Source organism: Cetorhinus maximus, chromosome 7 (assembly GCF_964194155.1).
Source record: "Cetorhinus maximus chromosome 7, sCetMax3.hap1.1, whole genome shotgun sequence".
NCBI classification, from domain to species: domain Eukaryota; kingdom Metazoa; phylum Chordata; class Chondrichthyes; order Lamniformes; family Cetorhinidae; genus Cetorhinus; species Cetorhinus maximus.
In genome coordinates this window covers 137948101-138092279 of record NC_135885.1, presented here as the reverse complement: position 1 = coordinate 138092279, position 144179 = coordinate 137948101, and positions in this window count along the sequence as shown.

Sequence of the window (144179 nt, the reverse complement as noted above, 5' to 3'; positions counted from 1 at the left end):
TTCATGATATGAAGTCTATCGGGTCACCCTGAACCTTTTCAGCATTAGTGAAAAAATGTCTGGATTTCTCAAACTTCTCCCCGTAACCTCTAGTGAATCTACGCTGCCGATGTTTCGGTGTTTTTATATTCCTTCAGTAATGAAGTGCCTGAAGAGGACACCATACTCCAACTGTGGCCAAACTAAAGTAGAATAAGAGTTCAATATTCCCTCCATGCATTCTATCGCTCTTGTTGCAACACCAAAGGTTTAGTTTACTTTTACGTAATGGGCTTACTTGCTTGCAATGCCAGTCTAAGTATCAGCACCATCAAAGTTCTCTTAGTCCTAAGATGCCTTTCCTCTTTTTACTTCCGTGGATAGTTTTACTTAACATTCCTGAAATTTGAGCTGTTTCTATCTGTCCATCCGGCTAGTTGACCTATGTCTTCCTGCAGTCTTTCACATTGCTTGCCTTATAGCTCTAAATTTGGTGTCATCAGCAAATTCAATGTAAGTAAGACTGTCACCACAAACTTACCCCATACAGTCACATTGCCTTTATTCTATTATTTTTATGGCAAGTCTTTGATATGGTACCTTGCTTAAAAAATCCATTCAAGACACATCTACTGCAGGTTAGTCAAGCATGACCTACCCAATAGAAACCTGACCTTGATTAACCTCTGTTTCTCCAGGACTCCCTGCACCCCAGTGTAAATTTCTGGGGTGAGCCTGCCTCCGCTTAGCCGTCTCGCCCCTCTTTAATTTTTGGGGCGACAGCCCTTTAATTAGTATGAAGCAGGGATTCCATCCATCTCCAGGAGGATGTCCTGCCTCATAGCGCTGCTGGTCAATCAGAGGTTGCCAGCTCTGCATATCGGCAGCGCCAAGCGGTGGCCGCTGTCAATAGCGCAGGTAGGCCAAGGAAGTGGCGTTCAGCAATGGACCCAGACATTGAGGTAAGTCCGAGATCTCACTGGGAGCAGATTGACAGACCTCTATGACAGGAAAGGGGTGGGTGGTGGGGTGGTGGTGGAGTTGGGGCAGTGTGCATGTTGGACAGGGAAGGGGAGGCAAAGCTGGGAGGGAGGGTGATTGTGAGGAGGCAAAACTGTGGGAGGGGGGACCTCTGATGCGAAGGAGGCACCCCCACTTTCACTGACCAACAGACTGAAGTGTTAAGCTGCACGTTGGGCACAGGCCCCTCCTGCCACCCATTATATCAACGCGGAGGTGGTGGGATGAGACCCTTAATTGGGCATTAATTGCTCAATCTAAGTCCTTAATTTGACTGATGGCAGGCGACCCACCTGACTGCCTGTAAAATCGGGGCAGAGATGAGGGTGGGTGAACCAACAGTGGGCAGATTGCCAGTGGCACAGTACCCTAATTTACAGGTCCACCTACCTGTTTTCCCAGCCACAGGCGGCCCATAAAATTCAGCCCCTGGTGTTTAATCAGTTCATGCTGCAAGTGTGAAATTTGCCTTTCATTCAAAATAGTATGAATGAGACTGTAAATGTGTTTAGAAAAAAATGAATTTAATGAGCATTTTTTGTTCTTTTCAAAAAATGATAGGTGCAGCAATTTTATATTGCAGTAAAATCCTACAGCTTAGTGTGGTTTGCAATGAATATTTAATTCCTTCAATACATTTCTGTAGTTTAACTTTAATTGGTGCAGTGTTCTTCATTTGAATTTAATTAACTCTTTGTCTCTGATGCAGAATGCAACTCTGCCTTTCGGCTAAGACTAAGGGTGTAGCAAGTTGCCTGGTGGCTAATTAATTGCAAAGCTACCCCATTGAGCAGACTATAAAAAAAAAACCCGGGATTGATTGGGGTATTTACTCAGATAGTAAAAAAGGATATGGGACTTCAGTTACATGGAGAGACTGGAAAAACTGGGTTTGTTCTACTTAGAGCAAATAAGGTTAAGGGAGGTTTAAAGAAATTTAAAATCATGGAGGGTTTTGATATGGTAAATAAGAAGATATTGTTTATCATAGCAAAGCTTCAGTAACCAGAGGACACATATTTAAAATTATTGGCAAAAGAACCAGAGGTGAGATAAGTTTTGTTTTTACACAGGAACCTGGAATGCACTGCCAGAAAGCGTGGTGGAAGCAAATTCAATCATTACTAGCAAAAAGGAATTGGATGAACACTTGATGGGGAAAAGTTGCAGGGCTATGGGGAAAGAGCAGGAAAGTGGAAGTAATTGGGAGGCTCTTTCAAAGAGTTGACACAGGCATGATGGGCCAAATGGCCTCCATCTGTGCTGTATCATTCCATGATTCTGTAATTCTAACTTAGGACATAGGTGAGTTGCCTCCCTAGCCACTTATTTTTTGTGTTTTCCATGATATTCTATGCTGATTCAAGGCCCAATCTGCTGAATCCTCAGTCTCCCTACCCTCTCACCCCCATACCAACTCCCCCAACAAAACTAGCCACATCCTCAGGTCAATATTGGGAGATTCTGCCATTTCCGCTAGTTCAGTAAGTGTCTTGAAATCGTACTCATTTTCTTAGTAGCACTTTGTTAACTGGAAATAAGCAAATGTATTCTATTACACTGCATAATTACACTGGTTCATGGAAGATTTTACACTTGGTGCTGTTACAAAATAATACAAGCAAAAACTTGAAGTGTAACCTAACCAGCACAATTTCAAGTGCATTTTGCAGTTTTTCCAAGCTGCATTTATCAGAAAAGCAGGACAATTGTTTTTGTGAGTATCATGTTTTTAGGATGATATAAAGGCACCAATTGCTCATAAAGGGATTGTGCAAACACATTGTAGGTTCATTTATTGAGACTAGGCACATGGGAACATTTATACAGAGGCATAAGGCTTGAAGACATCAGAGCTGCAGAGCTGTCTGTGTGTGCTCTACTTAAAAGTTAAAAGTGAAACTGGATCACACGACACACTTCCTTCTAGTGATGTCATGCTGCAATCCCTTACTAGCATATTACAGCAGTAGGGATGACATGAGTATCATTTACAATATGACCATCAACTTCAATGAGATTCATATAATTGCATTGCGCACCTTCTCATTGTGGACTTGCAAACAATCACTAGTGTTGCCAAAAACGTTTTCCATCAAAACATTATTCCATTGAATGTACAGAAGTTGCTTCTGTGATCTTCATAATTTATACAGTCCAGACTGGTATTACACTTGTTTTCCTTGCCAGTGTGGAGAAGGTGAAGAAAGAACAAATGAGAGAACTGCAGCAGAGATATTGGCACTGAATATCTTTCTGACATTAAGGTTTATCACTGTTCAGCTCTGGTCTCCAAACTGACAAGCTGATTTGTCTTCTCATTTAACCCAGCATCCTTGAAAATAATTGGAAGAAGTACAGTAGGGTGTTGAGCTAAAGCGGAAGTCTGCAAATCTCAGAGAAAGGTCTCATATTGAGGATTAGCCTTGATTCAAAACATTTGGCATCTGCTATTTGGATCTATCATGACATCCTGTGGTTGGAGAGCAAGCCTGGTTAAAACGATAACACTGCCTGTTTCTACTCTCTTCAGAATTCCATCCACAATGAGGCGGCATTATACGTTGGGTCAAAGCAGGAGAGGAGAGTTAGAAACTCATTAGGAAATGTTTCTTTTCGCTGCTCTTAATTCGAACACAGCCACACGCAGCTCTGAGTCTGGAGTCAACGAGCTCCAGGTTGCAAATTTCTATATCACTGCACTTGGGTTGCACCAACGCAGTTAAACACAAGGAAATCATTTGGATTTCTTATAAATGTGTCAGCTGTGTCGCAGTCAGTAGACTTCTTGTTTGCATCAGAAGGTTGTGGTTTAAACCCCTCTGCAGAGACAAGGCCACGAAAATCTGGGGGAGTGCTGCACTGTCAGAAAAGCCATCTGTCAGATGGGATGTTAAATCAAGGTTCTCTTCTACCCCCTCAGGTAGATGTAAAAGATTCAAAGTCTCTATTTGGAGAGTTGTGACTTTGCTAGTTAAAGGCCTGATATATTTAGAGAATTGTACTGAATTTTATACTGAGGCAGTGGCCCTGCTGATTGAAAAGTCGGGGGATAACCCCACCTCCGCCGGCCTGGGTAGCCAAGATCAGACTTTACAGTTATCAAACAATTAGTTGACTGGGATTTTGGCTTCTGCTGCCATAAGGGGAGGATGTCCCGCCTCCAAGAGCTGATGGCCAAACTGACAGCCGGTGTGTGGGAGAGTGTTAAAACTAGGGCAACCATTTTGCTGGTCGTAGCTCACTTGGGCACTGGTGCATGATCGAAAAGGAGTTACACCCCTACAGCCCAAAACCCGCAATCAGGCCGCCAGGCTGACAGCTTCACCACATGATGTGGGCAACCTCACCAATTGGCTGTTTTATGGCCTCAGTTGGCCCAACCATGGCCCAACAGACCATGGAACACATAATGATTCAATGCCCCACTCATAAACACGAAGGACGTGTTACAGCGATACACACAGCCACTCCTCACGTAATACCCTGGCTTGACCACCATGATGTAAAATTATATTTGTTGCTCTAAGCCCAGCCGTACAAAGGAAGAAGAATTGGCCAAGGACTGGCAGGCCACCTGACACCTACCCCACCACCGATAACATTCAGTGGAGGTGGGCAGGGGAGAGGAATGAGCCCATCACCATCACATCCAATTTTATGCACTCAACCTGCCGTCCCACTGCCTATGGTGCGGACTTGCGTATAGTTCCAGCCATAAAATGGTTGCAGCACAGAAGGAGGCCATTCAGCCCGTTGTGTACATGCTGGTTCGCACTTTGCAAAAGCAATTCAGCTAGTTCCATTCCTCCGCCCTTTCCCCATAGCCCTGCAAAAGCTTTTTTCCTCAAATAAATATCCAGTTCCCCTTTGAAAGTCATAACTGGATCTGCCTCCACCACACTCTCGGGCAATGTATTCAGAACCTAACCATTCACTGTATAAAAATAATTTTCCTCATGTCACCCTTGATCTTTGTCCTCTGGTTCGTGACCCTTTCCATTCTGTCTAGACTACCCTTGGTTTTAAGCACATTCATCAAATCTGCTTCTTAATCTTCTCTTCTCCATGGAGAACAGCAAGCCCCAGACTCTCCAGTAACTGAAACCCCCATCCCTGGAAACGTTCCCTTAAATCTTTTCTGCACTCTCTCCGAAGCCTTCACATCCTTCATAAAGCATGGTGCCCAGAATTGGACACACTAGTCCAGTTGAGTTTCCAGGCAAAAACATCTAAGTTTTGGGGATGAGGTTTCCAAATGCGCCTGTGTCATTCCAAATAAATAATGGCCGGGATCTTGCGAGAAGCTGCAATCATCGCTGGATTGCCACTCTGCTCGAACTTTGCCCTGCCTCGATGCTGCTCCGCATTTCCTGCCAGGTCCTCCGAGACCAGGTCTCCAAGAAATGCGGAAAGCTGCATCTCTCGGAGAACTCCGTCAGATCGCAGTAGAGTCATGGGAAGACAGGACACACCCTCTTTTTATGACACTCGTCGCTCTTTGTTAAGTTTAAAGATCCAGTGTGAATGTTAGTGAATGGGTGAATTGGTGAATGGGTGAGTGGGCAGGGTGGCAGGTGAGTAGGGTGGCAGATGGTGAGGTGGTGGGTGGGTTGGTTGGCAGGTGCGTAGGGTGGTAGGTGAGTAGGGTGGCGGGTGGGTGAACCGCTAGATGGGCAAGGTGCCAGCTAAGTAGGGTGGCAGATGAGTGACGTGGTAGGTGAGTAGGGTGGAGGTGAGTAAGGTAGCAGGTGGGTCAGGTGCTAGGTGGGTGAGTTGGTAGGCGGGTAGGGTGGTAGGTTGGTAGACCAGCAGCTAGGTGAGTATTTTGGTGGGTAGGCCGGCAGGTGACTAGAGTGGCAGGTGGGTAGGGTGACCAGTGGATAGGGTGACCAGTGAGTAGGGTGGCAGGTAGGTGAGTTGTGTCAGGGGGCAGTTGGTTCAGGTTGGAATGGGTAATCAGGTCAGGGGCTAGTCAAGTGGGGTAGTTGGGAAGGGCAGTCTGGTTGGGTTGAGAGGGTAGTCACAGGGTCAGGAGGTGGTTGGGAGTTAGTCGTGGGAGGTTAGGAGAGTAGTTGACGGGTCAGCACGGTAGTCGGGGGATTAGGGGAAGTAGTTGGGAGGGTCGCAGGGATTAGTTGGGGGGCTCAGAGTGAGTAATTGGGGGGGGTCAGTTCTGGACTTACCCAGACATTAGACTAGGTTTTCATCTGTCTAACATTTCCTGGGTATCTATCTAGGTAAGTACTGCAGAGCTGTCCGAGCTCTCTGACTCTAACTCACAGAGTGTCACAGGGAACGGGGTATTTGCCCATCGGAAGTTGAAACTTCTCAGGAAGTTCCCACAGAGGTTAGCATATCAGGGCTTCTGCAGTTTCCGTCACACATCTTGGGTTGTAGGTCTGGTCTCTTAAAGGGAACAGGACCTCTATCAGAATCTCTTTCATAACCCTTGTATGGGTTTTTTTTTCCCTTTTTGATTCAGGAACATACACTAGATAATTAAGTTACTGCTAGTAAGATATTTGATATTCCACTCCTATGATTAGGATTAATAGCTTTCAGAACAATTACTTAATGGCGCAGAGTGTTACTCAGCAGTAAAATTGTCAGGCAGTACAGCTAGGACTAAGCTGAAATAATTCCCCTTCCCCATGGCATGCAGACATCATGAACCTCACCGAGGAACAATGATAAGCACGCAGAAAATTTGGTACAAACTGAGCAAAGCTCTAGCAAATCTCAAATGATTTAAAAATGCAGATCTCATAAGATGTTTATTAAAAGCAGAGGAAGCAATCTTACAGGAACAGATGAAGAAAGGGCTCAAGAGCTGATCTTCATGCCTGATGGGGAAAAAATAAAGTTCCTGAATTTAAGAAGCCCTTTTGGGTCACGAAGCAATAGAGAGCTAACGAGATTTTACGACAAAAGTTTAATTTCTCAGCGTTTATTGTGACACGTAGAAGTGAACTGTAGACATAACATTTTATCGATGTAACCACAGTGGGGAGATTAGATTCTACTTCACCCTCCCGGACACTGTAGAAACAATATGCGGACTGTTATTATGTTGTTTAGTCATCTTTTCAGAGAATGTTGGGGCTCCCTTTACTTCAAAAAATCTGTGCAGTTTAGTAAGGGAAGGGTTGTCTTTGAAAAATCATCCCTGCTCTTGCTTTTGGCTTAGCTGAATTCTGGATTGAAAACTTAAACACAATAGCAAATACAAAACAGTGTTTTGCTCATTTAGAAGTGACGATGATATAAGCTACCAAATAGACTTAAAGAGTTAACAAGCAAATGATTATTAAACAACACACTGGTGCTAATTTTCCCTTGACAAAATGAGTTGAAATTCAGAAACGCTTATCTTAGTTATACAGCTTTATTACTTCATTAGCATGTTTATGGAAGGAGTTGAGTTATGCTGAGTAAGCAATAGAGGAGTGAAGTTTAAAAGACAGAATCCCTTTTTGCTTATCTCAGCTTACTTAAAAGGCTTCAAGGTTATATTTTAATAAATTAAATCAAAACTTAATACCCTGAAAGATAGAAGGCATTTTGCAAGTGTGAGGAAATTGCTGGAGCTACTGAATACAGTTAGGAGAATGATACAAGAGTCCAGCTTTCAGGTGATGAAAATTGCTTATTAGAAATGCTGCACCATGCACAGTGCAACCTTTTGTTGTATTAGTAATCGGGGGGGAGGGTGGTTCAGTCACAGTGATATTCAGATTCAGTAGTTTCAGCTGTGGTGAGCTACACTGCTAAGTGGATTGCTTCATGATAGTGGAGAACCTAAATAGGAAGAGGGAGAAAAGCTTGAGGTGGACCATGTCTCTCACACTGACCTCATATCCTTTGCCACCCTGATAAGCATGAAGGAGTTTCCACCCTGGGCTTTTTATCTATGAAAAAGGCTCAGTGTCAGTAAACATTGACATGTGCAACATGCTGCAGTCCCCATTGAGGCCTGTTATGTTGATATAAAATGTATTCTTTGCTGATGTGTGACAAGATATACCTACAATATTGTAATTTCGTAAAGGCTCCTGTTTGGATTTCTCACAAGATTTAAACTATGAAATCAGAACAAGCAAAATAAGGGCAATGTGAATTGGCATTAGAGAGCAATGATAAAATGTTAATCATTTTTCAGGTTAAGTATGATCATCTTAAATTCTAATAATGCAAGCGCATTGATGATAAACATTTACTTGATAAAGTTGCTGAAAATCTCTTTAATATTGTGAATGCGGAATGTATCAGTCTAGAAATTACTATCACTCTATAGCATTAGAGGATAGAGAATTCACATGCTCATGTGGCATTCATTCCAGTCTGCTTTCTTTAATGTGTGCATCATAGATTTAAGTTGAACACATTAACATTGCACTAAAACAAAGGGCTAAAGAATACTGCAGACATGCATTAATTTTTTATTGCTGATTTTTGGAAATATAATTCTTGAAGGCATACCATGGGCGTTTGCTGAATATACTTCTTGTCCAAATATTCTTTTTCTTCTGAGTGGAATAACTTGTACTGCAGTCTGCTGCCCCTTAAGTGCTTTATGCTTAAACCCTAGAGAAGTAGTGGTTGGTTTTATCTGGGTCAGGGCTTGGGGTTTGCTGATGGTGTGGGCAGGAGGGAAAACCCCAACAGGCCACTTTAATGACTGGGCCTCGTTGGAATAATCTGGGACAGTCTCCCTGCCAAAACTAGCAGGGCTGACGTCAGGATGGTGGGGAGCAGGAAATCAGGTCGGGAACCTCAGGAGACCAGGGAGCATCCTCAGCATAAAATTAGCACTGTGCAAGGTGTTTAGCAGCGGGTTCCAAAACAGAGAGGAAGAGGCAAGGCCTGGACTGGAGAGAGGGCATGGGATCGGGAAGGGTAGGGGAGGAGAATGCTCCTTTTCCTTATGGCCCATCAAGATTTTGGAGAAAAGTATTTTTTTTTTAAACTATCTTGGCCGTGATTTGGCTGTCGCTCGTGGCCTTATGCGAGCCTCACAAATCCAGACGTTGAGATGCCCTCATTCCCTTTCATCTGTAAGTTTAACCTTGCCTGCATTGGGGATAGGACAACCTCAGACAGGCGAATGGACTCAGCCTGAACAGAATCCCTCTTGCAGACCATTTTTATAGGCCAAGGCAGATTATAATTGGCCCCTGAGCATTAGTAGGCTCCATAACTAATCAGCGAGGGGGTTGGAATTGCATTTTGAACCCAATCCTTTCCTTGCTTGAGATCCACATGTGTGTATTTTGAATCAGCACTAATTAATTATTGGTCGGAAATGTGAACATTGGTTGATTTCTCTGCATCCTGTCCAAAGTGTCAAATGTGTAAAACCTCGTCAGCACCCAATTTTCATTGAGGAATTAGCCTGTGGCCTTTCTTGCGCAGATGCAAACACTTAAACAAATTTGAAAATCAAGCTACAGATACAATACTTACTCAATATGTGAATCTGAGCAAGTCCATTCTTTGCATAATTAACATGTTCTTCCAGCCCCGTCACGGGTGGGACCCGTCGCGGGCGAGGTAGCGTCCCGGCCAGAAGTCCGTTGACTCTTGCGGCGGGACTGGAAGATCCCAGCGGCGGGTGGGTGTGGAAAATCCCCCCCATGGTGTGGGGAGATGAGCAGAAAAATTAAAATAGCTTTTTAAAAGGCTACTAATCTTAGCAAAGATTAAGTCAATGAAGTGTAGAGGGTCAAATTCGAGAGAAAGCTTTTTCAACAGGTTTCTGACATTTGCAAAACCCATTTAAGAGTTTATAATTCAAAATATTGGGATTTCCACAGCTGCCTTTCGATGTTTTGTTCAACCAGTGATCATAATATCATCAGGTTTAGGTTTGTTATGGAAAAGGATAAGGAACTATCAATTGCAAAAATACTTAACAGTTGCAGGGTTAACTTCAGTGAGTAAGAGATTTGGCCCAGGTAGATTGGAGTCAAAAATTGATAACCAAAACAGTATTGGAACATTGGGAGGCATGCAGAGAAGAGATTGTTCAGACAGACCCATTCCTATGAGGGAGAAGGAAGGGTATCCAAAACTAAAGTTCCCTGGATGATCTAGAAGATAAAATGAAACAGTTGTGACAAATGTAAGGTTCATAATAGAGTGGAGAATCAATCTGGATTTACAACATACAGAGGCAATCTGAAAAAAAAAGGATAAGTTGGGGATAGAGATAGTATAAGAGTGGATAACATAAATGGAAATTCAAAAGTCTTTTATAAACACAGAAATAGTGAAAATGTAGTCAAAGAAAATTTGAGCCAATTGAGGAACGCAACAGAGATTTTGTTTTGTAGAGACAGAGAATAGCTGAGGTACTAAATGAGTACTTCATGCCTGTTGTCACTGGAGAAGAGAATGCTATCAATGTGGCAGTAAAAAGGAGGCACTAGTAATGTTGTATAGGATGAAAATAGATAAAGATAAGATGTTTAAAGGATTGGCACTCCTCAAAGTAGGAAAGTCACCAATCTGATGGGATACATCCTAGGTTACTGAGGGAAGCAAGGGCAGCAGTCAAGACTTTGATCATAATCTTCCAATTTTCCCTGGATATGGAGGAGGTGCCAGGGAACTGGAGATTTGCAAATGTTATATCCCTGTTTAAAAATGGAGAGAGTTCAGCCTAATGTTAGTGCTGTGAGACTTTTAGGGCCAATAACCAGGACAAAATTAATCAGCATTTAGGAAAGTGTGGGTTAATAAGGGAAAGCCAAGTTAGGCTTGTAAAAGCAAAATCGTGTTTGACTAACTTGATTTGAGTTCTTCGATAAAGTAATGGATAGGGATGATGAGGGTAATACAGTTGATGTGAATATCGACTTTTTAAAGGTGTTTGACAAAGTAGTACAGAATAGACTTGTTAACAAAATATAAAGCATCAAAGCAACCGTGGCAACATGGATACAAAATGTTGGCTTAGGGACAGAAAGCGGAGAACAGTGATAAATGGTTGTTTTTCTGACTAGAGGTAAATATGCTGTGGTGTTCCCAAACGGTTAGTATTAGAACCACTACTCTTTCTGATATATGTTAATGACCAGGACATGGCCATACAGGGCATAATTTTAAATTTTACAGATGATAAAAAATTCAGAAATGCAGTAAACAATATCATGGATAATAATCGACTTCAGGAGGATATAGGCTAGTCAAATGTGCAGCCATATGGCAGATGCAATTTAATACAAAGACATGTGGAGTAATACATTTTAGCAAGAAGAATGGTGGCAGGCATTATGAACTAAATTGCACAATTTTAAAGATAGGGCAGGAAAAGAAAGGTATGAGGATGTATATACGCAAATCTTGGAAGGTGAGAGCACAAGTTGAAAAGGTTATTAAAAAGCAATTGATATTCTTGGCCTTTTTTTATTCATTCATGGGATGTGGCATCACTGGCCAGGCCAGCATTATTGCCCATCCCTAATTACCCTTGAGAAGGTGGTGGTGAGCTGCCTTCTTGAACCGCTGCTGTCCATGCGGGGTAGGTACACCCGCAGTGCTGTCAGGAAGGGAGTTCCAGGATTTTGACCCAACGCCAGGGAAGGAACAGTGATGTATTTCCCAGTCAAGATGGTAAGTGGCATGGAGGGGAACTTCCAAGTGGTAGTCTTCTCATGTGTCTGTTGCCCTTGCCATTCTAAATGGTAGCGATCATGGGTTTGGAAGGTGCTGTCTAAGGAGCCTTGGTGAGTTCTTGCAGTGCATCTTGTAGGCGTTGCGCACTGCTGCCACTGAGTGTCTGTGGTAAACGGAGTGAATGTTTGTGGATGGGGTGCCAATCAAGTGGGCTGCTTTGTTCTGGATGGTGTTGAGCTTCTTGAGTGTTGTGGGAGCTGTACTCAGCCAGGCAAGTGGAGAGTATTCCATCACACCCCTGACTTGTGCCTTGTAGATGGTGGACAGGCAATAGGGAGTCAGGGAATGAGCTACTCACCACAGCATTCCTAGCCTCTCACCTGCTCTTGTAGCCACTGTATTTATATGGCTAGTCCAGTTCAGTTTCTGGTCAATGGTAACCCCTAGGACGATAGATTTATTAATAGAAGAATGGAATACAACAAACAAGAAAGTTAAGTAAAATCTTTATTAAATACTTAGTACGGCCTCAGCTGAAGAACTAAGCTCATTCTGGGGACCACACTTGATGTCAAGGCTCAGGGGAAGGTGCAGAAGAGATTTACTAGAATGGTACCCAAGGGATTACATTTATGAAGGATGGAGAGACTGGAGAAGCTGGGGCTGTTCTCCCTAGAGTAGAGAAAGAGAAGATGTGATGGAGGTGTGAAAATCATGAATGGATTTGGTTAAATAAATAAGGAGAAACAGTTTCTTGTGCCAGAATGATTTGGAACCAGGGGACAGGTATTTAAAATGATTTGGCAAAGGGTCCAGAGGAGACATGAGGAAATATTCTTATACATAGCAAGTTGTTGTGATCTGGAATGCGCTGCTTGAAAGGCTGGTGGAAGCAGATTCAACAGTAACATGCAAATGAGAATTGAATAAATAGTCAAAGAGACAAAAATTTAGAAGGCTATGAAGAAAGAGCAGGGAAGTAATTCTATCAAAGAGCTGACACAGGCACTTTTAAGTAAAGATTTTACTAACTTTCTTGCCTGTTGTATCCTATTCTGCTATCAATAAATTTATCATCCTGGGGGCTTACCATTGACCAGGAACCGAACTGGGCTAGCCATATAAAAACTGTGGCTGCAAGAGCAGGTCAGAGATTAGGAATTCTGCGGTGACTAACTCACCTCCTGTCTTCCCAAAGCCTGTCCACCATCTATGAGGCACAAGTCAGGATTGGGATGGAACACTCTCCGCTTGCCCGAATGAGTGCAGCTCCAATAACACTCAAGAAGCTTGACACCATCCAGGACAAAGCAGCCCCCTATGTTGTACTATTGTCTGATTCTAATAAAGAGTGTGTACTGTTTTGTCTCGAGGCACATATTCACCCAAATCTAGACAATTTACCTGCAGCATTCAGAGTCAAGGCTTGGAACCACAATTGTGAGCAGAGTATGGCTGGGGCTTAATTAGCTAATAACATGTCATTTTTCACTGATATATTTCAGACTAGACATAAATATATCGTGGTGTTCCCGAAGGGTTAGCATTAGGATCACTGCTCTTTTTGATATATGTTAATGGCCAGTACTTGGAGATACATGGCATAATTTTAAATTTTACAGGTGATACAAAATTCAGAAATGCAGTAAACAATGAAGTGAACAGAAGGACATAGGCTAATCAAATGTATGCTTCAAGCTTTGGCCTACCAAATTAGCTGAAGCTGATTGGTAATGTTCCCAATCACTGGTGGCCTCTCCAATTTCCAAGGTACAAGACTATCTGGTCAGTTATCAACATTGCCCCAGAACACTAGTGACCAGCTTGGTTCAGACATTTGGTTAACATGTTTGCCAAGGAAGCTGAGCTTTATTTGCTAGGTCTGCTATCTTGAAGACAACTTAACTCCCAAAGGGCTATACTAGCCTTGATTCCAAGGAGGAATGTTGCAAGCTAGTCTGATGAGGCCGACTCTGGTGAGCAGCATGACTCAGCATAAAAAGTGAGAGTGTATTGCCACCATCCTTCTGACCACAGCGTGGACCTACATCATATGTCACTGAAAACAAAGAAAGATTTGCATTTATATAGCGCTTTTCACACCCACCAGGCATCTCAAAGCACTTTAGAGTCATTGAAGCGCACTTTGAAATTTAGTCTGCCCTTTGCCAGGGTTTGGGATATCTGCTCAGGATTGGAGAGGAGCTTGCAGTGGGAGGGGGAGGGTCCAGTTGTTGTGGTCCATGTAGACACCAACTGCATAGGTAAGACTAGGAAAGAGGTTCTTCACAGAAAGTATTAGGAACTAGACGCTAATTTAAAAGGCAGAACCTAAAAGGTAATGTATTACCTGAGCCATGTGCAAATTGACACAGGGCAAATAAAATAGAGAGATGAATGCGTGGCTCAAAAACTGGTATGGGACAAACTGTTTTGTGGAGCATTTGCACCAGTACAGGGCCAAGTGGGGGATATACCGTGGGGACAGTGTATACATGAACCATGAAGGGACCAGTGTTTTAGCAAGCCTCATACCTAGGGAAATAGAAGGGGCTTTAAACTAAAGAGTGGGGGGAAGGGATCAAAATTGGGAAGATGTGATGAATCAAAGAGTAGAGACAAGGCAAGAGAGAAAGTTATTATTTTGGGAAATGATAAACAGACCACGGCAGGAAAGAACAGAGTGTACAAATCTAAGAGTAAATCAGCAAATAAGGCTAGAGTTCCAAAAGTAATGAAATTACAAAACTAAAGGCTCTGTACCTGAATGCATGTAGCATTCAAAACAAAACAGATGGACAGATAGCACAAATAGGAATAAAAGAGTATGACCTGATAGCCAGTACAGAGGCATGACTGCTGGATGGCATACATTGGGACCTGAATATTGAAGGGTATATGACATTTAGGAAGGACAGAAAGCTAGGAAATGGTGGAGAGGTGGCGTGATTAATTATTAGTACAATAGAGAGGGATGACCTAAGTTCAGGAAACCAGGATATAGAAGCGGTTTGGGTAGAGGTGAGAAATGGTAAAGGCAAGATTGACTTCTGGAAGTGGTGTACAGGCCCCTTAACAGTAACCATATGGTAGGCCAGGGTATAAAGGGAGGAATAATGGGAGAGGCTTTTAATCTGGTAATAGACTGGAAAAATCAAATAGGCAAAAGTAGTATAGATAAAGAGTTCACATAATGCTTTCAGAGTAGTTTCTTAGAATACCACATCTAGCGCCAACCAGAGAGCAGGCTATACTTGACCTGGCATTGTGCAATGAGATAGGATTAATTAATGACCTCACAGTGAGGGTATCCCTCGGCAGCAGCAGTCATAAGATGATGGAATTTAACATTCAGTTTGAGGGAGAGAAGAGGGGTCTAAGACTAGTATTTTGAACTTAAATAAGGGCAATTATGAGGGCACGAAATTAGTGCTAGCTAAAGGGAACTGGCAAATTAGGTTAAGGGGTAAATTAGTAGAGATTTTTGGGGATATTTCAGAATACACAGAATAGATACATTCCAATGAGAAAGGATCCTCCAGGGGAAGGACCCACTATCTATGGTTAACAAAAAAGTTAAAGATAGTATCAAACTTAAAGAAAACACATATAGGGCAGCATTTTCCCCCCCTTTGGGGGAGTTGTGCGGGCGGACAGGTTCCCAATTGGCGCCCCCAATTGGGGGCGCGCCGCCATTTTATGTGACGTCTGCTCGGAAGTGCTGAGCACTCCTAGTGTGGGCGGGGAGGATTCCCTGAGCCGGGAGTGCGCTCTTTCACGTGAAAGAGCACACAGACCTCATTGAGGCAAAGTGCCGCCTCAGGGAGATCGGTGGAAGTTTGAAAATTTTATTAAAGGGTAGAAAAGATTCTCCTGACATGTCCCCTCATGTGACACTGTCACATGAGCTGGGACATGTCCATTACTTTTATTTTAAAAATTCTGAAATTTTAAAATCCCTCATGAAACATCCCGCCCGTGGGTGAGGTTTACCTTAATGTTAGACGAGCAGGTCCACTAATCATCTCAATTACATTTTCAATGGCCTTAACAGACCATTTACAGATCGGCGGGCCTAACACAGGACACACGCCTGACGTCACTCCGCGTCAGTTTACGTGTCAGCGAGCGGGCCCTGCCCTTGCTCGCCAACCGGAAAAAGCTGCCCATAATTGCGCAAAGACGAGTGGCAGGTCAGAAGATTGGATAGAATTTTAAAGAACAGCAAAAAATGACCACCAGATTAATAAGGAGGGGAAAAAAAATTGTTTCAGTTTTTTCATTCTTTCATAGTATGTGGGCATTGCTGGCAAGATCAGCAGTTGTTGCCCATCCCTAATTGCCCTTGAACTCAGTGGTATTTTGATTTGCAGAAGGTATTTGATAAAGTGCTACATCAAAGGTTATTGCAGAAAATAAATGCTCATGGTATAGGGGGTAATCTATTAGCATGGATTGAAGATTGGCTGGCTAACAGGAAACAGGGAGTAGGCATAAATGGTTCGTGTTCTGGTTGGCAAGATGTAACAATTGGTCTGTCACAAGGGTTAGTGCTGGGGCCTCAACTTTTTACAATATATCTAAATGACCTGGATGAAGGGACCAAAGATATGGTTGCTAGATTTGCTGATGACTCAAAGATAGGCAGGAAAGTAAGTTGTGAAAAGGACATAAGGGGGCTAAAAAGAGATATAGATAGCTTAAGTGAGTGGGCAAAGATCTGGCAAATGAAGTATAATGTGTGAAAATGTGAAATTATCCATTTTGGCTGGAAGAATGAAAAGGGAGCATATTATCCAAATGGTGAGGGATTGCAGAGCTCTGAGAGGCAGAGGGATCTGGGTGTCTTAGTACATGACTCGCAAAAGGCTCGTATGCAGGTACAACAAGTAATTAGGAAAGCTACTCGAATGTTATAATTTATTGTGAGGGGAATTGAATACAAAAGTAGCGAGGTTATGCTTCATTTATACAGGGCATTGTTGAGACCACATCTGGAGTACTGTGTACAGTGTTGGTTTCCTTATTTAAGGAAGGATGTAAATGCTTTGGAAGCAGTTCAGGGAAAGTTTACTAGGCGAGTACCTGGAATGGGTGTGTCAAATTACAAGGAAAGGTTGGACAGGTTAGGCTTGTATCCGCTGGAATTTAGACGAGGAGGAGGTGACTGATTGAAACAAATAAGATACTGAGGGGTCTTGGCAGGGTGGATGTGGAAAGGATGTTTCCTCTTGTGGGAAATTCTAGACCTAGGGGTCACTGTTTAAAAATAAAGGGTCACCAATTTAAGAAAGAGATGAGGAGGATTTTTTTTCTCTCAAAGGGCCATGAGTCTTTGGAGCTCTCTTCCTCAAAAGGTTGTGGAAGCAGAGTCTTTGAATATTTTTAAGGCAGATCTAGATAGATTCTTGATAAGCAAGAGGGTGAAAGGTTATCAGGAGGTAGGCAAAAATGTGGAGCTGATGTTACAGTCAGATTAGCCATGATCTTATTGAATTGCTGAGCAGGCTTGAGGGGCTGAGTGGCCTCCTCCTGCTCCTAATTTGTGTGTCTGGATGTTCTCCTAACTGCACTCCAGCAAGGCTTGTTTCTGTAATCAATAACTGGTTGTTGTTGGCTGGAACTCTTGTACCCTGCAATAATTTCCCTTTCAGGCTACAAGTCCTTCACAAAGTCTGGTTCTGTGTCCTGCATAGAACCTGAAGGAAGCCCTTCCATTTCATGCTTAGAAATTTTAAAACATGAGGCAGAACTGTCTGAACAAACAGACGTGGGCCTGTTCTTGTTTTCACACATTTGGGTTTTGGGATCATTCTAATTCAGTAATTATTTAAGTTTTATCATAACAATGTGCCATTAACAATCTGTATGGTATCCCCATCCACCACCTCTCAGTATAAACTATGTAAACTCTAATGACATCCTAGACCCATAATTACATGGGTCTTGAGACAAATTAATAAACCAATGTCACTTCTGTTAAGTCCCCTATGCACTAATAACAGTATGGGAGAATTTGTTGTAACTTCTGCATGTATGTATATGATATAAGAGAGAGAGAGAGAATAATCTGGAAGAGGTTGTTCCTTATGGGTATTAATTAATGTACTGATAGCCTATGGCATTAATATTAATAACCTGCTGCCTGGAACTTCATTATAAAGTTGGACACTAATTGCCAATCATTCCATATTGCTGGAGGACTTTGTATCAACATTGGGGCAGGACGTGACTTTGTAGCTCCACATCTCTGGTCATTAAAACAGACAATTATCTTGTGTGACTGGTTGGTGCAGTTGGTTAGGACTCTGTCTCTTCAACTCTGGCATACTTGATAAAATAATTCTCCTTCTCATCACTGTAGGCACTTTATGCTAATTGTGTCTAAAGAATCTCAAGCTGGTTTTCATTGTTTGCAAATCCACATTTGAGAGTGCATAAACTGGCAATCTCACTCAAAGACTACATGGGTGGCAAAAAATGGGTAAAGGAAAAGTTCACATTGGTTAAGCAATCGAGAGGTTTACCTCAGTATTAATGTAAACTATTGTGACATCATGAGAGCTTATTATTAGTTTCCTGATTTATAATGCCACTTTCTACATTGATGCACACCCAAAAACACTTCACATCAATACAAATGTGGAATCTAATTCCATCCTAAGAGGTGCTTCCTTGAGCTGGAATAAAGAGATGCATATTCTTGCTATCACAAAATTGCTTACATCCACCTCTGCAACATTGCTCGACTCTGACTTTACCTCAGATCATATGCTGCTGAAACCTTCATCATGCCTTTGTTATCACGAGACTCAACTATTCCAATGGTCTCCTGGCTGAGCCTCCCATCTTCCACCCCATCCAAATTTTTTTGTTTTATTCATTCACATGACCTTCTAGGTGATAGTGGTCGTGGGTTTGGAAGGCGCTGTCTAAGGAGCATTGATGAATTCCTGCAGTGCATCTTGTTGATGGTACACTCTGCTCTTACTGTCCATTGGTGGTGGAGGGAGTGAACGTTTGTGGATGTGGTGCCAATCAAGCAGGCTGCTTTGTCCTGGATGGTATCAACTTCTTGAGTGTTGTGGGAGCTGCACTCATTCAGACAAATGGAGAGTATTCTATCATATCTCTGACTTGTGCCTTGCAGATGATGGACAGGCTTTGGGGAATCAGGAGGTGAATTACTCATCACAGGATTCCCAGCATCTGACCTGCTCTTGTAGCCACAGTATTTATATGGCTAGTCTGGTTTGGTTTCTGGTCAATGGTAACCGCCAGGATGTTGATAAGGGGGATTCAGTGATAGTTGAACGTCAAGGGGCAATGGTTAGATTCTCTCTTGTTGGAGATGGTCTTTGCCTGGCACTTGTGTGGCATGAATGTTACTTGCCACTTGTCAGCCCAAGCCTGGATATTGTCCAGGTCTTGCTGCATTTGGACATGGACAATATCCGGGATTGGGATAGAGGACAAGGGCAGCAGATAGATGGGAACATCCCCACCTGGAAGTTCCCCTCCAAGTCACTCACCATCCTGACTTGGAAATATATCATCGTTCCTTCAGTGTCTGAGGAGTCACGAATGGTGCTGAACATTGTGCAATCATCAGTGAACACCCCATTTCTGACCTTATGATAGAAAGAAGGTCATTGATGAAGCAGCTGATGATGGTTGGGCCTAGGACACTACCCTGAGAAACTCCTGCAGTGATGTCCTGGAGTGGAGGTGATTGACTTCCAACAACCACAACCATCTTCCTTTGCACTAGGTATGACTCCAACCAGTGGAGAGTTTTCTCCCTGATTCCCATTGACTCCAGTTTTGCTAGGGCTCCTTGATGCCACACTCTGTCAAATGCTGCCTTGATGTCAAGGGCAGTCACTCTCACCTCACCTCAGGAAATCAGCTCTTTTGTCCATGTTTGAACCAAGGTTGTAATGAGATCTGGAGCAGAGTGGCCCTGGCGGAACCCAAACTGGGCATCAGTGAGCAGGTTCTTGCTGAGCAAGTGCCGCTTGATAGCACTTTTGATGACCCCTTCCATTACTTTACTGATGATGGAGGGTAGACTGATGGGGTGGTAATTGGCCAGGTTGGATTTGTCATTTTTTTTGTGTACAGGACATACCTGGGCAATTTTCCACATAGCCGGGTAGATGCCAGTGTTGTAGCTGTACAGGAACAGCTTCGCTAGGGACGCGGCAAGTTCTGCAGCACAAGTCTTCAGTACTATTGTCGGATATTGTCAGGGCCCATAGCCTTTGTAGTATCCAGTGCCTTCAGCCGTTTCTTGATATCATGTGGAGTGAATTGAATTGGCTGAAGACTGGCATCTATGATGCTGGGGACCTACGAAGGAGGCCGAGATGGATCATCCACTCGGCACTTCTGGCTGAAGATTGTTGCCAATGTTACATCCTTATCTTGTGCACTGATGTGCTGGGCTCCCCCATCATTGAGGATGGGGATATTTGTTGGGTATCGTCCTGTCAATGAGTTGTTTAATTGTCCACCACCATTCACAACTGGATGTGGCAGAACTGCAGAGCTTAGCTCTGACCTGTTGGTTGTGGGATCGCTTAACTCTGTCTATTATTTGCTGTTTATGCTGTTTGGCATGCAAGTAGTCCTGTGTTATAGCTTCACCAGGTTGACACCTCATTTTTAGGTGCTGCTCCTGGCATGCCCTCCTGCACACTTCATTGAACCAAGGTTGATCCCCTGGCTTGATGGTAATGGTAGAGTGGGAGATATGCCAGGCCATGAGGTTACAGATTGTGTTTGCGTACAATTCTGCTGCTGCTGATGGCCCACAGCATCTCATGGATGCCCAGTCTTGAGTTGCTGGATCTTATTCGAAATCTCTTCCATTTGGCATGGTGGTAGTGCCACACATCATGATGGAAGGTATCCTCTCAATGTGAAGACAGGACTTCGTCTCTACAATGACTGTGCAGTGGTCACTCCCACCGATACTGTCATGGACTGATGCGTCTGCGGCAGACAGCTTGGTGAGAGTGAGGTCAAGTGTGTTTTTCCCTCATCACCTGCCGCAGACCCTGTCTAGCAGCTATGTCATTTAGGACTTGGCCAGTAGTGGTGCTATCGAGCCACTCTTGATGATGGACATTGAAGTCCTCCACCCAGAGCACATTCTGCACCCTTGCCAGCCTCAGCGTTTCCTCCAAGTGGTGTTCAACATGGAGGGCAATACATGGTAATCAGCAGGAGATTTCCTTGCCCATGTTTGACCTGATGCCATGGGACTTCATTGGGTCCGGAGTTGATGTTGAAGACTCCCGGGGCAACTCCCTCACCATTGTGCCGCCACCTCTGCTGGATCTGTCCTGCGGTGCGACAGGACATACCCAAGGATCTCAGGTGTTGTCTGTGAGGATGACTATGTCAGGCTGTTGCTTGACTAGTCTGTGAGAGAGCTCTCCAAATTTTGACACAAGCCCCCAGATATTAGCAAGGAGGACTTTGCAGGATCAACAGGGCTGAGTTTGTCGTTTCTGGTGCCTAGGTCGAACTGGTCTCATTTTTTGAGAGCTTGTATCAGTTTGATACAACTGAGTGGCTTGCTAGGCCATTTCAGAAGGTATTTAAGAGTCAACCACATTTGCTGTGGAGTCACATGTAGGCCAGACTAGGTAAGGACAGCAGATTTCCTTTCCTAAAGGACATTAGTGGACCAGGTGGGTTTTTACAACAATGGTTTCATGATCATTATTACAGTTTTAATTCTAGATTTATATTGAATTCAAATTGCACCAACTGCCGTGGCAGAATCCAAACCCAGGCCCCCAGAGCATTACCCTGGGTCTCTGGATTACTAGTCCAGCGACAATGCCACTATGCCATTGCCTCCTTGCACATACCAACTCACTCCAAATTTCATTCACCTATTACCCCTGTGGGGAGTCCTTATGGTTCAGCAGGTAGAAATCCTTGTCAGAAGCTCCGGGTTTGAGCCCCACCCCAGGACTTGACAGCCAAGGAAGGTTGTGAAGCGGTAGATTGATTATCAACTTGAAAATCCTTCCAACGCACTCCAATGGCAGGTGGTAAGAGTGGGAAAGGCTCCTGGTCAGCCAGGTGATGGAAAGAAAGTTGGAGCCTCTATTATCACTGCCCATGGATCCAGACTACAACATGCATGTAGAAGTTGCCACAGTAACTTGGACTCCCTGATTGATCTGTAACACACCCACACCATTATTCCTCTGCTTGCTGTGCTTCATCAGCTCCCTGCCTGACAACATCTCAATTTTAAAATCCTCATTCTGGTCTTCAAGTCCCTCTATGGTCTTGCTTTACTGAGGTTGTGAAAGGCATTAGATAAAGTTTTTTTTTCCTTATCGCATGGGGTTACCAATTAAAACAGGAAATGCTTGAAACATGTAGCAAGCTGTCAGCATTTGAAAAGAGGAACAATTGATTATTGTTTCACGTAAAGGTCTTAGCTAGGGCTGATTTCTAATTGGTTTCTGAAAGCCAGTGTTGGCTTCAGGGCATCTTATTTTATTAGACTACTTAAATTAGACTACTTAATAATCTATTAAATACGTTATTCCCGGCCAGTTCTTCATTAGTTAAAGGACCACTTGATATTTTTCGTTATATATTCCATTTGAAGTGGGGCTGTTAAAGCACAGTAGTTTCTTCAGAGAGACCTGTTTGTCCCTCTTCGTAAGGCATCACTCTGATTTGGAAGGTGCTGTCATCGATAGAAAAGTCTGGTTCACTTTCTATAGTGCCGCATCTCAATAAGCTCAAACAAAATCCGTAAAAACGATGTTAAAATACATGATAGTGCTCTTAAGGAAGTGATAGTTTTTTTGGTTATAGCCATTGGAATTGGCACAATCTTTCATTTGCCTTGTTCTGTAAGTGCTTAAGACTCATTAACCCGCTTCAGTAAGCTGCAACAAAATAACTTGTCTTCCTGGTCCAGATAATCTTTCCCCAGACTTTAGTCAAAAAAAAAGCCTAAGTGAATTCTGCCAAAAGATTTCAAGCACTGAATAACCAAAATCCTTCTCGAGACCATCAGTTCAATCCTTGACATGTATCCTTGAGAAAGGAAGAAAAGGCAGCAGTTATGTAGCACTTTTCACCACCACTGGATGGTTCAAAGTGCTTTACAGACAATGGAGCACTTTTGAAATGTCGTCACCATTGTAATGTAAAAAAACATAGCGGCCAACATGCACACAGCAAACTCCCACAAATAGCAATGACCAGATAACCAGATGATCAGAGTGCCACAGGATCCTATCCATGCCACAGGTGGGGCCTACATTTAACATCTCATCCAGAAGATGACACCATCAGCAGTGTGACACTCCCTCAATACTGCACTGGAGCATCAACTTTGATTTTTGTACTCATGCCTTGAAATGGGACTTGAAGCTGGAGCTTTGTTACTTCGAGGTGAGAGTGCTCTCAACTGAGCCACGGCTGACATGACCACAACGGATTCTCCACGCTGTACATTATTTCTCACTCTGCTGGCAAAGCTGACGAAATACTTTCCACGAAGAGAACAATAGATTTGCACACTGAGTATTACCTTACATAACTGGAATAGATCGATCTTAGATAGTTCAATTTACTTTTGGCTCTTCAGCCTTAAGTCCGGAAAGAACGCAGAATATGGAAGCTAAATTCTTTAGAATCCCAACACTAAATGATAAACCGACCAATTAGATGTTAATGAAGAAGAATCTGTGCCTGTGTGGGCTCGGGAGGGAGTGGGAGGAAACAATGATAGCATTTCCATGGCCACAAGACAAACCCAAAGTGATCACTGGAATAAAAATTGTAAAAAAAAATCTTACACACAGTATTTGAATTTATTGTTACTGTTAGACCTGGTGCTTCATTCACTCATCAGTAAAATCCACTACTCTTTGCAAATCTTTCCTCCTAATCCTGACTACTGAACTGAATATTTCCTTCTCAACTATCTATAGTGACAGTCGCACCAGCAGTGAGTGAGCGGATTGATTATGCAGACTCATAGGCAGTCACAATTAAAATTCTAAAGACAACCTTAGTGACCAGCAATTTCGCCAAGCTGTGATGTCTAGCCGTAGTGGTGATAATGATTTAACGTCATCTGCAGCCATCACAAAACCCAGGCCTGGATTTTTGCCACAGCTACAATGTGGCGTAAGTGGCAGATGAGCCTGCCAAATTGGAAGTCCCGCCCCTCTCCAAACAGGGCGCTTCATATTTTGGTGGGGGCAGCAATGGAGCTGGTGTATGAGCATGTGGTTCACACAGGCAGCTGACCATTTAAGTCATCAACTGCCTCCACTGAAGTGGGGTTTTGGTAGGCTAGGAGTGTGAAGTTTGGTGTGTAGTGGCAAGTCTGAACTTTGCGGATTTGTTTGGATAGCCAGGATACCCCGCTGGAGAGGTAAGGTACCCCTTTGGATCTGGTCCTGGGACGCCTTTGGTGGAGGTTGGATGCCTTTTGGGGTAGATTGGTGGAGGATGTCGCTAGGCGCTGGCCTGCGATGGCTCGCTATAGCTCTCGGGCAGCGTGTGTGGGAGCCCTAGCCACCCCTTCTCCCTGAGGCTGCTGCTCCTGCCTCTGCACAGCCAGGAGCCTCAGGTGCTCTCTCTTCCATCGTCTTCGCATTCTGTAGGTCTTCAGGCAAACAGCTAGTTCACTAGGCTCCATGATCCTGATGTACTCCTCCTGCAGCATGAAAGAGAGAGACATGTGGTTAGCATGGGTGTACCAAGAACCTGTCCTGGTTAAGTGTGACAGCCCCTTATCGCTTCCCGGAGAGTGCTGGCCACCACTTGGATGGCCAGAGATTAGTGCGCTGCAAGGCTGCCCTGTTAGCTTGAACCATGGGGGAGGCTGTTCCAAACTGGGATGATGACATCACAAGGGGCTGTGAGCACCTCCACCAGTGACTGCTCCAAGTCCAGCTTTAGCGAGGAGATTGTACAATGTGTGCAGTCGTCCAGCTGTTCTGCAGTCCACCAAAATGCTCATGAATTTGCAGCCTGTGCCGGGGAGTTGGGGTGGGGGGGCGGTGGTGCAGGGGGAAGCTCTGGAGCACTTGGTGGCACTTTCATGCCTCTGTATGCTTGAGTGGGCAGATAAGCTAGAGACACAACTCCTCACATATCAATGTGGCTGCGCCTCAACTGTCTCAGCTGCAGAGGAAAGGTCACTTTATACGGGTTTCCCTAATGCGTGACCACTTCCCTCGCCCACCCTACCCCCCAACCTGAACGCTTGTGCGCTATATTCAATGGCAGAGCTGCCATTACCCCACCTCCCCTGCGCCATCAGTCACCTCAACGGCAGGGCTGCCCTTAACCCCCCCCCCCCCCACCCCCCACCACCAAAAGTCACTCACTGGCAGGACTGCCCTTAACCCCAACCCCCTGATGTCCCTGAAGCTTCAAGTCCAACAGGTGAGCGCTGCACAAGGTTGCTGTGTACTCATCTCCGTGTTCCCCTCAAAGTGCAGGCTGCCAAGTGCACCCCTTTTATGTGCTGTTGTGAAACACGAACCAATGATCCAGCTGGAGGGGTGGGGCAGGAACAGTTCCGGTGGGGGCTGGCCTGATAATGATATGCTGATGTATTATAATGAGGTTCCCGATATGCGGTGGCAGGAAACGCAACCCGCCATCGGCGGGCGGAGAGGGCGATCGCGAACTGCTTTCCCGCCATCGTAAGACTGACCGTGCCATATTGTCCGCTCGCCTCACCAAACATGCACGTCAGCGGGCACGGAAAATTCCGCCCGGGGCATAGATTGGCATGGAGTGTATGGGGGGGAGGCATGGGGGTTTTGTACAGGATAAGAGGTAGCATTGGTTGGCATGGATGCAGCATGTAGAATGTGTAGGGGGCGGTTAGAGGTTGAGGGGTGAGGTATGGACAGATGTTTTTTTGTTCTTTTGTAACCTTTGACACAGTGCCGGTGCACAGAGACAGGACCTCTGGCCAGCCTGCTACGAACCCAGAAGCCATGGCAACCATTCTGGGAGCAGCAGACCTGACTTCTAATCCAGCACTGCCCACTGCACCCCACCCCCCCACCCCCTCACACACCCCCCCCACCCCACCCCAAAGCCCTCCTCGCCACCCTGGGAATGAAAATCCCAACTTCAGGTCAGGAATGCTGAGCTGGGAAATGCCCAGATGTTGCATACTTGACCTGTTGACCTGGGAGCAAAAATCTGGGCCTCAGTGTTAAAATAAGGATAACTTGAGAGAATGGAGAAATTAGAGAAAAGTTGGAGTTTAATTTGGAGCTAAGGAGAGCGAGGAATTTGAATAGTCCTATACGCTATTCCACATATTCCTGCATGTGAGGCAGATAAACTTACTGACATTGGCAAAATCAGTGATTTATTTGTTTAGCTGCTTAGTAAGTCAAGACCAGTTTGAGCTTCTATAGTTCTAGGTAACTGTTTGTCCACATGTCTGTCTGCCTGTTCCTATGCCAATGTGGAAAGCCGGCCTTACACATTTATAGTTTGGATCTCTGCATTATACAGCAGCATAAAGTACCAAGTGTTACTTTGATCTTTCGTCTGGCCTCTTCCACATCTTCATCCTCCTCTTCATTACATCAAAATAATTGTACTTCCATTGAGAAATCCAGATTTAATTTACAGAGTAATATTGGGCTGACCTTAGACCTGGAAGGAAAGTAGGGAAGATTTGTAATTTCTTTAAAATATCTGTGGAATCTGTAATTGTTCTTTAAAGAACAATTTCCAAGGCGCTAAGAGTTTGCTTCAATTGTAGAGGGATCAATTGCAATTTCCTTGGAAAATAAGAAATACATATACATGTGACCTAGTGACCCTTGACCTGAAAGCTGCACCAACAGGAAGTTAAGAATGAAGCAGTATGGCTGGCAGACACAAAGGAGAGCTGCAGACACAAAGGAGAGGAACAAGCAGAGGAGTCAGAAGTTGAAGGTGATCAGTGCACAGATGCAGACATAAAGAAAAAGCTGAACACAGGGAATTCTTGTGAGGAGAAGACAATCACACTCAAGAAGATGTCAATATTTTTGTTTGGCAGAAAAGGAGTCAAGAGCTCTTGGAGGCACTGTGCAAGCTGACTAAAAAAGTCTAAAGCCTGGAAAGCTGTGTGGAGTAGCTGGGAGAGGCTAAAGAGCTGTGTTTTTTCTCAGAAGTGGTCAAATCGTGAACCAGGGTATTATTGGTTGGTCAGTTGAAAAGAAACTCGAGGGGCTGAATTTTGCCATCAGCGAGCAGGGGGTGGGGCCACCTCTCTGACGCGCAAAATGATGTGAGATGACGTTGGGGGCAACCCCTGACGTCATCCCGCCCCATTTAAATCTTCAGGAAGGCGGGCCCAAAGCAAAATCAGCTGCGGGCCCGCCAACCTGTCAATGGCCAATAGCTTCAGGGAGATGTGCGCTCTTTCGTGCGCATGTGTGAAAGAGCGCACTCTCGCTTTTAGGGAATCCCCCCCACCTGCACAGGAAGTGCATTGCGCTTCCCGCCTTAATTGGCCCACCCACTTAAAATGGCGGCGGGGCCCGCTTCTCCGGCGGGGATCGGCTTCCCGCCTGCCGGAGATTGGGTCTGGCCCGCCCGCCTGACAGGCAGAAAACTCTGCCCTAGAAAGCTACACCATCAGGTCTGTCATGACCTGGAGGAGAGAGGGTGCACCAAAGTGTGTATTGCTGAAAATAATCAAACCCCTGAAACTTAAAGGTGAAAGCTGTTGTCGGACAGGACTCCTGACCTACCCTGCATGAATAAAGAATAGCCTATTGTGGAATTGTGTAACTATGCAATGCCACACATGCTGAAGGGAAATGCTTGTGGCTGTGTAATACGTATTTTTCTGTATCAACTATTTAAAATGAAATTTCCCTTTTTATTTGAAGAATCATTTGCCTGTTGGTTCATGTTTAATTTGCTTTTGTTCCGATTTGTACAGTAAAAGTTGTAAAAAGTGAAATTTTGTGGCAATTTCTTCACTTAGTAAATTTGGTTATTTTGGTTTATGGTTTCCCCACAGGGATTGTAGCAATACTTCCATCAGAGCTATTAAAAATAGCAGTAACAATTCAGACTCAACCACCCAGAAGGAAAAATAAAGTAAAAACTGGAAATAAGAATACTGGTCTGAACTGGTCTTATATACTTTAAAATGGAACACCAGTAAAAACTGCTCAATAAGACTACTGGTCCAAACTTCTTTTTTTCCTTCTGGGTCCTGAAGTAGTGGAAACATTACTTTGTAGACAATGGAACACCAACTTGAAAAACAGAACATAGAATGACCTCCACCTCTGGGATACCTTGCAGCTTGCGCTTACCGTCACTGATAATCATATAATTACTGAGTCAAAGTATGGGGCAGAGGCAACCCCCTTCGCCTTATTTAGGCGTGGAAGGACAGCCTTGTGTGAGACCTTTAAAGGGGCTTGGGTATTTTGAGAGAGGGGAATACAAATGCAGTGTCATGAAGTGGTGCCACTTTCGATTTTAATTGCTGCACAAACCAAACCCCAGAGCGAAACTTGGCTTATGGGCCACAGCCTTTGTTTTGTATTGTGAAAATGAGAAGGGGACGCACTGACCTCAGCAGTAAGGAATCCAGTAACACGTTTGGGCTTTTAAAAATTAAAAGTTAAATTTTTATTAACAATAATAAAATAAAACTTAAGCACATAAGATTACAGTTACACAGTTAAACTTTTAGTCTTATAAAACATTCCCCCCAAAAGACTCTTTACTTGGTCAGACCCACAAGAACACACCTTCCAGGAAATATTCCCTTATAGTTGTTTATCAATAAAGACGTCCAGTGATATTACCCAAGGTGAACTGCTGTAGCTTTAACAGAGGCATAGCACATGACCACTGAACTCCCTCCCACTCTGCTGTGGAATCCAAACTTCAGAATAAGACTGCTTGTTGGACACCAAGACTTTTCTTGCTGGACTGAATGGCTGGTTCAAATGGTATCTCCTTCCAACCCAGAGCTAACAGCTCCCACCTCAGCTCCACCTGCTATCCCTCACAGCTTCAGGTCAACAGCCCCCTAAGCTGTTTAACTCTAAAATACCTTTCTCCCTTTCTTCTCAGATTCCATTGTTCTCACAGATCTTTGAATCTCAAATCCTTCCAAATATAAGATCTTTCATGTTTTTATCTTGTCTTTGCTTTCAGGTCAATAAAATATAATATTCCCACTTCTAATTACCTGTGGAACTCCTGCAATGTGTTTCTTGACACCTCTGACTTCCATTGATATTCAAACAAACTCTCAATGTATCTAAAATTCAAATGTTAAATCTAACCTATTCACTGTTACCTCAAGCCTAACACCTCTATCCTGTTCATATTTTAACACCACCCCCTCCACTGTCAGTCAACCTGTCGCCTATTAATCTCTGCCCAACTTAATTTAAACACATGCACACACACACACACACACACAGACACACACAGCTTTTTCCACAGAATAACACAATAACCGGGATGACTAGTGTCCCTCAATACCTCTGACAGACTATGGGCAGTGTTTTCTGGCCCTGTCGCCATGTGGGGCAGGGCTGGGAAATGCGGTGAGCCATTTAAAAATCCATTCACTTCGGTGGAACTGCAATGTTCTGCTGGCAGGAGGGGCTGGAAAGTTCCGTCCTATAGTTCTGGGCAAGCTTGAAAGAAAACGTAAGAACAAAAGAAAATGAAGTGGGAGTAGGCCATTCAGCCCTTCAAGCCGGCTCTGCCATTCAATAAGATCATGCCTGATCTTCTACCTTAACTTCACCTTCCTGCGCTATCCCCATGTCCTTTGGTTCCCTTAGTATCCAAAAATCTATTGATCTCTGTCCTGAATATACTCAACAACTGAACATGCATGGCTCTCTGGGGTAGAGTTATCTAAAGATTCACAATCCTTCGAGTGAATAAATTTTGCCGCCCATCTTAGGGGCAGGTGGTGGCATAGTGGTATTTCCACTGGACTATTCCAGAGACTCAGGGTAATGCTCTGGGGACCTGGGTTCGAATCCCACCATGGTAGATGGTGAAGTATGAACTCAATAAAAATCTGGAATTAAAAGTCTGATGATGACCATGAAAGCCTTGTCGATTGTTGTAAAAACACATCTGGTTCACTATTGTCCTTTAGGGAAGGAAATCTGCTGTCCCTTACCTGGTCTGGCCTACATGTGACTCCAAACCCACAGCCATGTGGTTGACTCTTAAAATGCCCTCTGAACAAAGGGAATTAGGGAAAGGAAGTAAATGATGGCCTTGCCAGCGACGCCTGCATACCATGAATGAATTTTAAAAGGTGGTTGACCTCTTATTCTGAGATTCCTATTTCAAGACTACCTTGTCAAACTCCATGGGCAGAATATTGAGCTCAGCGGGCGGGCGCACACTCGACCCGGCCGAGCGTAAAATGACGCGCGATGAGCGAGTGTCCTGACATCATTAGGTAGTCCCACGATATTTCATTCGGCGGGCGCTTGGTGGCAGGCAAAAACGCCAAGCGGCCTTTGCACTTTTTAAGGAAACCCCATCCACGGGTGGGATGAGGTTCCCTAAAGCAAATAAAAATAAAATAAAAATTTTACAATTGAACTAAAAACATGTCACATGGCAGAGTCACATGAGCGAGGGCATGTTTTATAACATTTTTATTTTGTTCATTAAGTTTTTTTAAACAGCGCTGCATCTCCCTGTGGCAGCTCTGTGACTCAGGGAGATTGAAACACTCTTTCGCACTAGGCCTATTCGCCCTCCTCCCCCCCTGCCCGCACAGGCAGTGCTGAACGCAGCCACTCATGTTCTATGCTGGGCAGGCCTTAGTTTGCTTGCCTGCGTAAAATTGCGGTGCGGTGCTGATTGCCAGCGGCGGTCGACTTACCGAATGCCCCCACCAAGCACCTTCTGCCAAGAGCAAAATCCTGCCCCATAAGAATTTTCCATGGGATCACCTTCCATTCTTTTAAACTCCAGAAAATATAGGCCTAGTCTACTCAACCTCTCCTCATAAAACAGTCCCTTGGTTCCAGGAATAAGTCTCCCATTTATTTCCATTTTCATGTGTCCTTAGTCAAAAAGGTGAACCTTTCTTCAGGTGGACAGCACACATTCTAGTTCAAAGGGCATAGCCTGAAACCGTCTGGAGGATTATCTTGTTCAATCCATTCAAGTTGAGCAACATGCCAGATGTTTGATCCAACGTGGACTTTAATTAGCTCCCCCTTCTCCATATGCAGCAATTATCATAGAATTGTAGAATGATACATAACAGAAAGAAACCACTCTTTGAAAGAGCAAGTCAATTAATCCCACTCCTCTTCCCTGTCCTCATTGCCATTCAAGTAGATATCCAATTCTCTTTTTGAAAGTTATTATTGAATCTGCTTCTACCTTTCAGACAGTGCATTCCCGATCATCACAATTCGTTGCATTAACAAAAAACTTGCCTCTTGTCTGATAACCATCTGCACTGTTTGCTGATAGCCTCCTTACTGATTAAATCTGTGCCAGATTCTTTCAATAGCTAAATCAGTCCCTGTCATTTGGCCGGGAAGGGAATTCTCTAGCCTGGAACCTATTGCATGGCTGGTACCCTGGGTGAAAGCTGGTAGAAAAGCTCAGGGGTTCAGACCTGGGTCCTAGCCTAGACCCTTAAAGACCAAAAGCAGTCACAATTTAAAAGTTGGCCCTTGCTCTGGTGAACACCTGAGATGCACTGACTGAGAGGTTGATGTACTGATGGGGGTCAGCAGCAGAGGATATTTTGCGGCCAAGATGTTCAATATACTATATAGGTTTAAGATTTCACTTCTTGCCTCAATTACTTCTAAATTGCATCTAAATTGCTTTGTGGTAGTATATGAATTGAGGTTGCAAACTTTATGTTACGGTCTTACAAAGATTATTTGGAATGTGAACCAGCTAAAATATACCCAAACCTAGAATGGGTAAAAATGAAATGAAAGTATTGTGTGGAACAAAACACATCATATTTAAATAATAGCTTTATTGCCTGGGAGCTATATTTTATAGATGGCAAACGCCAAGGAAATAATAATCAAGCACTTCAACATTTCTATTTCAGCCATTTGATCTAAAGTATTATATATTGGTCCCTGTAACTTTATGTATAATCGAATCTGCGGATATCTAATGTTCTCCAAAATGACTGATGTTTGAATTCAACGTAATCAATGGCATTTTTTGGTTCATTACTTTTTCGTAAAATATCAGGCTGCTGTCGGTGTAAAGATTTACATCAGTGGCAATTCAGCAATAGGGAGACTGCTGTATCACATTTCGTTACATTCCGGGGGAGACAAAAAGCAATTGAGAGTGTACAGGAATTTCAACATTACAGTAATTACAGTTATCGCTTTCATATGACAGGAAACGTGGCTTGGCTATCCATTTGATGGCTTCTTGTCACGCCAACTGGAGAAATAACATGCCTCCCACATCTTAGAAAGCAGGTTGATATGATGTTTTTCATTGTCCGAGATATATTGCGGGGTGGGGGGTGTGGATGGGTGGGGGTGGGTGGTCTCGTGGTGCAGTGTTAGTGTCCCTACCTCTCCACCAGAAGCTCTGGATTCAAGCCCCACTTCAGGGCTTGATGGCCATGGAAGGTTCATTCATAACGTGTTGATTCTCAGCCTGTGAATCCTACCAATACACCTGATGGCAGGTGGTAAAGAGCAGGAGAGTTTCACCTATACTGCAGAAAGCAACGGCAAACCACTACAATGGGAGGCTGAAGTCAGGAACTTCTGCTATTGGGGCAGTGATGAGATATTGGTTTGTATTGCTGCAGGCATCCACAATTCCATCCATCTGGATAATGGATTAATACCAGCTACATGAACAGTGGCTGCTGTTTCCCGGAATGATTCACGCAATTTTAAAGCTGGCTTTTCTGCAGCCCAGAGGATTATTGACTGGACCTGGACTTCCAATTTCGACTCCTGGGAGCAATACAATGCTCTATGTGCCCCCTAATGAAGTTTACTTTGGTGTGAGCATGTGGGCAGCAGCACAGAATCACACAGGCCGATACCTGCTCCCACAGAAACTTGCATGATGCCTTAATTTAAAGGAGTTATCTCAGCTATCTCGTTAAAAGGGAAATGAGGCTTGAAAGATGTTAACATCAAACAGCCAGGCTCTCTGAGCTAAGTAGCTGGAAGAAATGGTGCCTTTAAGAATATTATAGAATTAGCAGGCATTATATTGAAAATTTTTAGCAGATGTGCTCTGCTTTCTGTCTTTCTCAGAGAGAAAAAAAATATTCTTAGCAGCCAGGGACTGAGACACAACAAAGATATACATATTCTAGAACTGATAGTAGGGCGTCTTGTGGCATCCTGTGTACCCTTTTTATTTATACTAATGTCTGGTAAGGGCTTGCAAATGACCCTCAGCATGAGGTAACCTAAATGCGACCTCAAGCTAAGTGGTGGAAAGGGAGGGTGGTGACTATCCTGAAATCTTGGATACCTCTCCTGTATTCATTGCTGAGAGAGGTTCAAACAAGAGATTGACAAAGGTTAAACTCTCAGCTCCTAGAAATGAAGCATATTAACTGGTGCTCAGAGAGAGGGGAGAGCCTCTGCCAGGCAGCCACCGTGACCAGGTTGAAGATGGACAAGGAAGGATCGAGGAAGATGGATGGAGGGTTCCCTAGCACTTTGACTAGAAAGCAGAGTGTTGCCATCACAAGCTACTAAGATCAACACACTCTGTACCAACTGTCCATTCGTCCCTGGGATCAGTGAATGGCTCTCAACTGTCATGGGTTTTATACTTTTCCTGTCTATTTAGCTAATGCATCATATCTAAACTGTTGCCTCTTAATAAACTTAATAAGCTACCTAAAAATCACAGCTGCCTGTCGGAGGTATCCGAAGGCTCCCAAACCTAAAATATTACATAGCTTTAGCTTGTTACACTCATATTACAGCCCTGGACTGAATCAAATGCCAGGTGCAATAATGTTCCTGCTGCGACCAGGATTGTTGTCAAGATGCCCTTAGTAACTGCAGGCAGTATTTCACATGTCGTAATTGATTAGAGACATTCTTATAGTGCAATTTCTCCCAACCAGCTTTTCAGAATGATTTTCATCTATTGTATGTTAGATAACTTTACGAGGTCACAGCCTACAAAAACCAAAAGTGCAAAATAAGAGGAAGAAAATGCCACTGAAGAATATTCACAGGAGTGTGTTGGAATGCTCTCCACTTGCCTGGATGAGTGTAGCTCCAACAACACCCAAGAAGCGCAACACCATCCAGGGTAAAGCAGCCCGCTTGATTGGTACTCCATCTAGGAGTATATGGATTGCTAGCTACCACCTCCAACATTCACTCCCTCCACCACAGGCACACAGTGGCAGCAGTGTGTACCATCTACAAGATGCAGTGCAGTAACTCTCCAAGGTTCCTGCGGTAGCACGTTTCAAACCCACAACTCCTACCATCTAGAAGCACAAGGGCAGCAGGCACATGTAAACACTTCCATCTGCAAGTTCCCCTTCAGCTCACACACCATACGTACTTGAAAATAATCACCGCTCCTTCATTGTTGCTGGGTCAAAATCCTGCAACTCCTACCTAACAGCACTATAGATGTACCTTCACCACATGGACCACAGAAATTCACAGAAGTAATTCACCAACACCTTCTCAAGGAGAATTGGGGATGGGGCAATAAATTCTGGCCTTGCCAGCAATGCTCACATCCCATAAGCGAGCAAAAAAAAAACACTGGGCTGGATCTTATGCACCACTCGCCCTCCCCCTCACCATCACTGGGCTTGCTTTCGGTGGTGGGGTTACATCAAATATGTCAGGTGGCTAGCTCACCCACTACCTTTCCACCCACCCCCAACCCAGTCCCCATAACCCCGGGGTTTGAGAAAGGCGCCCGCTAGCCTGCCCAGCCTTTAGCCTATTGAGGGCCTTAAGTGGTCAATTATTGCCTATTGAAGGCTCTCAGCCCACCTCCGCTGCCATGAAACACTGGGCAGTGGCAGGCAGACGAGAGTGGGAAGACAAAAGGCTTCAAGGAAGGGGGATGGGGGGTGCTGATCATTCGGGGTGGCATCATGTGCACCCCCCCAAGATGTTACCCCCCCACTTTACTCCTCCCCCACCGGCATGTAAAGTCTTCCCCCATCCCCTTTGCCCCCCTCCCAAGGCTCCCCGATCTATCCCCATCCAAAACCCCAGTCTTACATCTCTCCAATGGCCTTATCCTCTTCATCTGGGGCCTGCTTGCAGCTCTTGCAGTGCCCGCTACTGAGTTCCGGAGTTGCTGGGGCTGCTACATCTGCCGACCAATCAGATTAGCTGGCAACAATCGAAGGAGGGACTTCATCCCACGGAGGTGGGGGGGAAGGATGTCCAGCCCTCGGCTTGTTAAGGCCGACAGCAGCACGTCAGCCCTCAGGCCGACAGCAGCACGTTATCCCTGCAAGGCAGTCTTATTTAAAGTCGGTCCGACTTTCCTTCGGGGGGAGCGACCAATATGAGCCTCCCACCGCCCTCACCCCCTTCCGTAAAATACAGCTTGCCATTTCTGCTTGTGATTGTGCCAAAGCCGCTTTCTCCTACACTTTCATGTTCAGCCCTTCATTTTTTATCTATTGCCACCTTCTGCTGGGCTCTATTCTAACACATATGATGTTTTAAATACATTGTGCAAGGTTCATACTATTTCCAATATGGTGCACTGGCTGAAAGGTGCCAGATTGGGTTGGTATGGTGCTGCTCGTGATACTTGTGCTTTGTTTCAGATTCTCCACCCTGGGCACTTCCACCCCTCGGTGATTCCACTGCAGAAGGAGTGAGTGCATTGCCTTCCTGTATACTTTCATTGGCAACTTGTTGTAGAACCTGAGAGCCCCAGGCTTCCTTAGGATATATAGTAGCAATATCTGGGAATGTAACAGCGGGTGTTGCATGCTTCAAACCAATAATGTAACCGGTAGTAATTTGGGGCTAGTGGGTGTCTTTCATCCCCATAAACTAATGGCACTTCTCGACTGTCCTTATAGGGGATTGTAAAGTGCCTGACCTGTAAAACTGTCTTTATTTACTCAATGATACCCAATTCTATGGTAATGTTGTTGGCTAACAGTTGGCTTTGCTTCCTAGTTAGTACATCAGATGCCTAACTGACTCAGAATTGCAACTCATAATTGATTTAGAGGATTAGTAACTCTTTTTACAGGGTTGACTAACTGGGTGGGCGAGGAAGTGTACCTTTGAACTCCAAAACTGAGAAGTGAGAGTTTGCAGAAAAATCAGCAGGAATAACTTCTCACAAGAAAGTGACTCACAAGAAGCAATTTCCAGCAGCAATTTCCAGCATAATCTTGGGCAATATGCATGATCTTCTTCATTTCTGATCATCTCTATTAAGCTTCATAAGACACTTGTACTTGCGGTCCGGTAATAGAAAAAAAACCCTTCAAAATTCAAGCTGCCTGGTCTTTGATTTTAGATGACTTAGAAATTCAATATTGGGCTAAAATACCCATTGTCAGATGCACTAGTTGTTAATCTAGATGTCCCCATTGGCCTCTTAAAGGGCTCAAGGCAAAAGTATTTCTGGCAGCTGACTCCTTCACTGCTGCTGGTAGTGTTGTGCCTGTCTGGAACATAGGTCCACGTCACCCTGAAGAATGCTTCAAAATTTCACTGCACCCTTGGAGAATTAGATACCTCCACAGACCCAGCTCCCCTGCAAAATGAAAATCATTTCTTTATATATTCCCTTGGTACTGTAGCAGCAATTGGGAGCTCTGATCCTGCAGTGACATTACACTTCCCTGGTGTCCAAACATTCTTCCTTCCTCTTCTGTTTCTGGCAAGTGGCACATGGAAAATGGAATTTCAGATAATATTGTGCACTGCAGGAACTCACTAAGGCTCCTTCGACAGAACCTTCCAAACCCACGACCAGTACCATCTAGAAGGACAAGGGCAGCAGACACATGGGAAAACCACCATCTAGAAGTTCCCATCCAAGCCACTCACCATCCTGACTTGGAAATATATCACCGTACCTTCACTGTCGCTGGGTCAAAATCCTGGAACTCCCTCCTTAACAGCATTGTAGGTGTACCTACACCACATGGACTGCAGCGGCTCAAGAAGGCAGCTCACCACCACCTTCTCAAGGGCAATTAGGGATGGGCAATAAACGCTGATCCTGTCAGCAAAGCCCACGTCCCGTAAATAAATTTAAAATATATATACCCATGGTGCTGTGTAACTATGAAACTCTTGATGCTGTGCATCTCTGTAAACAGTGACAAACTCACTAACTAACTGTTGGTGCCTGTGTCTTTAAAAAGCTGAGAATAATTAATTTGCGTGGAGGTAGCTGGAAATTGACCTGAAAATGAGCACTGCTGAGATATGATGATCAGCCCGATATCCACTCCATCAGCATGATCACCCACTTCTACCTCAGGAACATTACCTGGTGCTGCTCCTGCCTCAGCTGATCTGCTGTTTAGACCTTTTCCGATGCATTTGTTACCGCTTGATTACTCCAATTCTCTCTTGGCTGGCCTCCAACATTGCAGCCTCCGTAACTCATCCAAAATTCTACTGCCTGTGTCCCAGCCCCATTCACCAAATCACCCCCTGCCTGTTAACCTACATTGGCTTCTGGTATAACCTTGCCTTGATTTTAAAATTCTCATCTTTGTTTGTAAATCTCTCTCTGGTTCACCCCTCCCTATCTCTGTAACCTCCCCCAGCTCCACAACCTCCAGGATCCCTGCACTTCCCCCAATCTGGCATCTTGCATATCACTGAGTTTAATCACTCCAGCATCGGCAGCCATGCCTTAATCTCTGAAGCTCTTTCTCTAAACCCCTCTGGCTCTCTTCCGTCTCTCCTTACTTAAGATGCTCCTTAAAATGTACCTGCTTGCCTCTTGAACTCATATTGCTTTACATAGCTCGGTTTCAAATTTTTAAAATAACGCTTCTGTGGAGCACTTTGCGACGTTAAATTTTAAATGCTACATTTCGTCCCCCATATAAATGCAGGGTGTTGTCGTTTTGTGTGCTCAGTTACATTTTCATTAAAGGGTTGTTTCTGAGGGAAGCCTTGCCCACCCAAAAAGGAAAGCTGTTCTCCTCAAATTCACGGAAAAGATGTACGAGATAATTTCAACAGCACGAACTGATGGGTTGGATACGGGTGAAAAGTACAGGAAAATATTTAAAATCTCAAACGGACACAGCACCATCCAATTCTCGGTTTAACATTAGTGGGTTGAGGGGTGGGGGCCAATCTGCTCTTGGGTGCGAGTGGGTGAGTAAAATCTTTTAAGGAGATTGCGTGCCTCCATCTTAACTGGATTTTTATTTATTATTCATATTGACTGAATTTCTGGGGTCTTGAGAAGCTCAGAAAGTAAAACAGGCAGAAAGTGGTGGATGGATAATGTAAGTAAATTTACGGCACTGCCCGTGGGCCTGGAGTATTTCCTCGATTCACAATAGCTTACCTGCTTTTGTTGCCAAACCAGCAACCATCTCTGCTTTCCTCCAAATCCTCCAACCACCATTGTGAACCCTTCTCCTTAGCCCACCATCTCCCACTCCACTACCCATGACCTTTCCCACCAATAACATTCTCCTCCCCACCACCCAATCACCATCGCTCCCCAGCAACCACAATCCCTCTCTGAACACAATCTTCTCCTTCCCACAGTCTCCCCCTCCCCACAATCTCCATCTCCCCACTGTCTCCCTCTCCTGGCAGTCTCCCCCTCCTGCAGTTTCCCCATCTTTGTAATCTCTCTCTCTCATGGCAGCCTCTCCCTCCTCACAGTCTCTCCCTCCCCGCAGTCTCCCTCTCCCCACAGTCTCCCTCTTCCCACGATCTCCCTCTTCCCACAATCTCCCTCTTCTGAGTCTTCCAGTCCCCACAGTCTCTCCCTCGCCACAGTCTCCTCCTCCTTGCAGTCTCCCTCTTCCCACAATCTCCCCCACTCCACAGTCTCCCTCTTCCCAGTCTCTGCAGTCTCTCCCTCCCCACAGTCTCCCTCTCCCCACAGTCTCCCCTTCCCTGCAGTCTCCCCCTTCCCAGTCTCACACTCCCCACAGTCTCTCCTTTCCCACAGCCTCCTTGCAGTCTCCCTCGCCCTGGAGTCTCCCTCTCCTCACAGTCTCCCTCTCCCGGTAGTCTCCTCCTCTCCTCTCCTGCTGCATCCTTGTCAAATCACAGCAAATTCATGGAGAACAAGGAGGTCATTCAGCCCATTGCTAGTTGACGAAGAGCAGCCAAGGCTCATTCCACCTTCCTGCATGATGTCCGTGGCCTTTTACTTTTACCCTTTACTCTTCAAGTAGACTTCAAAGTAGTTTTTAACTGTGACTCTGCATTCACTACACTTTCAGGCAGTGAGTTCTAGGTTCCTATCACCCTCTGCATGATAAAATGTCTTCTCCGCTAGCCCTCAAATCCTTCTTTCAATTATTTTAAATCATCCTGCAGTTCATTTAATTATTCATTCAGCAAATTATTGCAAACAAAAAAAAAAATTAACAAAACATACTTTATGCACAAAAATGATTTGTCTTCTGAATCATGCAGTTGCCTCCAGGTAACATTTTACTGGAGGTAGAACATGCCTGTTGTGCTGAGCATCAAAATGTAGATAATTGAGGGAATATTTTATGTTTACATCGATAATTCTGTATTGAGCTATTATCAATAAATGGGCTGGTACCCTGAGTTTTCATACTTGGGTTGGGCTAATGATTGAGTTGAGTGTGTTACCTGGAGTTGACAGTATATACAAGGGTGGTTTATCTCAGCAATGTACATAAGCAATGGGAGCATAGCTAGGTCATTGTGGCCTCCATCAAGGAAATTTCCATCAGCTGCTACATTAGAGGAAGAGGGGTCTCTTTGTCTATCAGAATAGATTATTTCTAATAATCCATCAGGACATAAGAAATAGAGGCAGGATTAAAGCACTCGGCCTCGCGAGCCTGCTCCACTACTTAATGCAATCATGGTTGATCTTCAGCCTCAACTGCACTTTCTCTCTCATTCCCCATTTCCCTCAATTCTCTGAAAGACCAAATATCTGTCTATCTCTGTCTTAAATGTACTCAACAATCAGAGTATCCACAACCCTCTGGGGTAGGCAATTCCAAAGATCTACAACCGTCCGAATGAAGAAATCTCTCCTCATCTCAATCCTAAATGATCAACCCTTTATCCTGAGCCTATGGCCCCATGCTCTAGATCCCCCAGCCACTTGGAACAATTCCTTAGTAGCAACATAGTGAACTTTCCCCAGAAGATATTGATTCCTACATTAAAAAAAGATGCAAGCATAAAAGCAAAATACTGTGGATGCTGGAAATCTGAAACAAAAATGAAAATAGCTGGAAAAATTCAGCAGGTCTGACAGCATCTGCGGAGAGGAACAAAGTTAACGTTTCAAGTCCGTATGACTCTTCATCAGTTCTGATGAAGAGTCATACGGACTCAAAACGTTAACTGTGTTCCTCTCTGCAGATGCTGTCAGACCTGCTGAGTTTTTCCAGCTATTTTTGTTTTAAAAAAAGATGCGTTCTGATTCACGTTAAGCACATCTATGATTTTCAATTGATTTGTCTTTGTTACGAAGCGAAATAAATCATTTTCGGATTTGTATTACAGCAGCCACAATATCAGTCACAAAAGTTATCTCAACCATCATTCTCCCACATCTACCCCCATGCCCAATTCAGCAAGATGCTCCTCCCGCCTGGACCCAAATCCCGGAGGTAGTCTATTCCATCCAAACCCACCACAGAAATAACCTCTCCTCTAAAAACTGTCCCTGTTCATACTCATGCTGTTGCCCCTCAATTCAAACTGACACTCTTCCCCGCCAGTGCAATTCAAGCTGAAACTCTTCATGCCAACCTAATTCAAGTTGTTACTCTTCCCCGCCAACCCAGTCAAGTGAACATCTGTCCTTGCCTTTGCCTTGATCAAGCTGACACTCTGGGTAGAATCATCCCAGAATTGCACCAAGTGCGGTAGTGGGCGTGAAAAACAATGTTTTACCCGCTGGCTGCAATGGCGGGTTTTCGCGCTATATCATCCGCTTCCCACCTCATTAACTATGCAGTCACAGGAAACACGCCGTCTCACTGGAAGATGGCCTCTGAAGCACCCACCACCCCATTACCTCTCTGTTTCCTCACTCCGGGTGCCATATCTAAACTGCAGCCGCGCACACAGTTCTCAATGTTTGCAGCCCTGGACTGGCTCTGAAAGCCAAGAAGGGTTCTGTCACCCATCCCTGTACTGACTTATGGAGGCCCATCGTGATGTCCTCTACCCGCACTCTGGCCGCAAGAGGTCCAGCAATCTAACCACTCCGGCTTGGGAGGTGGTGGCAGCGGTGGTCAGTGCCAATGCTTTACAGAAGAGGTTGGCCATCCAGTGCAGAAAGAGGGTGAATGATCTCATTTGTGCCACCAGGGTAAGGCAACCATCTCATCACTCTAAACTCACACATTCACAAAGCCATCACACAATCACTGGCATCTCACTCACACCCTCACATCTCCATCTTGCCACATCTGCTCTGGAGACTACCTCCTCATCACCTTGAGGCCACTTGCACAGATCAACATGCGCCCCCACGCACAACCTGAGACACTCCCCTTCTCCAGTACAGCCCGCGTCCCTTGCCTGAGGCCTCTTCTCCCTCTTCCCCAAGCAACCCCGCCCTTACAGCTGGTCTGGTAGAGACCTGCCCATGAGCCCCCCTAAAAGCAATGTGGTGCTATCTGTGAAGCCTGACGCTGATGACTGTGAGTGCTGCCCGAAGCAAGGTAGACAAACAAACCTCAAAACCCCAAGTGAAGTGCAGCTTGCCAGGTACGTACAGTTGTGAAACACGTTGGCGTGCAACCATGCCAACGTGCCTGGATGATCCAGCGTGGGGGATGATTCCAGCGAGCAAGGTTTACAATGGGATGTTAAAGTATTGAAATTAGGTTCTGACATGCGACGGCGGGAAACGTGACCCGCTATTGATGGGTGGAGTGGACGATCTCAAATTTGTTTTACGACAACATGAAAGTGATTTTTGCGATCTCCCGATATCTTCCGCCCCCGCTTGCTAAGACGCCAGCTGCAAATGGGAGCGGACGATTCCGCCCTCTGTTCCCTCAATCCCCTTCAGTTCAAGCTCACACTTTTCTCCTCCTCACTCTCTCCACCCTTACTCCTCCTGGTTTATGCTGGTGCAATTACCTTCCCCCTCAGTTAAAGCTATCACATTCTCTCTCCATGACACCCGCACCCTAACATACTGCCTCCAAACTCTGCCACCTTCTCTCTCCTTCCTTCATTGCTGTGTCCTTTCCCCCCCTAAGTCCCTCTTGTTCACCCTCTGCTATTGATGTCCTCAAAAATTCGCACTTTTTCTCTAATCACCTCCATTCACAAATGGAACAATTGTAGAAACAACATTGTTGGAGACAGTCCCCATTCATGCTGATTAACAAACAAAGAATGTAGATTGTGCCCCAAAATATTAGAGAAACCTCTTTGACCAAGCCATTGACCTAATACCTCCTTATGTGGCTCGGTGTCATACTTTGTTTTATAATGCTTCTGCGAAGCGACTTGGGATGTTTCATTAAGGTGCTGTATAAACATAAGCTGTTGTCATTGAGGTGAGATACTGAGAGTTGGCATATGCGGGTCTCAAACTTATTTTTTGTATGCTGCTTGCTGCATTGCTTTGCCTTCCCTATAGGTGAACACGTCTTTCCCTGAGGAGAAAGAGGAAGAAGGTGCTTGTGCAGAGTGGAGAGGAAATCAGGGGAAATCAGCAGAACCTTGATACAAACCCATTTGATTTCTATCCCATTGAATGAAGAGAATGGGAAAGCAATTTTCTCTTCCAGATTACAGCCCATTTTGTGAAGACAAAAATCTATCCCCATGCCATCTGGCCTACCATAAGCAATCCCACAACTGTTAATATATGAATAGCTTCACATCCATTGCTTACTTCCTGTCTCTTGCAGCTATCTTTGGGATGTATCACAATCCAGATGCCACACTCTATCCGTTTAAATTTGTGTCACAGCATAAGTAAAATAAAAAATATAAAGACACAAGTAGCAATGATTGACAATGTACAGAAAAGCTCTCCAGGCACACACAATACCAAACAGTTGCAGGCACTTAGTTGACCTTCCAATAACCATAACTAAGGGTTCTGGTCTCCAGCCTGAATAACAATTAACCTTTCACTGAACTCACCCAATGTTCAGTTCAGGCTTTTACAGCCTTAAAGGGAAGCCCACACTTCAGTTGAAGAATTATACATTAGAATGGATTTCATCTCTCCTGCCTGAAGGTTAGGCAGCATTTAAAGCAGCTTGATGAATTGCTGAAAGTGCAGCAAAACCAGGAAAGCGCTAGGACGTTCTGAATTTTCTTTTCTGGTGGCCAGGATCAGCGTGGTTGACACTCCTTCCTCAAATGGGTAGATGCTTGATTTCAATGTTCCCTTAGGGTTGCTGATGCTGCACATCATGTTCCAATTTGATGCTGTGCAGGGCGTCTAATATGAAGAACATCCATTTGGTCCAGGGTTGGTGATTGGTCACAAGTGTCATGAAGGTCCTGGAAAAGATAAAATGATAGGAAGATGAGCACGTTTTAGCTATTTCTTATTTTTTTAATGATTCCATGAGCCTTCATGGCTTTAAGATCTATGTCATTGGCCAAACTTTTTGTCACTTGTCCTAATATCCTCTTGTATGGTTCAATGTTGAATCTTATCTGATTAGGCTCCTGTGAAGCACCTTAGGGCATTTTAGCACATTAAGGGTGCCACATTAATCATGTTGTTGTGTATTATTAATTTTTTTTTTTCATATCATTGCTACGTGCACTTGCTGAGTTTCCTCTACTTAACGGCTTTGGGAAAAATGGAGGACATATAAGAAGTAGATCAGGTTGCATGTGAGGTGCCCGGCCTACAAGCTGGTATAGAGATAAACTCACCCATGAACAGAGGTCAGTTTTCTTCAAATTAACACATCATTGGTGCTGTTGGAGGCTTCTCTTTCCAAAGTTAAGGATACCAGACCTATGACCTCAATAAAATGTGTGAAGGTCTAATCAATCACCTTGCTCAATGTTTCCTTGAAAGCACCTCAAACTCAGCTCATTCTTTATTGTACGACTCAGTGAATGAATGTGTAGCAAGAGCCCACACTACCTGATCAACAGCACCTTCCAAGATACTCCTGTCAATTTCTGTTGGCTCTAACACACCGGGATGGATGAATCTGAGAACCTCTAATTCTTCCCGAAGATTCTGTGCTCTCTTCCAAGCAGTTGTTCCCTTTGCCTGTCAGTAATCTTACGATTTGCTCTGATGAGTGCAAGACAAAAAGCTTTGACAACATGTCCCTTTTTTCCGCAATGGTGATTATCTCTGCTTTTTGTGTGCAAATAGACCATTGTGCTTCCTCCAATACAACAGTGACTGCACTTCAAAAGCATTTCATTGGCTGCAAAGCTTTGAGGCTTCAGGTTGGTGTGAAAACACTATATAAGTGTAATTCTTTTTTCTTCTCCATGCTTTGTGGAACCTTGAGCATCATTTAAAAGTGTCACAATGACAATTCCATGCTGCATTATGTGGCCACATGAAAGCCAGTCAGCTATCTCAAGTGACCCTGGCTTAAATGATGGGTTTAATGTAAAAGAGTTGAGTTTTGGTGTGAGATGTTGGCACAAAGTATTCAATGATATCTGAGTACAGAATAGTAGATTTTGAATTTCCTACATAATAGCTTCCCAACATCTAGCACAGCATCGTGTTATGGACAGGGGAGGAGAGATGAACTGAAATCCCCAATTCCCTTACCTTCTGTCCATAATCAGTGTAGTTTATTTTTTGAAAATGTAGATGTGTGTGTTTCTAAGCCCCCCCCCCCAATTAGTGTGTGGTCAATTTTAAAATTACCAGCAGCAGAATCTTGTGAGTCTAGGCAAAGGGTATTATTTATTCACACACTCACCCTGAAAGATCTAAACGCTATCTCAGACACACACCGCTCATCCGAAAAAGATACAATTAAAGAAGGTGGTGCACCTCTACAAGTGTTAAACCAAAGGAATGGTTAATAGTTCATGTGTCTTTGGGAGTCCGGTGAAGAAGGAAGCTTTATCCACTCTTGGATTGTAATTTTGATGAGCTTGCATGGCTGGGGGTCAGATATCAGGATGACTTCAGGACTCTTTCAAAGAGAAGAATGTTCAGCAGGTCATGAAGTCAGACAGTCATGGCTGTTGTATCAAGAAGTCCAATTTATTTATAGGTGAACTCAGAGCTTTGGAAGCAGACTGGGAGGCTTTTTAAAAAAAACCTTTAAGCCTCTCGGTTCTTAAAAGGCAAAGGTGGCAACCTCAACTAGACTATTAGCTTTTTTATGCAGCTATTGTCTTGTAAGTGCTATTCTGAAGACTACTCTAGGTCTCCTTTGAGTTTTTGGATAAAAGGATTTCAGTATCAGAGAACCAGTTTCAGTCACATGGTCAATGGCCATTGATATTCAATAGCAGGTAGACGGTCGCCTTTCACACTTAACTTGATCTTGCTTACTAATTTAACTGATCTTGTCAGCTTTATTTGTTACATTTCAAATATGGAGATATAGAGTCTAAGGCTTCATTGACTCTCCGCTTAGGAGAAAGCCTCAAACAATGGCAGGCTTGAATTCCACAAAAGAGTGCTGTCTAAGCATATCTATTCAATTGGTGTTGTGGGGGGTGGTTGGAGGGAGCCCTCAGCCATTATGATTCAATTCGGAACTTTCTAGAAGCTCGAAAGTCAGTGTTGAAATTGCTAAGTCAACTGACCTATTCCCCCCACCTCCCCCCAGGCAGATATCCTAATAGTTCATCAGTGTCCATTTTTAAATAAATAAAGGCAGGTCCAGAAGCTTCCGTATGAGCACAGTCCATGTTTAAAGTTAGGAATATGACAAGCCTTTTACTGGGCATGACCATAAATGTTCTTAACATGGGGCCAATACAAAAAAATATATAGATTCATAACTATACAGAGGGAGGCTCTTTGGCCCATCATGCCTATGCCAGCTTTCTGTAGAGCAATCCAGTCAGTCGCACTCTCCTGCTCTATTCCCATAGCCTTGCAAGTTTATTTTGCTAGTGTGTCCATCTAATTCCTTTTTTAAATTTTTGATTGTCTCTGCTTTGAGGTGGGATTTGCACATTCGGGCGCCCGACCCGACCGAACTTAAAATGACCAGGATGACGTCAGGCAAGCGCCCCGACATCAACTGCGCAATCGCGCGATATTTCGGTCAGTGGGCGTGACAGAGTCACATGAGGGGACATGTTTTGTACCATTTTTAAAACCTTTATTTCTAATTTTTAAAACTCTTCATCTCCCTGAGGCAGCTCTGTGCCTCATGGAGCTTCCCTGGCGGGCACTTGCGCGCATGCGTGAAATTCGCGCTCACCCTCTCTCCTCACCCGCACTGGTAGCGCTGAGCACTGCCACTTGCGTTTCATGCTCGACGGGCCTTAATCAGCCTGCCAGCGTGAAGCTGCAGTCCGGCCCCCATGGCGGGTGGTGGTCAGCTTCCCGCCCATGCCCGCCGAGCCCGCCCGATGAGGGAAAAATCCTTCCCATTGAGTGTGTGGGGAGGGAGTGCGAGAGATACTGAGTGTGTGGGGGGGAGGAGTGTGTGTGGCGGGGAGTGCAGGAGACTGAGTGTGTGATGATGGGGGGAGGGGCGGAGAGCGGGTCTGCTTTGTGACCACTCACACTCACACACACACACACATACACACGCACACACACACACACACACACACTCTGACCACCTTTTAAAAATGTTTATTATTTACACTTTTTTTAAATTAACAATTTATTGCTTTGACATTGCTGTATTTTTGCTCAGTAATTGTTCCTTTCCTTAAAACCTTAGCTTTTTTTTTTGAAATTCAGTTTATTGTCGTGCCAAGCCTGATCTTTCCAAATTTTGCTCATTAGCCCCTTGAGTGAGAAAAATATGCAAATGTGACCCCCCCCCCCCCAAAACAAAATGGTTGGACGAGCCTGTTTTAGGTTGTCCTTTATTCACTCTGTCTTCCAGTGTTCACAAACTATATATGGTACCACAATCTCTGATGGATCTTATTTCCAAACATTATCAGAGAAACTAATTTACGGCTAAAGTTCTTGTGCTGAAACACAGGTCCGGATTTTACACTCCTCTGCCGGTACTTTCTGTGGGCCCAGGCCATGTGGGAAGCTCATCAGATTTAGTTGCGTGTGATGCTTCCAGGCAACGGGGGCAACCTCCAAAAAGGGCCCCCGGGCCACTGGAGGCAACCCCCACAAGGTCTTCCTGCCCTTGGTCCACTTGGTCTCTTGAATCCCCTCATTTAGCCCCTCGCTGAGACTCCTGACCCCAGACTTACCTGAGCTCCTCGGTGTTGTGGGATTGCCTGTAGTCTCAGCAGTGGCCACCATGCCCACCTGGCACTGCTGAGAATACACTAGCTCTCCTAGGCAGGACTTACTTCCAAAAAAAGGGGCAGAAGTCCAGCATTAAAGTAATTAATGCTGATCTCGGCATTAAATTGCTTTGGGGCATCCATCAGGATCATTGGCGGGCTCCCCCTGCCCAACCTTTGAGTCAAGGAGGGGAGGGGAGGGGACCACAGCACCTTCTAAGACCATTAGCATGTGTAGGATTGGAGAAGGCAGGGTGTTGCATTCAATATACAGGCCAGGATTTTCCATTCTTCGGGCGGGCTCGGCGGGAGTGGGCGGATGTGGTCGCAGAGCCAACCGCTGCCCAGGATCAGCTCCGCACCGCGATTTCACGCAAGGGGACCGATTAATGCCCGGTCCTGCGTGGATCGCGAGCGGTAGCGCTCAGCGCTACACAGCTGCCTCAGGGAGATTGAAGCGCTTCATCACAAAGTAAATAAAGACATGAGAAATTCAACGAAACATGTCCTCTCACGTGGCTGTGTCACACGAGATGGGACATGTTTTTATTTTTCAAAGAAAGTTTTTATTTCATTTGTAATGGCTTTAGGGATCCTCATCCTGCTTGTGGCATTTTTGCTTGCCCGCCAACCGTTAGGTTAGACGGGCAGTATAAAATTCATGCTAATTACCTGTTCATTGGCCTTAATAGGCCTATCAATTATCGGCAGGCGCGCAGCCAACTCTGGCGTGCGCCTGCTGAACGAAATATTGTGAGACAGCGCGATATAACGTCGGAACGCATGCTCGACATCATCGACGCACGCCCAACGTTATCACGTGCCATTTTACATTCCGTCATGTCGGGCCCGGCCCCTGCAAGCCGAATGTAAAATCCTGCCCACAATGTTTCACTTGAAACAGAAATCACTGGCACTTGGGTAGACCTTATTTCAGAATTGTTACAGCACAGAAGGAGGCCATTTGGCCCCTCGTGTCTATTTATTCAACTGATGCCATCTTCTGGCTTATATGGAGTTGTTAACTGGAATAAAATGACTCACAATAATCGCTGGCACATTCACGGACGTTGTCATACCCTAATCTCTCCAATGCTCTTCCTATTACACTCACAAATCATTTTTAATGTCCAACTTTAGCTGTCTCCACTCTTTGATTAAAAAAAAAGATCTGCTCAACTTCCAATTCTGGCCTCTTGAGCACCCCTCCTCCTACTCACCCACCAGCACACCCCACTTCTTGCCTTGACTCTGAATTTTCATCAAAACTGTTGAATGTCTAACATCTTCCAGTTCTGTACCTAAACCTTTAATTTTGTTTCCTTATCATTACAGATGACAACATGCCTGAGCTGCTGCGTGTTTCCCAGAATTTCCTGTTTTTAAATAACTAAATTAAAATCTTTGGCGGATTTCCACACAATATTATATAAAGTCAAAGTGTTTAGGACTGCTCATATCCTGATAGATGAGAACAAATTGCTTCGACACCAGCCGCAGCTTATTCTGCTACCAAGTTTATGTTTATTCCTGCTGGGAATCTATTTCCCATATTTAACTGACACTTAGGGTTTTTTTTTAAAGAAAGCCTGATAAATGGGATGAATTGTTTTCTGCCATTGTGCTCCAGTTGACAGCCATTGGTTCAATGGTGCCTGCTTGAACAAAGTGTAGTATTCTATTGTATCAACCAGGACTTGGGTTGCCAACCATGCAAAACAGTAAGAAATGTTTGACATGAGCTTTTTAATATGATCAGTTTGCAAGCTGTTGTAACATTCAGTTGAATATAATCACTCTAGCCCACCTTAACCTCTGTAATTTCAATTCACTGAGATCATTGATCTCCATAGAAATCCCTCCGTCAGCTCATGAGTATTCTGGTTATTTCTTACACTGAAGACTTTGCTACCATGTGCTTGCTTCATCCTCATTACTTGATATGGGAAATCCTCTGAGAAAACGTTTGGGGCCAAATAATATCTCCTTGGTCTTGGAAAGAACCTCATCGGTAAACAAAAATGTAGTGTAATTAGATGCCAATTTAATCCTGCAGGACCAATTAATCTAAAGAAGGCATGTGGGTTCAACCATGTTAAGTCAATTACAGTGTGATCACAAAAATGGAGATGTTTGTAAATGCCTCTAAAACACAATCCTTCAATGAGCAGACCTGACCCTCAACTGACAGTCAGACTTTACAGTTAAACATCAACATTTTCTGTTCCAGAAATATACTTTATTCATAAAATATATAAAAGTACATTACAAAAACATTTTGTCTTGATAATTACAGAAAGCCCAATAAAAATCAACTTGTCTGCATACAGCATATTCCATTCTGAAGTGTCTCAATACAATTGTAATGCTCTTAATATTTACAATATAAATTACACGTCATGCATACAGCCTGAGGGCACAACATTTCAAATTGAAAATTACAGAAAGTGCAATTAAATTCAACTTGTCTCCATACAGCATGTTCCACTTTGGGGTGTCTCAATACAATTTCAATATTCTTGATACTTACAATATACATTCTTTGTCAGGCATACAGTCAGGGGGTTCTAAAGAGTTTCTAGCCCTTTGGTGTACTATGGTTTAAAGGCCTTAGACAGCAGTCTTTCCCCATTGCACATCTGTGGTGGCTCCCCAAGCTTTAGTGCATCCCTCAGCACGCAGTCCTGGACCTTGGAATGTGCCAGTCTGCAACACAGTCAAGGACAATTCTTTGCACTGGAAGACCAGCAAATTTCCGGAAGATCAAAGAGCATTTTTCACTGAGTTGATGGTCCACCAGCCACAGTTCATGCTTATCTGTGTGTGTGTAAACATCAAGATAATATTTTAACATCTAGTGAAGAAAGCTTGAAGACACAGTTGTCCTTGGCCAAGCCAACATTTTGACACAACAACGCCACACTTCAAGGTGAAACATATGCACGGCTGACATTACTTGACAGTGGTCTTGAATTGTGGTTCAGATAATTGTCTATGGTCCTTAAGATTGATGACCACTGCATCCCCTGGACGTCAAAACAAAAAATGATCATTGCCACCCATGGTTAGCATGACACAAGAGCATGAGTGAGTAATAAATTTGCATGCGAGTTTTAAACATTGGTAAGAATATTTTGCTTTAGTTAAAGCACTTTTAATTGCAGTCAGCTGGAACTTGGCACCTTTTTAAAGAACAGTGTTGTTGCTGTTTAGTTGGGATCTTGATTACTGAAAGTCTTTCTGTGTTGAGAATGGAATTTATGGTGGCAGGAATATAGAGTGAGTAGGATAGGGTAAGTAGGATAGTAAACCTATTAAAGAAAAAAAACTTGAAGTAAATGCCAAAAATAGCTTTAATCGTCTTTGTTCATTAAAAAAAAAATCTTCAATTGTGATAGAATTAAACATATGAACCTTCAATTAGAGTAGAACTGCAGAACTGCTTTCCACTAAATGAAAAAAATTGAGAAAATATGCCTATAATTTGAAGCAATTGATCACTATATCCTTGAGCTGAAGCAGCCATGAATTAGTAATGGAAAGTGAAGACCCATTTTGTTAATAGCTGACTGTATTCAAAAAATAGAAATGTTAACTTTTTATAGTTTATGATCCTTCCGAATCGCTAGGGCTGAATTTTCCGTGCCCGTTGGTATCAGGTATGCTCGGCAGCGCAAGCAGACAACATGGTGAGAAGGCCAGAAATCAGTTTCACGACCAGTTTGCGATCGTCCACTCAGTCTGTCGATGGCGGGCCACTATTCCTGCCATTGGATGTCGGGAACCTTTTTGTAATACATCTGCACATCATTATAAAGGCTGACCCACCGGACTCATCTCCCCATGCTGGGTTGTCCACAAGCCGACGTGTTTCGCAACGGCATATACAAGGCGTGCACTTGGTGGGCTGCACTTTGAGGGGAACACGGAGATGAGTACGCAATAACGTTGTGCAGCGCCCACCCGGCTTGCCAGCTGGACTTCAAGGTTGAGGTGTTTGGGGGGTTGGGGGAGGGGAGGAAATGGCCACAAATTAGGGAAACGTTGTGTAAACTGCGCATTCCTCTGCAGGTGAGGCATCTCAGACAAAGCCACATGGATATGTGTGGAGTTGGGTCTCTAGCTTATCTGCCCACTCAAGCCAGGCAGAGGCATGAAAGTGCCACCAACTGCTTCAGAGCTTTTCACTACCTCGAGCACAGACTGCAAACTAATGAGCATTTTAGTTGACTGCAGAAAGGCTGGACGACTGGGCACGTTGTACAATCCCCTTGCTAAAGCCAGCCATGGAGGTGCTGGTGGAGGTGCTCACAGCCCCTTGCAATATCATCATCCTGATTTGGACCAGTCTCCCCCAAGGTTCAAGCTAACAGCGCAGCCTTGCAGTGCGGGTTAGGAGAATGCCTGCGCCTGAGCTGAGAGCACAGCATGCTGTCCAATGGGCAAAGCTGCTACCAATCGGTCAGGTGGATAGGGGCGGAGGTGGATGGGGTTTTGAGCAGCAACGCAGCGCACTAAACTCTGGCCATCCAAGTGGTGCTCAGCACTCTCTGGGATGTGTTAGGGGACCTTCAGGCTTAATCAAGCTAACCCACTTGTCTCTCCTCCTGCAGGAGGAGTACATCAGGAGCACGGAGCCTGGTGAATTAGCTATGTGCCTTGTGACATACAGAGAGTGGAGGTGACGGAGTTTTCAATGCCCTCTGTTATCTTGCCCACATCTATATCCGTAATCTCCTCCAGTTCTACAAGCCTCAAAGGTATCTAAACGCCTCCAATTCTGGCCTCTTGTACATCTCCAATTTTTATTCACTCCACTGTGGGTGGCTGCACTTTCAGATGCCTCAGCCCTAAACTCTGGGATCCTCTCCCATAACCTCTTCATCTCTCTCGCTTCCTTTAAAACCCACCTTTTCGACCAAGCGTTTGATCACCTACCCTAAGATATGCTGTGGCTTATGGTTTCAAATTATATCTGATAATGCTCATGTGAAGCATCTTGGGATGTTTTCTTACATTAAAGGTGCTATAGAAATGCAGGTTGCTGTTGTTGTCTGTGGTGGAGCAATTTGCTGTCAGGGAATATTGTACCAAGTTTGACTAAACACAATCAGCACACACCTATTGAGGCTATCAGTTTAAATACCATTTCAACAGGAATCTGAGTGTAGACCTCTCAACGGGGAACCTAGCACATTGCCACTAGCGTTACAATGGAGATTATTTGTCAGTCTGGACCAAATAGATATATTCAAACATGCTCCAAATATAATTGACGATATTTGTCATGATCCCCATGGACAAACCATAAACGAAAATGACCAAACTTACTGAACGATCCTCAAATGAAGAGATTTCCAATAAGTTTCCACTTTTTGTAGTGCAGTCAAAACCAACACAAATTACGCATGAATTAACAGGCAAAGGATGCTTCAAAGAATAAAGTTAAATCTCACTTTAAACAGCTCATACAACAAAGATACACCTTATGCAACCACAAATACTTCCTTCACTCCCTGCACAAATGTGGCACTACGTAACTACACAGTTCCACAATATGCCGTTCTTTATTCACGCAGATTAGGTCGGGGTTCCTATCCGACAACAGCTTTGACCTTCGAGTTTCACAGGTATGATTACACATATTGCCTCCAAGAGCTCCAAACTCCTTTTCTGCCAAACAGAAAAACTGACCCCTTCCTGAGTGATTTATTTCTTCTCCTCACGAGAAATCTCTATGTGCTGTCCTTTGTTTCTCTCCGCTTTCCCTTTGCGTCTCCATCTGTCTGCTTATTACCTTCACACACTCCAGTTCCTCTGCTTGTAGCTCTCCTTTGTGTCTGTAGTTCTTTCTTAACTTCCTTCCTGTTAGTACTGCTTCCAGGGCAAGATTCACCAGGTCATTTAGACCAGTATTTCTTATTATCCAAGAAATACCCAATTATTCCCTTACACTTGATCCAAATTCTTAAAAGTATTTTAAAAGCATTCTTAAAAAACAATTATGGATTCCAAAACCTTGTGAGGAAATTACCAAATTTTGCTTTACTGTACTGTTTCCAATGTCCATTATTATTTGTCCAAAGAATGTAAAGCACTCTTCAATTTCAATATTCATAATCATGAACAACTTACAGTTATGATTTCCATATAAACAAGGTTATCATGCTTTATGTAATGGTTTTATGATTAAAATATAATTAGGCCAGTAATGATAGTCACATTCAACCATTCCATAATCTGGTAATCTTTTTTTCCCTGAGTTCATAATATTTTTCAATCACAGTTTCTGTTTTGTCATCTCCTTGGTTTCTGGACTCTTATTAGTTTCAAAAATTGAACTATGAGCCTGGGCTCGCAACATTAGATAATTCTCCAGAGCTTATGATATCCTAAAAGAAGTGTTTGCATGGAACTCAGGCATAGCCATGTTAGAAGGCTGGGAATCTAAGGGCCAGATTTTCCCATTGGAAATAGGAATCTGCAGGTGGATTTGATGCCGGGTGACAAACCCACTCCTGACACCAACGTTCTGCAAAGCGCGATTTTCACGGGTTGAGGTCTTAATGACTCTAGAGATGGGTCTGCCGCACAAGTAGTGGCCTGGGTGGAGGGTGGTGTTGGTCAGACACCAGAGTTCTGCCCTGGATCTCAGCCATTACTGTGGCTGCTTTTCGTTCATGGTGCTAAAAAATTGACAGGGCCTTCACCTTCGAACTGGCCAGGGAAAATGAAGAGCTGGGACCCAGGACAACATAGGGAAAGGTTGGCTACTAAAATTTCATTACTACCCTACTTTCTGTCCAGACTTGCACTTTTTGTGTATTGAATAGAGCTGATTAAGCACTGCTGCCCCTGTTCCTGCCAGGCCACAGCTGGTTAGCTTTGGAGAGCTCCTAATGGCACTTGCCCCCTTGAAAATCTCGGGAAGGCAGAAGACAAGCTCCTAACAAGGTCACAAATGATCTCAGTCCTTCCCTTCCACCCCCTCCACCCCCATTCTCCCCCCAACCTTGGGAAAAGCATGGGAGTCAGGAATGGAAGTGGCAGACTGACATGCAGCCCAACAATGCCATTTCTTTTTTGCTCTCCTGCTTCCATTCTATGCTAATTGGAGACAGGAAAATCTGGCCCTAAATGCCTAATTTAATGCAGGGAAATGTGCAGTGATACATTTTCAAGGAAGGCGAATGGTGAGAAAATGTACACTAAATGGTGAATCTTTAAAAAGAGATCAGAACAGAAGAGAATCAAATACAGAAAACTTCAAAGTGGGAGGACAAGTTAATTAACCTGTCTTTCTTTAAAGAAAGGGACCCGAGATCCTAGAAGCAAAATATAAAAGCAAAGAAGTCATGCTAGAACTGTACAAATTATCAGTTTGGCTGCAGTTAGTGTTTGGTTTAGTTAGATGGAGCTTCTGTTATCACACCATTTCTGGCATGTTTTGATGAACAGAGTCAGGATAATCAATGCAGGAGATATCTATTTTTCATTGTAACTTGAATCTCATTTTATTATTTCCATTGTGTGCAAGATTGCTACAATCTCTCCCTATAGGAACCAATTACTGGGCTGGTAAATAGATAAATCATTGGATAGCAGAGTTATAAATTCAGTCCCGTTGACAATCCCTGAAGGAAGTGGCAGAGCAGGAGTCACACATAGGGTATCTGCAAATCCCGCCAATTTAGCTGCTGAGCTCTTTAAATTGCCTCTGGCCTTTCCTGTCACATATTGCAATGCTGGCTGGCTCTACAATGAAACCAACAACAACTTGTATTGTTATAACACCTTAATAGTCATGTGGTTGAGACCATGAACTGGAACAAATGAGACAGGAAAGTAAAAAAAAAAAGGAACGTGGGCTTTGATCAGGGGTGTTGGGCGCTGGAGGGACGGTGGAGAACACATCCCATGCCAGAATGATAAAGCCCAAGGGGCCCCTGATATTCGCCTCTGACCGCATTGTCATAAAGCCAGCATGGAACTGCAGAGAGAAGAGTTTTAAAATACACCCAACAGACTTGTTTTTCAATTGAATCAGTTTTCAACCAACTGTTTGATTATGTGAATCTTGATAGATGTAAATCATGTTACCTAGAATGTAGAGAAAAAGCCATATGAACTCATGGGTTTATGCCCCTATAAACAGCCTTCTCCCCAACTTCAAATTTTTCTCGCACTGTCATCACACCCTTCCATTCCTCTCTCCCTCATCATCTTGTCCTCTTCAACGCATCTATTTTCCTCAGCCACTCTCCCAGGTAGTGAGGTCCATACTCTCACCAATCTCTGAGTAAAGAGGTTTCTCCTGAATTTCTTATTAGATTTATTTTTGACTATATGATGCTTATGGCCTTAGTTTCGGTTTTTCCCCCGCCTGTGGAAACATCTTCTCTATGGGTAGAAAATTGCGCTCATCGGGTGGGCGCGCGCAGGACCCGAACGAGCATAAAATGACGCGCAACGACGTCAGGCGAGCGGCCCAACATCACCGCGCGCTCGGGCGATATTTCGGTTGGCGAGGGAGTCGGCAGCGCGCCGACAATTAAAAGGCCTATTAAGGCCATTAAAGTAATAATTAAATGAATTTTTTTGCTGGCAGGCGAAAAGGTCAAGCGGCCTTTGGATTTTTTTTTAGGAAACCCCAGCCCTGAGGTTTCCAACAGCAAATAAAACGTTTTGAATTTTAGAGTCACCTGAGGGGACATGTTTTTAAACATTGCTTAAGTTTTTAATTTTTTTTTTATTTTAAGACTCTTCAGCTCCCTGAGGCAGTCGGTGCCTCAAGGAGCTTTTACTGTGCACAGCCGCGCGCACACAGGTGAACTTCAGCGCTCGAGCTCCTCCCGCCTCCCCCCCCCCCCCCCCCCACCCGGCAGCGCTGAGGCGCTACCGCGTGCGTTTGACCCAGACTGGCCGTTAATTGGCCCATCCAGCGTGAAATTGCAGTCGGAGCCCGGTCGCGAGTGGCAGTCGGCTTCCCGACCGCCCCCCAGGCCTGCCCACCGAGCCCACCCCGACCACCGGAAAATCCTGACCTATGCCTATCCTATCGAGCCCCTTCATAGTCTTTAAAGATCATTGGTGGATTCCTTACACTGTGAGGGTATAGAAACAGTTCACCTTTGATGGTGTTGTTAAAGAAAGTTGAATATTTAACAACCAGTGCACTTAATAAAATTGTCAGACCATAAGAACCTAAGAAATGGGAGCAGGAGTAGGCCATTCAGCCCTTTGATCCCGTTCCGCCATTCAATGACATCATGGCTGATCTTCTACTTCAACATCATTTTCCTGCTCTATCCCCGTATCCCTTGACGTTTTTAACATGTAGAAATATATCGATCTCAGTCTTGAACATACTCAACGACTGAGCCCCCACAGCCCTCTGGGGCAGAGAATTCCAAAGATTCACCACCCTCATGGGGATGGCCTATCAGGGGAAATCAACAGCAGTAGCCAGAGCAGTGGCACCACGGCTGTCTCTGTTGTTCAGCAGGGGCGGGGTCAAAGCACAGGAGAGCAATTGTCATAGGGGACTCTATAGTCAGGGGCTCAGATAGGTGCTTCTGTGGTCGTGAAAGAGACACCAGGATGGTATGTTGCCTCCCTAGTGCCAGGGTCCAGGATGTCTCTGATTGGGTACGGGACATTCTGAAGGGGGAGGGAGAACAGCCAGAGGTCGTGGTACACATTGGTACTAACGACATAGGCAGGAAGAGTGATGAGATCCTGCAGCGGGAGTTCAGGGAGTTAGGCAGAAAGTTAAAAAACAGGACCTCTAGGGTTGTAATCTCAGGATTACTCCCTGTGCCACTTGCCAGTGAGGCTAGAAATAGGAAGATAGTGCAGCTAAACACGTGGCTGAACAGATGGTGTAGGAGGGAGCGTTTCCGATATCTGGATCATTGGGATCTCTTCCGGGGCAGGTGGGACCTGTACAAGAAGGACAGGTTGCATCTAAATTGGAGGGGCACCAATATCCTGGCTGCAAGGTTTGCTAGTGTCATTCGGGTGGGTTTAAACTAGTATGGCAGGGGGGCTGGGAACCAGAGCAATAGGTCAGCAGGTGAAATAAAGGACTGGGAACCAGTGAATATGGCCAGTAGGACTCAGAGGAAGGGCAGGCAGGGAGAAATTACTGAACACTGTGGGACTGGGGGTCTGAAATGCATTTATTTCAATGCGAGAAGTATAACAGGCAAAGCAGATGAGCTTAGAGCTTGGATTAGTATGTGGGACTATGATGTTATTGCTATTACAAAGACTTGGTTGAAGGATGGACAGGATTGGCAGATAAACGTTCCAGGATTTAGATGTTTCAGGCAGGATAGAGAGGGATATAGAAGAGGTGGGGGAGTTGCACTGCTGGTTAAGGGGAATATCACAGCTGTACGAAAGGAGGACACCTTGTTGGGCTCATGCAGCAAGGCAATATGGGCAGGGCTCCGGAATAGGAAGGGTGCAGTCACAATGTTGGGGGTTTACTATAGGCCTCCCAATTGCCGGCGGGAGATTGAGGTACAGTTATGTAGGCAGATTTTGGAAAGATGTAAAAGCAATAGGGTCGTTGTGGTGGGTGATTTTAACTTTCCCTATATTGACTGGGATTCACTTAGTGCTAGGGGTTTGGATGGTACAGAATTTGTAAGGTACATCCAGGAGGGCTTCCTGAGACAATATGTAGATAGTCCAACTAGGGAAGAGGCAATACTGGACCTGGTATTAGGGAATGAACCCGGCCAAGTTTCGGTAGGAGAGCATTTCGGGAAAAGTGACCATAATTCAGTAACTTCCAAGGTACAGGTGGATAAGGATAACAGGAGTTCTCGGGTTAAGGTGCTTAATTGGGGGAAGGTGAATTATAACAATATTAGGCAGGAACTGAGGAATCTAGACTGGAGGCGGATGTTTGAGGGCAAATCAACAACTGACATGTGGGGGGCTTTCAAACGTCAGCTGATAAGAACTCAGGACCGGCATGTTCCTGCTAGGATGAAGGATAAGTATGGCAAGTTTCAGGAACCTTGGATAACGAAGGATATTGTGAGATTAGTCAAAAAGAAAAGGGAAGCATTCGTAAGGGCTAGAAAGCTGGGAACAGATGAAGCCCATGGAGACTACAAAGAAAGTAGGAAGAAACTTAAGCAAGGAGTCAGGAGGGCTAAAAGGGGTCATGAAAAGTCACTGGCAACCAGGATTAAGGAAAATCCCAAGGCCTTTTATACATATGTAAAAAGCAAGAGGATAGCCAGGGAAAGGGTAGGCCCACTCAGGGACAGAGGTGGGAATCTGTGTGTGGAGCCAGAAGAAATGGGAGAGATACTAAATGAATAATTCTCATCAGTATTCACCAAAGAGAAGGACTTAGCGGTCGATTTGTCTAGGGAAGAGTGTGTAGATAGCCTGGATCATGTTGAGATCAAAAAAGAAGAGGTGTTAGACGTCTTGAAGAATATTAAGGTGGATAAGTCCCCAGGACCAGAAGGGATCTACCCCAGAGTACTGAGGGAGGCAAGGGAGGAGATTGCTGGGTCCTTGACAGAAATCTTTGTATCCTCACTGGCTACGGGTGAGGTCCCAGAGTCTGGAGAATGGCCAATGTTGTTCCATTGTTTAAGAAGGGTAGCAGGGATAATCCAGGAAATTACAGGCCGGTGAGCCTTACGTCAGTGGTAGGGAAATTATTGGAGAAGATTCTTCGTGACAGGATTTACTACCATTTGGAAGCAAATGGGCGTATTAGTGAGAGGCAGCATGATTTTGTGAAGGGGAGGTCGTGTCTCACTAACTTGATCGAGTTTTTCGAGGAAGTGACAAAGATGATCGACGATGGAAGGGCAGTGGATGTTATATACATGGATTTCAGTAAGGCCTTTGACAAGGTCCCTCATGGCAGACTGGTGCAGAAGGTAAAGTCGCATGGGATCAGAGGTGAGCTGGCAGGATGGATACAGAATTGGCTTGGTCATAGAAGACAGAGGGTAGCAGTGGAAGGGTGCTTTTCTGAATGGAGAGCTGTGACTAGTGGAGTTCCGCAGGGATCAGTGCTGGGGCCTTTGCTGTTTGTGGTGTATATAAATGGTTTGTAGGAAAATGTAACTGGGCTAATTAGTAAGTTTGCAGACGACACTAAGGCTGGAGGAGTTGCAGATAGTGAAGAGGGTTGTCAAAGGATACAATTGGAGACTTGGGCGGAGAAATGGCAGATGGAGTTTAATCTGGACAAATGCGAGGTAATGCATTTTGGAAGGTCTAATGCAGGCAGGAATCATACAGTAAATGGTAGAACCCTTAAGTGCATCGACAGGCAGAGGGATCTGGGTGTACAGGTCCGCAGGTCACTGAAAGTGGCAATGCAGGTGGATAAGGTAGTCAGGAAGGCATATGGCATGCTTGCCTTCATTGGCAGGGGTATTGAGTATAAAAGCTGGGAAGTCATGCTGCAGCTGTATAGAACCTTGGTTAGGCCACACTTGGAATATTGCGTGCAATTCTGGTCGCCACATTACCAGAAAGATATGGAGGCGATGGAGAGGGTGCAGAGGAGGTTTAGCAGGATGATGCCTGGTCTGGAGATTAGTAGCTATGAGGAGAGGTTGGAGAAACTCGGATTGTTCTCACTAGAGCGACGGAGATTGAGGGGCGACTTGATAGAAGTTTACAAAATTATGAGTGGCATGGACAGAGTAGATAGTCAGAAGCTTTTTCCCAGGGCGGAAGAGTCAATTACTAGGGGACATAGGTTTAAGGTGAGAGGAGAAAACTATAAAGCCGATGTGCAAGGCAAGTTTTTTACGCAGAGGGTAGTGAGTGTCTGGAATTCGCTGCCAGAGGAGGTGGTGGAAGCAGGTACGATAGTGGTGTTTAAGAGGCAGCTTGACAAATACATGAATAGGATGGGAATAGAGGGATATGGACCCCGGAAGTGCAAAATGTTTTAGTTGACGAGCAATATGATCGGCGCAGGCTTGGAGGGCCAAAGGGCCTGTTCCTGTGCTGTACTTTTCTTTGTTCTTTGTTCTTTGTTTGTTCTTAGTGAAGAAATTCCACCTCATCTCAGTCCTAAATGGCCTGCCCCTTTTTAAAGACTGTGTCCCCTGGATCTAGAACCACCAGCCAGGAGAGACGTCCTTCCTGTATCTACCCTGTCGAGCCCTGGAAGGATTTTGTATGTTTGAATGAGATCACCTCTCATTTTTCCAAACTCCAGAGATTAAAGGCCCAGCCTATTTAATCTTTCCTCATTAGGACCAAACTGGAATTAAATTAAACTGTGGGCGGACAATGCTATGTAGACACTTAGAAACATGCACCAAACAACAGTTCATTATTGTTTTCTATTCTTATCATAAATTTGACCCAGCCACACACTTTGTAATTGGATTCAGAGCACAACAAATAATGCATGAAAAATCTTCTTACAGAGGTGACCTTTTTAGCTAGACTGTCAATCAAGTGGAAAATTTAGCCTACCTCATTTGACAAAAATGGAGGACACTACGGATACAATTCAGGAAGAAGCATGCAGAACCATTGGAATAGCCTTCTGAAATGGAAATGGGTGAAGGGAAGCCGCTCAATAACTCCAACCCCCTCTTGCCCATCTATTCTTAAGTCTTGCTGTGCTGGATATAAGCCATTAATAAGGTGAGACTAAAAGGATATGAGTCGATCATGCAATTGTGTTTCCTATTTTAGATAATTTGCTAGCTGACAAATTATAAACACATAAGGAAGTGAGAAATAGGAGCACGAGTAGGCCATTTGACCCCCGGAGCAGCCCCACCATCTTCACCTTCCTGCACTAACTGCACATCCCTCGAGTCCCCCACATGTCCAATAACCTGGCGACCTCTAAATTGAACAGAATCAATGACTGAGCATCCACAGCTCTCTGTGGTCGAGAATTCCAAGGGTTCACAACTCTGAAGGAATAAGGGAAAGACTGGGAATACGGTAAGGGTCAAGAAGTAATGGTCAGCTGTGACACCCATCAATTCTAATCATTGAGACAACTCAGCATCTAAAGCAAGAATATCCTCTTCAGGTTGGGTAAGAGTAATTTCCTCATGAGCTTCGACCTGCAATTGATGAATAAAACCAACACCAAAGTTAATTTCCTGTAGGTTAAACATAATTGACTGTTTATATTCAAGATTTCCATGCAGAACAATGAAGGGAAAAAGTTGCAGATCAAACATTATAAAAATCAACACAAGTCTGTGACAGAGTCATTAAACTACACAATGAAAAAGATTCCATTAATGACCATAGCAGCGTTATGTGAAATAAAATATAGAATTGAGCTGGGAATGGAGTCACTTTTCCACTGTCATTTAATTGTACTAGTTATTGAATCTTTCACACTATCTGGCATAACCATAAGGATGCAGGATAACACAGGAGCTTAAAATCTCTGAGGGATATAATTTGGCATCTTACTGATAAGAGAACCTATTACAATATTTTACAGACAGATATGATACACAGATTGAGTTCTTACATTTTGTATGCAATCCTCTGCACAAAAATGTTATTATAAACAAACTGAGGCACAGCAGTCGACTCTGAATCAGTGAATCACAATGTCTGTGTAGTGTGAGGAAACACTTCACTGATTTTTAAACAAAGGTGCAGGAAGCCTTTCAACTGTCGGTAGATCTTGACCATCCACCAAGTTTGGTTTGGATTCTGGTTTAGTCACTGCTGGGTGAGATCATTGGCTCCGAGGTATACTGTCCGCAAAAGATTTCCCACCTAGTAACAAAAGCCCCTATTTAATGAATTAAGTTGGTCGTCAAAGATGCAATCTACTTTAAATATGACTCCCTTCATCCACTCTGACCTCAACGGTTCCATGAGTGGACAATTTAAAGAAAAAGTAACATGGTCTGATATTATAATCCCTGCCAAGCAGAATGAAAAATGCAGAGAAAGAATCCATTTTCACAATGTGTTTCCGAATATTTATGATCGAGACTGTGAATTGCTACTGCTGCTCTGTCACCATAATTTCACCAAAGCTATGGTTGATACTACAGTTGAAAGCCATTTATGTGTATTCTTGGGCTTTCTATCACACTTTTGGTGAAGCTACTGTGCGGAGCAGGACAATCGTAGGAACGTTGCCAAATACGACAATAGCACATGGCAATTTGTATTGTATACTACATTAAAGGCAAAAGCTATGACCATACTTGTACACATAGAATAACTCATTCAGGGAGATGACACAGTAAAAATGGGCCAATTGATCTTCTGGGCTGAATGCTTCTATGTGAAGAATCTGGCACAGGAATGCAAAAGTTCTTTAGCTGCTGAACTTGCTACACTAAGGTGGGGCTCCAATGCAACTAAAATTAGCAATGATGAAACTAATGACAAACATACAGTGCAAAATCCTTGTGCAAATATGTCAACATGATTGGCAAGTAAAGAACATCAAGCCTGTCCTACATTCATGGCAGCTGGAGTATCATGAGCATATGCCAATTTTGCCAAAATTAGAGAAATGTAATGGTCACTTGATACAGATCTCAAGTGTTGCTAAAAAGGAGACAAGTAACATTCGTGTCAGACAAGTGCCAGGCAATGACCATCTCCAGCAAGAGAGGATTTAACCATCTCCCCTTGACATTCAATGACATTATCAACACTGAATTCCCCACTATCAACATCCTGGGGTTACCATTGAAGCTGAACTGGACCAGCCTTATAAATAGTGTGGCTACAAGAGCAGGTCAGAGGCTGGGAATTCTGCAGAGAGTAGCTCACCTACTGACTCCCCAAAGCCTGTCCACTATCTACAAGGCACAAGTCAGGAGTGTGATGGAATACTCCTGACTTGCCTGGATGAGTGCAGCTCCCACAACACTCAAGAAGCTATACACCATCCAGGACAAAGCAGTCCACTTGATTGACACCCCATCCACTGACGCACAGTGGCAGTGTGCACAATCTACAAGATGCATTGCAGCAACTCACCAAGGCTTCTTCGACAACACCTTCCAAACACACAACCTCTATCACCAAAAAGGATAAGTGCATCAGATGCATGGGAGCAAGTTCCTCTCCAAGTGGCACACCATCCAGACTTGGAACTCTATTGCCATTCATTCACTGCCACTGCAACTCCCTCCAGGATAGCATTGTGGGTGTACCACATGGATTGCAACGGTTCACCAACACTTTCTCAAGGGCAATTAGGGATGGACAATAAATGCTGGCCTGGCCAGTGATGCCCACATCCCATGAAAGAATAAAATTGGAAAAAAATTGCTGTCTAAGCTTTTTTCCTTGCACTCATCAGGACAGATGCAAGAATGCTAAATTTAAAAGGGAACAACAAATTATTCCGTATGAGAAAAGGGGTGCTGATTGGTTGTCAAGCTGGCTCTGATTGGTCGAGATATTGCCATGGCAAATGCACCGGGGACCTATTGCCCCCATGCTTTTGTTTATTCGAGAAAGGTACAGGGTCTGGACATGTTCCTTTTTCTTGCAGAAGACATGTCCCTGAATATGAATATGTGCAGCTTCTAGCAGGTATAAATGAGCCACATTGCAAGCCTGACTGATCATTTTAAATAGCTGTTAATGTCATTTTTAGTGCACTAGGGATTGTTCAGCAAATGCTGCCCAATTGTGGAATCACATTCTGTTCTAAGTTTAGCAACCACTGGCTGGTTGAGTACAGTCTGTACTCTGCCTATTGCAACCTATTGCCTGTTCCTAGTTGCCCTTGAGAAGGTGGTGGTGATCTGCTTTCTTAAACCGCTGCAGTCCATATGGTGTAGGTACACCCACAAGGATGTGCTGTTCGATGCAATTATTCAGACATTGGGGCAAACGGCCTACATACCTGGCATCACACGGGCAATAATTTACTGTTACACATTTGGTTGGTGGCAGGACCTGTTTTTGGCTTGACGGCAACATTCTATTAGTAGAAAACATCACTCGCGTTGCCACTGCATAGTAGCAGCATGAAATGGCTAGCTTCACAATTGCTTAAATTTTGAGATGCTTTACCCTTCCGGGGTAATTTGAGGTAGACTGGGCACTTTTTCAGATCTGAAGGTGGCAACCTTTGGCCCATTCGTGTGTATGTGCCATACACAGTGAATAATGATCTGATTGGGGTAGCCATCATCCTGCAGGATAGCTTTGATGCCTGCCCAATTTTGGCATCAAGTTTGCATGGTGAGCCCTATTTACGAGATTGCCGATATAGACATTCTTGTTGTACATGGAGCTGTAGAAACCCCGACGTGTTTATTGACTAGTGAAGGTAGGCTTGCAGTAGACAGTAGTAGCAAATTCATTAGCAGATTCCTCAACCAACATGTCAAGGGAAAGGAACTTGCTAGACTGCTCCATTTCAAAGTTGAATTTGAGCAACAGGTGGATTGCATTCAGGTGTTTAAGGAAATTCTTCTTTGCAACTACAGATTCAAATATTGCAAATATATACATATCAGAAAAATGCACCTTCCAAACCCACAACCACCACCATCTAAAAGGACAAGGGCAGCAAATAGATGGGAACACCACCACCTGGAATTCCCCTCCTAGTCATTCACCATCCTGACTTGGAATTCTATCTCCGTTCCTTCACTGTCGCTGGGTCAAAATCCTGGAACTCCCTTCCTAACAGCACTGTGGGTGTACCTACACCACATGGACTGCAGTGGTTCAAAAAGGCAGCTCACCACCACCTTCTCAAGGGCAACTAGGGAAAGGCAATAAATGCTGGCCCAGCCAGTGAAGCCCACATCCCATGAATGAATTAAAAAAATTACGATAAAATAGAATCAAAATGGGGTCAGAATTCATGGTCTGAAATTGTTGTGTGCAGAAGGCTGTAAAGTGTAAGTATCTTTGACGTTTAGCCATTGTTACAATATAGTGGAAAGACTTCTAATAGTCACGACATTGGGTCAATCTATTGCATTCTCTTCACAACATCAGCAACAGGTTAGAAATAAAGAAAGACTTGCATTTATTTAGAGACTTTTTGCAACTTCCTGAATTGGTTGGTGCTAGTGATTTTCCTTATATCCTAAGGGACAATTGATTTTAAACACATGTGTTCTGAATTGCAAATAGAAATAAACTCTTTTAAAAGTCACTTAATTTGATGAATGTGCTACCCATGATGCAAAGGAAAAATTTAGAGATCGCTATTGCTTGGAAAGTGCCGCAGTACTTGCATGTTAACTAATAATTTCGTTGAAAGTGTGAGACACAGCAAATGGAGGTGTTAAAATTCACGGTCCAATGAATTACCCATTGGTAATTAGCCTTTTATTTTGAACTTTTGCTAATTCTTCTCAATTTTCTGTTGCTGACAGTGATTAAGATATAAATACTTGATTCTTCAAACTCATATCTCAGATATGTCTGCCAAAATAATTAAAACATGATGACTATTTATCATTCCACTTGGTCAGTAATGGAGAAAAGTTTTTGCATTCTGAAAATCAGTTTTTCTTTCAGTAATTTACACTGTAATATAATTTGCTCGTGCTTATTCCTCTGAAGTCAGTGAATGATGCCAGATTAAATTATAGCAAAGCCTGCAGATCTTCACTGAACTGATCACTCTCCTTTATGATCAATTGATGGGCTATTTGACTGTGGGAGCATTAATTCCTTCCTTTGTTGTATACATGCACTTCCAATAAGAATCACTTTGCTGAGGAGTAGTTGTGTTGACTGTTTTCTTTCTCCCCCCCCCTACTCAAGAGGTGGACCCTGGGAACTACTTGTGAAGCCCAATACCATCATGAGAGTGACAAATCAAACACACGAGGAGGAGCTTTTCTGGTCTGTTAACATCTTCGCCACAATGCATTTACAACTGAGTTATCAAAATTGGTCATGCCTGAACCACTCTGGCCATGAGTTATAGCATAGCCATTAAGAGGTCTGCCAAGTCTTTGTACTGAGCCACATTATGTAGAATTTAGTCTTTTTTTTATAGATTTGACACAGTGAAAACTTTACAGTATTGATCATTCTGAGTCTGAGATGGAAATACACTTGTGATAGGAGTATAGGAATTGTTAGTTCACCTTCTATCATCCTGATTGTCACATGATGCAACAATAGTCGAGGATTTGAGTAATTGGAACAATCAATCTCCATCAATTAATCTACAGCAGATCCAGGCATGTGGTGAAGATTGCTTATGTGGAAGCCAGACTAAATCACAAACTTCAATATAAGAATGTTTAATTCTTAACAACACAACAGCATCTTAGATTACCAGTCCATGGCTTACTTGCTTGATACCTTACATGATAGTATTTTTGAAAATATCAGATAATAGATAATTATAAAGCTTCACTTTAATTCAGGGAATTAACTTATATAATTATGAAAATGAAGCTTGAATGATTCATTTAAAAATTCAGCTCAACCTTAAGATTTAGTTGCAAAGCCTATATAACCTACACTGAGTACATTATTCAACAAAGTGACCACTTAGTTGTCTATCTATTTGGTTCTCATTCCGAAAGGGAATTCAGAAGAAACTTCTTAACCAAAAGAGTGGTGAGAATGTGGAACTCGTTAACACAGGTAGTAGTTGAAGCAAATATTATTGACACATTTAAGGGAAAGCTAGATAAGCATGTGCAGGAGAAGGGAATAGAGAGTTTCGGTGATAGGTTTAAAGGAGGATAGATGGGAGGAGGCTTGAGTGGAACAAAAATTCTAGCATGGTCTGGTTTCTGTGCTGTATATCCTATGTAATCCTACATAGTCCTATATAATACAAGCCACTTCCATTTTATTTTCACAGCATCATCAGGGAAATAATTCACACTGGGAAATTTCTCCCAATTGAGGCATTTAAATGTTTTTGAACAAAAAATACCATAACAAAACATCAGCAGGAATAAAAGTGAGTGTTGATGTTATCACTATCCACGGTATAACAACAGCACACAGCCAGGTGTATTGGAGCCATGTGGTTACTGGGAGAGTTAAACAAATTCCTATAAGGGATGAGGCAATGCTCCAAATAGGACAGCAACATGTACAGATCCAAACTAACCTGCTTTCTCCGTCATACAGCTTCCCCACTCAGAGCGCTACAGTTAAAGCTAGATTGGACAACGTTGATTTAGGAAATGGTTGGCCATGTTTTTCCTGTTGGCAACAGCATCACAACCTAATGGAAGGAAAGATTAATTTAATTCTTTAATTTGGAAGGCATGTTGATGCCAGGAATGAGAAATAAATTGTATTACTTTTCTAATAATTTTATAATGCAAAGTGAGCTCACTACTGCAGCACTTGGAAGATGTGGTATTTTCATACCTGTTGCTGGAACAGGTGATACCACAGGAGGCAGTACTTTCCCAATCCAGCTTTGGCAGTAGCATTGTTTTCAGGATGGTGGTGGGTTGCAAGGAATAGCCCCATTTTAAAAAAGAAATGAGAGCTCAAAACTTGTTGCACAAAAACCAAGCATAAGTTAGGGTTGGATACTATGCTCTCTCACTGGCAGGTTTTTAGGTAGGGATAATATAATTTTTCATTATATTATTGTGATTTATTATAAAGTAGGTTTGTAGGGATGACTATGATTCTGTCTGTGTGATTTAATTGAATTGGAGTCAACTAGGCTGCAAGCTTGAAATTATCAAAAGGAGTTAAGTGTAGAAGGGTTCTCGAAATGCTAATAAGTAATCATGTATGAGGTCTTAGCAAAAAAGGTGTGAAGGAAATTTGCATTCGTAGATAGGTGAAGAAGTTTTTTTGGATTTCAAAGGGATGTCACAACAACATGCAGCGAGGACACTCCAGAGATCTTCACATTGCCTCTGTGAATGTCTGACTCTTGTCTGGCTGAGGGTAACTCGCTCACGCACTGTGATCAGGATCATATCATGGACATGCAGCCATGAAACTTTAAATGCACCTGACCCTTTATCAGCCTTCAGCACCTGACCCCTTTAGGAGCACACTGTCACCGATCACAGATACTAAAAAGAGATGGGGGGCCAACCCCACCTCAAAGGTGCTGAGGGCACACAGAGAGAATGACGGAACTCTGTGTTGCCTGCCCACCACATTCTGGCAGCAATGACAAGCACCATCGAGGTGCAGGCATCACTGATGTGTCCAGTGAGTGTGAAGCCGGACCATCACTTTGGTCTGAAGGTTACACACTGCACAGAGAAGAGGCCCTGGACTGAGACACCTGCCTTTATCTTGTGCAGGAACCAATGTTTCACATCTGAATGACACGAACACAGCTCATCCTAACAAGGAGCCACGGACAAGGAGACATTCTTGGGAGTTTATTTACAATTGTGAACATTATGTATAAGTGATTAACACCCATGCTCAGATTGTGCAACTACATCTTCTTAATGGAGGTGTCAGCTGTGGCTCAGTTCATAGCACCCTCGCCTTTGAATCAGAAGGTTGTGGGTTCATGTCCCACTCCCGGAAACCAAGAACTGTGAATGTACTCGAAAGAGTTACAATCTGTGACTGTTGATAACTCGAAAGAGTTACATCTTCTTAATCTTCCTAACCCTGTTGCGACGTCTTGGTGCTCCACCTGGCATCCACTGCTGACTGCTACGCCTGCCTGTGATGACCTTGGCGGGCATCCTCTGGAGGGCCGAGACTTGAGGGCCCCGGCCTGATTTGGGTGTCCTGCTGTGGGCCAGCTGTACTCTCCTCAGCCTGTGGAGCTGGAGCCACAGGATTCACAGGAAGAGGGGATTTGGATTGGCCAGACATTCCCTGAGTCACCTGGGTGAATGGCCCCGGGGTCTCATGCAAGTTGCTTATGTGACTGTCAATTGATAGCGGTTGAGATTCAGGAATGATTTGTTAACATAACTGCAAGATTTTTCTTTCTAATTTGCGGGCAGTAGGATGTGGGCAGTGCTGGCTAGGTCACCATTTATTGTCCATCCCTAATTGTCTTCGAGTATGTGGTAGTGAGTCACCTTCTTGAACCACCACAGTCCATGTGGCATAGGACACCCACAGGGTGGTCAGGGAGGGAGTTCCAGGATTTTGACCAAGTGTTGGTAAAGGAATATATTCCCAAATCAGGATTATGAGTGACTTGGAGGGGAACTGGCAGATGCTGGTGTTTCCACGTGCCTTCTGCCCATATTCTTCTAACTGGTAGAGGCCTTGGATTTGGGAGGTTCTAAAGGACTCTTGGCGTATCTCTACAGAATATGAATGGATATCAAAACAGACATTTTGCAACCAATACAAAAGGTGGAACGTAGTGGAGTCTGCTGGAGTGGACAGGATGGCGGGTGGGCCAGGAGAAGGCAGGAGCCTGAGTGACTGACTCCCGGCGGCAGAGAAAGTATCCCACATTTAGTGAACATTGGGAAGGAAATTAGGCTTATTTACAAGCCACTTAAAACCAATTTTTCCCGGAGCCACCAAGATTTAATGGTGGCTCAGGGATTACACAAGACTTGGACTGGTCTCCCGTGAATCCAGAACTTCCTGTCAGGGTCGCCAGTTGCATACCAGGGAGAGTCCCTAATTCACAGGCACTCTGTGCCCGATTGAGGGGTACAGCATTGCGAAAGGGGGAGGGGGTTTTGGGGGTGGTGGGGTGACCAGCTGACAGCCAGCCCTCTACCATTGCTTTCAAACCCTCTCCCCATCCCTCTCCGAGTCTCCCGCCCCACCTACTTCTCTCCAGGGATACAGTAATGATCCCTCATGAAGACCCCAGTGTAGGATTGACAGCAACCAAAACTCAAGGTGGCACTGCCAGTACCGGTGTGCTGCCGGCTTCCGATTGGTCGGCTGTTCTGGAAGTGGCGGCGGGATTTTCTGCTCTGCTTGGGACTTGATCCGCCCAGCTAATTGCCTGATTACCTGATAATTGCATCGAGCCAGCCAGAGAAAAGCGACATGGGGCTCCTACCCATTCTCCATCGGTGGTGGGGCTGCCATCACCAACATTAAATTCTGCCCGATGTTGCGAGCCCAGAAGGAAAAAAAAAGCAGTAGAAGCGGGGAAATAAGAATACCGGTCCGAACTGGTCTTGTATACCTTAAAATGGAACACCAGTCAATTTCGGGAAATAAGAGTACTGGTCCAAACTGTTTTTTTTTTCCTTCTGGGAGCTTTCTTATTAAATTCAAAATACAAGGGTCCACTTACCAAGCAGGTGTATTAAAATTTAAATTCACAGATTCAGAGGATTGTTACAGTGCAGAAGGAGGCCCCTCAGCCCATTGTATCTGCACCAGCTCCCCGAATGAGCAATTCACTTCTCATCACTGAATTTTGATAATGGCCCTTAGGTAATTTCCAGGAGCGGGGGCTTGGATTTGGTAAGGGGAAAGTCAATTATTAGGGACTGCGTAGCAGGGAAAGCGCTCCTGCCCCTCCTGGATTCATGGAAATGTTTAAAAAAAATACTTGTAGCTGGTAGCCACAGGGGCCATTTAAGGTTCCTGAGTGAGATGCACCCGAGGTCTGCCCTGCTTATAAGGAACGCATTTTGTGAGGAGTCTTTAAGAATATCAGAAATAGGAGCAGGGGTAGACCAAATGGCCCAATGAGCCTGCTCCGCCAATTAATACCATCATGGCTGATCTTGGGCTTCAACTCCATTTTCCTGACTGCCTCCAATAATTCTTAATATTTCCCTGAATGACCAAAAATCTGTCTATCCAGCCTTAAATGTATTCAACTATGGAGCATCCACAACCTTCTGGGGTAGAGAATTACAAAGATTCACAACCCTTTGCGTGAAGAAATTTCTCCTCATCTCAGACCTAAGTGATCGACCCCTTATCCTGAGGTTGTGCCCCCGTCTATTAGATTCCCTGAGCAATGGAAATAATCTACCCTGTCAAACTCTTCTGAATTTTGTAGGTTTCAATGAGATTGCCTCTCATTCTTCTAAACTCCAGAGAATACAGCCCCAATTTACTCAGCCTCTTATCATAGGGACCAATTTAGTGAACCTTCACTGTACCGTCTCCATCACAGGTATATCCTTTCTTAAATGTGGAGACTAAAACTGCACAGCTCTCCAGTTGGGGTCTCACCAAAACCCTATAAAATTATAGCAAGACTTCTTTATTCTTATACTCCAATCCCTTTGCAATAAAGGCCAAAATGCCATTTGCCTTCCTAATTACTTGCTGTACCTGCATGCTAACTTTCTGTGTTCCTTGTACAAGCACACCCAAGTATCTTTGAACATCAACACTTACGAGTTTCTCACCTTTTAAAAAATATTCAGCTTTTCTGTTCTTACAACCAAGGTAAACAACTTCACACTTCTCTGTACTATACTCCATCTGCCATCTTGTTGCCCACTCACCTAATCTGTCTATATCTCTTTGCAGCCTCTCTGTGTCCTCCCCACAGCTTACCTTTCCACCTAGTTTGGTGTCATCAGCAATCTTAGATACATTACTCTCTGTCTATTCATCTAAGTCCAGGTGACTACTATTCATTGCCTGCCAACTTGAAGAAACCCTGTTTATGCCCACTCTCTTTTCTATCCACTAAGCAACCCTCTATATCCATGCTAATATATTGCCCCGCAACTCCATGAGTCTTTATCTTGCCAATTAATCTCTTGTGCGGCAACTTTTTGAATGCCTTTTAGAAATCTAGGTATACTACAACTACTGGTTCCCCTTTATCTACCCTACTAGTTACACTCTCAAAAAACTCTAATAAATTTGTTAAACAGGATTTTCCTTTAGTAAAATCGTGTTGACTTGTTCTAATCATTCAATGCTTTTCTAAGTACATTGTTAAAACTTCCTTAACACAGTCAATTATCCTTTATCCATACACTTGGGTTGGATGTTATTGAGGATGCTTTTATCTTGAAAATGCTGGTTATAATTGAACCAGATCATCCAAACTTATAGTGTGTATTAAACCACTCAATAAGGTAAATTAGTTGTCCATATGAAGGTCAACTCTTCCTTCAGAGTTCTCCGGATTAATACATACAGCCACACCAAGCTTCCTCTGCCCTCCCTACCTGACGACCAGAAATTACACTGTCAGGGATGCATATCAAAAGCACACCAAACTTACCTACATTACAAGTAACAGCACTGCAAAAGCACTTCATTAGCTGTAAAGCCCTTTGAGGCACCCTGAGGTTGCGGGAGGTGCCAAATAAATGAAAGGTTTACTCTCTTGCACAATGCCTGGTAACGGATGGCACCCATTAAATCACACACCACTCGGTAACAGTCTAGTTATCTAGTTATATTCATTTCAATATGTACTGCTGCAACTTCAGACCCAGCAGATAACTTAACATTTGTTAGAATGGTGAAGTCTCTGGTCAGAGTGTACATGTGAATCACTTCATTAGGGACAAACCAACCATGTATTGTGCCATGTAACGGTGGGCAATGTTTTCATTGTACCACTAGGAGCTGCACCCAAAACATTGTTTCCCCTGTAGTGCTCCCTTAACAACCAACATCACTTAAAGAACAGATTTTCTGGCCAGTCAGGCGTGGTTAATCATGGGGTCTTGCTGTGCTCAAATTGGCTGGCATGTTTCCTATATTACAACTTCAAAATTACGTCATTGGCTGTAAAGCGCTTTGGAACAACCTGAGATCATGAAAGGCACTATATAAATGCAGCTTCTTTCTTTCTAATCTTGCCATCCTTCATCAAAATCGTGCCCGAAATTTGGGTGAATTAATCAATATTTGTTTGCAATCTTTAATCTATAATCTCTGCTGATGAATTCTTTGCCATTGTGCTCAGAATCATGCTAAGTATCCATGCTCAAATAGGCATAAATAAATTTTACCACTGATCCTCTTACTGGGTATTTCAAGAAACATTTAAGAAATAATTGTACATTTCTTTTTGTTCATGTTTACTGGAGAGTGAAGGTTTTATCCTTGAGAAGTGTGGGGGAGTTGAACGGCAAGCTACCAGCATCGCATAATTATAACTTTTTATAGGCTGGTGCTTTGTTCTTCCTCTGTAGTGGCCAATCACTCCTGACTAAATGTGTTCAGCCCCAGTATGAAGGGCATTTTATGCTTAATGTCATGAGAAGAGGATGACGAGGGTACTATAGCCCATCTGGAAGAAATTGCTGTAAAGAGCTGCAAAGAGCACTTTCATAACAGAAACACATTCAAAGAGAGGACCCCAACCTCTTTCTGCTTTGTTCCTGTAGTGAAATAGGTATTGCCTTCTAATGGGCTCTACGTTTCCATTACTAGAAAGAGATAAAGTGCTTCAGCCTCATTGCTCTTTCTGTACAAACGAGTAATACATAGATTTGTGAAACTTCCCACACCCCCATACCAGTCCACAGAATACAAGTATCCCTGAGCTGGAAATAAGTTATAACCAAGAAAAACTCTTGACATAATGGGATGTGATGTGATGCGTGCTCATTGTGACCGCTCAGCTTTTCTGTATTTATAGATTTGCAATATCTAGCTTTTACTTACTTGATATTAATGATGGCTGTCAGATTGAAAAGATTCTAAAAAAAAAACGCCCATGGGGGAGATTCTGTAAGTTTGGTGTTATAATTTGCATGTTTTAATTTTTCAACCAGCATATAATCCAGACATTAATGATGCACAGTCTGGATGCTGGAAGGGTATTAGAAAATATTTATCTTTCCAGTGATGTTTGTCATGATTCAATGGCACATGGCTGTATGCATTGCATCACAGTGTCAGGAAGTTTGGAAAGCATTTTATAACGTTAAAAGTACCTCCAATATCCTGTTACTATATTGGAAAGGATAAAAGCTAAAGCTGGTAGAATTATACAACAGAAGACTCATATAGGCTTGGAAATAGTTCAGTAATTTTCATAGCTTTAGTTTTCAGCTATGATATCTAATGCGTGTTGGCTAACTCAGTAGCCTACGACAGGCCAAGTGGCTGGGAAGCAAGGGGATAAATTGAATGATGAACAGAAACAGTAATAGTTAATTTTGGTCTTTAAGTATAACAGTGTTAACTATTGCGAACCTGGAGTTTCTGCTCAGTTCTGTTGTTTTTTTCCCAGCAGGATTGTCCCAAATTTGGCTCAACGTCACAAACAATAGCGGAATCTCAACTGCGAATTATGTCTAGATTTTAAATACGAACTCTTATCTACTGTACCCCAACGTAACAAATGAATGCACCTGTAAAGTTTTTAATGTCGTCTTGCAGTTACTTAAAAATCAGTTTACTCAAGGGGTGGCCTCAACACTGTAACCAAATGTTTGTTTTTTTGTGACACTCATTTTCAGCTGTATTAATAAAAACACCCCAGGTTATAACTCTTAAAGATATCTGATGACGGAAATCTTTTAAATAAAAATACAACATTTTAAAGCACAGCCCCACTGCGTTGGTTTATGGAAGATTTTACATTTTGAGCAAAAACTTCAGCAAAAAATTAATTTAGCACAATTCTGAGTGCAATTTGCACCTGGATCGCTGACCGTGCCAAAAGTGGAAAATCTTGGCCAAGTGTTATGCCAGTAGAAAACAATGCTCATCGTCTTTTCCAGGGGCTGTACTGCAAAAGTCTAGGTGGAACTAAAGAGAGAAAAAGAAAGACTTGCATTTCTAAAGCCCCTTTTGCAAAGTTGCGGGGTGGGTGGGGCGGGTATGGCAGACCCAACACTCGCCACTGCTTCCACGCTGACTTGCGTCGATTGCCTGGTGCAGGCAGCGGTATTGATGAAGAACGCCAGGCAGTTCGCCACCCGCCAGAAACGACGCTGTATGAACAAATTTCTCCCCCCCAAGCTGACCCAAATCTCTTTACAGCCGATAAGTACTTTTGAAGTATAATCACATTTGTAGAGTAGGGAATGAGTAAGCTAACCTATTAAAAGTACAGAGCACCAACAGCTACTGGATAGCTACTTAGGCCTTATTTAATGTGGGAATCCGCAACACGTATGGGCTCATAGTTTGGCTGAATTATCTTCACATTACAAAAGCTATTGCTTCAGTACTGACTGAATCATCACTACTAGCAAAGGAATTAAACCTGTGACATTAAACCTGTGACACGCATGCTTGCCTGGCTTTGATTTTAACAGACTGGGGCTTATGGACCAAATGGCCTTTCTCACTCTCACTTTGTGCTACGGTGTTCTCTAATTACCAGGGAGTAGAGAATTGCACTTTAGGTGATCAGGATACTTCAAGAAGAATTATCACCATTCCTAAAGGGATAGAACTGAAAAGCAGGGAAGTCATATTAAGCTTCGATAGAATGTTTGCTGTACACACAAGCAATACTTTGAACAGTTCTGATCTCCTTCAGATAAAATGGATATAGAGACATTTGCAAAGGTGCAAAAACATTCAGGAGCATAACTGAGGGATTTTCAGGAAAGACTAAATAGGCTGGAGTTATTTACTCTGGGCCAAGGGGTAACCTCATAGAGGACTTCAAGGGAATAAAAGGCTTTTTATCCACTTGTGGGGGAGACCAAGGGCTACGTTTTATGTGCCCCAGGTGGACATGTTTCCTATAAAGGTTGGGGGGGTGGAGGCACATAAACCAAGGAAGGGGTTGTAGAATGGGGTGGGTGGCCATCCCACCAACTTCCTGCCCCTGGTCACTGTATTTAAATGAACAATTAAGAACCAATTAGGCTTATTATCAAGCCAATTGACCCTGATAATGCGCTGCCCACGTCATAAAACATTTGGCGTAGGCAGCAGAGAGGGCGTGAGAAGTCCGATATTTTACCTCAAGTGCTTAAAAGGCTGGAAGGAGGGGCTCTTCAGGGGCTGCCCTTTGCTGATCGCGGGGTGCTTTCATTGAGGTTCAACCCCCTCTTCCTTCCTACACGTTCCCTCCCTTAAACCCAATCCCTCCTCTGACCCTCTCCCTAATCGATCCAAACCCTCGCAGCCCAAAACCCCGGACTTACCTGCTCCGGGGATCCATGGCCTTGGGCTCCTCTCTTCTTCAACAGTTGTGACAGTGGCCAATGATACCTTCCTGGCGCTGCTGGGACTGATGGAGCTGCTGGCCAATCGGATCGACTGGAAGCTTCAGAGGGCAGGAAATCAGCCCCAATGAGGGGCAGAAGCCCCACTCAATCCTCATTAGTCCACCCCGCAGCTGTGGGACAGGTCGGCATGTCATATATTGGGTCCACACCTAAGTGGTTTCCGGGGGTGTGCCGTTCACCTCCCTGTGTTATTCACCCCCAAAACTAGAAGCCCTATGTATAAGATAGTCTCTAATAAATCTAATAGGGAATCATCAGAATGTCTTTTACCAAGAGAATGCTTAGAATGCGGAACACAAAACCACAAAGAGTGGCTGAGGTGAATAACATAGATGCATTAATGGGAATCTATATGAACACGAAGGATATTTGAATAGAAGGATAAGCTAATGGAGTTAGGTGACAGCAGTGGGAGGAGTATTTTGTGGAGTATAAACACTGGCATGAGCCAATTGGGCTGAATGACTTGCTTCTGCACTGTAGACTCCAAGTAACATGTTGCCTTTTTAGACTTCCTGTTAAGTTAACACGGTGGTTACTTCTATAATCAGTGAACTAAAAATATCAGCTTACCATTAGTTAAGTCAGACTATCAAAACTCATCTCTCAGTATTCCCCAGATCTCTGAGTTTTGCATCCAACTGCATTGCGAACATCGTTTTTGTCCTGACTGCAGTGTGGCAGATTATTCAAAGCACTTAGATTACATTTTCATTTACCTCTTCTGCTCAGGTCTGTCCAGCTTACTTTCCAATAATATTGGGTGCGCAAATTACCGCGCTGTTTAACATTTTATGATCTTCTTAACTAACTTCTCACTAAACTATAAAGTTTGAACTTGTTCAATCTTTCCGCATCGCTATTCCATTTACCCTTCAAATTGGCATTGTTGCTGTTTCCTGTACCCCTTCTGAATACATGTATTTCTTTTTTATTTATGACGACCAGTACTGGACACTTGTGATCTGGCATTCTCAACTCCTAGAACAGCTTTCATAGGCTTTGATTTATGCTGTTACAGTTATTTATTCTGACATTCTAACATTTTTAACGCATTCTAATTGCTTCACTACTTTGGAAACAAATGTGTTGAATATAAATCTTAGCTCCCTTTCAGGATCTCCTCAGGGTAACTCAATTGCATTCATCATGCGGTTAGGCACATTTTTACAAGCTGTATACAATTCTCCACAGGAGTTCTACAATACAGCATTTTGAGTGGGAAATCCAGGTGAAGGGTTAGGATAGGACTACAGTCTTGTTGCTATGATTCACTGCTCCGCACTGATTTTGAACATTCCCCTGCTGAAAGCATAGAATTGCTCTTTATATTCAATAGCATTCAGTTTGTTTGCCCAATTAGTGGTATGAATCTTTTCATAAACTACAATCTTCAGCTGCAATCTTTGTGTCTACTGTTTTATTATTTAACTATCAGAACATTTCACCAACTTAACAGTTAGTTTTGGAGCCCACCCATGCCAATTGAAAACAAAGTAATCAAGCATTGACAAAAACAAAAATACCTGGAAAAACTCAGCAGGTCTGACAGCATCTGCGGAGAGGAGCACAGTTAACGTTTCAAGTCCGAATGACCCTTCAACAGAACTAAGTAAAAATAGAAGAGAGGTGAAATATCAGCTGGTTTTTCACCTCTCTTCTATTTTTACTTAGTTCTGTTGAAGGGTCATTCGGACTCGAAACATTAACTGTATTCCTCTCCGCAGATGCTGCCAGACCTGCTGAGCTTTTCCAGGTATTTTTGTTTCTGTTTTGGATTTCCAGCATCTGCAGTTTTTTGCTCTTATCATCAAGCATTGACCCCACTTTGCTTTACACATCTCCCAGTGTACCATTCTACCTTTTTGCATCATTTCCCATTGAATCTCAAAGTCTACGCCAAATTCTTATAGCTTTTTACTCATTGACAAGTCTCCCTTGTGGATATCAAAAGCTTTCTTGAAGTCCAAACAAATTAACATGGTGCATTCCACTTAACCAGTAATACTCCCAATGAACTGGAGCAGCTTTGGTGGGCAGGAAATTCCCTCTCTAAATCCTGCAGGATGTTTCTCTGTTTATTATTTCTGTGCTCATACTTCTCCAATAAACAGATTCCACAGATTTAGCCAAGTAGGCTTGTAACTGCCCGAGTTGCCCTTTTTTTTGGTTACATAATATGGCTGGGAATTTCCTGATGTACTAATGGCATCAAGGGACAAAGGGAGAGTGGAGAAAAATAGTGTAGAGGTAAATGATCAGCCATGATCTGTTTGAATGGCGGAGTAGGCTTGATGGGCTGAATGGCCTACTCCTGCTCCCATATTTCTATGCTCTTCCCACTGTGCCATCATAACTTTGGTGTACGTATGGTAGAAACCCCATTTACGCTTGCAAACCTGTTTCTGCTACACTTCTGCCTACATTACCATACCAGAGTGGGAAAAGGTCTCAGAGCTTCCTTAGTCTAAATTGCCTTGCTCCTAATTTGTAGAATTTGACTAGTTCCCTAAATGGTTATAGCAATTAAACTACTAATTTTGCCTGTAGTTCCATGTTAGCAGAATTTGATCAACTGAGTAAATGGTGAGTAAATTGCTTCTGCTGGCTTAACTTGTCTACTTATTGTATGAAGCAGTTGTGATATTAATAACATACGACCGAAACCTGTGCGCAATCCATTCTCAGATGCTCACAGACACAATGGCCAGGATTTTCCCCTCGGCGATTTGGGGGCGGGGCCCACTCACCGAGGGGAAAATGACGCGGGATGATGTCAGGAGGGACTCCCGACATCATCCCTGTCCATTTAAATTTTTAGGAAAGCGGGTGGACAGCGAAATCAGCTGTCCGCCCGCCGACCTGTCAATGGCCAATTGAGGCCATTGACAGGCTGTTTAAAGTAATTAAAGACCTGCCCGTCCAAGCTTAAGGCTGGCGGGCAGGCCAGGAGCCCCAGCGGGCTCCAGATTATTCATGAAACTTCATCCACTGGCGGGATGAGGTTTCATGTCCGTATTTTTAATAAAGTTTATGTGGTCTTTATTAACATGTCCCATCTCGTGTGGCATTGTCACATGAGGGAGACATGTTAATAATTTTTTTATTTTTATATTTTTAAAGTTTTTCGGACTTTCACTGGTCTCCCTGAGACAGGACTTTGTCTCAGAGAGAAGTGCACTCTTTCACGTGTATGTGTGAAAGAGTGCACTTTGATAGATGGGGAATCCCTCCACCACCTCCGCACAGGAAACTCATAGCGCTTCCCGTCGGGGATGCCGTTGGGCGGGCCTTAATTGGCCCGCCCACTCAAAATGGTGGCGGGCCCCGTTTCAGTGGCGGGGACTGGCTGCCCGCCCGCCGCCAAGCCGGTGGGGCCCGCTCGCCATCCAAGGGCAAAATTCTGCCCAATGGCTGGGATTTTCCACGCCTGATTGTGGCAGGCAGGCATGTAAAATACCGCGAGACGGCCAAAAATCGGCTTTACGGTGTCGTCAAACCGGTTTGTGATTGTGCGCTCCAGCCATTAATAGTGGGCCGCGTTTCTAACCTTGGCATGTTGGGAATGTCATTTAAATACTTTTGCATGTTATTATGAGGTCTCCCCGCTGGCATCATCCTCCCATGCTGGATCATCCGGGCACATCTATGTGCAATTAGAACAATGGGTTTCACAGGGAGATATGAACAATATGCACCTGGTGACCTGCACTTTGCTCCTCACTTCGAGGTTAGTTTGCCTACCTTGCATCATGTAGCGTTCATGGGAATCAGCACCAGGCTTCACAGGCAGCACCACTTCACTTTCAGGGGGTAGTCACAGGCAAGTCTCTATCTACCAGGCCAGCAGTAAGGTGGGGGAGGCTTCTCATGGGCTGCAGGGCTAGGCCTGTACTGGGGAAGGTTGGGAAGGTTGGGGGGGTAGAAACTGGTCTCACATTTGGAGAAGGGGCCGCAGGAACAGGGCTGTACTAGGGAAGGCGGGGGGTGGTGCAAGTGGTCTCATATTGGAAAACAGGCTGCAGGAACAGGGCTGTACTGAGAGTTATGGGTGGGCAAGGTTGTTCTCAGACGCAAGACTGGGGAGAGAGGGTGCATGGTGGGGGAGAAGTTGAACAGTGTAAGTGGCCTCAAGATCAAGATGTGTGAGGTCCATAGGCACATCCGCTGCCAAATGTTCAGCGGTTAACAAATGGACATGAACCAGAAGCACAATGGGATCAACGAATACAGGGGTTAGAGTGAGGGGGGGAGCGGGGGGGTCTGTGAGGGAGGGAAATCTGAACATGATGTTTCCCCGGGATGATGGGAGGGGTTTCCATACTCACACAGAAAGGGTCCAATCTGGCCTGGCAGTGAGAGTTCTCCGCCACCATCTTCCAACCAGCAGTAGCACAGCGCAGTACTGAAATGAGGAGAATGTTTGCTGGTGGGGGCTCTATGGGTGGATCTGAGGGCTACTACATGCATTAGGGTGGGGGCGGCCAGGTGCTGATTACATTGTTATGGAACTGAACTGTGCCTTCCCAAATGAGGAGAGAAGCACATCTGAGGCATGGTAGGAAGCTTTCAATGACAGTGCAGGGAATCAGGAAAGTGAAGCACCGATGCCCATTGATGTGAGACTAATCCTGCAAAGTGGCACTAATTGATCTCCTTGTTTTAACCCTTGTGGAAATTGCCCAGAACTCCAGAGCAATTGGGCGAATGGACAAGCTCCAGAAGCCTGTTAGAAAGTTGATGTTGGACAGTTCACTGAAGAAAAGCCTCAGGTCCCCTTTAAATAATTTAATTTCCTGAATGAACATGTACCCTCATGTTTATTGCCAAGTGTGTAGTATTAGAGTGCAGTGAATGTGGCCCCCAGCGCCTGGGATCAAAGAAGCACATCCAAGCGCCTGGCCAAAGCAATGTCAAAGCATTCGGTCATGTTGTTGGGGGGGGAACGGACCTTGATACACACCCCGCACTGGCCATCATTTCAGGGGTGAGTACTCTCCGACACGGGAACAAAGCCCTTGTGCCCCATGTTCACTGATGAGTCATTGACAGAGAGAGGACCTTTCGAGGCTTGTGCTGACACTTGTCCCTTTCTCATTGATACTGCAGGGTGGAGACCACCAGGAATATGGAGACTGGATTTATCACTGCTTGTGTTTTTGTTTACAGGCAGGACAGAAGAAGGAGAAGAGTTTTATGGAGGTGCCTGCATCACCAAAGGGAGGAGCAAAACCCTCAAGACCAGTGGGCAATAGGGCCCCCTTCAGAGACAAAGGATGAGGCTCAACAGAGACATCATGTGTAGGCAAATCACAAGACACAGATTCTAAAGAACTTGCATGTCTTATCTGTAGATGAGTGAGAGACAATGTTGCCAATGGCTCCGCATGTCTACGGATTTGGTGACTCACATTTCCCACATTTTCCACGGCACCACAGGGAGTGGGAAGGCATCCGTTGCCAGTGACTCTGAAAGCAACAGCCACACTTAACTTCTACGCCAGTGGGTCCTTCCAGGGCTCCACTGGGGACCTCTGTGGGATCTCTCAGGTGTCCACGCACAAATGCATACATGAGGTCACAGACGCCCCTTTTAGCCAAGGCTCACAATTACTTCAACTTCAACAGAGATCAAGCAAGCCAGGACACAAGAGCACTGGGCTTTGCTGAGATTTGCATATTCCCACAGGTGCAGGCTGCCATTGACTGCACTCATGTGACTGTAAGAGCTCCCTGACAACAGGCACTGCAATATATAATCAGGAAAGGGCTTCCACTCGCTCAATGTAGAGCTGGTCTGTGACCACAAGAAGCTTATCATGCAGGTTTGTGCCAGATACCCAGGAAGCGTCCACAAATCATACATCTTGAGCCGATCACAGATTCCAGACATCTTCGAGGGACCACATAGTATCCAGGGTTGGCTGCTCGGTGACAAAGGATGTGGTTCATGATTCCCGTTTGGCGGCCTCAGACTCCTGCAGAGAAAGCACAATGAGGTTCATGCCGCTACAATGGATTGGTGGAGCTGACCACAGGGACCCTAAAGATGTGATTCTGATGCCTGCACAGGTCTGGTGGAGCGCTGCAGTACAGTCCCCAGAGGGTCTCATGGGTCACTGTGGCTTGCTGCGCATTACACAACCTGGCACAAAAAATGAGGGAGTACTTGCCAGATGCCAACATGGAGGAGCTGCACATCTACTCCAATGAGGAGGACCTCAAAGGCGATGAGGGTGATGAGTTCCAGGAAGCCAAGGCTGCAGGGGAAGAGGCCATAGCATGGGCCAGACGAGGCAGGCATGCATGTGAGACCTTCATTGCCATCAGATTCCACGAGGTGGGTGGCGAGTTCTAGTGAGTACCCTATTGGATAAGTGCCCTCCATCACAGGCCTACATGAGCAGCAGCATTGCCATTCCTCTCATTTCAACCATGCACTTCAACATGAGAATGAATAGTTACACATTGTCCTGATCCTTTGAAGGATGATGAAGCCTCAGCAGCATGTGTCCTTGCTGAGATGAGGTGCTAACTGGAGGAGGGAGTCCCGGTATTGGACATCAGAAGGTGCTGCCTCTTCAAGTGTCTCTCCAACATCCCAGTCACAACGATACTCTGCAAGACCCAGGAGCTGTTACGATCCTCAGTGGTCTCGTAGCTCTATGCCTTCAATGTGCCAAAGGTCCTCAAGGAGATCCACCTCCAACAACAGAATACACTCTCTATGTAACATCGATGGTGAATCAGATAGTTCACACTTGGAACAAGGCAGCCAATGACATTCCACTGCAGTTAATCCATTTAGAGATGATTCAGTCATCTGTGGTGCCTTCTTCCCAATCGCATGATCTGGTGCTCCACATCCATATTAATCTGAAGGTTAATACAGTCCAGGATCCCTAACTCAGTGTCCTGGATGTCAGTGCTGGAGTCACTTGGGCAGATGGCCCTGGGGTGTCCAGCTGCTGATCCTCTTCCCTGTGGATGCCCGAGGCCCACTGGCAGACCCCTTGAGGAGAAGGGGCAGCTGGAGTGAAATCTAGGTACCCACCAACCTCTCGCATAGCCACTGATGGATGCCACCAAGGGCAACAGTGATGGAGTGCAGCTACTGTGGCAGTGCAGGACCGATGTCCTGAACCAAAGTCTCCATGGCAGTTGCCATCCTACCAGTGTTGACCTCGATGCATTGGCATGCTGGCGCTATGACATCAGATTGAAGATGAACAGGCTCCTCCATCATCCCTTGCAATCCTGGGACTGCAGCTGATATACCTTCCTGATATTCCCTTGACTGTCACTGCAGCTTCAGCAATTGATTTAGGACCGAGCCCAGAGATTCATCATCTGACTCAGACTCAGGCCTCCAGCAGTCCCCTGAGTGCCAATGACCTTGGATGTCATTGCCTCCCCCTGCTGTGGACCAGATTGTTTGCTGTGCTCACCAGATCGTGACCTCGAGCCTGCACTAGAACTAAGTTGCACCAAGGTGCGTGTCTCTGCACTGGTAGAGGCTGTGGGTGAGGGCTGTGATGGGTTTTCTATGGTGCTGTCCTCTGGTTTCTCATCCGAGGTGTTGTTGAGGCTGGAGCTGAGGCTTATGGATGTGGCTGAGTGCTTTCCAGAGGTGCCGATGAGGAAAAGGAGAGATAATAAGTGCATGGCAGGCGACTCTGAAACAGAAGAAAATGCTCGCAGCATAGTTGCCTGTAGAATGAGCTTGTGCAGGATCCTCACTTGAGTGTGTGTCACCAACCTCACCGTCGGCGCAGGCACGGTCAACGTCCCCTCCGGCCAGCTCAATGACTTGATTCTCGAACTCCGTGAGGACCTTGATGTCGGCCACTCCAGCCCCGGTCAGAGACCTCTCCCTTTTATTGTGCACTGGCTTGTACTGCATAAAGATAGTTGGAGGGACAGGTAGTATTGAGGAGGCGGGGAGACTGCAGAAGGATTTGGACAGGTTAGGAGAATGGAGAAAGGAGTGGCAGATGGAATACAACGTGGGGAAGTGTGAGGTCATGCACTTTGGTAGGACAAATAGAGACATGGACTATTTTCTAAATGGAGAATTCAGAAATCTGGAGTGCAAAGGGACTTGGGAGTCCTAGTCCAGGATTCTCTTAAGGTTAACTTGCAGGTTGAGTCAGTAGTTAGGAAGGCAAATGCAATGTTGGCATTTATTTCAAGAGGACTAGAATATAAAAGCAGTGATGTGCTCCTGAGGCTTTATAAGGCTCTGGTCAGACCACATTTAGAATATTGTGAGCAATTTTGGGCCCCGTATCTCAGGAAGGATGTGCTGGCCCTGGAGAGGGTCCAAGGAGGTTCACGAGAATGATCCCAGGAATGAAAGGCTTAACATATGAGGAACGTTTGAGGACACTGGGTCTATCCTCGATGGAGTTTAGAAGGATGAGGGGGATCTGATTGAAACTTACAGAATACTGAAAGGCCTGGATAGAGTGGACGTGGGGAAGATGTTTCCATTAGTAGGAGAGACTAGGACCCGAGGGCACAGCCTCAGAGTAAAGGGAAGACCTTTTAGAACAGAGATGAGGAGAAACTTCTTTAGCCAGAGAGTGGTGGATCTATGGAATTCATTGCCACAGAAGGCTTTGGAGGCCAGGCCATTGAGTGTATTTAAGACCAAGATAGGTTCTTGATTGGTAAGGGGATCAAAGGTTATGGGGAGAAGGCGGGAGAATGGGGTTGAGAAACTTATCAGCCATGATTAAATGGCGGAGCAGACTTGATGGGCTGAATGGCCTAATTTCTGCTCCTATGTCTTATGGTCTTGTGGTCTAAGACAGGTGGAGGGAATGTGAGAAAGACGCATGCTAGGGCAGAAGGTAAGGATGCCTGGATGGGATGAGGACATGATCTCCGGAGCAGATGAGTCCAGATGGAGATGTGAGGGTGTGTGTAAGAGAGTGAGTGGTGGTGTCCCTTGAAATGGCAGTGAGTGAGATGCCAGTGACTGTGCGATGGGCTTCTGAGTGAGTGAGCTGAGAGTGATGAGATGGTTGTCTTACCCTGGCGGAACGGATGAGATCGTTCATCCTCTTCCTGCACCGGGTGGCTCACCTCTTGTGGATCGCATTGGCACTGACCACCATTACCAAAGCTTCCCAAGCCAGATGGGTGACCTTGCTGGACTTCCTGTGGCCAACGCCGGTCCTCGGACCTCGACTGAGTCCAGGAGGTGCTCCAGCGAGGCATCGCTGAATTTGAGGTCTGCTGTCTCCTTGAGTTTCGGGGCCTTGTCTTCAGTCCTGGGGCTGTTGACATTGAGAAGGCTGTGCACCCCTGCACTTGAAATATGGAGTGAGGAAGCGGTGAGTTTAGGGTGGGGCAGGCGAATCAGAGGCCTTCGCCCAGCGGCACAGCGTGCTTCACTTGCGTGCATAATTAATGAGCCTGGGAGAGGGCATTGCGGTGCGTAAACCCGTCATTGCAGTTGGTGGGTGAAACGCACTTTTTCACGCCCGCTCCACTCAATGGGTGGAATTTCTCACAGGATCGGTGGCCCCAGCACCTGGCTGAAAAGTCGGGAGTGAACTCGCCTCCGCTGGGCCGAGAAGCCACAGCTTGATTTGATGACCATCAGGCTTTTAAGTAGCCACGGCCATGAATTCCGCCCTCATCAGGGAGGGCATCCCACCTCCAAGACCTGCCAGCCAATCAGATGACTGGCAGCTCTCCCGCCCCAGCAGTGCCATCGGGAAGAGGTTCGCAGGCGGGTGTGGCATGACAGGTGTTGCTGTGCCCATGGCCCACCCACTTCCATTGGTATTTTACCAGCAGTGGGGGGGAGTGTCCGGCAGCACACCCATCCTGAGGCCAATTGGGGCAAATGGGCAATTAATGCCCAACAGCAAGCCCAATGGAGCCTGGATTCAAAGGTGAGTCTGGGCAGCTTCGCTGGAACCAGTCAGGCAACTCCCGACGAGGGGGAGTGGGGTGGTGGCTGCAATTGTGAGGCTGGTGGTGGGGGGGGTGGGAGAGGGGGGTACAAGCCGAGATGGCAATCACCATTGATTGGATGGGGGCTCCGTTGAGCACGGGGTGCCCAAACAGGATGGGTACCCCCGTCTCCCAAACCCGAGCTCGCAGCCAGACCACCAGAGTTCACAAGGTAGCCTCGCTATGTGGTGTGAGCACATGTTTTACACTGGAAAAATACTAGCAGCAGAGAAAAGAGGCCGTTCAGTGGGCAGCAATTGCCCATTTTCCTCAATTGGCCCAAAGATGGGTGTACCGCCTGACACCACCACCCCCCTCCACTGCTGGGTCAATATAATACAATCGTGGAGGTGGGTAGGTGATGGGCATGGCAACCCTTCCCATGCCATCCAATTTTACGCTCCTAAGAGCCTGTTGCCGGAGTGTGTAAAATTCCGGCTCATTCAGTCGACAGTAACTTTGGAGTTTAGTGTGTTGAAGGGCTCACCACCATAGCTCTTAATCTTATGCATGGCAATGAACCACATGGGACAATGCATCAGTGAGCACCGGATTCATCAGCAACTTCGGTCGCTCCAGGATTCTGAATGCCATTGAACATGTGAGACTGGTACAAAGTAAGAGTCGCAGAGCGACAACGGCACAGAAGGAGGCCCTTCAGTTGATTGAGTCCATCTGTAAAGAAATCCATCAGTCAAACTGTAGCCCTACAAGTTTCTTTTGATCAAGTGCCCATCCAATTTCCTTTTAAAATCGTTAATCATCTCTCCTTCCACCACCCTTGTAGGCAGCGAGCTCCAAGGCATTACCGCGAAAAACAATTCTTCCTCATATGTTCTATGTATCTCTTTCCCACTACCTTGTGCCACCTAGTCCTGGTATCATCATCTAACTGGTTCAGCTTTTGTTCCCCTGCCTCATCCAAACCTGTCATCACCCTGTACACCGCTGTCAGAACTCCCCAACCCCCTTTGCTCCAAGGGGAACAAACACAGTTTCTCCAACCCAACCTTGCGGCTAAATTTTCTCATCCCTGGAAATGATCTCTTCTGCATCCTCTCAAGGACATTTCCTCCCTCAAGCGTGGTTCAAATTGCAATCCACATATTGAGAAAGCAGGAGCTGCTTAAAAATAAAAATAAAAGTCCCCAAACTAGAGGGTTAAAAGATTGAAGATTGCAAATTAGGAAATTGACTGGGATATATTTCTCTGTGTAATTTATATATATATATAATGTTATTTCTCACAGTGAGCCAGGGAATAAGATGCTGTTTTGCACTAATAGTCATGTTGAACTGTGCAATTTACAATGAAATATCAGTGCCACTGATTTACAATAACTGAATAAGTTTAGCTTTTATTACAGAGTATTGTGGAATTTTTATCCCTGCTTTGGGCATTGGATTATATGACTCTCTCCATTATCCTGTGAAAGTGTAAGTGAACATGTTTATTTTCTATATTTCCCCTCACTTATGGATTTAATTCTGATGCTTTATCATTTTGAAGCTGAGGGTGCACAGTGAGTGGTAAGCAAGTTACATAAAATCAAACTAGCAGTGTTGGGCAAGATCCTGGAATTTAGTTGCACTATGATAACCGTGCCTCAGTGGGTCACCCCAAGTCAAAAGGTTGTGGGTTCAAGTCCCACTCCAGAAACTTTAGCACAAAAATCTAGGCAAGCACTGAGGGAGTTACTGCACTAACAGATGGGCTAGTTTTTGGATGAGACATTAAAGTGAGATCCTATTTGCCGTCTCAAGTGGATATGAAAGAAGAAGAGCAGGGGAGTTCTCCCCAGTGCCCGAGGCAATGTTTATCCCCCCAGTCAACATTCCTAGAACAGATTATCGGGTCAATATTACACTGCTAACTGTGGGACCTTGCTGTGTGCAAATTTTCTACCACATTTTATACATTACGACAGATTAAATTTAGAAATACTTCATTGACTGTAAAGCACTTTGTGTTGCCCCAAATTCATTGAAACACAAAATCTGTCAGTTTCCATGCTGACGACACTCACCTCTACCGCACCACCACCTCTCTCGATCCCTCCACCTTCTCGAAATTATTAGACTGCTTGTCCAACATCCAGTACTGGATGAATAGACATTTTGTCCAGTTAAATGTTGAGAAGATCAAGGTCATTGTCTTCAGTCCCCATCACAAACATTGCTCTCTAACCACAGACTCCATCCCTCTACCTGGCAACTATCTGAGGTTGAACTGGATTGTTTGCAACCTTGTACTTGACTCCAAGATGAGCTTCCAACCACATGTGCATCTTACCATCAAGACTGCCTATTTCCACCTCCATGGCACCACCCAACTCTGTACCTGCCCCAGTTCATCTGCTGCTCAAACCCTCAGCTAGGCCCTTGGTACCTCTAGAATTGGCTATTCTAATGCACTTCTGACAGTTTCCCACAGTCTACCCTCTGTAAACTTCAGGTTACCTGAAACTCAGCCAACCACATCCTAAATTGCACCAAGTCCCATTCACCTATCACCCCTGTGCTTGATATTCTACATTGGTTAACTAGGAGCCAACGCCTCAATTTTAAAGTTCTCCTCCTTATTTTTGAATCCCTCCATTTCTTTGCCCCTCCTTATTTCTGTAATCTTTTCCAACCCCACGACCCTCCAAGATATCAGCGCTCGTCTAATTTTCGTCTCTTGAGTTTCCCCAATTTTACTTGCTCCATCATTGGTGATCATACCTTCAACTGTCAAGGCGCTAAGTTCTGGAACTTCCTATTTAACCTCTCCAACTTTTAATTTCTGTTATAGACTTGATTTTCTGGACAGGTTTATCATAACAAACAGTGAACTTCATTTTCAGAGCTTCAGCAGCAGTTACATGCTTCCATCAAGATCCACAGCTAGACACAAACTCCCCCCTTAAGGTTCCCCGTGCTTGGGAACTGTTACGTGATACTACACTGTACAATAAGTTTCACAATTATAATCACTACATCCCTTAAAGTTACAATTACTACATTCCTCACCCTTTTTTTTAATTGTTATTTGTATTTACAACAACTACATTCATGACATTACAAATATATACACGGGTTATGAGATTATAAATTCAGTCTCTCAGGTGGTTTCCTGGTCCGGGTGGAATGTTGTAGCTTCACGCCTTTAGCATCTCTTACTGAATATTCATTTTCTGTAACTGCAGCAACATCAGGTACCTGCTTAAGCACAGGCAGTTCAGTGTTATCCACTCTGACAGAGATGTCTGGTATGTCTATCCTTGGTTGATCAATCACAATGGGGACCACAGGTTCTACAGTGGTTACAGGTGGACCATTGGTTTGTTGGCATATCTCCCTTCTTCTCAAATGATAACCGTATTTTCGGGCGATCCGGCCCTCCATTTCTATGTGGTATGACAACGGTCCGGTCACAGAAACTATTATACCAGGTAATCAACTCAATCCACCACCAAAGTTTCATACAAATGCTGTTTCACCGACAGTAAATTCTTACTCTCGACTATGCAAATCATGAGTCACTTTTTGATTCCCTTTACTGTTCTCTACCTTCTCCTCCAAATTTGGGAAGCACCAGGCTTAATCTCTTGTGAAGGTGGCACTTCATAAGTAATAATGAAGGTGTTGAAGCTGTATTAGTGTGGGGGGTTGCTCATTGTCCTTCCTGAACCATCTTCCATCTTGTCCTCTTCTGTCTACCACAGAGCCTTGTCCTTCCTTTTGACTTCACAGTCGGGTAGGTTTCTCTCAGGCGAAGTCTCAAGTTGGTTCAGTTCAGGGGTTGGGCTACCCATGGCTTCATCACCCACTTGCATTTTGGAAGGTTCCACAACTTTTCCTTCTAATGCCTATTTTGTTTCACTCAGCTGACTCTCCTGCTCTTCTGTCTCCTTCTTGTATCTTTTGGCTTCCTCCTGGAGCCTTGAACATTGCTGCGTCTTCTCTGCCAACTGGTTCTTCAGCTTGTTCAGGGTGGAGTTAAATTCATTCTGCCTCTCTTCAGAATTTTCCAGAGGTATAAACTTTAACCTGAGGGATCTGTGTAGCGTGTGAAGGTCTTTCAACAGGTCTTCCTTTTCTTTGTGAAGCTCACTTGCTTCATCTTGAATTCTGTAATTCACCAGAGGCTCCTTGAGTATCTTCTGCTGTTCTTCCATGCTGCTGTTTAAGACACTCTTCATTTCCTCAGGTTGCTGAATGGCTGCACCCTCCTTCTGCATCCTGTTAACTTCCTTTGACTCCCCAGGCTCATTCTGAAGCAGTTTGCCTTGTTCCTTTTCCAACTCAGGAACTCTTCCGGCTTCCTTTTAAAATCTCATTGGCCAATCAAGGTTAATTCCCCTCAACCAATTACAACCTAGAAGTCTTGGCCCTTCACCTTCCAATACAATCACAGGAAACTCTTTCGAGTTACCAACAGTCACAGATTACAACTCTTTCGAGTACAATCACAGTTCTTGGTTTCCGGGAGTGGGACATGAACCCACAACCCTCTGATTCAAAGGCGAGGGTGCTATGAACTGAGCCACAGCTGACAAGTTGTGCTGCCTGGTGCTTGTAATAAACAATGGTAATACCTTTCACTTGTATGACTTCACCAGTATATGTTGTCAATTTGGCTGAAGTCTGCTCCATATTCAATTGTTGAGTACCCTTGTTTAAGTATATGAATGTGTGCTCCCCCACTGCAGTGATTGATGCACTGGTATCCACTTCCATAATCAAAGATTTTCCATTGACCTGCAGAGTAACAGTGATTGGCTCTGTTTTCCCAGTAAATAGAGAATAAACACGGAATTAGTGGTTTCTGGTTCTTCCACATGATGTACTTCAATCAGTTTAGTTTGCTGCCTGGGAGTCTGTCTCAATCTTGCTTTACATTGCTTCAGTATGTGCCCTCTTTTATGACAATAATGGCGCTCCACATCTTTAAAACAGCAAGTTTCAGAGGTATGGTTACTTCCACATTGGCAACACTTCATTTTCAGATTTGCTGCTCAGCTGTCTCCTGTATTTTAAAAAAATTTTCAGGGTAGCAGGGACTGTCTCCCGCTTCACGGCTGGCCCCCTGGTTTTGGAACTACGGCCGGCGGTCTGTTCCTGTCCCCAACTGGAAAACGGCGTCATCTTGTACACCCTGTAAGGCCTGCAAATCCCACTTGGCGCTTTCCATGGCAAGCGCTATTTCCAAAGCCCTTCAAAAATTGATATTTACTTCAGCTAATAACCATCGTTGAATGGCATCATTGTGCGCACTGCAGATCAAACAATCCCTTAACATATTGTTTAGGCTCTCCCCGAATTCACAATGTCCAGTTAGCTGTTTCAACTTCGCTACGCATGTTGCCATGGTCTCCCCCGGGCCTCTTACTCTCGAATTAAATTTGAACCACTGCACGATTACGGAGGGTTTGGGTTGAAAATGACACTTTACGGGGTCTACCAATTTGCTGAAGGTCTTCGCATTGAGAGCATCCGGGGCCATCAAGCTACACATTAAGTTATAAGCTTTACTCCCACATGCACATAGGATAATTGCTTTCCTTTTTCCTTCCACCATTATGTTGTTTGCTTGGAAAAAGAAACGGAGGCGTTCCATATATTGATTCCAATCCTCCGTGGATGAATCAAAGGGGTCGATCCTGCCAAAAAAGTGGAATACCTGGTGAGTATATTTTCCCTTTCTTCTGTTTAAAACAAGATACTCACATTCACTGGGCAAGGGATGGTGCTGGAACCAATTTACCCTCATTGCCAATTGTTGTGGACTTGATTATCCAGACGGGTTTCTCATAAGAAACAGTGAACTCTATTTACAGGGCTTCAGCAGCAGCTACATGCTTCCATCAAGATCCACAAAACTCCCCCCTTAAGGTTCCCCACGCTTGGGGCTGATCCGTTCACATTGTCATATGATACTACACAATAAGTCTTAAAGCTACAGTCACTATACTCCTTAAAGCTACAGTCACTAAACTCCTTAAGGTTACAGTTACTTCACTTTCCTTCTTTAAAACCTTTCTCTTTGATCAAGCTTTTGATTGGTGTTAATGTGTCTCAGTGTCATATTTTGTTACATAATATCCTGGTGATGCGCCTTGGGACATTTTGACCTGGTTTTCCGTGAGTCAGGCCAAGTCAGGAGGCAGGTAAAAATGGTGACTGGGACCCAATTCTGGGATTCCTGCTCCCTTTCCTATTTCCAGCAACTTTTGCCAGTGTGGGGTAAGGTTGCGGGTAGTGAGCCCGCAGTCAGTACTCCTGCCTTTGCTGGCTGCATTCTGAGGCTGCGTATTTAAGAAGCCCTGCTACTGTCAGGCCTGTTTTGTTGGGAAACATGCTTCACGGCACCTCAGAGGAGTCAGGAATCATGGGGGAGCCTAGTCTCAAATTGGGAACTAAAAGGAATTCATAATGAGGCCATATGTCGACTGCATCAACGGAAGCAGTTTGAACAGATGGCTAGACATCAATATTTCCTCATTATGAATTCTTGTATGAGCTCCAAGAATGGCTAATGGAATCAAATTTGCGGGGATTTGTCTACATAGCTTCAAAGGGAGAGTGCTAGTTTTGTGTGATTACAATCTTTATTGCCTTGTAAGAACCTAATTTTTCGTTGATGAGTTTTTTCAATGTCTGTGTGTTTATTTGGACACGATTAAGAAGTGTGAAGTGGATTGAAGGTTTCCTCCATGGGAATCTCCCTGCCTGTGTTTGATTCACAGTTTTATGACAAATAAAAAAGGGCAATGTTTTTCAAAGGAATGTTGAATGGTTGTTTCATTTTCTGTCTCATAAGCATTTTAAAGACTTGACAGTGTTATCTCATGGTGCATTGGTTGTGTACTGAGTGCATAATGTGTGAGTGGGTAAGAAAGGGGCATCAGAGTTACAAGAGGCCATACAGGATATAAGGAAGCCTGGTGAAGGCATGTGTGACATGGGGGCAAGGGGTGGAGGGGGGAGGGGTGAGGGCTAGAGAGCCTAACAGTCATGGAATACAACTGGGCAGATAGCCCCGTAAATGGAGGTGTGCCTTCTAACCTGCCAGCCTTGCCATTTGCTGGCCTCCGCTGCCACCTCGAGGAGTGGCGGGCCCTTCTCCAGCCCATGTCCGCCTCCCCTAGATGCAAATATGGCTAGTGGGGCCTCATTAGCGGACATGTTTTTGCAGAGCCGGGAACTTGCCCGACCCCTGCTTCTTTTCTGTTTCATGAAGATCTTCCCCGCTATCACATAAAAGGTACCAATTAAATACAAGTTGCTGGTGTTGAATTCAGGACAGGCACTACATAAGTGCAAGTCTGTCTCTCTTTCTACTGCTGGACTTTGAAAGAACAGTGGAAGCAGGAGTGAAATGTCAGGGCTGATTCACTGGAAGATTCCAGCGGGCAGATCCCAGGGTTGACTCCCATCTCCAACGCCTGAGCAGTGAGTGGAGTAACTCACCAACCATTCATCGAACCCATTTGATTTTTTCATTCAATTAAATGAACATGTCTGTCAGCAGTGAAGAGATAGAAGGGGTAGGGTATATCTAACAGCACTGTGGGTAATATGAGAGACACTGTAATGAAGATATTAAAAGAAAGCAGAGGAACTATGTTGATACATGTGGATCATGTTTACGTCGAAATGTAATTTGTGATGTTCTTATTTTGTTGAACAGGTTTTTTAAAGGTTTGAGGAATTTCAGTTCCTGAGAAAATAATGGGACAGTTTCTTTCAAAAGATATTTTGAGTGGTTTGACTGGTTCCTCTTCTAAATTCAGATTCTCCTGCCTGCTCATTTATTCTAAGAAGTTGATGTTCCCTTGGTAAAACCATGACTGTAGTACCACGTTTCACCTGAAATCAGACTCATTTGTAGTATATTAGCACGTTGAGATACAATTTGTCTTCTAAAGATCCACCAACTTCACTTGAGAAACTGTAAGCTTCATCTCGACAATTTTATCCAAATTATGTTGTTTTTGTTCCAATTTCTGGACTTTTCACACAAGGCTCACAAATGCTTCTGTTCTTTCATACACCCATATAGTACATTTCATTCCCCAAGCAGCACGGAATTTTTATTCGAACAGGAGGATGACTTTAAGCTCCTGTTTTATCTGTTGTCTAATGTGGGTGTCGCTGGCTAGGCCAGCATTTGTTGCCCATCTCTAGTTGCCGTTGAGAAGGTGGTTGTGAGCTGCCTTCTTGAACCGCTGCAGTACATGTGGTGTAGGCATGCCCACAGTGCTGTTAGGGAGGGAGTTTCAGGATTTTGACCCATCGAAAACGAAGGAATGGTGATATATTTCCAAGTCAGGATGGTGTAGGACTTGGAGAGGAACTTGCAGGTGGTGGCATTCCCACGTGTCTGCTGCCCTTGATCTTCTGGCTGGTAGAGGTTGTGGATTTGGAAGGTGGTGTCGAAGTAGCTTCATAAGCATGTCAGAAATTTGTGTGTGGAAATTATTGAGGATTTCGGAAGTTTCATCCATTAACTTGCACGTCTAAATGATCAAAATAGCAGTGGTTGCACATCTGGAGTTTACTTCTTGGGTGAAAACTGGAGATTTGGCTAAAAATTGCTGCCAATGTGGCACCCACTTTGCCAATGACAAGTTAAGCCCAGGAATCCTTTGAATCTCATAGAGTACAGCTGAACTTTAAGAGGCTGTAAATCATCATAAAAAATCAGAGGCCAAGAAAAGCACCAAATCCACACCATGGGCAGATCTTTGCCTTGTTACAGCGGCAGAAGCAGAAAGGGACTGATGCGTAATTTTGTGCTGGTGGTTTGCCTGTACCATCCTACCTCTGAGCCATTTCTTGGAGGCCAGAGTGAAGGTGGAACAGCTGCCAGCTCGCGGGTGACAGGTAGCTTGTTTAGATAATTTAAAGGGCCATTTAGGCCATTGATCAGAGGTCGAATCAATGGGCCAGATTTTCCGGACCCGCCCGTCACCGGGATCATCCAGTCCAGCGGAAAGTCGGCGAATTTTTGGCCGGGCCCTGAATTTCCTGTGGGCAGGTCCCGCCACGGACAGGGCTGGAAAATCTCAGCCAACGTTTCAGGTGACCCGCAGGAGCCCCATGGCATCGAGAACATGGCAGGTGCCTGGAGGCGGCCTCCTACTGGCAGACCAGGTGGGGGACAGTGCTCCAGGAAGAATTAAAGGCCCCCACCCTCCACAACATCCACCCCCCCAACCCCCCACAACCTCCACCCCCACCACCACCGCACTGTTTACCTGACCACAGCTGTGGCCATAGGTTAGTGGCAGCTGTGCCATTTCTTACTTCAGAAGTTTTAAAAGTGCTGAGAGGGTATCTGAAAATGGAAGACCACTCTCTCCCACTTACCTGAAATGGCAGGCTACAGTTTCTTCCATGCCGGGGAGCTTCTCAAATTGGCCCTCCAGCTTCTCAAATTTCACCCCCCCAACCCCTCTACCCCAATATCCTTATTTGGGCAGTGAGCACAACCACTGGCCACTATCTGGCCAATCCAAACAAAATCCATGTAGGGTAATTGGTCCCAACACAATGCAGGGTTGGGGCCTACATTTGACTCCAACCCAAAATGCAAAATTCTGCCCCATAAACTTCTTCTTTAAGTATAAATTTTTTAGTTATAACGTAGTTAACCATCCTGCATGGCCATCAGGCAAAGTATTGGGAGGCACCTTCAATCAAGGAACTTTGCAATTTGCAATGTGACTTACGCTTACAGTATAAAAATGAAGAAACAACTTAAAATGGTTTCAGTGAGGATATATATTTTCAAATTGCTCAAAAAAATGCCATTAAAACCCCAGAAGGATTATATTCTACCTGGTTCTGACAGCCAATCCGCTTGCAACATCGAGACCTCTGAACTAGCCCATTTGGAGTACACTCGTATTTATGGCGGAGTTCTATCGTCCCTCCCCCCGGTCGGATTTTCCAGTCCCGCCAAAATCAATGGACTTTGGAACGGCTCGCCGCATTTTGTGGCCCCACCCCTTCCGCGACATGGCCGTCAAATTCTGCCTTCAGAATTTGAGACGTGGTCAGGTTTCTGATGGCTTTCATTTGGATGTAGAATTTGACAGAATGATGTAAAAGATTGAGGAGACTTGGGGAATTTTTCGTTGTGAATTCGATTCACTTGTGTCCAATGTTATGCAATCTATTAAGCCACACAATTGGTTTGCACCCATGTTTTGTCTCTCTGTGTGTGCAAATGTGGAGAAAATTCCAGATCATGAAAAAAAAACTTCAACTGGTCAGGGAGTCTAAGACCAAGGGGACAAAACCTTAGGATCTGAACCAGGCCATTTAGGAGGGAGCTTAAGAGACATTTCACATAAAGGATGATAGAAATCTAACTTAATGTTAGTTCAATTAATAATATTAAATCTGAGACTGATAACGCTAGACCAGGATCTGAAGCCAAGTTGAATGGAATTAAGGTTTAGATCACAGTGATCACCACCAGCAATTAGGAAGGCATGTTGGCCTTTATTGCAAGGGGATTGGAGTACAAGAATAAAGAAGTCTTGCTGGAGTTGTACAGGGTTTTGGTGAGACTGCATCTGGAGTACTGTGTGCAGTTTTGGTCTCCACATTTAAGAAAGGATATGCTCGCATTGGAGGCGATATAGCAAAGGCTCACTAAATTGTTTTCTGGGATGAGAGGATTGTCCTATGGTGAGAGGCTCAATAAATTGGGCTTATATTCTCTGGCGTTTAGAAGAATGAGAGGCGATCTCATTGAAACCTACAAAATTATGAGGGGTAAAAGCAAAATACTGTGGATGCTGGAAATCTGAAACAAAAACACAAAATGCTGGAAAAACTCAGCAGGTCTGACAGCATCTGTGGAGAGAAAGACAGAGTCAACGTTTCAAGTCTGTATGACTCTTCTTCGGAGCTGAGGGGGATTATGAGGGGGCTTGATTAGGTGGACACAGAGATTGTTTCCACTGGTTGGGAAAACTAGAACATGGGAGCATGGTTTCAGGATAAGGGGCTGATTATTTAGGACTGTGATCAGGAGAAATTACTTCACTCACAGGATTGTGAACCTTTGGAATTCTCTTCCCAATAGGGATGCTTCATCACTGAATACATTTAAGGCTGGGATAGACAGGTTTTTGGTCTCTCAGGGAATTAAGGGATATGGGGAGTGGACAGGAAAATGGAGTTGAAGCCCAAGATCAGCCATGAATGTACTGAATGTCAGAGCAGGCTCGATGGTCTGTGTGATCTACTCCCGCTCTTATTTCTTGTATTCTTGTGATCTCACTGAATGGCGGAGCAGCATAGGGGGCCGAATGGGCTACTCCTGTAGCTCTGTTCTCCACAATTTTTAATGGCTATTTCAAGGGCTTTCAAAATCATAATCAGTTTCACATCCAGAGTCATTGCTAAATAGTACAATTTATCCTGGGAACTCAGTTTAGTTGTAAATCTATATATGTTAATTAAAGCTTTCAATGTCAGTTGTGCTTCTATCAGAAGTCTCATCCAATGACCATTCATTGTTCCATTTTATTTCACGTTTTTTTTTTAATGATTTAGCTAAGGTGGGTAGCCTGACTACATACAGCTGTTTACTTATTTCACTGTGATCTTGATCCTTATTATTCAACATGCCGTTTTTATAGGTTTTAACCTGTCTCTTTAACTCAGAGTTGACACCTCTTAGTTAGAACCATTTCAATGTTAGTCTTTTGTTCGTGGAGCTCAAACTAGGCATCTGCAGTTACCTTTAGTGTCTATCTAATCATACAGGAACTAAGGTATAGCAATTCTGACATCTAGTGCAATCTTGGGATTGTCCTCTTCACAACAGGTGAAGGTTAAGTGGAGGCAAAGGGTGGAATTGTCCCAGAATTGCACTAAGACCGGTAGTGGGCGTGAAAAACCCGTTGGCCGCAATGGTGGATTTTCGTGCCAAATCGTCCTCTTCCCACTTCATAAATGATGCAGTCACAGGAAACATTCCATCTCACTGGCGGACAAACTCCAATTTCCCTGCCACGCCATCACCTGAGCGGTTCCTCACTCCGGGCGCCATATTTAAACTGCAGCTGCACGCACGGTTCTCAATGCTTGCAGCCCAGGACTCCTCCAGTGAAGAAATGGCCTCAAAAGCCAAGAAGAGTGCAGCCCCCCAAATTCAGGGATGCATCCCTAGAACGCCTTTTGGATGCCATGGAAGCCCACTGCGATGTCCCCTAAGCCTGTTCTGGCCACAGGAAGCCAATCAGTCTCTCCACTCCGGCTTGGGAGGCGGTGGCAGGAGTGGTAAGTGCCATCGCTGCACACAAGAAGTTGGCCATCCAGTGCAGACAAAGGATGAATGATCTCAACCATGCCGTCAGGGTAAGGCAACCATCTTAACGCTCTCAACTCACACACTCACAAGGCCATCACACATTCACTGACATCTCACTCAGTGCCAGCTTAAGGGACATCACCACTCATTCTCACACACATCCTCACATCACCATATGCCCTCATCTCCTCTGGAGATCACCTCCTCATCCTGCCCATGGCACCACTCAACACACACACACATGCCTGGCATCCTTCCCATTTGGCCTGGCATGCACCTTGCTCACAATCTCTCCATCTGTCTTTATGCAAGACAGGATCATGCACAATCAACGGGAGAGGTCCCAGACCAGGGGTGGAGGGCCAGACATCAAGGACCTCACTCCCTTCGACAGTCGCGCATTGGAGTTGACTGGAGAGGATGTGGAGCAATGGTGAGGTCGGGGCAAGGATCCAGTTAGGATCCTGCACCACATCATCCCTCTGTCAGCTACTCTGAGTCCACTGTTCTGTGTTCAATGTGGCTGGAAAGCACTAATAACCTTCACTTTCTGCCCTAGGCACAACTCCCTCAGGCAACCTTGACCACATCTCCAGCACTGAGACCACCTCGGATGAGGACCCTGAGGGCAGCACCTTTGAAGACCCATCACAGCGCTCACCCACACCCTCCACCAGCACAGTGACACACACCTTGGTGGAACCTAGATGTAGAGCAGCCTCGGGGTCACGATCTGGTGAGCACAGCACACAATCTGTTCCACAGCAGCCAGAGGGAGGGACATCCAAGGTCACCGGCAACTGGAGGACTGCTGGAAGCAAGGAATCTGCCAAGTCCGAGTCAGACGATGAGCCTCTGGACTCGGTCCTCAGTCAGTTGTTGAGCTGCAAAGGCAATCACAGGAGCATCAGGAAGGGATGTCTGGTGCACTCTTCAGATTGCAAAAGGCGATGGAGGAGTCCATCCACCTTCACTCCAAAGTGCTCGCACCATCATGCCACGCAGCGAGGTCAACACTTGGTAGGATGGCCGCCGTCATGGAGACCTTGGTCCTGGACATTGGTCCTGCACTGCTGCGTGGGCTGAACTCCATTGCTGATGCCATAGTTGACTCCAATAGTGTCACTTCAGCTTCTCCATCTCTTTAGAGAGGAGGGCCATCAGCTCGATATCCTCGTGCCATCCGCCCAGGTAACTCACCCTCATCCCCTTCGATGTTCTCGTCAGCGGGGGAGTCATGCAGTTCTTCCATCTCCTCCTCAGGCAGGTCCTCCCTCTGTTGCAGCGCCAGGGTGTGCAGCTTAGAGCAAGCTACAATCATACGTGACACCCTCTGGGGATTGTACTGCAGGGCTCCCCCAGACCCATTGAGGCATCGGAACCTCATTTTCAATATGCCAATCATTTGCTCCACCAAAGCCTGGGTTGTGGCATGAGCCTCGTTATAGTGTCGCTTTGCTGCAGCATTAGGCTACCACACGGGCATCAACAGCCACATCCTCTGTAGGTAGCCCTTGACCCCGATGAGCCACCCCGGCAATCTCTCTGGACCCTGGAAGATGTCAGGGATCTGAGACCTGCTGAGAATGTAGGAGTCATGGGCATTCTCTGGGAATCATGCGCAGACTGCTGGATGCATTTGTGGTGGTTGCAGACCAGCTGAACATTCAGCCAGTGGAAGCCCTTGCAGTTCACATACTGGACTACTTGTCACCATGGAGATCTAAGCGCCACATGAGTGCAGTCGATGGTACCCTGCATCTGTGGAAAACCAAACGCAAATCCCAACACTCTTGCTTCCTAGCTTTCCTGATCCCAGTTGAAATGCACGAAGTTGTGTGCCTTCGTGAAGATGGTGTCTGTGACCCTCTGGATATTCCTGTGCATGGAGCCTTGCAAGATCCCGCACAGGTCGCCTGTGGAGCCCTGGAAAGAGCCACTGACATAAAAATTGAGCACTGCAGTCACTTTCATGGCCACAGGCAGTCAATGTCCTCCTTGTCCCCGTGGTGCCAAATCCTGCAGCAGGTGGCATATGTCACCGACCAGTTCCCTAGACATGCGCAGTCTTCAGTGACATTGTTTCTCGGCCATCTACAGGAATGACAAGCGGCGTCTATAGATCCTGTGTCTAGCAAGGCACCTACAAGCGACGGTTCACTGTGAATCTTCAGCTGCATATGCAGGAGGCCCTGCCACACTTTCATCTGTTACATTCTTCTCCTTCTCTGTTCCCTGTAAGCAATGAGGCACACTGCTAGATCACCAAGCTCCATGATCCTGATGTTCTCCTCCTGCAGGATCAAAGAGCGGGACAGGAGGATCAGCATACGTCTCCTAAGGGCTTCTCTTGGTTAAGTCTCTGGCTCTGGCTGCATCTTAAGGCCCCTTTACGCATGCTGGAGAGTGCTGGCCACAACTTGGATGGCCAGTGTGTAGTTCACTTCATGGCTGTCTGAAACCCCACCCACCTCCACCCCACTTGACTGATTGGCAGCAGATTCGACCACTGGACTGCAAGCTGTGCTCTCAGCTGAGACATTCTCCTTACCTGCACTGCGCTGTTAGCTAGAACCTTGAGGGATTGTCATGAACGTATAACAATTTTCATAATATTTTTCTGGTTTATTGTAAACTTGGTTTATAGGGGTTGTGTTTTTCTGTCTGTGTGCGTGATTTAATTACATTTTGTAGCCAAGCAGACTGCAAGCTGATGTTATCAAAAGATGTGACTCTTTTGTTACAAAACAAATAAACTAAATTAACAAACCAAGGGACAAAGTCAAAGGGAAACTGAAAAAACAAAAGACATAATGCAAAGGAAACTTACCAACATTAAATCAAAATGTGATTAAAGTGGTCGACAAAACACCCCAGACCCCGCAGTGCCCATCGGGCACAGAAGACCTTGATGGTGTTGGCAGACACCACGTGCTCCGTCTCCAGGGACACCCGGCTGCGAACATTGCCGAGGAATCAAAAGATGTAAGGTGTAGAAGTGTCTTTAATATGCTAATGAGTAAACATGGTTGGGGTCTGAGCATGTAAGGTGTAAAGGGAATTTGCTTTTTTAGATAGATGAAGGGGGGTTTGAATTTCCAAGAGGTTAAAGAGAATAGTAACAACATGAAAAGATTTATACCATAAGGAAGGTAAAGTTCCAAAGACATATGGGGCAGAATTTTACCCTTGGCGTGCGGGCTTGGCGGGGGCAGACGGGGGCAATTGGGGACCTGACCGCCGCCTGCAATCAGCAGCGCACCACGATATTACGCGGGCAGACCGATTAAGGCCCGCACAGCGTGAGACTTGGCCTTCAAATGAGCACAAAGGGTCGGGCGGGGACAGGGGCTTAACGTCCGCCGGGTCCAATGGCAACCCGACGGCCGATTCAAATGCAGCCTCAGCAGCCCTTGGAAAGCTGCCACCGAAGGACGCGGAAGTCAACAGCATGGATGCCGCAACGGGTGGACTCGGCAGGCGGGAGGGGCGTTCGGCGTTCACGTTTTCCAGATGAGTGCCTCAGTGCCCTCCTGGAGCAGGCGACTGGCAGGAGAGAAATACTTCTCCCCAGGGACGGGAAGAGGAAACCCGCCCCCCCCACCCCCCCCCCACCTCACCAAAAAGGCCTGGGAGGAGGTGGCATCCCGGGTCAGCAGCCACGACGTGGTGACATTCACATGGGTTCAGTGCCGGAAACATTTTAACAATCTCTTGCGATTGGGAAGGGTGAGTACCGTGTTGGCATGGGTCACTTTGCAGAACAGGTAAGAGCCTGCCCATCCCCCCATGGACCTCAGAGGTGTTAGAGTGTGAGTGGCAAATGTCAATCAGGCAGGATCTGGCCAAGGGGTCGAGTCCTGCTGCTTGGACTGAGTGTCGTGCGGCTCCAGGGTCATGAATGGGCTGAGCCCTGTGAGGTGTTCCTCAGGTGGGATTGGCCAGGCTGCAATGGCGCTGCAGGAAGAGGGTGGACTAATCGATGCTCCTCTATCCTTCCAGGGGAAAACATCCCATAACAATGCAGAGAGGCCGCGGACTGGTGGGGGACCCTCACACCTCCTCATCCTCAATAGATATGAGCAAGAGGCCCTGGAGCTGAAGAGGCACCATGCACCTCAGTCAAGCGGCCGCGGTGAGGTTAGGGTGCCAGAGGGAGGTAAGATTGCAGTGCACTGAGGTGAGAATGTGGCTTTTTGCAACCATTGCAGTGTAGACTGTACATTGATCTGAGCCTCGAACCTGGAATGTCCATTGATAATGGAAAGACGAGGGCACCATGATGCAGATCTCTGTCTCACCCGGGTGCCAGGCATGCACAATAACAGCGTAATGACATAAGCTAATGACATGTCCTCCTTCTCCCTTTTAGGCTCACCAGCAGCTCCTTGTTGTGAGGAGCCTGAAGGGCCACCCCTGACCCTTGAGGACCAATATGCTGTGCACGCACCAGTGTCACACCCTCTCTGTCAAGCAGGCACCAGCGTAGATACCAACAACTCGGTGGGCATAACATCGGCGCCCAGTATCTTGGTGCACATTGGTGAGGGCACTTCACACTCGCTTGAGGTGCAGGCGGAGGCAGAGAGTGTCCAGGGTACCGGCTGTCAGAGGACTGCTGGGGACCAGGAACATGCTCAGTCGATGGCTGATGATGGGCCTCTGGAGTCGTCCATGAGGCAGCAGATGCTGGAAGTCCAGCAGGGTGTGCGGGAGGATCTGGCGGGGATACATGAGGGTATGCGTGCCATGGTGTCCATTGTAGAGGAGTCCATGTGGAGCATAAGCACTGTGTTGACCCTTATGGACAAGCGCAATGCTTCCTCCATGGAGAGAGTGGCAACTCTCATTGAGAGGCTCCTTCAGGGCCCCAATAAGGGTGTCCTGGGAATGCACTCAGACCTGCAAACCCTCACACCGGCAATGACCTCAGCTGGTCAGTGTTAGTGTGGAGGATGGATTGGGCGCCCAGTATCCCAGCTAGGTGAGCAAGGAGGTCAAGGGTGACCTGATGTTGGCGCACGAGCTGCCTGTCGTCCCTGTGGGCTCCTCTCAGGGTGCTCTAGATGATGGCAGCAGCTCCTCCGCCCCTCTGCCAGTGTCAATGGCATCTGATGAGGCTGCTGCAACTGGGGAGATGTCAGCCGTGCCACTGGCCACTCCATCCCAGACGAGGCCAGCACAGGCTCCACGGGCCAGAGGATGCCCGCCAAGGTCATCAAGACTGCAGACTGAGAAGGCTGTCTCCAATGCCAGTGCCAGTGAGTGGGGAGCACCCAGACAGAGCACTCACAAGTGAAAACTTAAAGCACCTTAAACATAACACGGCCTGAACACAGGTGATATTTTTCTGTTTTTTTTGAATGCTGTGATGTAAAACACTGGTGAATGTTATTTTCTGCTATGTTTGCTACTCAGAAGTAAATGAGATCTTTTTTTTTTGCAACTGGCCTCTGGTTGCTTCATTTGCTCTGTCGGTGCAGGGTTAGCCATGATGCTCTGATGGACGTATAACTCCTTAAACTTTATTGCACTGGCACATACTGTATGTTGTTGACCAAGGAACTGGTCCTGACAGTGATCGAGTGTGGAGCCTGCAGCCCTGGCATGTGGTGGTGGCTCTTATTTGGTAGGCTAGCTGAAGTATTCGATCAAAGCTTCCTGGGTGTCCCTGCCTCCCTGGAGGTTACCCAGGTCAGCATCTATCCCCTGAGCATTCTCCTGATCATGCTCATCCTCGGACTCACTCCTGGACTCATCGTCTGTGGCCTATGCAGCTGCGTCAAAATCTTCTTCCTCCACTGTGTCCCCTCTTTTCCAGTGCCAGATTGTGGAGAGTGCAGCATGCAACCACTATCAGTGACACACGATCAGGGGGGGTATTGCAGTCCGCTCCCTGAATGGTCCAGGCATTGGAAGAGTATCTTGAGAAGGCCGATGGTTCTCTCTACCACCGCACTTGCGGAGGCTCCTATTGTACCGCTGCTCGGCCTCTGTTCTTGGATGTCGGAGAGGCATCATAAGCCACCTTTTGAGGGGATAGCCCTTGTCACCCAGCAGCCATCCATCCAATTGGGCTGGAGCACTGAAGAGCGCCGGCACCTGGGAGTGTCTGAGGATGTAAGCATCATGGGAGCTGCCTGGGTACCTTGCACAGACTTGTAGAATCAACATCCTGTAGTTACACACTATCTGCACGTTCATGGAGTGGAAGCCCTTCCTGTTGATGAAGGCACCCGGCTGACCCGCTGGCACCTTGATGGCCACATGTTAGCAGTTGGTGGCACCCTGGATACGAGTGAACCCAGCAATCGTTGCAAAGCCTCTGGCTCGCTCTGCCTGGCTAGCCTCGTCTGTGTGTAAATGAATGAAAGTCAATGCACGCCTGAACAGAGCATCTGCCACCAGTTTGACGCAACTGTGGACAGCTGATTGCGAGGCTCCACAGAGATCACCCACTGACCCCTGGAAAGTGCCGGAGGCGTAGACATTGAGGCCCACTGTGACCTTCAGAGCCACTGGCATGGGGTGTCCACCCACACAGTCGGAGCTGATCTCAGGATCGATCCTCTGATAGATGGAGGACCTTTGAGAGGTGGAGCCTCCTTCGGCATTGCACCTCATGAATTAGCTGCATCACCGCCTGTAAACCCTGGCAGCAGGATAGTGGCATCTTCTGAGGCCCCTTCTGCCTTGGACTTCCTGTTGGCCCTGTACCCCTTGTGCCTGAGCCTTTCCTCCCACAGGTTGCTCCCCTGGAAGCTGCATAAGGACACCTGGCCTCCTCTCCCTTCTGCCCCTCTGTTCCTCCTCAGAGGAGGTGCCTCCAGCGGAGACCACAATCCCCATTGCCAGGGTAAGGGAAGGCTGTCTGATACCTGGAAGGCCTTACACGGTGTGAATCCTCCGGGAGCCTGAAAGACAACACTGAGTCTTGAACTGAAGCCTCTAAATGCTCTGAATGCAGCTCTGAAGTGAAATGAGGCTGTCCTGTGCACAGAAAGCAAGCAGCGGCAAGTGATATCCAAAACTATTCACTATTCACCTTGTGAAACTCACTGACCCTTCTTATCCTGCCCATGGATGAGATTTTGCAAATTGAGGCCTGCCCACCTGCCCGTTTTGCTCATGTGACGGCCTGTAAATCGTACCGGCTACATAAACTCGGAGTCAATTGGTCTCTCAAGCGTCTTAACTGGCCACATAATTAATGGCGGACACACCTCCATCCTCATCGCGCACCCGCCTAGCAAAATATGGCGAGGGCGCGCGTTGACATCAGGACGGTCATCCGACGTCAACGTGCTTTATTTCACGCATGAGCACGCCGGGCGCATGCCTGCACACCAAGGGTAAAACTCTGCCCATGGTAACAATGGAATTTATATATTAAAAATGGTGAAACATATATAAAGGAGAATGAGGCTATGTGTCATTGGGAGGCATTGTAAGATCTAACGGAGGTGTAAGAAGCCTCCAGTGTTTGTACGTTAAGCCTGCTGTCTATAGAAACCGAATCTGGAGAAAGACACTTTGAATTCCATTGCCTAGGGTATTGTGTTAATTTGCTGGATCTGTTTAAAATCTAAAATATCTAATTTTGGACCATTGCCTTAAAGGGGATGTAACTGGGAGCCAGGTTAATTACGGATTTTAGGAGTTCTTATCGTAGTAATTTGTAGACCTATTTATGTGCTTGAAATCTTTTCTTTTGTTAATAAATATTTTAATTTTAGTTTTTTTTAAAAAACTCTAAGATCTTGGTGGACTTATTACTACTGAACTCAGTGCACCCATCTCGAAATAAATACAAATTGCAAAACGGTTGTGACAGCGTGATCAAGTTTCCCTTGTAGGTTTGATCCACCTGGCACACATCATCTGTCGTGTCATAACAGGGAAACTGGTCCAAATTTGCATGAAGACATTGCAAGGCGCTCTGAGTGCCCCCACCAGTGACTGCGCCATGGCTACCTTTCGCAAGGGGATTCTACAACTTGCCCAGCCGGCCAATTGTTCTGCTGCCCCCTAAGGCACACATTAATTTGCCGTCTGCGCTCGAGGGGTGAAAACTTCTGGAGCATTAGGTGGCACGTTCGTGCTTTTGTGTTGCTTGAGCGGACAGAAGAGCTTCAGAGGCCCGACTCCAAGCAGGTCAATGTAGCTGCTGCTGAATGGTCTCCACTGTGGAAGAATATTCACTTTTGACAAATTTTCCAAGTGCATGGCCGCTTCCCTCACCTTCCCACTTCCACCCCCACCACCTGCCCAACCCCCAAGCCCGGCATGTGCTTGTGTATTTCCATCAGTCTGTGCTGCCCTGCAGCCCCCCCCGCCCCGTCCCCCGCCGGCACTAGAGCCCTTGCCCTGACACTGCACTGAAAGCCAACTGGGAAAAAGCGTCTTGCCTGTGCCCCCCTGACTGCATGGCACCTCTTCCATGATATCCTACAGGCGACCCTCGCGAGCACTGGACAAGGTTGCGTGCACTCACCTCCGAGTTCCTCTCGAAGTTCAGCACGCAGTCGGGAATCATGCCGTTCTGAAGTCACGCCAACGTGGGAGGTAAATTTCGAGATGTGTGGGCGGGGGGGGGTGGGTTATTGCGGAAGAGTGCGGGCACAAAAATGAGATGCAACTGTACTAAAATTAAGTTCCTGATGTTGGACAGCGGGAAACGTGGCCCGCTATTGATGGGTGGAGTGGACGATCGCAAGCTGCTTTCATGATGACGTAAGGCCGATTTTTGGCCTAACGCCCTCATGTTCGCTCATGCCGCCAAACATGTCCACCGCCAATGGGAGTGGAAAACTCCGTCCAAAGGCACTCAAAATCTTGAGGGCTTTGATATAGTAAATAGGGAGACACTGTTACTACTGACAGAAGGGCCAGCCACTAGGGGATTGACGGCAATTTGCTAAAGAACCAGAGGGGAGCTGAGGGGTGTTTTATTTATGCAATGAGTTGTTATGATCTGCACTGACAGAAAAGATGGTGGAAGCAGAGTCATTCCTAATTCTCAGTAGGAAATCAGATAAATATTTGAAAATGAGATATTTTCAGGGGTATGGGGAAATAGCTGAAGAGGGAGACCAATTTCAAAGAGCTGGCGCATGCATGAAGGGCCTTCCAGGTATCAGGCCACCTTCCCTTACCCTGGCAATGGGGATTGTGGTCCCCTATTCTATGATCCTATGAACTGCAATGTTAGAAGCGCTACATTCTCATAGCTAACCCATATTTTTTGACCAACTATTTGCCAAATTATCTGCCATTTCCGATTTTTCCCCCTCCTTTTTGTTTTTTTCCAATAATTTATATAGATTTTTCTTTTCCCACCTACTTCCATTATTTTTAAATGTATTTCCATCCATTGTTTTATCTCTACCTTTTAGCCTATTTCGATCCCTTCCCCCCACCCCACCCCCACTAGGGCTATCCGTACCTTGCTCGTCCTGCTTTCTACCCTTAATTAGCACATTCCTTTAGATAATATCACCACCTTCAACACCTCTTTGGCCTTTTGTCTGTGACATCTTTTGGTTATCTCCACCTATCACTGGCCCTCTATCCAGCTCTACTTGTCCCACCCTCCCCTTAAACCAGCTTATATTTCACCTCTCTTCTATTTTTACTTAGTTCTGTTGAAGAGTCATATGGACTCGAAATGTTAACTGTGTTCCTCTCCGCAGATGCTGCCAGACCTGCTGAGTTTTTCCAGGTATTTTTTTTATTTATTTTGGATTTCCAGCATCCGCAGTTTTTTGCTTTTATCTTGCCATTTCTAGTGTAGTAGCAATCGTTCTGAATAATAGAATAACAGCTCTGTGGAATGATTTCATTCCCAGTCCCTAAAATGTTAGTTTTTATTTTAAATGACTCTGCTTGACTGATATAGTAGCTGAAAGTAAGTTACAATTAAATTAAAAAGGAAATAAATGCAGGACCATTAATGAAATACAGTAATTCCTTATAGATTAAGTAGTGTTGGCTGATAGAATTTTCGATCAGATGTACTGGAGGCTCAGACATCAGTCAGACGAATGAGGATTTGAGTACAAGGCAGGAAGGCTTTAGACTGACATTTCACCAGTGAATAGGGTTATCAACCTTCCAGGATTGTCCTGGAGTCTCCAGGAATTAAAGATTAATCTCCAGGATACCGATGCAAACAAACTGGGAGAAAAATCACAGAGGAAGAATTGGCCCAGATTTACCAGTCGTATGGTGGTGAAATTGTCAGTGCTTGGTGTAATTACTCCTCTGCAACTGACAGTAACTTCTGGATTCCCCGCCTGTGCAGTTAAACATTGAAATCCAGAAATTTCTGTCAGTGATGTTACACTGTTGTGGTGATCACAGAGTGCGATTAAGTATCAATTGCTGAAATGACAAAAACCAGCTCTTTTACAATATTATCCCATTGTAAAAAAAACGCATTGAAGAAGCTACACCTTGTTGCATGAGGTGCAGCTCCAATAACACTTGAGAAGCTTGACACCATCCAGAACAAAGCAGCCTACTATATAGGCACCCCGTCCACAAACATTCACTCCCTCCACCACTGACGCACAGTAGCAGCAGTGTATACCATCCACAAGTTGCACTGCAGGAACTCACCAAGGCTCCTTCGACAGCACTTTCCAAACCCACCACCACCACCATCTAGAAGGACAAAGGCAGCAGATAAATGGGAACACCACCACCTGGAAACCACCCTCCAAGCCACTCACCATCCTGACTTGGAAATATATCGCCGTTCCTTCACTGTCACTAGGTTAAAATCCTGGGACCCCCCCTCCCTAAAAGCACTGTGGGTGCACCTACACCACAGGGATGGCTGCGGTTCAAGAAGGCAGCTCACCACCACCTTCTCAAGGGCAATTAGAGATAGGCAATAAATGCTGACCTAGCCAGCGACATCCACATCCCAGGAATGAATAGAAAAAAAACTGGGTCTTTTTTTACAGGATAATTACTGCTGAACTGGCCCTGAACTACTAATTTGTGGAATGTCAAATTTCTCAATTATAATAAAAACATTTACATTTTTAATCTTTTTAGCTTCTCCTTAATTCCACATGCATGTCGCAATCATTCATTTTGCTCTCTGCAAAATTTAATTAAAAATTAAGGATAATCAGTGTGCTTTACTTTCTGACTTGCTGTCAGTAAGAATACCTCAATGTAAATGGCTGCTTACTCTGCTCAATGATATCAGTGCTGCTAGACGTCTAGGTATCCCCTCAACTCGACGCCAGATTCAAACTAATGTCAGGAAAGGGGAAATCCACACAGCAGAGGTCACTAGTGGGCAGTTTTAATTGAGGGCAGTGGCAAACTCCGTCACTTCACCAATGAACATAAAACCTGGGCCATTGCCTTATCTTCTTTGAACACTTTTGTTTATTGGCTCTGAACTGACATTAGAGATGGGGAAAATAGTGTTGCTTGTCTGGACCGGCCAATTGGAGGCAGGTGGCCATGTGATCAAACCTCCACGAATAGACACAACCAGATTTGTCAACCCCTTCTCATAATTCATGTGATGCCCCTGTGTGCAAACCAAATGGGGATCAAAAGCTCTTGAGCAAAACAATTAAAACCTCATTAAAGCCTTGGATTTAAAGGTGATTGATGCTAGTAACAGTAAATTCCCGTTTCTTTGGAAATATTGGCAGCCTTTTCAACCCACTCAAAATGGAGGCTGAGAGGGAAGAACCTACTGCCTTTTGAGTGTTAATGGTAGTGGTAAGGGCTAAAAAAGGTGCTGATGGTGGCATTATGCCATGAAAGCAGAATGTGATAATAGCAGGACAAGGGTAAGCACTGTGAAAAGAGTGCTTTTATCACAGAAAACTAGGTCTGGTCTTACCAGAAGCTGTTACGTGTTCTGTGAAGAAACTTTCTTCCCATCTCTCTATGCTAACCACCCGCCCCCACTCTTTTCCAAGCAGCTGCAACATTTCCAACTGCTAGAAAATTCCCTGCTTCACACAGTTCTGATTGCTGTGTCCATATAATTAACTAACAGAGCATTCATTGCAAAAGAGCACCAACACGTAAGGTAAAATAAAAACAGAAACTGCTGGAAATACTCAGCAGGTCAGGCAGCATCTGTGGAGAGAAACAGAGTTAATGGCCAGCCACCAGGGTGAAAATTCCTGCCCAAAGTAAACAGGCCTTTGGCTGGTCTGTCAAATTTTCCATCTTCTCCACGATGATTCCTACCGCAGGCAGGACTGGAAAATCCAAGCCAACATTTCAGGTTGTAATGATCCTTTGTTTCTCCTTTTCTTTCAGATTTTCAGCGTCTGCAGTGCTTTGCTTTTGTAGTGAAATGTAAGGTGCTTCGTGAAGTAGCTTCTGGTCGCCACATTGCGTTACTAGCTACATTTAAGGGGAAGTTAGATAAATCCATGCGGGAAGAACGCATGGAAGAATATGCTGATAAGGTTAATGTGGAGTATAAACACCAGCATGGATCTGATGGGCTGAATGGCCTGATTCTGCACTGTGAAATGTAATTCTATATAACTGAGGGTGGGACTTCCTCCGGATCATTCACTGCACCCAATGCTGTGCAGGCGATGAGACTTTCGCTTTGTTGGCAAGAAAGGCTGGAGGAATTCAAAGACCAGTAACGTTTGCCCTTTGCAAAATGTGTTTGCTGACTTGAGCAACAGCCAATATTTTCTCCAAGGAGAAATGTAATAAGTAGACGAGTGGAAGGCCAAAGGGATGATCCCATAGCCCTACACTTCCAGCAATGAACGCTGCTTGAAGATAGGGCTGAACCTTCTGACACCATTTCTCACTGTAAGCAAGCTTCATTCCAGGAGTGCAGAATCACCCCAGCCCTATGAAAGGTCAAATATGCCAATTACGGATTATATTAAATTATTTCAGGAGCCATATGAGCTTTGGCGTAAACAGAGAGAGATGATGTTAGATGTGTGGGGGTGATGGTGGCATAGTGGTAATGTCACTGGGCTAGTAATACAGAGGCCTAGGTTGATTCTCTGGGGACATGGTGGAATTTGAATTCAATCAATAAATCTGGAATTGAAAGCTAATCTCAGCAATGGTGACCATGAAACCATCATCAAAGTCGTGAAAACCCGTCTGCTTTACTAAGGCCCTTTAGGGAAGGAAATCTGCCATCCATACCTGGTCTGGCCCACACATGACTCCTGATCCCACGGCAATGTGGTTGACTCTTAGCTGCCCTCTGAAATGGCCCAGCAAGCCAATCAGTTCAATTTAGGGGATGGGTATCAAATGCTGGCTGGTTTTGCCAGCTATGCCCACATCCCATGAAAGAATTTTTAAAAATGCAATCCAAAGGTAAATTCGGTTTTAGTCTCTGATTATTTTTCCTGCAGCTATAAGAAGTCTATAGGTAACCATTTGTATCCTCACTGTAGGATCCTTCCACAACAACATTGTTCAATGTAGCAGATTCCATCTACACTCAGGAAGTGACAGATGCACTGCAATGCAGGTGACTAGCCCTACTCTGTTCCATTGTTATTTGTCCCAAAGGCATTCGGCTCATCTCCAAAGGGTTCTTCCTCTCGCTCTTGCATAGATATCTGAAATATCCCAAGGTTCCATCCCTGCCGCACTTCTTTTCCTCACCTACCCTCATGCAGATGTTCTTCCACAGAAACCTGGTGAGCTGCGACCCAGTGCGTGGCCGTCTTGCCTCCAAATCAGAAGCTCATGGGTTCAAATCCCACGTCAGGGAGGTAACAGCCGCAAGGAACTGTATGAGATAATCAGCAAGGGAGTGAAGAGAGAAAACCACCTGAACAACAGCAACAAGAGGCTGAGAAGCAACAAGAACAGCAACATAAAAGAAACAGCAGGAAATGTTTACTGCAACAGGAATAGCAACATGAGGGGGCCAGAGGCAATTGGCAGATTGGCAACACGAACAGAAAGAGCAGTGTGAGGGAAACAGCAAGAAAGACAGCAGCAAAAGAGAGATAACATGAGTGAAGCAGCAACAGAAAGAAATAAGAAAAACTGTTTTCATCTATCTTACGCAAGAAGGAGCGAACTGGCATTTGGTGGAAAATTGGAGCCATTGCAACTTAGGGCACAAAGGAAACAAGTTGGTTAATCAGATATTGTAACACATGGAGTGCAAATTTGCAATGCATCTGGTACATCGTGTTGATAGTTTGTTTTTAATTTTATTTGTTTGAATTTAAATTGTCACTGGGGCCTGAATCTTCTGATCGGCGTGCGGGGGCAGGTCTCGCTCGCTGATGCGTAAAATAACGCGCGGTGATGTCGGGCGTGTGTCCCGATGTCACCGCACATCATTCAGGTCTTCAGTTCAGTCAGCGCGCACTGGAGTCGGCTGCACATCCGCCAAACTGTCCAAGGCCCTATTAAGGCCATTTAAATATCAATTTAAAATACTAAACATAGCTGCCCATCCAACCTTAAGGCTGGCAAAGAGCTCAGGCGGCCTTCGCATTTATCATGGAACCTCATCCATGGGCGGGATGAGGTTTCATGAAGTCTTTTAAGCTTCAATAAAAATTTTGAATAAAATTCAGAGACACGTCCCAGCTCATGTGACACTTTCACATGAGGGAACATGTCGTAAATTTCTTTTCCTTCCTTTATTTAAATTTTAAAAAATAAAACTAATCTCGCTGAAGCAGCTCTGTGCCTCAGGGAGATTTCTGCGCTCTTTCGCGAGCATGCGCGAAAAAGCGCAGGCCCCAACTCTCCCTCCTCCCCCCGTCTGCACAGGGAGCGCTCAGCACTTCCAGGTGCACGTCATGCTGGGCAGGCCTTAATTGGCCTGCCCACGTAAAATGGTGGCGCGTAGCTGATCGCGGGTGGCGATCGGCAGCTCGCCCACCCGTGCCCGGTCTCGCTCAGCACCCCCGACGGGGAGAAAATTCTCCCCTGTGAGTTTGGTTTCAGTAACACAGCTAGAGATTCAACTGTATTTTTTAAAATGGGTATTATTCAGCACTCCCTTCCCCTCAGGTCAGGCACTCAAGTTGCTGAACTGCTTAACTCCCTGAATCAAAATGCTCTCCACACTTACCTGTGACATGGAGGTCTCTCACTGTGAATGTGAGCTTCCCCAACTTTCCTCTTGCAGTTATTTCTTGACCATGCTCTACACCCTACACCACTTCATTTCCTCCAAACAATCTCCCCATTCTACCTACCCTGTTAAACCAATATGCCCCCATTTCTTCCCCAAACAATATACCCAGCTTATTTTGTCTCCTGCCTGACTCAAGTTTTCCTTGAATGCCGTCGCTCTTTCTCTGCGTTTACTTTGGCATGTTCTGCGTGTTCATTGTGGCATCTTTCCCGAGCTTATCTAAAGCAGTAATGGCAACTGGCTAGTCAATAGTGGTAACAAATCCAATGAATCAAATCCATAAATCCCCAAGAGAGGGTCCCCTGTAACTTGGCCCCAAGTGGCAAAGGCTATGAGGCTCACGGACCAAATTGAGAACCCCGTCACAAGCCGCCTATCCAACGGGGGGAATTTCCAGGTTCCTTTGTGATCGTTGAACATCCTCCTTTCCACTGCTTTCAGTCAACTGACTCTGCAAGTGAAGAGAAGGAATCCGTGCAGCCTCTGCTGGGAAGAATCTCATTTATTCCAATCTCCTCCAGCTCCCGCATTCTCAATGAATGGCCTGATACAATTTCTTCCTCCAACTGCATGTTTACAAAAATTTGTATTGGAATATTCTGACTCTTCCAATAACCTTCGAAGTATATGTTTTATTTGCTAGGGCACGTGTAAATTAATTTTGATTAAGTCCAGCTCAACTTCTAGCTCGGAATGATAATGAGGTGGACAGGCCCTTCTATTTTATCTTGTGCAACGCAGGATGCAAAGTTCCTCTGAAGGGAAGAAAGGCAAATAGGACAGCTTTGCATTGTTTGTTCCAAATAAAAAAAAATCAACTAGCTAGTTTGATAGATATGTCGTGTTTGTTCAGCTACTTGATTGATGGATATGCTTGTGTACAATACAAGGTGGACAAACTATACTGAAAAATAATTGCCCACCAAAAGGAGCTTGTCCCAAACTGCAAATTACACAGGTGAAAATCTGCTTTCCATAATAGTTAACTAAATTTTACTGTTGTTATGGAAGTGATTTGAGATTTTTTTTGCAGCATGTACCCTGGGTTAAATTTGTTGAAACGAAAAAGTTAGGGGGATTTAAAAAAAAATATTTCAACACAGTCCCCAGTTTTACAGAATGAACATTTTGTTACCAGAGTACAGAGTTCGAATGGTGGGCAGCTTTTAGTAACACCACTGTTGGAGTGACAGTGTTGATAGATAAACTACAACCCCAGTCAATGCCTTAGTTCCAAAAGGCGGGTAGCACTGAAGCAGTTAATGGGCTGAAGTAATCCTCAAAACACACAGCACAGGAGATCTGCCTGTGTCGGTTCCTAGACAAGGGTCATCCAATTAGTTCCATGCAACTCTCTTTCCCACTTAGCCCTGGAGACTTCTCCTTTTCAGGTCTATATCCAATTCCTTTTTGGAAATCACTATTGTGTCAGCTTCCAGTGCATTCCAGATCATAACATCTCACTTATCAAAGGGCGGCGTGGTTTCCTATGACACCTACTCCAGATTGTTAGACAGCAGCCACCATCAGAGCTGCCGCCAGAGCGGCCAAACAGCAACAGAGACATGACTCAAGGGTCCTTATGTTGGAAAGAGATCTGGCACGTTTACAAATGACTCAAGCAAAATCCTTCTTCGATTAGTATCTTATTCCAATGAACTTTAAACCAAAAGTACTCCCCTAATTTGCTTCCTCTTAGATGTTGACTTTTGGAAACTGGCAGGGGATTGAAAAATTGGAAACCTTATCCAGTGCTTTCTAGTCTAATAAGAAAATAAAAAAGCTTCATGTGCTGTTCCATGAATTAACATTTTTGGTATTCTACCCTACAATAGTTGGGAAATTGTTATGGGAATCCAGATGCACAGACACGATGGGCCTTCTTGTGTGTTGTACCATCCTATGATTTCATGAGATGTGTGACTGTTTTCCTGTGAAGGGCTGACTCGTCACCCTGGGTGTACCTCGCCTAGCACCCATTGCCTGTCGGGATAGGCTCCGGCTCCCTGCGACCCTGAATTGGATAAAGCGGCTCTAGAAAAGTGAGTGAGTGAGTGAGTGAGCGACTGTTCCCGAGCCACCCACATTCAGGAACCAAAGTAATGACTGCAGATGTAGTTTTCCTCTCGGCATTGTCATTCAATACATCTTATCGCTGAAAGCTGTCCATCACTTGAACTTTATATTCAGGTAACAAAATGTCAGGAAAAAAATTGATAAAATCTTACTTTATTCTGCAAACTTGGAGCATACTTTGAAATAAAGCTCCTGTTATGGAGTTGACCTTCAGACAACTTTTCTTAGTGGAAACATTTAACTTTATTTACAAGACCTGCTCTGTTGACACATTGGTTTACACAGATTGTGTGATCTTACAACACAGGATTATTCGCAAAGCTACAATCCTACAGTCCCCAAAACCATAACTACTACACCTCCCCCTGGATTTTATTTTAGCTTTCCACAAGTTTAACCCCAGAATATATGCAAATGCAGATTCTGAGACAAGAACTGCGAAATTTTAAAACACAGGAGTTGTCACAAATTAATGCCACCATTTTGTTTTGGTTGGGTTAGGAAACAAAGAGATGGATTAGTGTTTTCAGAATTGGCCTTGAACAGGTGTGATCATCTTAAAATGTTTCTCCTTTCCACCTTTACAAAAGAGAATAAACCATTATTGTGGAGGCAACAAACCTTGTGTTATTCTGGAGTGAGTTCGCCAGAGGGTCATTTGGGCCATAAGGATCAATGTGGCTTTCCCAACGTACATTCTCTGAGAGGGCTTTATATATTATTTTCTATTTTTGGATCCTGCACATTATCATGAGAAACTGCTTAAGTCCACAGCTTAGATATTCAAATATTAGCATTGGGTTTGCCAGGATGGCCATTGGCACATTTTATGCACACACAAGTGGAAAAATCCTGTTTGCACTCAACCTTTGCAATGTCAGCTCATTAGCATAGTTTGAGATGCAGGCACTGATTTTCGCAGAGTTGGGCTGACTCCGGACACCTTTAAAAATGCCAGCCGGGACCCAGATGTGGAAGCGATGCCCCCATTTCCGACAGATCTCATCTTTGCTGGCAGGGAAAGGGGTCGAGTCTTGAATCGCACAGAACTCGGCAGGGCCAGTTGATATCAGTGCTGAGTTCAAATAGGCTCCCATTTTGGTTGTTCCAAGGGCCTTAACTCACAGTGTGGGAGGCAAGAGTTGAGAAATAGGCATAAACATTTGTGAAGGGTGGATGAGGCCTGTTAAATTGTCGTGATCTCAAAATATTTTAAACCCCCTTGATCTTCAAACTGTCAGTGAATGTTAGAAAAATACACTGTCTACTGGAATGCTTTGATCAATAGGTTACCTGGTATAGGTTAGGAAAAAACATGATCACTTGTTCCACAGTTTCAATAGAGACCTTTATTGACATTTCCCAAGGACTGTTATTACAGCTAAGATCATTATGGATGCTTGGCTGAGTTTTAAAACCTACAAAAAACATTATCTCAGCAGGGAACTGAGTTCACCATTTGGTTGACAGCTTAATGAGGCTATTGAAGGAGTAGATGTCTTTGATGAGGGAACTGAATAGAAGTTTGTTTTTTTTAATAACATATTAAGGTGATTTAACAGATTGAGGTGATTTAAAAGCTTTAAATGTATTTCAAGAATGGGAGTATTTTTTTATGTTAAGTGTGTATGAGCTATATTAAGCTATATCAGATTATTAGAATTTTTTTCCCATCTCCACATGGTTCTTGGGGCCTGCCCCTGTTAGATCCTCGTGAGTGGTGATGGAAGCGGCAGGAAGGTTTGAGGGGTCATGGGGGTATGAGGAGGCATGGGTGGTGGGTGGAGGGCATGAGGTTGCATGGAGGGTCAGCGGAGGTTGATTGGGGGCTGAGGGGGGTATAATGGGTGTGGGCTAGGGGGCTAAACAGTTTCTGAAACAACTGGGACAAAATCTCAGAACAGAGGCAGGCATTTTAAAAGAGCCCCCCTCAGCACTTGCCCGCCCCCGTGGCTGCCTCCGATCTGCTCCTGGGGTCGAGGGGCCAACTCTATCCCACCCCCTGCCTCTCCGGAGCAAATATTGAGTCTCACTGAGCCCTGTAAACTGAGGCAGTTCTGCCGAATTGGGAAATTTCCTGACATTTTGAGCTATCCAGCTCAGCAGCAAAAACCCGGCCTGCAGACACTGATGGGCATAAGGAGCCCATCAATGGTGACAACTTAAAACTGCTTGTAAATAAAATTTAAAGAGGAATGTTACAATAGAGTGCTAAAAATTATTTAAAGCTTTGGAGAGAGGCTTTTCTACAATTTAGTAGCGTTTACCTTGACTGAAGGCACAAAGGACCAAGATATGACAGGCAGCAATAATGAAAAATGAAACACTAAGGGCAGGCATAGGCCTCTAAGTGACATCAAATTTATGGAGAGTTTGGATGACATAAAGGGTCATTTTCTTCAGTTAGATAACCTGTGATGAGGGGTCATCAACTTAAAAGTGACATTAAGAAGGAGAAGTTTGGTAAAATGTATTTTTGCAAAGAATTATTGGAACATGGACTACACAGGCCCAGGGTGTATTTGAGACAGAATCATTAGTAATTTCAAAGGGACTGCTACAAACTTTGACATAGGAAGTTAGGTACAGGAATTGTGCAATACATGCAAGATATTTAATAAGTTTTATGATCCTCACACCTTTGTATGATACGACTTTTTCTAGCCTAGGAGAGTAATATTAAGGGATTCTAACCAGCAACCAATCTACAGAACAATTACCCCCTAATTGACTGGTTGTGGCTTACACAGAACAGCCTGTTATTGGCCTCAGAATCATCTATTAGCAGAAATTAACCATTTATGGGGCATTGCTCCAGTTTACATGAATATAATGCTCCAGCTCAACACTGATTTGTCATGAGCAACTGCATTATTGCAAGTGGAACGTGTAAATTGAGGGGGGGGGTGGGGGGAAACGCTTCATAATCACCATTAGACACTCTGGTCCTGAATTTTCAGTGCTCTGCTGGACACTCATAATAACTCTGGCAAGAAAGTGGCAGAACCTCTGAAGAAATGGCACAACTGGACATCTTTAGCAGTTTAATTCCATTGACCAGTGTTCCACTTATCTCCCAACCATAGAACCCTCGTGTGCATTTCAAGGCATGTCTTTAACAAAGAAAATTATTTTATCCTTGCGTTTCCCCAGCTTCTTCCACCCCACCATTGGTGGCTGGGCCTTCAGCTGACCAGACCCTAAGCTCTGGAATTCCCTTTCTAATCCACTCCTCCCTCGCTCCTCCTTCAAGTTGTTCCTTAAAGCCTAACGCTTCGACTGCTTTAGGTCGGCTGTGGCTTGGTCTCAAGTTCTGTCGATGATGCTCCTCTCTAAACCACCTTGGAATGTTTTACTATTTTAAAATTGCTATATAAATGCAAGTTGTTGTTGTATGTACATCTTTCAATGAGAATGGGAGGGGGTATTATTTAAAGTGTAAGATAACCTGAGGGGTAATGCAGATGGTAAAAACAAAACTTTTATAAGTTAGCAAGACAATGTTAAACGGAAAGCTACATGGGCAGAATTTTCCGTTTGACGTGGGGGTGGGTGTGGCACGTCCGTGTGTAAAGTGATGCGTGGTAATGTCGGGCGAGCGTCCCGACGACACCGCCCACCATTGCGATATTTCGCTGGGCGGGTGCACGATGAAGTCCGACACATGCCCGCCATTAATTAACAGGCCACTTAAGGCCCTTTAGTCTTCAATCGATGCTGATTTTTCGGTGCCTGTGCTATCTTAGTGTCAGCGCACGGGTGCAACGGGCAGGCGGGTAGGGGACATTTGCATTAACCTCATTCGCGGGCGGGATAAGAGGGCTCTCTGGGATTGTCAATCTGCTCTGTGAAGTACTTATTGTTGAAAGTTTTTCAAACTTGCCTGTATGATTTGTAGTACTTCAAAATGCATCCCAGCTGCTTTTTCTGGACTCTTAACCTTCAGGTCAGCACTCTGCAGTGAGGAATCTTTTCCGGGCCTGCAGGTTTCAGGAAGCCTTCAATTAGCCTGGGCGTGGGAGCTTATCTGTCCACTGGAGGCATCTCCTCTGAGGAGGAAGGGAGGGCTAGAAGGGGGAGGAGACCAGGGGTGCGCATTCAGCCTCCAGGGGGGCCACCTTTGGGAAGCCAGGCGCAGGCACAAGGGGCGTAGGGCCAAGAGGTAGTCCAAGGCGGAAGGGGCCGCAGAAGATGCCACTAGCCAGCTGCCAGGGTTTACAGGCGGCAAAGCAGTTACCTCAATATGTCTGAGGTGCAGTGCCAAAGGAGGCTCCGACTGTCAAGGAAGACAGTCAACTATATCTGTCAGATGATAGGCCCTGAGATCTCTCCAAACTGTGTGGGTGGACACCCCATGCCAGTGACACTGAAGGTCACAGCTGCCCTCAACCTCTATGCCTCTGGCTCCTTCCAGGGCTCGGTGGGTGATCTTTACGGTGTCTCCCAATCAGCTGTCCACACTTGTGTCAAGCAGGTTACAGACGCTCTGTTCAGACGTGCATTGACCTTCATCCACTTCCGTTGGGACCAGGCAAGTCAGGCACAGCGAGCCAGAGGCTTCGCGGCCATTGCTGGCTTCCCCCGTGTCCAGGGTGCAATAGACTGTACACATGTGGCCATCAAGGCGCCAGCAGGTGAGCCCGGTGCCTTCGTCAACAGGAAGGGCTTCCACTCCATGAACGTGCAGATAGTGTGTGATCACAGGATGCTGATTCTACAAGTCTGGGCAAGGTGCCCAGGCAGCTCCCACGATGCCTACATCCTCAGACACTCCCAGGGGCCGGGGCTCTTCAGTGCTCCAGCCCGGCTGGATGGATGGCTGCTGGGTGACAAGGGCTATCCCGTCAGAAGGTGGCTCATGACGTTCTCCACCATCCAAGAACAGAAGCTGAGCAGCGGTACAATAGGAGCCGCCATAAGGGCTGTGGTGGAGAGAACCATTGGTCTTCTCAAGATGCGCTTCCGATGTCTGGACCGCTCAGGGGGCGCACTCCAGTACCCCCTAGATCGTGTGTCGCTGATAGTGTTTGCATGCTGCGCTCTCCACAATCTCTCGCTGGAAAGGGAGGATGCAGTGGACGATGAAGACATCGACGCAGTGGCTGCGGCTGCACACGATGAGTCCAGCAGTGATTCTGAGGATGAACACGCTCAGGGAAATGCTGAGGGGGTAGATGCTGACCCGGGACTACTCCAGGGAGGCAGGGAAACCTGGGAAGCTTTAATCCAATGCACGTTCAGCAGCGCAACACAAATGGATCACCAGGACAAGCCTGGGCTGCCACCTCGATACTGGACACCTAAGTGCAAAATCTGCCAGGTCAGCAACACTAACTAAGGGCCTTGTAAATAAAGCTGAATGTCCAGTAAATCACTCATTACACTTCTGTCAACCATACACATGCAGGAGAAACGAGGCACCCTCAGCCATGGTCACACATCTGCATTTAATGTGTGAAGCAGAAGAACTTATCACAAAGAGAAAACAATAGTGTTAACAATCAAACGGAAATCATAAGGACCTAATCTTGGGCCAACACAAAAGCACCAGTGAAAAACCCATGGTGTGCCTAAGGTGCCTTATGCTTTCGTTTACGGGTGCCAAGTCTTGGTACTGCCCCATCGCTTGGAGTGACACCTGAGACAGCCTGCTGACTCTGCTGTCCTGTTGGCCTTGGTGACCTTAGCAGGTCGTCCTCTGGCCCGTGGAGCCTGTGCTGGCCCCGCCTGGGAGGGAGCTGCCAGTTCCACAGCTGGTACCTCCCCAATCGTCGCAGCCTCACCGGATGGTACGGTCACTGGGACAGGGTTGGGGGAGCTGCCACCCTCATCCGGAGTGCCCTGAGAGGAGCCCGCAGAGATGCCAGGCAGCTGCTGCGCCAACATGAGGTCGCTTTGGACCTCCCTGCTCACTGTAGATGGATGGGCAACGAGCTGGGAAGCTTGATGTCCAGACTATCTCCCGCACTGGCAATGACCAGCTAAGGTCAATGCTGATGTGAGGGCTTGCTGGTCCGAGTGTAACCCCAGGACGCCCTGATGGGTCTCCTGGTGGAGCCTCTCCACGAGAATTGCCACTCCCTCCATGGAGGATGCTTGGCACTTGGACACGTGGCTCAATGCTTCAGCGAGTGTCCGCGTAGGCTCCTCCACCACGGAGACCAAGCCAAGCATAGCCTCATGTATCTGCCCCAGAAGCTCCCGCACACCCGGCTGCATTTGCTGCATTGCAGGCAACTCCAGAGGCACATCATCAGGCACCGACTGAGCATGTGGCTGGTCCCCTGTAATCCTCTGACTGCTGGCGCCATGGGCACTCTCTGTCTCTGCCACCTTCCCCAGCAAGTGTGAAGTGCTATCATTACTGTGCCCTGGGACACTAGCCGTTGTTTTAATTCCCATCAAGGTGTTAGTATCTGTGCTGGTGCCTGCCTGGCAGAGATGGTGTGATGCTGGTGAGACTTCAGGCCCCTCAGATGTGAGAAGGGGCCTCTGCTGCTCCTCCTCCCAGCCCTGCTCCGATGATGCTGAAAGGAAAAACAAGGATAGTGGATCAGTTAGTGTGCAGACAATGACAAAGTGCATCCCCGTGCCGCTGGCTCATTATGCGCTTAACCTTCCAAAACCAATGGCCCAGCAATGTTGCAACAATAACTTATCTAACAATCATCAGTGCTAAGGCTGTTGACAATGCTGACCCCACTGTTGGGTTTAAATACACCAGCCTCACCGACACCAGTAGACCTGGGTGCATGGTGCCTCCCCAGTTTAAGGGCCCCCTGCTCTAAGCGGCTTAGTATGGAGAGCTGTGCCTGGCCGCCTCCAGTCCTCACACACTCAGCCGCGTTCTGTGCATTCTTCTCCTGAAAAAGAGAGAAAAGCATTGATTAGGGCAAATTGCACATGGGCTCTGTTCACGCACGGTGCACCCCAACCAGAGTGGGACATATCAGGCCTCCAGTGCCTCCTCACCCCGTTGCTGCCTACATCACATTAGGAACCACACGGTATTTCCTCCCATAGGAAGGAGGCACAAGCACGTGCAGCGTAGAGGGCAGCAGAGGGTTCACTGCCACGTCACCTTGAAGCTCCCCTTCCACCACCTCATCACCCTGACTAGGACATGTGGAATCCTGAGTCTGCGCGGAGGTGCAGCTCCTCCAGGTTGCCCCCAAACCAGTCATGTGGGACTCAGATCAACAGATGCTGCGGGGGAAAACTCATCTCCTCCTGACCCACTCAGGTTGACCTCAGCATGGGCACTATCTGCTAGCCCACCCAGCAAAGGAAAACTGCCCTCAATGATTCAATGCAGTCACCACACTGAGACTTTGGGGGGGTGGGGGGGGGCAGGTGCGGTGTGCAGAGGGTAAGGCTACCTGCTGGGTTAAATGCCCAATGCCAACATGGTACTCACCCTGCCAGAGCGTAACAAATCGTTAAAGCGCTTATGGCACTGGATCCAGGTGCGCCGCACCACGTTGCGGGAGCTCACCACCTCCTCCAAGGCACGATTCATCCTGTAGAGGGGGCCTCCTCCTCCCATCCTGGGGGACCAACACCTCCCGCCGTGCTGCCACCTCCTTGAGGAGGGCAGCAAGGCAATCATCAGGAAAACGAGGGGCGCATTGGCCCCCCCCGCTGGCCTACCCTCCAGCCTGGCCCTGCTCCTGGGGCAGACCCTGCAGCCTGGCCTGCTCACCCGAACCCCTCTGCTGCGGCCTGGAACTGGCCATTGTGAGCAGCCTACAGGAGGCGGCCAGGCCTTCTTTTAAACAGACTGCCGGGTTGCCATTGGACCCGGCGACCTGTGCACGCTCACCACCGCCGCTCGGACACTCCCGCTGTGCTCGGGAGTCGGGAGATACGCTGGGCAGGTCTTAATTGGCCCGCCCGCGCAAAATGGCAGCACAGACCCAATCATGGGCGGCGAGCGGGTCTGTGCCCGCTCCCGCTCCACCACCCTCCGCTCCCGCCAGACGGAAAATCCTGCCCATAGAAATGAATTGTTGAATCAAAGTCTTAACTGGGATACGAACTTGGAAAGTGGAAGAGAAATGATAATGGTGATGACAATTCAATACATTCAAGTGATCAAGAAGTAGTTGCGTTTGAACAAAATACACGTGGCAGGTCCATATCGTGTGCACATGTTCGCTGAAGGACAATTGACAGGCTCTGACGAAAAACCGGAGCAGAATTCACAAATGCTCAAAAGACAGAAAGATCAAAGAAACTTGAAAACTCTCGAGGTATAAAGAAAGGAGGGTCCACAGCACAAAGCGGTAAGAGCACTTTAATAAGGTGGTGCACCTGAGCTCATTTTCAGAGCAATACCATTGTCAGGAGAATTACTTTGTAGTTGAAGAAGGACTGTAACAGCTTTACCATGGCATGAAAGAATGTGCAGTGAACAGGATTTCACCATTTAAACCTCAATTAAAATAGCTAAATTAATCTTTCTTAATGGAAAGTACCCCACTGAGCTTTTCAATTCCTCTTCAGCTTGCCATTTTTGTTCCGCCCCCTCATTCCCAACAGCCTTTCTAAATACAATCTCAACAAAATAAAAAGGTGCAGGAGAAAGGAGCAGTTACCACATGATTTGCACCAACAATTCTCCTGTTCATTCCCCTGGTTATCACCACTTCAATAAAAACACCACCAACAAGACATTGCAGTCATCAGCTGTCTCAGGCAAACAAGAAACAGGTGCTGGGGAGTACAGTGCAGAGTCATCGGCATATGTAAAGAAAAAAAAGATATGGGCCAATAGAGATCAACTCATCAGCTTCATACATATCAGATCAGGAAAACAATGCAGTGGAAGGATTGGGGAATTATGATTTGAAGGCTAATTTCTTTCAGAGATTAAACCAGTCTGTTCTTAAACATTGGGGTCACATTTGATCCTAAGTTGAGCTTCCGACCTCATATTCATGCCATCACTAAGACTGTCTTTCTTTACCTCTGTGACACTGTCTGACTTCACCCCCATCTCAGCTTACCTACTGCTGAAACTCTCATTCATGCCTTTGTTATCTCAAGACTCAACTATTCAAATATGCTCGTGGCCAGTCTCCCACATTCTACCCTCTATAAACTTGAGGTCATCCAAAACTCTGCTGCCTGTTTCTTAACTCGCAGCCAGTCCTGTTCACCTAGCACTCCTGTGCTCACTGACCTACATTGGCCCCTGGTCAAGCAATGTCTTGATTTTAAAATTCTCATTCTTTTCAAATCCCCCCATGGCCTTGTCCCTCCCAATAACTGTAATCTCCTCCAGCCCCACAAGTCACTGAGATATCTGCACTCCTCTAATTCTGGCCTCTTGTTTTTCCCCAATATTAATTGGTCCACCATTGGTCACCATACCTTCAGTTGTCTAAGCCCCAAGATCTGTAATATCCTCCACACACCTCTCTACCTCTCTACCATGCCTTCATCCTCTAAGACACTCCTTAAAACATACCTCTTCGTCCAAGTTTTTACTCATCTGACCTAATGTCTCCTTATGTGGTTCAGTGTCATATTTTGTTTTATAATGCTCCTGTGAAGCACCTTGAGACATGTTGTTATGTTCAAGGTGCTTTATAAATGTAAGTAGTTGGTCATTCGTCACTCTTCTATCATTGATGATTGGGACTTCAACCATTATATTATCAGAAGCAATAATAGATTCTCTCCTGTCTGTGGGACTCTGCTTAAAGCTAGACCACCCGAAGTTTGCTATTTAATCTCTGCTCTTGCACAAACCACATGGCAGGTAAACTTATACTATTTAAGCCCTCCCAAATTTGAACTATCTTATTGGGACCCAATGCCTGTTGCCCGCAGTGAAGTGTGATCCCAGAATGAAGGTACAGTGTGCAGAATCCCTACAGAGCTAATATATCATTTATACACAGCGAATTCTTGATAGTTGTTTCACTTCATTGCCAGTTCTTCTTCTGGATGTGGAAAATGCCAGCCACGTCCTGTCCACAAAATGCAGGACAAATCCAACCTGGCCAATTACTGCCTCATCAGCCTCCTCTTGATCATCAGCAAATGGGTCATCAACAGTGCTATCAAGCGGCACTTGCACAGCAATAACCTGCTCACTGATGATCAGTTTGGGTTCCACCAGGGCCACTGAGCTCCTGACTTCATTGCAATCTTGGTCCAAGAATGGACAAAGGAGCTGAACTCTTGAGGGGAGTGACCATCCTTGACATCAAGGCAGAATTTGACTGAGTGTTGCATCAAAGAGCCCTGGTAAAATTGAAGTCAATGGGAATTGGGGAAAACTCTGCACCAGTTAGAGTCATACCTGGCACACAGGAAGATGGTTGTGGTTGTTGGAGGCCAATTATCTCAGTTTCAGAACATTGCTGCAGGAGACTCTTTCGAGTTGCCAACAGTCACAGATTGCAACTCTTTTCGAATACAATCACAGTTCTTGGTTTCCGGGAGTGGGACATGAACCCACAACCCTCAGATTCAAAGGCAAGGGTGCTATGAACTGAGCCACAGCTGACACCTCTTGCTGCAGGAGTTCCTCAGGGTAATGTCCCCAGTCCAACCACCTTCAGCTGCTTCACTAATGACCTTCCTTCCATCAGAAGGTGCCTGCACCTCTTTTAGCAACCATTCCTTCCATGCCAGCCAATAGCCTCCTTCACCCACAATTCAACTTTCTCAGGCTGCCAGTCTTCCTCTGTTGTGGGCAGACTGACTGTTCACCAGAGTCATGAGGAAGAGCATCAAGTGTCAAGAATAGCCCTGGCCTTATGTTGCTGAGGTCATGAAGTATTTGATGCTTGTATTACCCCTCATTGCTCACCCAATTCCCATGTTGGTTATAATCAGGGATTGTGCTGTATAAATTCACCCATGCAGTGTCCATTTAACAGGCAACTACCTAAATAAGCCCGTACCATCTGACCTTGGCATGAATGGAATCTCACCACCTGCCAGATTGATACATGAGGTTGTGCTGGTGGCAGAATCACATGCTAGCAACATTCAAAGACAAGTATAATGTTTTTAAATTGGGGTCCTGTGCTTCTTGCAGGACCTATTGTAGAGTACAGATCGCCCCAGCTCTTCAATTACCATTTGCCTGACAATGTGGAAAATTGTAGTCATGTCCTGTCCATAAAAAGCAGAACTAGTCCAATGCAACCAATTACTGCTCCATCTATAGGAGATAACCAGTAAATTGATGGAAGGTGTCATCGACGGTGCTAACAAGCGGCACTTACTCACCAGTAACCTACTTACTGACACTCAGTTTGGTTTCCGTCAGGATCATTCAGCCCCAGACCTCATTGCAGCCTTAGTCTAAATTTCCAGGCTTGGGCTGACAAGTAGCAAGTAACATTTGTGCTGCACAAGTGCCAGCCAATGACCATCTCCAACAAGAGAGTATCTAACCATTGCCCCTTGGCATTCAATGGCATTACCATCACTGAATCTCCCACTTTCAACATCCTGGGGGTTACCATTAATCAGAAACTGAACTGGACTAGCCATAAAAATACTGTGGCTACAAGAGCAGGTCAGCGGCTAGGAATCCTGTGGCGAGTAACCCACCTCCTGACTCCCCAAAGCCTGTCCACCAGCTACAAGGCACAAGCAAGGAGTTTGATGGAATGCTCTCCACTTGCCTGGATGAGTGTAGATCCGACAACACTCTAAATGCTCGGCACCATCCAGGACAAAGCAGCATGCATGATTGGCACCCCATTCACAAACATCCACTCCCTCCACCACTGACGCACAGTGGCAGCAGAGTGTACCATCTATGAGATGCACAGCAGAAACCCATCAAGGCTCCTTAGACAGCACCTTCCAAAACTACAACCTCTACCATCTGGAAGGACAAGGGCAGCAGATGCATGGGAACACCACCATCTGGAAGTTGCCCTCCAAGCCACTCACCGTCCCTTCACTGTCACTGGGTCAAAATCCTGGAACTCCCTCCCAAACAGCACTGTGTGTGCACCCACACTACATGCACTCCAGTGGTTCAAGAAGGCAGCTCACCACCACCTTCTCAAGAGCAATCAGGGATGAGGAATAAATGCTGGCTTAGCAATCGATGCCCAGATCCCATGAATGAAAAAAAAAGCATGAAACATTGAAACTAGGAGCAGGAGTAGGCCATTCGGCCCTTCGAGCCTGCTCCGCCATTCACCATGATCACGGCTGATCATCCAACTCAATAGCCTGCTGCTGCTTTCTCCCCATACCCATTGATCCCATTCACCCCAAGAGCTATATCTAACTCCTTCTTGAAAGCATACAATGTTTTGGTCTCAACTACTTGCTGTGGTAACGAATTCCACAGGCTCACCACTCTCTGGGTGAAGAAATTTCTCCTCATCTCAGTTCTATATGGTCCACCCCATATCCTCAGGCTGTGATCCTGCTTCTGGACTCCCCCACCATCGGGAACATCCTTCCTGCATCCACCCTGTTTAGTACTTTTAGAATTTTATAGGTTTCTATGAGATCCCTCCTCATTCTTCTGAACTCCAGCGAATATAATCCTAATCGAATGAATCTCTCCTCATATGTCAGTCCCGCATTCCAGGAATCAGTCAAGTAAACCTTCACAGCACTCCCTCTATAGCAAGTACATCCTTCCTCAGATAAGGAGACCAAAACTGCACACACTATTCCAGGTGTGGTCTCACCAAGGCCCTGTACAATTGTAGCAAGACATCCCTGTTCCTGTACTCAAATCCTCTGGCCATGAAGGCCAACATACCATTTGAATTCTTTACTGCCTGCTGCACCTGCATGCTTACCTTCAGCGACTGGCGCACAAGGACACCCAGGTCTCATTGCACATTCCCCTTTCTCAATTTATAGCCATTCAGATAATAATCTGCCATCCTGTTTTTGCTACCAAAATGGATAACCTCACATTTATCCACATTATACTGCATCTGTCATGCATTTGCCCACTCACTCAGCTTGTCCAAATCACACTGATGCATCTCTGCATCCTCCTCACAGCTTGCCCTCCCACCCAGCTTTGTGTCATCTGCAAATTTGGAGAAATCACATTTAATTCCCTCATCTAAATCATTAATATATATTGTGAATAACTGGGGTCCCAGCACTGATCCCTGCAGTACCCCACTAGTCACTGCCTGCCATTCAGAAAAAGACCCGTTTATTCCTACTCTTTGTTTCCTGTCTGCCATCCAGTTTTCTATCCATCTCAATACACTACCCCCAATCCGATGCTCTTTAATTTTACACGCCAATCTCTTATGTGGGACTTTGTCGAAAGCCTTCTGAAAGTCCAAAGAAATCACATCCACTGGCTTCCCTTCATCAACTCTACTAGTTACATCCTCAAAAAATTCCAGTAGATTTGTCAAGCATGATTTCCCTTTCATAAATCCATGCTGACTCTGTCTGATTCTGCCACTGTTTTCCACGTGCTCAGCTATTAAATCTTTTATAATGGACCCCAGAATTTTCCCCACTACCGATGTCAGGCTTACTGGTCTATAATTCCCTGTTTTCTCTCTGCCTCCCTTTTTAAATAGTAAGGTTACATTAGCTACCCTCCAATCTGTAGGAACTGTTCCAGAGTTAATAGAATCTCAGAAGATGACTACCAATGCATCCTCTATTTCCAGGGCCACTTACTTAAGTATCTCTGGGATGTAGATTATTAGGCCCCGGGGATTTATCGGCCTTCAATCCCATAAATTCTCGCAACACCATTTCCCCACTAAGACTGATTTCTTTCAGTTCCTCCCTCTCACTAAACCCTGTGTTCCTCAACATTTCTGGTATGTTATTTGTGTCCTCCTTTGTGAAGACAGAACCAAAGTATGTATTTAGTTGGTCAGCCATTTCTTTGTTCCCCATTATACATTCCCCTGTTTCTGACTGTAGGGGACCTACATTTGTCTTCACCAATTTTTTCCTCTTCACATACCTATAGAAACTTTTCCAGTCAGTTTTTATGTTCTCTGCAAGCTTACTCTCATACGTATGAGCAAATGGCTGAATTCCAGAGATGAACTGAAAGTATCTACTCATGAAATCAAGCCAGCACTTGACTAAGTGTGGCATCAAGAGTAAAACTGAATGACTTAGGATTCTGTACTATTAGAATGAAAAGGAATTGTTTTGGTATGTTTGAATTCTATTCCTGCTTATTCAAATCTAAATGGAGAGATTAATGATGTTATCCCCAGTTGATTACATTTTTGAAGCGTTTAATCTGATTTATCACTTTGTTTAGGATACCAAATGTAATCTTTGTTGACCATTCAAAGAGAGCAATGCTTTTATGGCTTGGTCACTGAAAAATAAACTGTGCAGGTAACAAAATCCACCTCATTATTTTTCCCAAACAGTCACATTAATACATACATACAGCAACAAAATATCAGTTTCTATCCTTATTGTATTTGCTAAGTATTAACCGTGTGCTCGATTAAGCTGCTGTCACCAAGAGACTGTGAAAGTAAACTCTTTTGGTAATGAATTCAAAAGAGATGTAAAAGAGCCTGCCTGAGGTATGACTGGAGAAAGAATCAGTTGAGGCAGTTAATGGATAGCAAACCAATTCCAAGACTAAAATTGATTACAGCCAATCAAAAGTTTAAAACCCATCTGTAACTGGTGAGGATGATTGACTGACTGTTCTCACACATCTCGCCCTGAAGCATCACTTTAAACCTGCAGCTAGTGCATGCTGAGGAAATTTCATGACTGGCTGCACACTGACAGGACCATCTGCTGAGACAACACAGCTTAGAAATGGGCTGGATGGATTCTGACATTCCACCTGGGACCTTGTCTGGATGATCAGTTTGCAGTAGTTTAAGGGAGAACTATAATCGCTTCCTCGCAATCCATGATCAGATGGCCACAATGCCATGGCATAAGCAATTGCTTCTAAAAATAAAATTAGCAAATCATTACCAACAAATGCGCTTCTTTTCTCTTCCTTCTCTCCACTTCTCACTATCTCACTTGAAATCCTGGACTTCTTGTTGGGCTACAGTATTTCACCCAAGAGCTCTTCCTGTGTGATCCGAATTCATACAATGCCTTTAATGTTTCAAGGCTCTTCACAAGTGTTATCGAGTGTTACCATGACTGCACAGAAGGATGCCATTCAGCCCATCGTGTTTTTGCCAATTCTTTTCTGAAGCAATCTGCTGTCTCCTGAACATTCTCTATATCTCCCACTGTCTCAAATAATGGCCTGAGTTTCCCTTAAAAGACACAATAACCTCTCTCTTAGCTATTCTTTACGTAAAGTTAAACCATTCTCCAACAGTACACCACAACAAGATATTTTTCCTAACCTCCCTGCACACTCATTTATTTTAAATTGACAACACTTGCAGGCACAGGAACTAGGAGCAGGATTAGGCCACCCGTCCCTTCAAGCCCACTCCATTATTCAATAATATCATGGCTGATCCGATTGTAACCTCCTGCCTACTCCCGATAACCTTTCACCCCCTTGTTAATCAAGAATCTATGTAGTTCTGCCTTAAAAATATTCAAAGACCCTGCTTCCACTGCCTTTTGAGGAAGAGAGTTCCAAAGACTCACGATCCTCAGAGAAAAAAATTCTCCTCATCTATGCCTTAAATGAGCAACCCCTTATTTTTAAACCGTGACCTCTGGTCCTAGATTCACCCACAAGAAGAAACATCCTCTCCACATCCACTCTGTCAAGATCCCTCAGGATTTTTAAAGTTTCGATCAAGTCACCTCTTACTCTTCTAGACTCCAATGGATACAAGCCTAGCCTGTCTAACCTTTCCTCATAAGACAACCCGCCCATTCCTGGTATTAGTCTAGTAAACCTTCTCTGAACTGCTTCTAATGCAATTACATCTTTCCTCAATAAGGAGACCAGTACTGTACACAGTACTCCAGATGTGGTCTCATCAGTGCCCTATACAACTGAAGCATAACCTCCCTACTTGTGTATTTAATTCCCCTCAAAATAAACAATAACATTCCATTAGCTTTCCTAATTGCTTATTGTACCTGCATACCAGCCTTTTGTGATTCATGCACTTGGACACCCAGATCCCTCTGAATCTCAGGGCTCCACTATCTCTCACCATTACATAGTATGCTTCTTTTTTATTCTTCCTGCCAAAATGGATAATTTCACATTTTCCCACATTATGCTCCATTTGCCAGGTCTTTGCCCACTCATCTAACCTATCTATGTCACTTTGTAGCCTCCTTACATCCTCTTCACAACTTACTTTCCTACCTATCTTTGTGCCATCAGCAAACTTGGCAACCATAGCATCTGTCCCTTCATCCAAGTCATTTATACAAATTGCAAAAAGTTGAGGCCCCTGCACTGATCCCTGTGGCACACCACTCATTACTTCCCACCAACTGGAAAAAGACCCATTCCATTTTATGGCTACTCTCTGTTTCCTGTTAGCTAGCCATTTTATATCCATGCCAATATGTTATCCCCTACATCATGAGTTTTTATTTTCCGCAATAACCTTTGATGTGGCACCTTGTCAGATGCTATCTGGAAATCCAAGTACGGTACATTCACCAGTTCCTCTTTATCCACAGAACATGCGACTCCTTCAAGAACTCCAATAATTTTGGTCAAAATCTGCCTAGCTATAGGAAACAATGGGCCTGGTAGCAGACAACAGATGGTGCCCTATGTTAGCATGACTTGTCCTCGACCATTTAATCATAGTAACATTGTAAGGTGCAAGATGTGGAAAGTGCAAACTGATATTGTTGCAGCAAGGAGAAACCAGACATCAGGTACCAGAGTGAACACGATGTTTCCACGCCAATCAGGTTGAAGGTTTGTGAAATTAATCACACAAGTGCTGAGTGCAAGTTAGAGAGTAGGTGTAAGTGTCAAACCAGGAACTGAATGAGAAATTGAGAGAGAAAGATTGGATAAAGGGAAAGAAAAGAAACAGACAGGGAAATTTAAAAAAAATAGATTTTACATTTTCACAACATCCAACAACAATTAAAATGTGAAGGAATGAAACTGCACATTTATAATAGTGAATATTCATTGTCAGAGGGGTTAATTGGCCATAACTAACACTTAGAACTTTGTTTAAAAAAAGCTCTCATGGTTAATCAGGTTTTATTCAATATGCATGGGCTTTAAATGGCTCCAAAACAGGCTCCCTGTTTCACTTTGGACCAGCTGTGATTTTCTGTGATGAGTTCAGTTTGTGTTTACCATGCAAATACAGAAACTCCACACCGTTCAATGCATGGCAATGGTAAAGCAGGAAGCAATATACTGTATTGTGAAGTTAACAGCAGTATAGCACAACTTATAGATATTTGAGTTTAACAGTGCATCAGTCCCTTGCCTGATGTTGCTGCAGCATTTGCACATAAACAGTGCTGAGTGAGGAGGACCTGTGGTGCAGTGGGTAGTGTCCCTGCTTCTGAATCAGGGTTCTAATCCCACTCCAGGACTTGATGGCCAAGGAATGTGCATTCAAAATGTGGCCAAACAGATATCAACTTGTAAATCCTTCCAACATAGATATGGGAACAGTGACTGAGTGGTGGACATACTTCAGTTTTATTTTTAAAAAGTAAACAATTGGCACAAATGAACATGGTCCACTTGGGGACAGCTATAGATTTCTGTCTGAAACTACAGGAGATACAATGAATAGCAGAAGAGTTAAAGAAATACAAACTGGTTGGAATTGCATCACGTAAAAGGAAACAAAGATAGGAAGTGATTGCTTTAGTTTGGATTTGCAAGGGACATGAAGAAATTATATTTTCAAAACATAACTAGGAGTTAAATGCCCTTTGCAGAATATGGATGGACAAAGCGGGACTTTGGTGGGTAATTCTCCTGGAAAATTTTAACCCCGTCCGCTCAGTAGAAACAAATATATGATGGGATCAATAATGATAGTGTGGATAGGATTAGATAATAAGTGTCTGCCTTAAGATCAGTGAAGATCAATCTTCACATTCTGCTCTGAATAATTTGTGCTTACTTGAAACTCATCTTTGCTTGTCCCTGGAAGATTTATTTATTTAATTCAATCACTATATTTTGAAGCTACGAAAAGAACAATCAACAGAAATAATTTAAGCACCCAGTCAAGAGCTAGGCACTATATTGCAGCTATAACACTACAATATATTTCATTAATATTGCATAACAATAGTGCAGTAGAAATGCTGCAGTGTTGTTCCTTTCAGATATATTTTTGTTCCCCATGCTTATGCCCCCAACTATCATCAAATCACTTAGTTGCTAGGTCAGGTAAAGGGCCATGCACAATTGGTTATTCCTGTTGATGCCTTGGCTGCTCATCGTATAGCTGATTGAAAGCACGCTTACATAGCAATGGGATGGGTAAAATGTCAGTTTTCCATAAATCATTCCATTTAAGTGAGCCAGCTGGGAAAACATTGAAACTCATCATATTTTTGGTGATTTGTGTGTCAGTGCCTTGGACCCATCATTGAACATGTGAAATGAAGGCTGGAATCTAAGCATTTTCAAACTCTATGCCTAGAGTGATCTTCATTTTCTCCACCAGCAGAAATTAAGGAGAGACTTCGGTCCGATGAAATGAATACTCAAAACTATTTTCAGCCCTGTCATGCATGATAGCATTAAACCTGCATATAGATAAGACAAATGTGATTTTGTTGTTAGGCTGTGCAAGAAAGGCCACATAAAGCAACATGAAAGTTCGTTGGAAATGTAAGCTTTTAAAATTTAGTTTAGCCAATAATCTTAATTATTCACCTTAAATTTTAGTCCTAACTGTTCATGCAGAGGCTGAAAAAGAATCATGACACAGAATCTGCTGGAGTAGGTCATCTCATGTCATCCTGCCCCATGTCTCTCTTTTCAGCAATATTCAAGTTCTGTACTTCCGCTCACAGCTATTTTGTTCTGTTAAGTGCAGTGAGAGCAATAGCAACTGGGACCTGGGTGATCAGTGAGAGCTGCAGTCTATCACCTAAAGCAATGAGATTAAAGGATTCAGGCAGAGTAAGGACTAAGAAGGAGGGTGAATAAGAGTATGTGAGTTCTATATTGAATCAAGTACAAAAAAAGAAAAAAAATGAGGGAAAGATTGGATTTAGAGAGAGAAAAAGAGAGAAAGAAAAGTGAAAAAAGTAACATTTTTAAATCTTTAATTTTTAAAATATCCAACAAAAATTCACTACCTGCAGGAATGAGTCTCCACACTTTTAATTGTTCACTCAATGGGCCACAGAGTTTGAACGGCAACAATCAACAATTAATGTACCATTAAAAAGCTGTTAATTACAAGGTTTAATTTAATGTGGTGAGCTCAACCGGCAATTCACATGCAAACACAGCAAACTTCTGGAACTCACCACTTGGTTGAGGATGAGATACCATTTTGCTGAGGTTAATGGCAGAGGAGAAAAAAAAAAATCACCCAGCAAGGTGAGGTGATTGGCAAGTCACGAGACATCGCTTCCTCATGACAAGTTACTGGCACATTAGCAACGGCATGCATTGTTCACAAGCTGTTAGTTTTTCAGCAAATTCAAACGCATTAATACCGAGTTGTATTAGTTGTTAGAAATACATGGATTGGAAAACTACCTTTTTGAAATTGAATGTTATGACCTGGTCACTGATTTCAACATATAATAAACTTAGACATAAGTAAGAGTTTTGAGATCCATCCTCAGATTTTAGGTAAGTTCATGGAGATGCCACATTAGTGTCAAAGCTTAAAACAGTATCAAAAAGGCAATGACCAGGAATTTCCTCGGATGCTGTAATTTCACTCAAACCCTGCACCTCTGGCAATATTTCGACAGCAGAGTGGAGCCAGCTCTGAGGAAATTTGGTAAATGATGTTACAAGGTATGTTCCCACTTATAGATGGAGATTTGTATGCATTTTCCAAAACTGTAAACCTTCTAGACCAGCAAAAATTGGTCTAAACAACCACAACAGGGGAAGGTTTGCACCCCAATGCAGCAAGATTCTGGCTTGAGCTCTTAAGTGATAAATAACATTCACATTACAAAAGTGCCAGGTAATGGCCATCTCCAGCAAGAGAAAATCTAACCATCTACCTTTGACATGCAATAGCATTATGATCACTGAATCCCCCAACATCAACCTCCTGGAGTTGTCACCATTAACCAGAAACTCCACCGAAGCAGTCATATAAATACTGTGCAGGTTAGAGGCTAACATTTCAGTGGGAAATAACTTACCTCCTGACTTCCCAAAGCCTGTCCACCACCTACATGTCAGGAGTGTGATGGAATACTCTCCATTTGCCTGGATGAGTACAGCTCCCACAACACTCAAGAAGCTTGACACCATCTAGAACAAAGCAGCCCGCTTGATTGGCACCCCATCCACTACCTTAAGCATTCACTCTATCCACTGCCAACATGCTGTGGCAGCAGCAAGTACCGTTTACAAAATACACTGCAGCAGTGAATATTATTTACCACTTTTCATCCCAAACCAGAATCTTGCTTTGTGCGGGTACAAATCTTCCCGTGCTGTGGTTATTAGAGGCCAGTTGCTGTTGGTGAAGAAAATGTACAGTTCTGGAATATGCTGAGGAAGTAAGGCTCCTTCGACAGCACCGTCCAAACCCACAAACTCTACCACCTAGAGGAACAAGGGCAGCAGATGCATGGGCACACCACCACCTGCAAGTATTAGAATCATAGAAAAGTTACAGCACAGAAGGAGGCCATTCAGCCCATCTTGTCCATGCCAGCCCGAGGACACCCAGGTGCCCTTTCGAATCCCACCTTCCTGCACCTGGCCCATAGCCCTGCAGCTTACAGCACTTAAGGTGCAGATCCAGGTACTTTTTGAAAGAGTTTAAAGTACATAGTAGTTCATTGATAAGACCTCTTTTGGATTATATCATGTATTTTTAGTCATCTATCCTTCAAAGGACATGGAAACTTTAACTCTGGGATCAGTGTGAAGGAGGTCAGCATCACTGTGAAGAGACTGGGAGGAGTGTGAGGCGGGTCAGCATCACTGTGAAGAGGCTGGGAGAAGTGTGAGGCGGGTCAGCATCAATGTAAAGAGGCTGGGAGGAGTGTGATGAGGGTCAGCATCTCTCCTGACTTGGAACTATATTGCCGTTCCTTCACTGTCACTGGATCAAAACTCAGGAACTCCCTTCCTAATAGCGCTATGGCTGTACCTACGCCACATGGACTATAGAAGTTCAAAAAGGTGGCACATCACCAACTTACCAAGGGCAATTAGGGATGGGCAACATACGCTGGTCTCAGAAGACACCGACATATCATGAACAATTAATAAAATAAAGGACATAGCTAGTTACAATGATTAACATTGTGGCCTTAAAGGGATGATTAGTTAAAACATCACTTCATCTTAGTGGTAGAACAAGATATTGACCACTATATGATAGAACTGTAAAGGAGCATCAAACTTGACTTACCATGAGCGATGTCAGGGAGATCAGCAGCTTATGAAAATCTTTAGAGGCTTTTCTCTCACATCTTGTCAAATGGGAAAATTTCTACAATGCTTTTTAAATCTGAAAAAAAAAGACAAATCTAGTCCTATCCTGCTGGTTTTGTTGAACCCTGGGGATAAGCTGGGGATTACTAAGCAGCTGTGAGGCCACAGAGAAGCAATTACCGTCTAATTGATCTCAGGATGTACCTGACATTAATTAGCATCTGGTTGACCTCAGAATGCACCAACTTAAAACAAATAAACCCTCCGGCCTCAAGGCAACAGGCCAGACGTTTTCACACAGCTTCACATGATCAGGCAAATAAATGCTAATACTGGGTGTTAATTGAGATAATGTCATCCCACGAAGCCATGATGAAGAGAAATTATGATCCGGAATGCACTGCCTGAATAGATGGTGAAAGCAGATTCAGTCATAACTTTCAAGGGGGGACTTGATATATGCTTGAAAAAAAAAACGCATGGATATAGGGAAAGACCGGGGATGGCGGTGGGGGTGATGGGACCTAATTGGGTAGCTTCTTCAATGAGCCAACATGGGCAGGATATGCAGATTGGCCTCCTTCTATGTATATAATGCTGTGGTTCTATGAGACAGGATGGCCGTGCGGTCAGATGCATTGTGCTCAAATCGCAGCCTCCTCTGGAGGTGTGGAGTTGAATCCCACTGCTGGTCATTTTAATTACCCTGCAAAACTGTCATGAAGGGTCCAGGCAGAGTAAGTCTAACTACCGAAAGGTCCTTAACCAAAGATTCAAGGTTTAAAAGAAGTGACAGCGACATGAGGAAATACTTTTTCACTCAGCAAGTGGTTAGGATCTGGAATACACTGCCAAACAGTGTGATGGATACACATTCAGAAGAGAATTGGATAATTAACTGAAACACACTAGTTCCTCGCTTGGCCCACAAATCATGTGGGACCTGACCATTTCCAGCAACATAAAGGAAACCTCAGCTACTACCAGGTAAAATTCTGGAAATTTTTAAAGAATATTTTGCTCCTATTGCATTATGGATTTTTGTTACTTAAACAGTTGCAAATTCTGGTCGCGACTGTAGAATTTACTTTGATGTCATTTTCATCAAAGAACAAGGAAAGGGGTTAGGAGGATGAAGTACAGGGCACTGTAAGGAGATGTGTGCAGTATAAGATTGCTTGGCATAGCAAGAGTTAATGAGGGATTAGAGAACAGTGCACATAAAGAAAGATTGTACTGTAAGTCTGTTGAGTAAAGACTTAGGGAGAGGTGTAGTATAAGGGTGTTCAGCATTGCAAGGGTTAATTTGGGACTGGGTAACAGTACCGTTCACAGTGTGGTGTAGAGAGACTCATGGCAGTAGATGGGCAACAGAGTTGTAGGGAGAGACCCGAATAGAGATCAATATGAACTTAGCTCTTTGTCTGGGCTGTACTTTGTGCATAGTTACGAGTTACCAATAAACACTACTATTCATCCTTACAAGCCTCTGAACCTCTTTGTGAGACCTACTGAACAAACCTTACAACAATGTGTTCACAGGAAACCTTACCTTCCAAGCAGAGCTGCCCTTCTCTAGGGAAGCAGTGTCAGAGTTGTATCACTTCCTGAGTGAAGGAAAAGAACACCTTGCATTTATATAGAGAAGGAATGGGTCTGAGCGCATTGCTCTACACTCAATGTCACAGACGTGTTGGCCTGAATGGGCTCCTTCTGTGCTGTAATGACTCTATGATTTATATCATGCCTTTCACAACCTCTGAACTCCCCAAAGCACGTTACAGCCAGTGAAGTACTCTTGACGTGCAGTTACTGTTCTAAAGTAGTAATCCTGCTAGAAGGCCTGCAACTGGCATAGCTAGCACAGAATTGCCTGTGCTGTCACAGTCACTGCATGTCCTGAGTTTTATTAAGTGTCAGTTTAGTTTTTCTGGTTGTGCTCCCATTGCTGAAGTAGGCAGTTGTGAGTCCAAATTGTACCAGGAACTTGAGCATATAATCAAGGCTGACACATCAGTGTGGTGCTGAGAGTGGACTACATTATTGGAAGGCTCAAAGTGAAGTCCTGTTCTGGTGGATGTTAAAAATTCAATTACTCTACTGTTGAAGAGGAGTGCAGAGTTTGCCTTGTGTCCTCACCAATATTTGAACACCAGCAAAAACCAGTTAACTGACCATTACAGCTGGTGGGACACTGTTGTGTGCAAACTGGCTACCCACATAGCAATGGTGACTGCACTACAGAGTAGGTAAAGTACTTAGGGATGTCTTGAGAGATATGATACGATGCCATAAAACTGCAAGCTTTCATCTAGTGGGCTGAACACTTAAGGAACAACCTCCCCCACCAGGGGTAAAATCCATTAGTTAGCCACTTAAGGGCCTCAATTGGCCCACAGACAAGTGGGCCACCCAACACCTCCACCACCACTGGTAAAATAGCAGTGAGGGCAGGTAAGTGGTGGCATGGTGCCACTGCCATGGTGGCTGATTTAACTGTCCCTGCCACAATCCCTTTCCTCCTGGGGAGGGGTGGGGGGGGGGTGGGGGGTGCTAAAATTTTGGCCGTGATGTTTAATATATTCCCTATCGTATCTTGATGCTTGTTTTCAGATTTCCTGATTATTAAACCTATTGACTGACCCAGAAATTATCGAATAATATGTATTAAGATGGTGCAATTCTAATAAATGGTCCTAAAGTGTGGTAAAGCTTAAGAGTTTGTAAAGTTTGTTGTTTTTAGCTTTGTAACACATCCTATAGTTGTAGTAAGTCCAAAAAAAAGAAAATCTTGCATTTATATAGCACCTTTCATGTTCTCAGGACATCCCTGTGCACTTTACAGTCATTTAAGTACTTATTTGAAGTATAGTCACTGCTATAATGTAGGAAACACAGCAGTGAACGCTCTTACAGCAAGCTCTCACAAACAGTAATGGGATAATAATCAGATCATCTATTTTTGTATTGATGTTGATTTGGGGTAAATATTGGCCAGAACACAATGATTTTTATATAAATAGCGTGGTGGGATCATTTACATCCACCTGAGAGAGCAGACAGAGCTTTGTTTTAATATCTCACCTGAAAGATAGCACAGCCAACACTGCAGCACTCCCTCAGTGCAGCACCAGAGTACCAACACACTTGCTAAGTGCGCTGTTTTGTTCTGCACATTATTATTTTATAAATTTTGATGAACCTATTCACAGGTTGCATTCCCGAGTTTTATTTCTGTCTATCTTTACCAATACTTCTCTGCACTAAGATATAATCCACGAAACGTTTATGTAGTTATCTGTTTTACCTCTGACGGGTATTTCTCAAATGTTATAAAAACAATGAAGTGCGATGTTCACATCTGCAGTTTGTCAAGACTATTACGAGTTCACATTTTGCAGCAGTTTCCAGTTCGTTCGCAATATTGTGGTAAACTGAAAGCCAAACATTAAGTAAATGTGGTCAATTAGTGCTAATGCAGATGTTCTGAAATTCCAGGGTTTGGATTTATTTATTTAAGAAAGAAATAGATGCAATATTATTTCCAACAAGTCGCTATTGCGGAACCTATGTGAAGGGGAATATAATGTCCCTTTGTTTATGAGTGGCCTGTGTCTTGTAAAATACTTCCTCGGGGGTGTCTGTCATCCCTGCAAGCAGCCACAAGAAACAAAAGTAAGCATTTTTTGTTTCAATAGTTTGCTTTATTTTTAAATAACCTGTCAGGCTAGGAAGGGCAAGCAACTTGTTATTAAAATCAAATCTGTATATAAGATGATAAGTTAGTAATTCTGATCTTATGCGCCAGGGTAATTCGTGTAGGCTTTATAGCTATGTGTCTAACAACTGCCTATCGACAGCTTAGAAAAGGATGCGTCCACATTCCCTGTTGCCTCAGTAAAGCTTGTGAATCAGCCTGAATTAGGAGTCAAGACTCCTGCTTTTAGCTTTCCGCCAACTCAAATTCTAGGCTGTCAGAAACCAATAGCTCAACTTGAGGGCTCATCCCTACAGTATTGTCTATGTTGTAATATAGAGCTGTGTGGGAGCAGTGACTTCATTTCCACAACTGCTACTAGCCTGTAATTAAACGTGGTCCTTTTCCACTCAGCACTGCCAACGCATGAATTCCTTGACTATTACCTTCTGGGTGATAAGAGATTCTGCAGGAATGTGCGGATACTGGAAGCAGGCTAGGGAACTGAGCTATGAAGAGATCAAGGTTTGGAAATAAAAGAGGCAACACTTCAGAGAGAAGATTTTCAAGCAATTATCAGAGAATGAAAATTAAGTTTTTGAATGTGGAAAATCATCTAATTAAAAGACTTAAATATTTTACTCAATGGGCCTTTCTTCAATTAAAGTGGATATTTGTGACTGGTTTCTGTCCCTGTATCGTGTCTATTAGACGCTAATGTAAAGATCAAATGGAAAAGAGGTAAATTATTTTAGCTTCATTTTGAAAGCATAGTATACACTGTTAACAAGTTTGAAAGAAAATATTGAACATAGCACTTCTATTCAAAAATTGAAGAAATACCCATTTTATTTCATAATTGACAAACTACAGGAAAATAATGTCACAGCAAAGCATAACATTGGGAACACAGTGATGTTGGAATGTACTAGAATTGAAAAGGGCCACTTCAGTCTCTGTCACCGGTGTTGAAGCAGGCAGGTTGAATTTCCACACAGTTTCTCTCAATTGCCTGCTGTAACTTTGTCGCCAACATTGGCCGAGATTTTCTGGCCCTGCCAGCAGCGGGCATCATCGCAGGTGAGAACGATGCCCACCGGTGTCAGGGCTTGAAAATCCTACCCATCGTTTTCTTGGGTTTTTATGGCTCTCCACTCGCACCCTGTGCCCCCACCCCACGAGTTTCCAACAGAATCACCATAAAAGCAACGCCCACATGGGTGTCGTGAGAATGCCATTTTCTTCCTTAAGAAAATCAACAGATATTCAAAATATGCCTAACAATTTCAAGCAGTTAACTGTTAAACACTTCCCTGTTTAAAAGCTAATTGATCCCTCTTAAAGCTCGTAGCTTACATTATTTGTGGTAATTCACTGAACAAGAAACAACAACAACCTATATTTGCATAGTGATTTTAATGTAGCTGTAGGAGGCTGGCAAGGATTGCATAGGGAAACGTAAGTCTACCGGTAACAAAGACAGGCTTGAAGGTTTCACCCGTAGAGGATCTGAGGCAGGGGTAGATTCAGGTGATGTTACAAAAAGGTAACAACAGATGGTCTTGGTGATGGCATGGATATCTAGTCAGAATCTCATCTCAGGGTCAGATATGACTCCAAGGTTGCAGACGGATTAGTTCAAGTGCAGACAGTTTCCAGGGAGAAGAATGGAGTCAATAGGTAGGGAACGAAATCTGGAGCAGCGATTGAAGGCAATGGTTTCTCCAAATTTATTTAGAAGAAATTTCCGCTTATCCAGTACTGGACATTGTATAAGCCGCTTGTTAGTTTAGAAGCAGCAAAGAGAAAGATGGTGGTAAGGTAGAGCTGGTGTCATCAGCATACGCATGAAAGCTTATGTTCTGCTTTCAGATGATGTTTCTGAGGGACAGCATGTAGATCTGAAATAGGAGGGAGTCAAGGATAGATCCTTGGTGGACAGCAGAGGTAACACTGCAGGAGCAGGAAGAGAAAACTTTGCAAGTGATACTCTGGCTATGATCAGATAGATAAGAATGGAACCAAGCAACCTAATGAAAAGCTTGATTGTCCCAGTGAGAACACATGCATGTTGGTAACTTTGCTTCAGCCTCATGTTCTGGAGCAATAAAAGCAGACTCTTGCTGAAGGACAGCTACCAAAGGTCCAAGCATGACAGTATACCTCTGGAAGAGTTAGTGTGTTCTCAACTACTCAGAGCATCTATTTGCATTTCTGGAAAAGCTTGAAAATAACGCATCAGTACAACTACATGGCATTGCATAGATTTACAGCACAGGAGCAGGCCATTTGGCCCAACTGGTCTACGCCAATGATTATGCTCCAAGACTCCTCCCACCTTACTTCATCTAGCCATATAAACATATCTTTCTATTCCTTTCTCTCTCATGCACTACATCCAGGTCCGCCTTAAACTGTAGCTATACAGTATGCCAGATCCTCTGAGCAGCAGCAATGACAGTCGGATTGCCGCTATTCCTCTGATTGACATCATTGCACATTTCTTCTGGGACCTTCTGATCCTGGCTTTCACAGAAATAATCAGCGCCGTGTGATTCAGGAAACTCAGTTTGAGTGAAATAGATATGAGGGAAGACAGAACACGCCCCCTTTTTATGGCACGAGCTGCCATCTCAGTTTAAATGTCCACTCTGAATATTAGTGAATGGATGAGTGAGTGAGTGAATGGTTAGGTGAGCAAATGGATAGGTGGGTAAATGGGTAGGAGGGTAAAGTGGGTCGGAGGGTAAGTGCTTAGGTGGGTGAGGTGGTTGGTGGGTGGTAAATGGGTGAGGTGGGTGAGTTGGTAGACAGGTCAGGGAGTAGTTGAGTTAGATTGGGAGGGTAATTGGGTGGTCAGGTAATCAGGTTGAGGGTAGTCAGGTCTGGTTGGAGGGGTAGTCAGATTGGCTCGGGTGGCTTGTTGTGTGGTTGGGCCTGGCCAGTGGGGTAGTGAGATCGGGCCATTAGGGGTGATTGGGTCTAGTCAGGAGGTTAGTCAGGTCGGGTGAGGGATAGTTTGGTCGGGTTGGGGAAGTCAGGTCGGGTTGAGGGGGTTGTCAGGGGTTCAAGGATGTTAGTCAGGGGAATTAGAAGGGAGCATGATTGGGAGGTCAGTTGTGTAGTTATCCTGATGTTAGACTAGCACTTCCTGGGTAATGATCCAGGTAATTGAATCAAAACTGTTTGAAGCCTCTGACTCTAACTCAGAGTGGGAAACATTTGCGGAGAGTTCCGAGGAGCAGGGAATAT